The sequence below is a fragment of the Tamandua tetradactyla genome, chromosome 9 (assembly GCF_023851605.1).
Source record: "Tamandua tetradactyla isolate mTamTet1 chromosome 9, mTamTet1.pri, whole genome shotgun sequence".
NCBI classification, from domain to species: Eukaryota; Metazoa; Chordata; class Mammalia; order Pilosa; family Myrmecophagidae; genus Tamandua; species Tamandua tetradactyla.
Window position 1 is genome coordinate 64,105,354 of NC_135335.1, and position 144,179 is coordinate 64,249,532.

Genomic DNA, 144,179 nt, shown 5'->3' on the forward strand with positions numbered 1-144,179 from the left:
CTACTGGTATTTCCACTATGTGAACCATTAAAACTTATCATTTACATTCTCTTCTTCAAGTCTCATAACAGCTTTGCCTTGAAGTTGGCAAGTCCAATGATTTTTGTGATGTTTTAGAGATGAAAATCTGAACTTTTCATGGATCTGTACAGTGCAGTAATAACAAGTAGAGCAGGACCTCAAGTTCTGAACATGGGTCCTCTGCCCTTTTCTCTCTTCTGATGCTTCTTTGTCTCTTCTGATGCTTCTTTTATTTGGTTTTGACTATATAAACATCATGAATGATATTTCTGTGTTGGAATTGAGTTTATACTGAATGTTTGCTGAAGGTCATAGTTGGCAAATTTTTCTTCTCCTTTCTTTTACCCACCAATACTGAGGGTATGGAGTTGGCATTCCATCCCTAATAAATTTTACACTTTATTAGCAGAAGCCATTTTATTTTCTGATTAAATAAATAATAAGCTTATTAAATGGGCCTGCAGTAAGCATATTATAAAAATCAATTGTAAAATGAAGATGTATGGAGTAGAAAAATTGATCTGACTGTATTTTATGAATTGTGTTAAGATTTTCAGCATGGATAATAGGAATGATTTACAATTTCATATGCATTGGTATAAAATAAGTCTTTGAAGCATTTTACTTTGATTTTCAAAAGAGTAATATTTTACCCCCTGAGATCATAGAAACTAGAATTTTATTATTGAATTTTCCATTGGTTAAGAGTATGGACTTTGAAGTAAGACCAAACTGAGCTTGAAGCTCTGCTATACTATGAACAAAGTAAAACTCTTAAATACCTTACCTGATCCTCAGGTTCTTTATGAATTATGGGTATAATATCATTTCTTACCTCATAGGATTGTTAGTATTCAAGGGGAGGGTTTTGGTGCAATTGAATGGTATCATAGCCATGGATCTAGGATGCTGAATTCTGTTCTGCTTGAGATCTTCTCTTACCCACAAAATTCCCAAGGGGTTTGCAGTTGCCTGGAACAAGAATACACTGGGGTTCCAGTCACCAGCTAATTCATGTCAAGATTTCAAAGAATCATTTCAACAAAGAGCTCTGGTAAAAGGTTGAGTTGGTTTATGTAACTGCTTTATACTAAAGTATGACGTTTACATGCCCCTAAAATCTACATTTTTGGAATCTGCATTTATACATTTAGATGTATCTCTGTGAAAAGAGATCCCCAACTTTGACTTAGCCTATGGAGTAGAGGAAGAAAAAGAGAGAGGAACCACCATGGGGCTCCAAAGTGAAACATGTCCCCATGAATATTCTGGCTCTGAGCCATCACCTTGGAATGTCTCCCTTCTTTAGGATGGCAAAGAGGAAGGAAGAGGATGAGATAAGTGGGCATTGTATGAAAAGATGAGGAAGAGTTGCTGTGAAAACAAAGGAAAGGGTACTTTACAACATCTAGTTTAGTGCCTTGCATGCTGCATCCTCATAAAGCACTGACTATTGGCACCATTACCACCATTATGAATTTAACAATGTAGGGATGTGGTAGATTGAATCAGGTACCCCTCAAAAGACATGCTCTTTATCCTAATCTGCATCCTTGTGGGTGTGAACCTATTTATAGGTAGGACCTTTTGAAAATGTAGTTTTTTAGTTAAGGTGTGGCCCAATTGAATCTGTATCACTGGAGTCTTTTACAAGCAAAGAAATTCAGACACAGTAAGCTGGTCAAGGTCACACATGAAGAAGTCACACGTCAGCGGAAACCGGAAGAGGAGACACAGGTGGGAGAGTGATCACCATGTGATGGGAGGTGGTGACATAAGCCAAGGCATCCCAAGGATTGAGGCATACCAGCACTAGAAATCTGCAGTCTTTGGAGTAAAAGCATGACCATGCTGACACCTTGATTTTGGACTTCTAGTCTTTGAAACTATAAGCCAATAACTTTCTCTATTAAATGGTATTGCCATAGCAGTCTGGAAAACTACTGTACAAGTGATATCTTTGAAATTTCTCACAAAGGAAATTCTTTTTAACCAAATAATTGGCTTATATATATATACATTCCATTTTCAGCACTGTGTGTGTGCATCTCAGTGCTCTCCTTGGAATCTTTCTAAATGGAATTTGCTTTCCCACATTTGAGTATTGCTAAGTGAATTCACAGCTGTAAACCGAAGAAAAAGCTAACTTTTGAGCTTCTAGGCCTCCTTCACACAGTAAGAGTTTGGAACTCACTGAATATTTTCCTAAGAAGGATTTTATTTGGTTAACTTAATTATTTTTTGAGCAGGTGTTATTTTTGTAAACCAGTGTGTACTTAACTGTATATTTAAATGGCTGAAATCTGTAAGTCAGACTTCGTCAGCTCATAAAAAGGGCTGGGGCTAATGTAAAAATACTCTTATTGAGAACTACTCTCATAATTTTGATGGTTCTCTACCAGTTTTGAGGATATTGTTGGAAGTAGTGGAGTGGAGTTTGGACAATTCCCTGCCCTCCCCCCCCCCCCCCCATTGTCTAGCTATGAGCCATTTTAATGCCATTTCATGGGGTAGTTCTCTGGGGGAAATTTTTTTGGTAAATAATCAGGAAGAAATTAAATCCATTTTAAAGGGCAACTGTAAACTCTGACAATTTTTAACTGAATTTTTAAGATGGTGATGAAGTGAGAAAGCTATTTAACATTTTACCTTGTGTTTATTAGTGTGTAATATATGACATGGTGTTTCTGTTTACTAAAGCTGCTAGAATGCGAGATACCAGAAATGGAATGGCTTTCACAAAGGGGATTTATTAAATTCCAAGCTTACAGTTCTAAGGCCATAAAAATGGCCAATATTAGACATCCAGAGAAAGCTATCTTGACTCTGAAGAAAGGCTGATGGTATCTGGGGTTTCTGTGTCACCTGGGAAGGCACATTTCTGTTCCTTCTCTTCTGGTTTTTGGTTTCAAATGGCTCTTTTAGCTCCTGTGGGTCTTTCTGGCTTCCCCTGGGTGTTCTCTTTCTGTGTCTTCAAAAGGTCCCACCATAAAATTGGTCTGCCCTCACATGAGGATTCAACAAGCATGGAGCAAAAAAAGCATGGGTACATAACAGTTTAAAACTAGCACACATGGTGTAATGCAAAGACACATTTTTCATACCATTCAGGGTGTAATACCACAAAGAGTGAGAATATGTGAGTTTAATGTTTTACTTCCCTTCTTTCCTTTTTTACTTCTCTCCTTGCACTAGTCTGTGTCATGGGTAGCTGTTTCACCTTAAACCTAAATGGATTGCTTTTGTGTCACACACAATAGTCTAATCAGAGGCACTTCTGCATAAATAGCCTTGTGTAATTTCCCTGAATAGGGGATAATATGCGTGGTGACTTAAGGGGTTTGTTGAAAGTGCAGTAGCATAAGTCTAGCACATTCCATTCCTTGATGGTCATGCATAGGCCTTTTGTTCTTATTTATCTAATTATAAGGATGCTTGCCTTAGCTTATTCCAGCAGACATCTAACTGCAAACACTTACAGCCTCCCTCAAAATCCAATCTGCTACCAGACACAGAGATGATATGATGTAATATAGTCACATTGAAAGCTTTTTCTTTTACTTAAGGGTCCAGATCACCAAGTCATATCTATTTATAATTTAGTATAATCCCATTCCTATGCATATTAATTTTCTATTGTTGCCATAACAAATTACCACAAACATAGTGGCTTAAGGTGTAGGCTGAGTTCTATTCCTTCCAGAAGCTTTGGAGAGAATCCATTTCCTTGCCTTTCTCAGCTTCTAGAGTTGGCCTGCATTCCTTGGCTTGTGGCATTATCACTCTGACCTCTGTTTCTCTTGTCACACCTCCCTCTGACCTGCCTACCTCCCTCTTATAAGGATCTTATAATTACATTGGACCCATCAGACAATACAAGATAAACCGTTTGCCTCAGGATCCTTAACTTCATCACATCTGAAAAGTCTCTCTTATCATGTAAGCTGACGTTCTCATAGACTCTAAGGATTAGAATGTAGACATTTTTGTAGGACCATTATTTGGCAAACCACACTGTAATCTCCCATCATTTTCCAACTAATTGACTTTAAGACAAATATATCCTGGAAATCTTGTATTGATAGTGGGGGAAGGAATGGAATAATTCACTAAAAACAACTACCACATTCACAAAATACTGGTGGTTTCTGAAGCTGATTATGACCTGATATCTGGTATTGATAACTTACCTTCTCATTACCTCAGCTAGCCTAATGGAAGATCCTGATAATAATTCCTGAATGATTGAGTTCTAGGTGTATTTTCTGTGTCACGTTGTAGAGGCTTATTAACCTTGACCACCATATATGACAATACAAGGAAGCATCCTGGGGCTAGTGGTGAGGAGAAGAGAGCCAGGTCCCATTCTTACTGTTCCTGGTTCCCATACTCTTAGTAATTAGCATCAATTCTCCAAATGATCTGAAAGGCACCACATCCATTGGTAAACTAAGCTGAATGGAGAGGCAACACCACATATTGATCATTGATTCAGGGACTAAACCACAAATATACATCTTAAATGAATTTTCTCCATCACAATGAATTTAGTTTGATAAAAAAATGTATTTTGTCCTTTTGGGAATGCTTGTAAATTCTTTAGCAACATAGTTTCTCCCTGATCTTCAACAATCCTTTCTACACAATGCTTACAATTTCTTCTGAGTGTAGTTCTTCTCTATCTTATATATATATATTCCAAAGCCTTATTGTGTAATTCTGTCCTGTTGAGCAGGTATGAACCACAATAAGATAGACTGACCCACTTGCTGACTCATGGGAAATGTTTGGAGAGCCCACAGTTTTGATCTGCCATTCTGACTTCTCAGATTTGCCAGTTACTATATTTAAATTAACTAGAATCCTGGCTGTCTGTTATTTCAAGAATTTGGCAGTAAGCAGAAGCACTTGTCATTAGCCTTTGGTCCTTGTTTGGCTCCTGAGGCTATACACCTGAGTAGAAATTGTTTCCTGCAGTAGAGTTGTCAATGGATGACCCTGTATCATTATCTGCTTCCCTGTGGGCAATCTGAGACCAGACAGAGTACTTCTCTTTGCAGGATAGCCTGAAGCTGGGATGCAGTTATCCCTGCTGACCATGTGTTTCTTATTCCTCTTGAGTGGGCTTTTATGATAGCAACACCTATCATTTGCCTTGCCTGGTAAAGTATGAACTGCTTGCCTTCCATGTGGTGATGGGGAGGACCGTACCACTTTTATCCATCTCAGGTGATAATGCTCATTCTATATTCTCTTTGAGGAGTTGCTTCTTACAGTCTAACTCTTTGTCAATTTTTCTTAAGGAACTGAAAGGATACACTCAGGCTGCCTTAACAAAAGTTGATTTATTTTAAGGGATATGATCAGGCTCAAGTTGGAATGGAGAACTCATCAGGAACCAGGACCTTCCCAAGCCCCTGCTAGTATATTTATCTCTCTCATGTGCCACAAGCTCTGTCCTTCTTGTGGAGTCTTTGCTTCACTCAATGAATCAGCTTTGTTTTCCCCCTTCTACTAACTAGCTTATCCTCTCCTTAAGTTATGAAAAATACAGAGGACATAGTCAGTTGGTTGGTTAATTACCATTTTCCTGGTTCCCTTTACATGAAGCCACTGCTTTCATCTATAGCCTGTCTTGGGTCAAAGATTCATACCTGGTCTCCCAAGCAGGGCCCAGTTCAGCCTACAATAGGAAGAGATTGGTGCATGGTGGAAATTTCAAGGGATATGTTCAGTATTCTTATTTTCCAACTCTTATATTCCCAGCATCAATTATATTCTTCAGATAAAGAATCTGGTTGAAGAATATTTTCTACATTGGTGTATGGTGTTGTAGTTTTCTAGCTGCCAGAATGCAATATACCAGAAATGGAATGGCTTTTAAAAGGGGAATTTAATAAGTTGGTAGTTTACAGTTCTAAGACTGAGAAAATGTACCAATTCAATTAAATGTACCAATTATAGAAATGTCCAATCAAAGGCATCCAGGGAACGATACCTTGGTTCAAGAAGGCTGATGAAGTTCAAGGTTTCTCTCTCAAGTGTAAGGGCACATGGTGAACACAATCAGGGTTCCTCTCTCATCTGGAAGGGCACATGGCAAACATGGCATCATCTCCTAGCTTCTTTTCCTGGCTTCCTGTTTCATGAAGCTCCTTGGGAGACGTTTTCCTTCATCTCCAAAGCACTGGCTGATGGACTCTCTCCTTCATGGTGCTGCAGCATTCTCTGCTCTCTCTGAATCTCCCTCCAAAATCCTTCCTCTTTTATAGAACTCCAGAAACTTATCAAGACCCACCCAAATGGGTGGAGACAGGTTGTCACCTAATCCAGTTTAACAACCATTCATAGTTAAATCACATCTCCAGGGAGATGATCTGGTTACAGTTTCAAACATACGGTATTGAATAAGGATTATTCTGCCTTTATGAAATGGGATTTAGATTAAAATATGGCTTTTCTAGGGGACATGCATCCTTTTGAACCAGCACATATAGAATGGACAATTCTTTCTGAGCTCATTCACTGGTGCGATCTGCACACTTGAATGGACTGGCATTCAGAAGGGTCATAGGTCTCCAGACCTGTAGGGCATGATTATTGCTCTTCCAGGGTACAACAGGGTTACCTTTTGATCCAGCTCTGTTTTTTTCTGACTTGATCTGGCCATTGATTACAGCACTCTCAATCCTCATAGCTGGTAATCATGTTAATACTGACTTTTGCTTTCTTACTTTCATCACCTGAGGATTAGGGCCAAATCTGTCATCAGGATGGATCTTATGGGTAATCAAAGTAGACAGCTCATTCATTCATTTTTTTGGGGGGGGGGTGCATGGTCTGGGAATCAAACCCGGGTTTTCCACATGGAAGGCAGGCATTCTAACCACTGAACTACCTGTGCACCCCTCATTCATTTATTTTTTATTCGGCATATATTCAAAGAGTACTTTGAAATGCATTGGGGTTTAACGTGGTTAATGAAAGAGCCATAATCTAGCAGAGAATAAAACTGTCAATAATTAAAAGGGTTATGATGTTGTAAAGGAAGAGTACTGGATATTTTTATTAGAGAGAGAAGCATTGGGGGTAGTGCCCATTCATTCACACATTCATGCATTTATGAAAACATATGCATTGAACACCTACTATGTGCCAGACTGAGTACCAGAGCATAGCAGTGAATAAAACATCTCTACCCTATAGGATTTCTATTAAAACACGAAGAACAACAGCTTTTCAACGTGTTGTAAGGTGTGTAGGCCCATAAAAGAAAGTAGGGGAAGAGGCAGGAAAGTGATGGGAGAGAGGGGCTATTGTATAGTCAGGGAAGGCTTCTCTGAAGAGATGAGCCCTGTGAATATCTGAGTGGAAGTTTTCAAGGCAAAGGTGGGACCAGCAAATACAGCATCCTGTAGAAGGAGTGCTAGGCATGTTTGAGGAACAGCAAGGAGCCCAGCAAGGAGGCAGGTGCAGGGAGGAAGGGGGAAAATATGCAAGGAATATAACTGGAGTCATAGCTGGTATTTTAGTTTATAAAAACTGTCAGAATGCAATATACCAGAAATGGCATGGCTTTTAATAAGGGGAATTTATTAAGTTGCAAGTTTACAGTTCTAAGGCCATGAAAATGTCCAAATTAAGGCATCAAGAGAAAGGTCCTCTAAAGAAAGGGCCGATGAAGTTCAGGGTTTCTCTCTCAGCTGGGAAGGAACATGGCAGTGTCTGCTAGCTTTTTCTCCTCATTTCATAAGGTTTCCCAGGGGGCGTTTTCCTTCTGCATCTCCAAAGTTTTCTGGCTGTGTGGGCTCTGTTGTTTCTAAAGTTCTTTCAAAAATGGTTTTCTCTTAAAGGATTCCAGTAAGCAACCCCACCCTGAATGGGTAGAGATACATCTCCATGGAAATCCTCTAATCAGAAGTTACCACCCACAACTGGGTGGGTCACATCTCCATGGAAACAATAAAAAAGATCCTACCCAGTAGTATTGCATGAGGATTAAAGAACTTGGCTTTTCCAGGGTACATGACAGATTCAAACTGGCACAGCTGGGGACCAGACCATGCAGAATATCATAAGCTGTGGAAAGGATGTGGAAAAATTATTTTCAAGTGAGACAGCTTTGAGCAGGGGAGTGACAGAAAGTTTTAAAAGGAACGCCATGGTTACTTTGTGGAGACTAGATTATATTTTTGAACCAATTTTTGGCTTTTTGTTTGAAGAAACTATATGGATTTTATTGGTAGGCTTATAAATACTAATTATGATGTATGGACTGCAGAACAGGCTTGGTTCCACTTTTCACTTAACCAGAAATTTTCTAGATTGCTATGCTTAGGTGTACTCGGATTTATTGGCATGGAAAAATGAAACCATGACAATTCCATTAGGAAAACATGATAGCATCTTTATAATGGCCGGGATTATCTAAACATAAAAGGGCAAAATGACATTACTCTGTTTAATAATCTCTCAAACCTTGTTCAGCTCCCTTCTGTAGACTCTTTATTGGTTTTCTTGTTTATAAGGGAAAAGTAAAATTCGGTCCTCATTGTTCATCATAGCCATGTATCTTTCAGCAAGTCATGAAAAAAAACACGCGACAATGGAGCTGGAAGAAAAGAAGACTTATGCTGCATCTGTCCAAACAGTGTAAGCTCTATTTCGAAGTAAAAAGTGGCTGAAATTGGGGTAGGTGGGATCTTGACTGTGTGCCATGTGAACGGTTAGCAAAATGGTTATAGTATTTTGTTGAATAAGCAAGCACTCTGTCAAAACAAAAGTACTTTATGAAAAGCAAATTGTGTGGTGGTCTGGAGCTCTGTACCCCAGAAAAACATGTGTTTAAACTTAATTGTGTGGACCCATTCTAAGCAGGACCTCCGGTGTGGCTCAGCTTAATCAGGATGGAACTTAATCCTATTACTGAAGGCTTTGTTATAGGGAAGGTGTGTGAGAGAGAAAGAGAGAGAGAAAGCTATGGAGGAAGTAAGAAGTGGAATCTAGGAGAGGCCGCCATGTGCACTGCCATGTGACAGAGAAGCCAAGGACCAAAGATCTCCAGCATCCTGCCCAGGAATGCCATAGTCACCTGGGAGAAAGCATTGCGTTAATGACACCTTCATCTGGACTTCTCTTAGCCTCAAAACCATCAGCCAACAAATTCCCAGTGTTTAAGCAAATTCCATTTCATAGAATTTGCTTTAGCAACAAGGAAACTAAAATGTGCTTTTTAAAAAGGCTGTCAAAGGATAGAGCTAACAATCGTTTATATAAATCAGACTCCTACTTCCCTAGACAGGGTGGCAGTTTAACAAAATCAAAAGCAAACCCTAGGAAGAAGTAGCGTCTGTGATTCAATGATTAGTTGTTGATTTAATAACCCTTGAGGTTGGGCATTTTCTTTGGGTATGAGTTTATCATGCAGGCGTGGCTAAATTTTATTAAAGGTTTTCAAGCATGTGCTAGTTTGCATTTGGTAAAGTTCTTGATGGGTGATGGCAAACATGGAAAGGATGATTGGATCAGATGGACTTCTCAGGTCGATTTAAACCGTGAGATTCAATGGTTAGATGATAAAATCTTGAATTTGATACCCAGAGGCCTTGAACTCTGCTTTCTATAATCTAATCTCCTGTTGCTTCAAAATTGATCTGTAAAACATCTCTAGAGTTTCTGTGTGAGTTTGAAAATAGTTTTTCTTTTGAAAAATAAAAATGGTTCAGCCCTTGAATGTGCAATTAAAATTTCTTTTTATGATATTGATGTGTGTTTGGGTTGCAAAAAAATTCTGAGACCGTGGCTGTCCAAAATAACTGTGGTGATAAAGATATTGTATATCTTCACAGTCCTATTTGGTAGCCATTAGACACATAGGGATATTGAACATTTGAAATGTGGTTGTGTGACAGGAATGGAATTTTTTATATAATTTTAATTAACTTAAATTTAAATAGCCGCATGTAGCTGTTGACTAATATATTGGGCAAATATTTCCAAGAGAACCTAAAGAATTGTATAACATTAAATTTTGAAAATGCAAACAACTTTATTCTACCTTCAAGTATACATGCTATTTATTCACATTTTTATCTCCAATCCTGGTTATTATATATATAAAATATATGTATATATATATATATTTTTTTAAAGGGCATTTTGCAGTGTATGTGGGGGAAAGGGGAGGGTACGATACCCTGTGTATTTGTTTGCAAGCTGCCAGAATGTGATACACCAGAACTGGAGTGGCTTTTGAAAAGAGGAGTTTAAGAAATTACAAGTTTACAGTTCTAGGCCTATAAAATTGTCCAAACTAAGGTATCTGTGGAAAGATACCTTAATTCAATGAAGGCCAATGCATCAGGAATATCTCCGTCTGCTGGGAGGTCACGTGGCTGGCATCTGCTGGTCCCTTGCTCCTGGGCTCCGTTGCTTTCAGCCTCTGTTGCTGTAGCGGTTCCTTACTTGGCTTCTCTAGGGCTGGCTTTCACTTCTTGGCTTCCCTTGGCTCTCTCCAGGCTCTGGATTGCTTAACATCTCATGATGATGTCTGCTGGGCTCCAAGCATCTCTAAGTGTTGTTATCTGTGTCAGTTCTGCTCTGAAGTTTCTCTTGGCTCTCTCTCTGTCAGCTCTGAGGTTTCTGTTGTTTCTCCAAAATATTTCCTCTTTTAAAGGATTTCAGTAAACTAATCAAGACCCACCCAGAATGGGTGGAGCCACGTCTCCATTTAAACCAAAGATCATTCCCACAATTAGGTGTGTCACATCTCCATGGAGATTAATGTAATCAAAAGTTTCCAACCTACAGTATTAAATCAGGATTAAAAGTAATAGCTGCTCCCACAAGATTGGATCGGGATTCAAGCATGGGTTTTCTGGGGTACATAATACTTTCATAGCAGAACACCCTGGAGAACAGAAAGAACATAATGAAAATTCTTCCTTTGAATTCCAGAGATAAGGCTACCATACTTTTTTCCAAGGAGAAAAGTGAGGTAAAAAAAGTGGATGTAGAGAAATATAAACAACTACTTGGTTTTGTTGTTGTTGAAAACTCATAAAGACAAATCAGTGCTAATGGGGCCTGGAAATTCATTCCAAAGATTGAAATCATGCTCTCTAGAAGCCATCGTGCTTCTCCGGACTCAAGATTTCAAAGCAATACGTTCTAGGTCCTTCTATCTTTGCTAATACTTGATACTCTGCAGTAAAACAACATAAAAAGGAAAAAAAAAATGTTTGTAACCGTTGAGTCCTGGGTTCCCTTTTCATAATCTGATGCTCTTTTTGTAATGACTTTTGAAGAATGAAAGTGTTACGTTTAAAGAAAAGGTAGTAAAAAAGGACTGATGATGGAGTTGGATAAGATCTTTTAAGAGATAATGGCATTAGTTTAGTGGACATAAGGTAGAAAGAAGATACTGGGAAATTTTAATAAAGGATTAATTTCTTCCTTTATCTTCATTTAACATGCCCTCATGTAAGAAATCTTACCTTAAACCAAATCATTGCATTAAGTTCCTTACTTGACTTTCCTGTTGCAATATTTCTCTCCCCCAGTTTGTTCTCCTCACAGACTGACATAATTCTTCTATTTTGAACTTTAAGTGGATCTTCACTGATTATAAAATCAAGAGCAAATGTCATAAATATTTGCTTCTCGCAATTGTCTGCTAAAGCATACCTAATGGTGGAGATGTGAACCTGAACCCTGGGAAGCTATTGATTTTAGAATTTATGCATTTCAGAAAATTAGGCTGAAGAGTGATGAAATGGATTTGCATTACAGTTGGCACTTACCCTATTTCTCTGCTGCTTTTTGGTGTCACTAGTATTTCAACAATCCAGACTGAAGCAAATATGTAATTCTAAATGGCCTTTTTCCTTCACTGCTGCAGGAGTTTCCTTAGGGTAATTACTGGATAGAGAGGCCCGGCCTGTTGCCACGTGGGTGGTAAACTGTGCTAATTTCAGATGCTCTTGGACATTTTGATAAAAACACCTCGCCTGGAAGCCGAGGGCTGAATAATGTGCAGACAGGAAGCATCTCTGACTCGTGAGTCAAATCTCTTCTATTGCCTCGAGAAAGTGCTCCGCAGAGGAGCACTTTTTTTTTTTTTTCTGCGTGGGCAGGCACCGGGAAACGAACAGCGCTTTTGTTTTTACCACTGATATTTTTAATCATACTAAAATGAACCAAGAGTCTTAACTATGAATTAAGTCCCCATAAACTCTCAGATTTAATTTTTCTGTTTACATGTTTAAGTCTTTACAGGAAATCTTGTAATTCTGATCAGAACAACGCCTGCACGTGGGTGAAACACCCGTGCGGTGCTCAGCCAGTGGCTGGGAGCAGCCGGTGTGCAGTGCGGCCTCGGTGAACTTCGGAGTGCAGCAGGTGGCGCTCTCAGTCAAACGGCTCTGCCCTCAATGGCAGAAAACCTCTGACCTGCGCTCTGGAGGTGTGGTCCCATCTCACAGGCTGGGCTGGGCTGGCTGAAGGAGCAGGATGACTAAGGCTGCAGAGCAATTCATCTGGTGAATGATGGTGGGTCTCTTGGCGGCGAGGTATGGGGAGAATGCTGTAACAGCCTTCCTGGAAGCTTTCTCACACCCTTTCGTAGAAGGGGCTCCCAGCTGGCAAAATGCCTCACATCTGGAAAAAATGGATAATGACAATGGCTGCGTACAGTATAAAATGTTTCTGAAACTCTCCATTCTTTTGCTCCTCTTTAGTTGGGGAGTCTGATGGGAGGAGAGGGAATGAGTATTTCTTATAAATATTTTCAATGAACCTGCTGTGTTCAGGCCCTCTTTTCACTCATCATTCTTACTCCTCCAAGACAGGCATTTTAGATCACCCCCTTTCTCCTTTTCACAGCCTTATTTATATGCATTCTTGCTGCAACTTCACAGCTCATCCTAATTGGTTTGCATTTCTCAATCCATTTTCCCTCTTCCAGAGTAAGTTTCCAAAGGTACCTTCCCATTTCATTAAAGATGCGTCGAAGCACTCATTTTTTTTTTTGTCATCTTGTTTGTTCTACCAAGTTGCCTTTTTTGCCACCCTGTCGAGCACAAGGAAAAAATCCAGAGGCAAGCTCTTTAATCTTAGTGAATGATGAGATGATTACTGATGTATTCCTTGTTTCTGCTGGCTTGGAGTCTGACAGCTACCACTCCAGCAGTTTTGCCTTCATTGATTTGGCTCCACACTTGCTTTTCTGTTCAATTTTTCCAGATGGTCTTATAGCTACTAAAACCCTTGCTGAAATATTTTAAAAAAAATTTCCTCACCAGCTAATTTGACATGTTTTCACAGAAGACCACCATGGAAATGAGTCAATATTAAACATTTGTTCTTTTAGCCAACTGTAAAATAGAGAATTGTAGTTCTCAATCAATTTTCAATATATTTTTGGAGCATATTAAATCAGACCACTTGAAGGTTTAGTTTGTTAAGGGGACCTGTGCCATTTGAAAGTATTATGTATCCCAGAAAAGCCATGTCTTAATCCGGATCCAATCTAGTGGGAGCAACTGTTTCTTTTAATCCTGAATCAAGATGGTAGGCTGTAATCTTTTTATTAGATTATCTCCATGGAGATGTGACACACTCAATTGTGGGTGGGATATTTTGATGAAATGAAATGTGACTCCACCCGTTCCAGGTGGATCTTGATCAGTTTAATGCAATCCTTTAAAAAAGGAAACATTTTGGAGAAATTACTGAAATGACAGAAACCTCAGAGCCGGTAGAACCCGGAGCTGACACAGATGCCTGGATGTCTGGAGATGCTTGGAGCCCAGCAGATGTCTCCATGAGATGTGAAGCAAGCCAGAACCTGGCAGGAGGCCTAGTAGGTTTGTTGAACCAATGAATATAATGAGTGAAATTAGCATTAGTGCTCAAGTTCATCCTTTTGGGTTATGAATCATTATTATTTGTGGAGAGAGCCAAGGGAAGCCAAGAGATGAAAGCCAGTCCCAGAGAAACAAAGTGAGGAAGCTCCGCAGGAATAGCAGCTGAAGACATTGAAGCCCAGGAGCAAGGGACCAGCAGATGCCAGCGACGTGGCTACCCAGCTGACGGAGGTGTTCTAGACCAATAGGCCTTTCTTGAGTGAAAGCAACCTCTTGTTGATGCCTTAATTTGGACATTTTTACTTCCTTAGAGCTGTAAACTTGTAATTTATTAAATTCCCCTTTTTAAAAGCTATGCCAGTTCTGGTATATTGCATTCTAGCAGCTTGCAAATTAGAACAGGACCTTTTACATTTCTTATCCTTTTGGATCTCAAACAGATCTGAAAATATCTTTATCAAAGGGCTTCATCAAATCTTTTTATTTCCTCAGTTTCACCTTTTAATGTGTTGCTATCACTGGACTAAGGTAGTGTCATGCAGTATTTTTTTTTTTATTGTGCTTTATATTGTATACATGGTAATAAAGATTGCTTCCTTTTTAGGTGTGTACAATTGTGGTTATACTCTAATAACTTTTTGATGATCAATTCAAATTTTGCTGCAAAAGTAATCTTTCATGTATTTATTGCTCACAGGGTTTCTTATATGATGTTTAAATTAATATTATTTGCATACACTACAATAATAAAGCTCCTATATTAAATGTAGATGCTCTTGATTCATCAGTTGTGATCAGAACACTGTCTTTGCTGCCACATTCTTCACTGTGGAACTTAAGATCATGACCTTTTCTGCTGCCTTGAAGATTTTAGATTTTTCTGAGGCTGCTTCATCATTTCTGAAGTTGCTTCATCATCTTACATATTTTTCAATGATTTCAAGTTTAGGTATTGAACTTACTGTTATTCACGGTTGAAATATTTAATTTTTTTTTCAAAGTAAAAAAAGGCAGATGGAGAGCAACCCTAAAATCACATAACAAGAATTTGTAGTAATTTTATGTTATCACGTAAATTGTGGTGAGAAGTAGTCCTGTGCATACTTGAAATGTTGAGTGAAATTCAGAATGAAGAGGAACTGATTTATGCAGCCAATTTTCCTGCTTTATTAAACCAAAAGTAAAACAAAATATGAACATACACTAATGTAAAGGAGACACACACTCTTTCTCTACACACATACACACACATTTTTAAACAGCTCTATGATCTTCCCTATTTTGGTAAAAAAATTATAAGCACCCACACTTAATCATAAATATAAAGCACAGTGAATCATCACAAAAGTAACACAACCATGTAACCACTACTTAGGCCCCTTCCCATATCACTGCCCCCTTGGTCCCAATGGTAACTGCACCTGACTTCTAACACCATATGTGTTTTCTGCTTTTGAATTTTACTTAAATGGAATCAAACACTATCTTCTTTTGTGTCTTGCTTCACTTACTATAATGTTTCCAAGATTCATCCTCAATCTCCTGTATAATAGCACTTTGTTTATTTTCATTGCTGTATATTTCATTGTTTTTAGACTCATTCATATTGCATATATTGCAATTTATTTATCCACTCTTCTGTTAATGGATATTTTGTTGTTTACAATTTTTTACTCTATTGAATAGTATTGTTATAAACATTCTTGCCCTTTTCTTTTTGGGCATATATGCACATATTTCTGTTGGGTATATACCTAAGAGTTGAATTACTAGATCATGGGATAGAATTAATATTAGAAGATACTGTCAAAAGAGTTTTACAAAATAGTTACACATCAATAGTTACAAATCTAACTTTTGGGAAGTTAGATTCCCAAAAGCAGTGATTGATGAAAATCCTTTCCTATTTCTATGTTAATTGGTCATTTTGATAGAAACTGTTCCTCAAATGTTTGTAATAACTTATCCATATCTAGAATTTTATTTGTGGAATTCAATTTCTTTAGTAGATTTAGGATTATTCTTATTTTCTATTTCTTTGTAGGTCAGTTGTGTTTGTGCTTACCAAGGAATTTATCCATTCTATATAAATTTTCAAATTACTGACACAAAGTTGTAAGTGATAGTTTCTTGTCCTTTTAAAATTTTTATAGACTCTGCAATGATATTTCCTTTTAATTTTCTGATATTGGTATTTTGCCCTTTCTATTTTCTTCCTTGATCAATCTTGCCCAGGATTTTTCTTTTTTTTTTTTTTTCCACATGGGCAGGCACTGGTAATCAAACCCAGGTCCTCTGGCATGGTAGGCAAGCATTCTTGCCTGCTGAGCCACCATGGCCCGCCCGGATCTTTAAATTTTACTTGTCTTTTTGAAGAACTATTTTGAGTATTGTTGATTTTCTCTACTCTATCTTTGTTTTTGGTTTCATTAATTCTCATCTTAAAAATTTATTGCTTTCTTCCTTATACAGGTTTGAGGCTATTGTGTACCCCAGAGAAGCCATGTTCTTTTTCCCAGTCCAATCTTGTGGGGCAGACGTATTGTTTGGGTGGGATCTTTTTGATTAAGTTGTTTCCATGGAGATGCGCCCCACCCAGTTGTGGGCTGGATATTTTGATTAGGTTGTTTCCATGAAGATGTGTCTCCGCCCATAAAAGATGGGTCTTAATCAGCTTACTTGAGTCCTTTAAGAGGGAACCATTTTGGAAAAAGCTCAAAGCTGACACAGACAGAGACATTTGAAGATGCAGAAAGAAAATACCCATGGGGAAGCTGTTTGAAACCTGAAGCCAAAGAATCAGTGACACCAGTTACTGTGTTCCCAGTTGACAAAGTTGTTTGGGATGTCATTGGCCTTTCTTAAGTCAAGGTAACTTTCCCTGGATGCCTTTCTTTGGATGCTATTATGGCCTGTGTTAGAATAGTAAACTTGTAACTTGATAAATCCTCAATCCCCTTTAGAAAAGCCAACCCATTTCTTATATATGGCATTACAGCAGCATTAGCAAACTAAAACATTCCTTCTACTTTCTTATGGTTTACTTTATTATTTTATTTATGTAGCTTGTTGAAATCAATGCTTAGATCATTTTTTTGGTACTTTTTTCTTTCCTTTTCTAATAAGTCTGTAAAATTTCTGTAAGTATAGCTTTAGCTTTATTTCATAAGTTTTGATATGTGGCATTTTCATCACTATAATAAAATGCAAAATTTTTCTAGGTAACTAGTTTGCTGCATATAATCTGAAAAGCTGGTTAAATCCAGTTTGTCTAGAGCAATGAGCAAACACATCCTCCTTAACAATACATTTTTATTTCTCTTTGTAGTATTGAGTTAGAAATATTGAGGTAAGATACCATAGATATAGAACTAGAATTACTAGATAAAGGCAAGAATCTGAAAATCCACATTCTTTTTGACACTAAATCTTTATTGTTTAAAATTGACTTGGTACTATTAATAAATAGTGTTACTTATATTTACCAAACAGTGTTTCAAACATTTGGGGATTTTTCAGTTATCTTTTTTATTATTAATTTCTAGATTAATTACACTTTGAACAAAAAGTATATTGTGGATGACTTCAGTTTTTTGAAATTTATTGAGACAATTATGGACAATTTTTGTACGTTTGGAAAAATATGTTTAGCAGTTGTTAGTTTCCTATTTATGCGAATATTATTAATCAAAATAGTCAAATTTGTTAATCAATTAGTTATATTTTCCTTATATTTATTGATCTTGTATGTCTGATTTTTCTATTATACCACTAATAGAAGAGATGTGTTAAAGTCTCTCAATATGATTGTAGAACCTCTATTTCTCTCTTTAATGCCATCAATTTTTGCTTTATGTAATTTTGAGTCTGCATTATAAGGTGGCTTTGAAGTTTGAATTATTATGTCTTCCTGATGGTTTGATCCTGTTATCATTATGAAATGTCTCCCTTTTTGCTGAGCAATGTTTCTTGCCTGAAGCCTATATTGTAGTATAGCTATACTATACTAAATATTTGGTAGTGTAGCTATAACAGCTTTATTTTGAATAGTGTTTGCATGGTATAAAATTTTCCATCCTTTTAATTTTGCCCTGTTTGAATTCATATCCTATGTAGTAGCATATACTTGGATTTTGTTTTCCTTTTCAACCAAATCTTTTAATCATTGTCTTTTATTTGTATTAGTCCTTTTTATGGTTAATGTAATAATTTATATATTGGTAAATTATAATGGATGTAGTTTATATATATCACCTTATCATTTGTTGTCTATTTGACACATATGATTTAAGTTCCTTTTCTTCCTTCTTGTTTCTTTCATTTAATAAAGTTTAATTATCCTATTTCTTTCTTGTATGAGCATGCTATTTTAACATTCTTTTATTATTCCTATAGTGGTTACCCTATAGATTGCAATGTAGATACCTGACTTATTAAATTCTTATATAAATTAGTACTTTTATGGCAGCTCAAGGACCCTAAAACACTCCAACTCTTTTGCCTTCTGTGAAATTGTTGCTATATATTTTTTTTTTTTTTTTTTTTTTTTTTTTTTTTTAAGGAAAGACAGAGAGAAGGAAGGAAGGATAGAAGGAAGAAAGGGAAACATTTTTAAACATTTTCTTGTTTTATTGTATTCTGTTTCTCCGTTTTTGTTACATGGGCTGGGGCCGGGAATCGAACCAAGGTCCTCCGGCATAGCAGGCAAGCACTTTGCCCGCTGAGCCACCGCGGCCCGCCCTGTTGCTATATATTTTAATTAGATATATATTTTAAACCTCAGAAGACAATTTTTATAGAGACTTATTTCAACTTACTAAGATATTTAATCTTTCATTGTTCTTCATTCCTTCTAGCAATTTTATGCTCCCATTTGGTGTCCTTTTATTTTTATCTAAAAAATTCCTTTTAATGTGTAATGGCTGATCTGAATTTTTTCAATTTTTCTTTTCTCAAATATAATAGAATGTTGCCTTCATTTTCGAAGGGCTACTATTTTGAGACTAGATTTGGAAGTTATTTTATGCTGCAGTTATTTTCTTTCAGCATTGGTTTTTTTATCATTATGGTTGAAAACCTTTGTTTCTGTTCCTTTGATGATACTGTATTTTGAAACTAACTACTTAAAAGATTTTGTCTTGTCTTTATTTTCAGTAGTTGTACTATGTGTGACTAAGCATTTTTTTTAAACCAAATCTGAGGGATCAAACATAAGCCTCAACATAATTTTTGGGCATTTCTCATGGTGCATGTTATTCTCTCTGGTATATAATTTGTACTCTTGTTTTATGCTGCCACATGAGATCTTGAGCCTTTCATCAAAGCAACAACTCTCCTTTCATCATATCTAGAGTTTGGAAGTGTATCTTTCTTATTGTAGAAGCTCTAGATTAGTTATTGGGTAAATTGAATGCAAACTAAATTATTAAGTCTATTTGCATAACAGATAAACACTGCCATTTATTAAAGTCAAATTAACAAAAAGAGAACACATAACTGAGTTTATGTAAAAATTTTTATTGTTGTAACATCCATACAAATCAAAATTTCCCATTTTAACTTCTGCCAAAGGTACAATTCAGTGATATTATTTCGTTCCCAATATTGTACTACCACCACTAACATCTATTACCCCAACTTTTTTATCACCTCAAACAGAAATTCTGCACCCATTAAGCAATAACTCCCTCTTCTCATCCCTTCCCAACTATGCCAGTTTGAATCTATGGTGGACCCCAGAAAACCCACGTCCTTTAATTCAGTATTGCTGGCTAGGAGCTTTTTTATTATTCGTGGAGATGTGACCCATCCAATTATGGGTGGTAACTTTTGATTAGATGATTTCCATTCAAGGTAGGGTTGCTTTTGGAGCCTTTTAAGATTTTGAAAGAGCTACAGAGCCTGTGTAACAAGAGACCTTTGGAAATGAAGAAGGAAAACGCCCCTGGGGGAGCTTCATGAAACTGGAAGCCTGGAGAGAAAGCTAGCAGACATTGCCATGTTCACCATGTGCCTTTCCAGTTGAGAGAGAAAGCCAGAATGTCATCGGCCTTCTTAAACTAAGGTATCTTTCCCTGGATGCCTTGATTGGACATTTTTATAGCCTTGCTTTAGTTGGGACATTTTCATGGCCTTAGAACTGTGGACTTGCAACTTAATATCCCCCTTTAAAAGCCATTTCATTTCTGATATATAGCGTTGTGGCAGCTAGCAAAGTAGAACACCAGCTATTTTAGTTACCTTGGCTGCTCAAGTAAATACCATGCAATTGATCAGCTTAAACAATGAGAATTTATTTGCTCACAGTTTTGAGGCTAGGAGAAAGTTCAAATCAAGGTATCATGAAGACTGTGCTTTCTCCCCAAAGAAAGCAGTGTTCTGAGCTGGCTGCCGGTGGTTTTGGTCCTTGACTCCTCTGTCACATAGTAATGTAGATGGAGACCCCTCCTGGTTATGTTGATTCTGTTTCTGGCTACTCCCTCTGTGACTCTGTCTTAGTGAATTTCATTCCATTTAAAAAGGACTCTAGTAATTAGATTAAGACTCATCCTGGACCACACCTTAACTGAAGAAATCTCATCAAAAAGGTCCTACTTACAATAAGTTCACACCCATAGGAATGGATTACATTTAAGAATATGTTTTTTTTGGGGGTACATCACACCAAATCACCACACCAGCCCTTGATAGCCTGTAAACTCGTATTTGTCTCTGTGAGATTTGCTTCTTCTAGGTATTTCTTATGTGAGCTCATACAATAATTGTCTGTGTCTCTGTCTATTTCATTCAAGATGATGCATTCAGGGTCCATCCATGTTAGAGTATGTTTTAGAACTCCATTCCTTTTTATGGCTGAATAATATTCTATGTGTGTTGTGCCAGTTTGAAAGGATTATATACCATAGAAAAGTGGTGTTTTAATACTGATCCATCTTGTGGAGGCAGCCATTTCTTTTAATCCCTATTCAGCACTGTAGGTTGGAAACTTGATTAAATTATCCCCATGGAATGTGACATGCCCAATTGTGGGTATTAATATTTGATTAGAGGGAGATGTGACTCCACCCATTCCCAGTAGGTCTTGATTATATTGGAATTCTTTAAAAGAGGAAACATTTTGGAGAGAGGCAGGAGATCCATTAGAACCACAAGAACCATGAAAGCCCACACAGCCAGAGACCTTTGGAGATGAAGAAGGAAAGTGCCCCTGGGGTAGCTTCATGAAACAAGCAGCCTGGAGAGAAAGCCAGCAGACATCACCATGTTTGCCACATGCCTTTCCAGTTGAGAAAGAAATCCTGAACTTCATTTCACAGCCTTAGAACTGCAAACTTACACCTTAATAAATTCCCCCTTTTGAGAGTTGTTCTGTTTCTGGTATATTGCATTCTGGCAGCTAGCATAGAACATATGTATAGACCACATTTTGTTTATCCACACATCTGCTGAGGGATTCTTGGGTTGACTCCACCTTTTGGATATTCTGAACAATGTTGCTATAAACATTAGTGTACAAATATCTATTTGAGTCCCTGCTTTCAATTCTTTTGAGTATATACCTAGAAGAGAGATTTCTAGGTTTTATGGTAATCTCTATATTCCACTCCCTGAGGAATGGCCAAACTAATTTTCACAGTGGCTGAACCATTTTATGTTCCTATGTATAAGTTTTCTAATTTCTCTGCACCTTGTCAACACTTATTATTTTCTTTGTTAAAAAATAATAATAGCCATGCTTATAGGTGTGATGTAATTAGTTGTTTTTTTTTTTTCTTTCACATGGGCAGGTACCGGGAATCAAACCTGGGTCTCTGGTATGGTAGGTGAGAACTTTGCCTGCTGAGCCACCATGGCCACCTGATATGATTAGGTTTTTAACATTAATATTATCTTGCAAATTATAATAGAACATGCACATAAATGGCTTATTAAAGAAAAAAATTCATGATTAGTCCAAGAATTTGACTTGTTTTATAATTGAAGTTCCACTATTAACACTAAATAAGAAATATAGTATAATTAGTATAATCTAGATAAATATAACTTTCTAAGAGATGCATTAGAGAATTTGAGTCAGTTATAGGTTATGTTAGAACACACCACATTTGCTCCATCTCTGGACTGTGTCATAATGCACAATGAAAATAGCTAACATCATAGAGCAATGTTGTGTGCCAGGCACTACCCTAAGTACTGGACCAGTATTACTCCTGTTAAAGCCCACAGCAGCCCTGTGGTCAGCACTGTGAGCACCACCATTTTGTAGATGGGAGACCTGAGCCACAGAGAGGTTGATGATTTGAAAGAGGTCATGTAGCTGGTAAGTGTAAGCCAGGATTTGAACCCAGACATCAGAATCTAAGTTCCTAATTGCTGTCCACCCATAATGCATAAGAAAGGATAGAAACAGCCATGTGGATTGGTTTATTTATGCTGGTCAAAAGCTCATCAGCCAGAGAAAGGACGGCAAGCACACACTCAGGAGATCTGTAAATGGCAGCCTCAACAGAGTCTTCTAAATCCACTACTCAAGTCCTTGCCCATGTGATCTCGAGCTCTGTCTTCTGCACAGGCTCTTCCCAAATTTCACACTGTTCTTCCACTCTCTTGCAGTACCATAAGTGTCAAATTGTCAAGTCTTCCTCTTCATCACTCTGCCCCATTCCCGTGGATCCAAGTATCTTGCTGACCTTGATGATCAAACCATGTTTAGCTAATTCTTCTATTTTCCTTAGCAAACATAGCATACACTGTATTCCTATACATGTCTTACCATGTAGAGAACCTTTTACGAGGTATACTCTCCATTTCCATTCCATTATTTAGACTAATAACTGATGCTTAGATATCCCAAATTCTCTTCTTGAGCAGTACTAGTCATTAAAATTCTGACGAATATGATTTGGAAAAAATATTTTCTTTGGCTTTATTGAAACTTAAAAGCAAAAATTTTGCTCCACTTAGGAAAGACAAAGAACCATTTTATATGAAATTAATATCATTGGAAGTATTTTGTGTCTGGAATTTCTATCTCTTAAGCCAAAAACCCTTAGCATGTTTTCAAGTTAAATGATTAGTTGTAGAGCGTAAATACATTTCTAGTTCATATTTTAAAAGCATATTATTTTCTTACAAGGTGGCTATTTTTTTCAAACATAGATAGATAGATAGATGGATAGATAAATAGATAGATAGATAGATAGATAGATAGATAGATAGATAGATAGATAGTCAGAGATGCTCAGAGCAATATCTTCAAAGAAAATCTCACAAAGTAAGTGACCGGGCCAGAACTCCAATCTAGGTGGGTCCTAACCCATAATATTTACACTTCAGCAATAATCTTCAGTTCAGTACATATCTGTCCAGGATGTTGAAGTTACAAACAGATTAAAGATACATATAAACTTTCCCCCTAAGATCAGGAAACTTTCCCCCTAAGATCAGGAACAAGACAAGGATGTCCATTATCACCACTATTATTCAACATCGTGTTGGAGGTTCTAGCCAGAGACAATTAGACAAGAAAAAGAAATACAAGGCATCAAAATTGTAAAGGAAGAAGTAAAACTATCACTGTTTGCAGACGATATGATACCATACATCAAAAACCTGGAAAAATCCACAACAAAACTACTAGAGCTAATAAACGAGTACAGCAAAGTAGCAGGTTACAAGATCAACATTCAAAAATCTGTAGTGTTTCTATACACTAGCAAAGAACAAGCTGAGGGGGAAATCAAGAAACGAATTCCATTTACAATTACAACTAAAAGAATAAAATACTTAAGAATAAATTTAACAAAAGAGACAAAAGACCTATACAAAGAAAACTACAAAAAACTATTAAAAGAAATCACAGAAGACCTAAATAGATGGAAGGGCATACCGTGTTCATGGATTGGAAGACTAAATATAGTTAAGATGTCAATTCTACCGAAATTGATTTACAGATTCAATGCAATACCAATCAAAACCCCAACAACTTATTTTTCAGAAATCGAAAAACCAATAAGCAAATTTATCTGGAAGGGCAGGGTGCCCCGAATTGCTAAAAGTATCTTGAGGGAAAAAAACGAAGCTGGAGGTCTCACGCTGCCGGACTTTAAGGCATATTATGAAGCCATAGTGGTCAAAACAGCATGGTATTGGCATAAAGATAGATATATTGACCAATGGAATAGAATAGAGTGCTCAGATATAGACCCTCTCATCTATGGACATTTGATCTTTGATAAGGCCGTCAAGTCAACTCACCTGGGACAGAACAGTCTCTTCAATAAATGGTGCCTAGAGAACTGGATATCCATATGGAAAAGAATGAAAGAGGACCCGTATCTCACACCCTATACAAAAGTTAACTCAAAATGGATCAAAGATCTAAACATTAGGTCTAAGACCATAAAACAGAGGAAAATGTAGGGAGATATCTTATGAAACTTACAATTGGAGGCGGTTTTATGGACCTTAAACCTAAAGCAAGAGCACTGAAGAAAGAAAGAAATAAATGGGAGCTCCTCAATTAAACACTTTTGTGCATCAAAGAACTTCATCAAGAAAGTAGAAAGACAGCCTACACAATGGGAGACAATATTTGGAAACGACATATCAGATAAAGGTCTAGTATCCAGAATTTATAAAGAGATTGTTCAACTCAACAACAAAAAGACAGCCGATCCAATTACAAAATAGGAAAAAGACTTGAACAGACACCTCTCAGAAGAGGAAATACAAATGGCCAAAAGGCACATGAAGAGATGCTCAATATTCCTGGCCATTAGAGAAATGCAAATCAAAACCACAATGAGATATCATCTCACACCCACCAGAATGGCCATTATCAACAAAACAAAAAATGACAAGTGCTGGAGAGGATGCAGAGAAAGAGGCACACTTATCCACTGTTGGTGGGAATGTCAAATGGTGCAACCACTGTGGAAGGCAGTTTGGCGGTTCCTCAAAAAGCTGAATATAGAATTGCCATACGACCCAGCAATACCATTGTTAGGTATCTACTCAGAGGACTTAAGGGCAAAGACACAAATGGACATTTGCACACCAATGTTTATAGCAGCATTATTTACAATTGCAAAGAGATGGAAACAGCCAAAATGTCCATCAACAGACGAGTGGCTAAACAAACTGTGGTATATACATACTGTATGGTCCCACTGATGTGAACCGACATTAGAGAATAAACTTGGAATATGTCATTGGTAACAGAGACCATCAGGAGTTAGAAATAGGGTAAGATAATGGGTAATTGGAGCTGAAGGGATACAGACTGTGCATCTGGACTGGATACAAAAACTCAAAAATGGACAGCACAATACTACCTAATTGTAATGTAATTATGTTAAAACACTGAATGAAGCTGCATCTGAGCTATAGTTTTTATTTATTTATTTATTTATTTATTTTTTATTTTTGTTTTTTTCTCTATATTATCATTTTATTTCTTTTTCTGTTGTCTTGCTATTTCTTTTTCTAAATTGATGCAAATGTACTAAGAAATGATGATCGTACATCTATGTGATGATATTAAGAATTACCAATTGCATATGTAGAATGGAATGATTTCTAAATGTTGTGTTAGTTAATTTTTTTTAATTAATAAAAATAAATAAATAAAGTTCCTTGAATATTTAAAAAGAATCCTAATCCTAGGTTTGAAAATTTTCAATAAAAAACCAACATGAAAAAAAAAGATGCATATATTTTTAATGCGAAATATAAATGCAACAATGTATAACAGTGTACAACACATAATAAATGACAAATAGTGGGAAAGGAGTTCAGAGGAAGTTAGGGATATTGTGACTCAGACCGTCTTAATGACCATATTTAAAGTGTGGAAACCTGGGGCCAGAAAGGGAGGGTTTGTATAACTGATGCTTACAGTATTTGCCATTGCTAGGTTAGGAATTCCACAAGTGGAGAAGATGAAACCAGTAAAGAGCTCTGCAGGTGGACAGTGAGACAAAATCATGTGGCTGAGGCACTGAGAAGGTGATGAGGGAAAAGAGAGAGGAGGGAAGGTGAGGTGTTTCCTTGTGGACATTGGCTTGGATAACAGTGAAGAAAGCAGGAGATTGAAAATCAGGATGAAGAATATGAAATGGTGAATTAGACCAAAGGAATAGGAAGACGTTGGAAAACTGATCACAACCCAATTCCTGTTGGATATTGATGTATGCCTTGAGTTTTGTCAAATGACATTCCCTCTGATAAATTCATGGTGAAAGATGGTTAAATCAAAGAAGATGCACACATACAAAGGTATTTCTTTTAACTTCGTAAGGACAGGAGATTTCTTTATACTGACTTGTGGAAGAAACTGTATCTGACTATTATGTACTTATTTTATTACTCAATACAAAAAGTATTATGTATGAAACATGTCACTATTGCTTTCATGAAAAACTCAGCATTGATTTTCCATTAGTAATTGATCTCAGGGTGAAAAAAATCTTAAAACCCACAGACAGCAAACGGCAAAGGAAAAAGTTTGGATTTTAACAGGTATTCAACATTATACAGCTTGAAAAGGAGAATTTTGGAGAATCTACCCTTTTTATTTGACAACATAGCACTTGGCATTGAACTCATTAGAAAGAGACCTTTAAAAAAAGAACCCTGCTGTAAATGAATGCTTGGCTTTCAGTGACAGTTCATAGTCACCTCTATTTGTCAAAGCTATACCTGCTGAAATTTATAGATGGAGATTTACTAAAAGAAAAAATAACATCTACTGATCTAATAAATTCTTTCATTGGATGCCTGGAGAAAGTTCAGCATTCTAGAAAAATTATAGTAATAAATTATTGTTCATATTTTGTATTGTAGTTACTATTTTTTAATGTGGACATGTACTAAAGAGAATTTGGTTGCCTGTACAGAAAGCATAAATATAATATAATAATTTTTATTTAATAATTATTTTTATATTATTTTATATTATAAAGGTAAGGAGCATGCTATTGTCTGTAGTATAGGGAAATTTCATAATCATTTTGGGAGGATATACTTTTTACTTCCTAAAATCCATGTGAACTTCATCCTGAGATTTTGGGGGAGAAGATATCTGAACTGATTATATTCACTCAGTCAGTATAAATAACTTGATAAGCATCTATTGAATGTCAGGCACTATTCTAGGTTTGGGGACAAAGAGATGAATGAGACAGAGAAGCTCTCTGTTCCCGTTGACCTTATGCCTAGTGGTGTACACATTCAATAAGCAAAAAAGAAAATAAGTTAATTTCAGATAGTGATAAATACTTTGATGAAAATATAATTTAATTGGATAATGCTGGGTAGAAAGGAACTTCTTTACAGTGTTCACGGAAGAATTTTTTGATGTTTGAGCTGATACCTGAATGATGAGAAAGAGGCAGGCATGCAGGGATCTCGGGGGAAAGCACCAACAAACAGAAAGACCTTAGGGCAGGGATGTGCTTGGCCTGTTGAAGGAATAACAAGAAACCCAGCATGGCTAGAATAGGGAGAATGAAAGGAGCAGTTGTAGGGGATTAGATTAGAGAGGTAAGCAGAGCCTAATTTATGAATAGTCTTGAGTACATGGCAAAGATGTTGGAGTTCTTTCTGGGCGAGATAGAAACATTGAAAGGGTTTGAGCAGAGAATCCTACACATTCTAAAACAACACTGTCCAATAGAACTTTCTGCACTGATAGAAACATTCTACCCATGCTATCCAGTATGGTAGCCCTACTTAGATGTGGCTAGCCCTAGGTAAATAGGGCTAGTGTGACTGAGGAACTACTTTTAAATTTTTTTAAAATTTTATTTAACTTAGATTTAAATGAGAACTGCCATATGTGGTTAGTGGCACCTGTATTGGACAGCACAGTTCTAAAAGTTCAACCTGACTGCAATGGGGAGGTTAGATGGTGTCAGGGAGAGTAGGAAGATTCTTTGCAGGAATTTGCACAAGAGATGGCCTGACTTGGACAAGAGCATCTGCAGTAGAGGGGCTGAGAAATGGTTGGAAGCACGAAATATCTTGGAGGTGGAGTTAACATCTTAATGATTAATTCAAGGAGGTTGAGGAGAAGAGGAGTGAAGAGTTGCCGGGTGAAGGAAACATGGATGGGTAGGCATTTCTGGCAAAGGGGTCAGCATAATAAGCATTGACACATGGGTAGATCAGATATCATTTCAGGGAACCCCTCCAGTTTCTCACTGCTCATCTGTAAAATGTCAGGTAGGGAATTTCAGGAAAGGAGGCAGAAAAACTAGATTGGGTTTAGGATTTGAGGCCATGGTAGGTACTATGCTGAAAAATTTGAGATTTTGTTCTTGTTGAAACACATAGGGAGATCCATAAGGGATTTAATAAGAAAATAATGGGTTATGCTTGTGTTTTAAATCAATGCCCATGGCTCCAATGTGCAGAAGGAAGAAAAGAGGGAAGTGAGTTGGAGAGCTACTGCTACTGCTTCTGCTATCACCAGCCCTGTGCTGAACATCCTTCGTGTTAATGGCTCCTTGTGGATTTCGGTGGGATCTATATTAAGGAAGGGTCATAGGCTGATATTTACTTCTTTTGGCTTAGAATTGCCATACTGCTTTCCAGGATGGTTATGCCATTCCATGTTTCATCAGCAATCCTAGAGTCCTGACATCTCTACATCCTCATCCACACTGGACATTGTTCAGCTTTCCAATCATTAACAGACTAATAGGTATTAGGAATAGCACATTCTTGATGGAATTTTCACTTTGATAACTAATATGATTAAAAACCTCTTCTTATATTTGGTAGTCTTTTGCATTTCCTCTCATATAAATGATCTGTTTCAAAGCTTTTGCCCATTTGTTCTCCCATTAGAGCTCCTGCAATTTGATGTTGGAAAAAGCTCCTTTTTCGTTCATCCTTTGTTGGTGTTGTAGTTTGCTAGCTGCCAGAATGCAATATACCAGAAAATGAATGGTTTTTTAAAAAGGGGGAATTTAATAAGTTACAAGTTTATAGTTCTAAGGCCATGAAAATGTCCTAGTTAAAGCAAGTTTATAGAAATGTCCAATCCAAGACATCCGGGGAAAGATACCTCGAATCAAGAAGGCCAATGAAGTTCAGAGTTTCTCTCTCAAATGGAAAGGCACGTGGCGAACACAGCGTCATCTGCTAGCTTCCTCTCCAGGCCTCTTGTTTCACAAAGATCCTCCAGGGGCATTCTCCTTCCTCTCCAAAGGTTGCTGGCTGGTGGAATCTGCTTCATGACTCTTGTCATTCTGTCATCCTTCTCTGCTCTCTCTGAATTTCCAGCTTTCTCCAAAATGTTTCCTCTTTTGTAGGATTCCGGTAAACTAATCAAAACTCAAGTGGAATGGGTAGAGACATATCACCATCTAATTAAGTTTAATACCCACAACTGATTGAGTCATATCTCCTTGGAGATAATCTAATGGAGTTTCCAACCTATAGTACTGAATAGGGATTAGAAGAAATTGTTGCTCTCACAAGATTGGTTAGGATTAAAACATGGCTTTTCTAGGGCACATAAATCCTTTCAAATTGGCACAGATGGTTTTAGGTATTGTTTAAGCATATTCTTCCAAGCTGTCCTTTCTCCTGCTCTCTTTGTCTAGAGTAATCTTCACTGAATAGCATTTTTTAATGTTGGTGTAATAAATGAATGGAATTTTTGGCCAACGAGTTGTGATTTTGTGCACAGGTCACAAAATAAAAAATTTACTTTAACTTTTAGGTGTATAATTAATCTGGAGACCATATTTGGATGTTTTAGGTAGGGATTCAAGTTTTGCTCTTTTCCAAATGGTGAACCATTTTCTCCTACAATATCGACTATCAATCAATTTTCCCCCCATTGATTGATGGCATCATCTTCATCTCAATTATATCTTTGAGCATTCTACTCTATTCTGTTGTACATTTTCCTGTTCTTATGTCGATATCCCAGTTTTAAAAATCACTATGGTTAGGTAGTTTCTCTTCATATATTATATTTATATATAAAATATTTTATCAGAGCACTTGTGGGTTTACAGAAAAATTATGCAAAAAGTGTAAAATTACCTTTTACCATCCCCTCACAGTTTTCCTATTGTTAGCATTTTTCAATTAGTGTGGTATCTTTATTATAACTGATGGAGCTGTATAATTATAATTATATTATTAACCATAGTCCAGTTTATACTAAGGTTCACTCTTTGTATTGTACAGTTCTTTTTTTTCTAAATTTTTATTGCAACAGCATATATAAAATATAAAAATTCCCATTTTAGCCACTTTAAAGTTGTGGTGGTTTGGAGCTATGTCCAGAAAAACATGTTCTTAAACTTAATCCATTCCAGTGCATATGAACCCATTATGAGTAGGCCCTTAACTCAGTTAAAATGTGGCTCAACTCAGTCAGGGTGCATCTAATCCTATTACTGGAGTTCTTTATAAGCTGAATGAAATTCATACAGAGAGAGCGAAAGCTGAAGGAAGTGAGAAGTTGAGGGTCACTGGAACCCAGAAGAGAAGGGAGAGGCCGGATGGGACTGACACATTCATTGCTGTGACAGAGGAGTCAAGGACCAAGGACCAAGGATCACTGGCAGCCAGCCCCAGAATGCCAGTCTTCAGGAAGAAAGTTCACCTTGATGATGACTTGATTTGGTCTTCTCCTAGACTCAAAACCATGAGATAATGCATTCCCAATATTTAAACCAAGCTATTGTGTGGTATTTTCTTGAGCAGCCAAGAAAACTTAAAGAAAGTATACAATTTAGTGGTTTTAATTATGTTCACAGTGTTGTGCTACCATCAATGCCATACAGTGCCAACAATTTTTTATCAACTCAAACAGAAAACTCTTTACCAATTAGGCACCTACTCCTCATTTCCCACCCCTAGTGCTGCCCTTGATCACTTGTCTTTTAATTTCTGACTTTATGAATTTGTTTGTTCTAAGTATTTCATATAAGTGAGATTGTATGATAATTGTCCTTTTGTGCCTGGCTTATTTCACTCGACATGATGTCTTCAAGGTCCATTCATATTGTTGCATATATAAGAACTTCATTCCTTCTTAGGGCTGAATTATATTCCCTCTGCCTGTATATAAACATTTTGCTTATCCATTCATCTGTTGATGGACACTGGACCATATAGACTGAAGACTGGGGATCTTTCCTATCTCTCCTGCACACTGTTAGATTCTCATACAACTGCAAAATATGAATGAGATTGAATTTCTAGTTACTCTAGTAAATCTTAGGAAAGTGATGTGATATGTCTTGCACTTGAATGAGATGAGGTAGAATGCATTCCTGCTAACTTGTTTAGAATGGGCATCTCTAACTTTTCCTTCAACTTGTCATGTTTTGGGTGTGATGGGGTAGATGGTACAAATGGAACACACTTAATTAACATCTTCAGTTTTAAATGAGGCATCCATACGTGGGGTTTTTTGCAACTAGATGGTATTTCTTTTGCTTTCCCCATAACCTTATTCATTATACTCTCCAAATCAATGTTTGCTTTTTGTGAACTTCCTTTCATCTCCTCCTTGATGAACCTACCTAGTGCATACTTCCTATTTATCACTAAGTGACATTTTAAAATAGGTTCTGATCAATTTAAAAAGCTGCAGGGCAGAGACAGCCTAGTATTTGCATAACTCCCATTGGACAATGTTTTTGTGGAAATGCAATATTCTTTAATTATAAGAATTATCTCCAAAGTATATAAATGAGTCTCTGCTCTAGAAAGTTTAAGTCACACAAATATATGAAAAATTATACTTGATGTTGATGTTGTGACTAACAGAGAAAAGCAAATCAACTAACTTGAAATATTTGGGCAACATTTTCTGGAGAGAAACTTAATAAGCTGATGTAAAACAAGAAAATTGCCTTTATTTGTAAGAGAAGCCCCTCCCCCTTTTTATGATGGTGTGCGAAATGCAGAGAAGCATGTACAGATGTGAAAGCTGATTTTCCCTGAAGCGCGCATTACAAATTCAAAGCCAAAATTCTTTCAGCAAGATTAATAAGTGCTGTTCATGCATCTCCTGGGCAGATCAACAGTGAGAAGAGCGCAGAAAAAGTCCACAAAATCCCCTGTTTTCTTCAAATGTGTTTGAGTTGCAGCCAAACAAAGGAGAAACTGACCATCTTTTGATGGGTAAGAAACAAATTGAGGAGGGCCAAGTAATAAAACACAGATCACTTTGGGCAAACCTGATGGTTAATTAAATAGTTGACTTGCAAGCTAAAGACCTTTTCTAACTTTTAACTTGCAACCTCTAAGAAGATAAAAAGTGAAGAATCCTTCCTAAGGAAGAAAACCTCAGTTTAAAGAAAAACTCAAGATGAACATAGGTCAAATGGAGATGCCAAATGTTAGAAACACAAAGACAGAACATTGCTTCTTTTATGTTCTGATTAATGATTAATAATTAAAATTTAATTAATAGTTAAATTTATTTAAAATAAGAATTTGAAGTAATTTTCAGTTCCAGCAATGATGCAGTTGAAAAATAAGGGCCCTGGGTTTCAGACCTAACTGTTTTCAACTCCTGTGACTGAAGACAATTCCTTTCCCCTTTCCTGTATTCAGTTTCCTTACCCACCTAAGGACAGGGCTTAAAGATCCTCAAATCCCTTCAACTTCATGATTCTATGATTTATGTGTCTTGTGTTTCAGAGCTGGCTGACTCGCTGATGATTTATCTGAGAAAAATAATATTATTGACTCTCAAATGAGAGACTAATATTTCCTGTGGGGAAAAATTAATTTTTGGCTATCACTAATGTCAAACCAAAGAAAATATCTTGACTCCAATAAAAAATTTAAAGAGTCTGGCTAAAGACAAATGACTAGGAGTTAGCAGTGTGTGAGTTCCCATAATTAACTAAAACTCCACATAGGAATCCTTCTTAATTTATTAAAAAATTCTGTGGTTCCTTTTCTTTTCCAAACTAAATATCCTTAAAGGAATGAAAATATGTTTAAGGAGCATACTCAGCTAGGAGCTACTATATTGCATTTTCTGACTGATATTGTCTAACTCTTCAATGATGAAACTAATTTTGTACAGTGAAAACAGTATACTGCCACATGATAATACTTATTTACACTTATATCGATTCTCCAAGAAGACAATGAACCATCAGGGCCTTGGAATATATACTTTATTTTTTTCTTTTCTTTTTTTTCTTTTTTTTTTATTAATTAAAAAAAGAATTAACAAAACAATTAGAAATCATTCCAATCTACATGTACAATCAGTAATTCTTAATAACATCACATAGTTGCATATTCATCATTTCTTAGTACATTTGCATCGATTTAGAAAAAGAAATAAAAAGACAACAGAATAAGAATTAAAACAATAATAGAAAGAAAAAAAACAAAACAAAAACAAAAAACCTATACCTCACATGCAGCTTCATTCAGTGTTTTAACATAATTGCATTACAATTGGGTAGTATTGTGCTGTCCATTTCTGAGTTTTTATATCCAGTCCCGTTGTACACTCTGTATCCCTTCAGCTCCAATTATCCCTTCTCTCTCTTTTTTTTTTTTAATTAACGGAAAAAAAGAAATTAACCCAACATTTAGAGATCATACCATTCTACATATGCAATCATTAATTCTTAACATCATCACATAGATGCATGATCATCATTTCTTAGTACATATGCATTGGTTTAGAAGAACTAGCAACATAACCGAAAAAGATATAGAATGTTAATACAGAGAAAAAAATAAAAGTAATAATAGTAAAATCAAAACAAAACAAAACAAAACAAAACAAAAACCTATAGCTCAGATGCAGCTTCATTCAGTGTTTTAACATGATTACTTTACAATTAGGTATTATTGTGCTGTCCATTTTTGAGTTTTTGTATCTAGTCCTGTTACACCGTCTGTATCCCTTCAACTCCAATTGGCCATTATCTTACCCTGTTTCTACCTCCTGCTGGACTCTGTTATCAAGGACATATCCAAATTTATTCTCGAATGTCTGTTCACATCAGTGGGACCATACAGTATTTGTCCTTTAGTTTTTGACTAGACTCACTCAGCATAATGTTCTCTAGGTCCATCCATGTTATTACATGCTTCATAAGTTTATCATGTCTTAAAGCTGCATAGTATTCCATCGTATGTATATACCACAGTTTGTTTAGCCACTCTTCTGTTGATGGAGATTTCGGCTGTTTCCATCTCTTTGCAATTGTAAATAACGCTGCTATAAACATTGGTGTGCAAATGTCCGTTTGTGTCTTTGCCCTTAAGTCCTTTGAGTAGATTCCCAGCAATGGTATTGCTGGGTCGTATGGCAATTCTATATTCAGCTTTTTGAGGAACCGCCAAACTGCCTTCCACAGTGGTTGCACTATTTGACATTCCCACCAACAGTGGATAAGTGTGCCTCTTTCTCCGCATCCTCTCCAGCACTTGTCATTTTCTGTTTTGTTGATAATGGCCATTCTGGTGGGTGTGAGATGATATCTCATTGTGGTTTTGATTTGCATTTCTTTAATGGCCAGGGACATTGAGCATCTCTTCATGTGCCTTTTGGCCATTTGTATTTCCTCTTCTGAAAGGTGTCTGTTCAAGTCTTTTTCCCATTTTGTAATTGGGTTGGCTGTCTTTTTGTTGTTGAGATGAACAATCTCTTTATAGATTCTGGATACTAGACCTTTATCTGATATATCATTTCCAAATATTGTCTCCCATTGTGAAGGCTGTCTTTCTACTTTCTTGATGAAGTTCTTTGATGCACAAAAGTGTTTAATTTTGAGGAGTTCCCATTTATTTATTTCCTTCTTCAGTGCTCTTGCTTTAGGTTTAAGGTCCATAAAACCGCCTCCAGTTGTAAGATCCATAAGATATCTCCCAACATTTTCCTCTAACTGTTTTATGGTCTTAGACCTAATGTTTAGATCTTTGATCCATTTTGAGTTAACTTTTGTATAGGGTGTGAGAGATGGGTCTTCTTTCATTCTTTTGCATATGGATATCCAGTTCTCTAGGCACCATTTATTGAAGAGACTGCTCTGTCCCAGGTGAGTTGGCTTGACTGCCTTATCAAAGATCAAATGTCCATAGATGAGAGGGTCTATATCTGAGCACTCTATTCAATTCCATTGGTCGATATATCTATCTTTATGCCAATACCATGCTGTTTTGACCACTGTGGCTTCATAATATGCCTTAAAGTCCGGCAGCGCGAGACCTCCAGCTTCGTTTTTTTCCCTCAAGATGCTTTTAGCAATTCGGGGCACCCTGCCCTTCCAGATAAATTTGCTTATTGGTTTTTCTATTTCTAAAAAATAAGTTGTTGGGATTTTGATTGGTATTGCATTGAATCTGTAAATCAATTTAGGTAGGATTGACATCTTAACTATATTTAGTCTTCCAATCCATGAACACGGTATGCCCTTCCATCTATTTAGGTCTTCTGTGATTTCTTTTAGCAGTTTTTTTGTAGTTTTCTTTATATAGGCTTTTTGTCTCTTTAGTTAAATTTATTCCTAAGTATTTTATTCTTTTAGTTGCAATTGTAAATGGGATTCGTTTCTTGATTTCCCCCTCAGCTTGTTCATTACTAGTGTATAGAAATGCTACAGATTTTTGAATGTTGATCTTGTAACCTGCTACTTTGCTGTACTCATTTATTAGCTCTAGTAGTTTTGTTGTGGATTTTTCCGGGTTTTCGACGTATAGTATCATATCGTCTGCAAACAGTGATAGTTTTACTTCTTCCTTTCCAATTTTGATGCCTTGTATTTCTTTTTCTTGTCTAATTGCTCTGGCTAGAACCTCCAACACAATGTTGAATAATAGTGGTGATAGTGGACATCCTTGTCTTGTTCCTGATCTTAGGGGGAAAGTTTTCAATTTTTCCCCATTGAGGATGATATTAGCTGTGGGTTTTTCATATATTCCCTCTATCATTTTAAGGAAGTTCCCTTGTATTCCTATCTTTTGAAGTGTTTTCAACAGGAAAGGATGTTGAATCTTGTCGAATGCCTTCTCTGCATCAATTGAGATGATCATGTGATTTTTCTGCTTTGATTTGTTAATATGGTGTATTACATTAATTGATTTTCTTATGTTGAACCATCCTTGCATACCTGGGATGAATCCTACTTGGTCATGATCTATAATTCTTTTAATGTGTTGTTGGATACGATTTGCTAGAATTTTATTGAGGATTTTTGCATCTGTATTCATTAGAGAGATTGGTCTGTAGTTTTCTTTTTTTGTAATATCTTTGCCTGGTTTTGGTATGAGGGTGATGTTGGCTTCATAGAATGAATTAGGCAGTTTTCCCTCCACTTTGATTTTTTGAAGAGTTTGAGGAGAATTGGTACTAATTCTTTCTGGAACGTTTGGTAGAATTCACATGTGAAGCCATCTGGTCCTGGACTTTTCTTTTTAGGAAGCTTTTGAATGACTAATTCAATTTCTTTACTTGTGATTGGTTTGTTGAGGTCATCTATGTCTTCTTGAGTCAAAGTTGGTTGTTCATGTCTTTCCAGGAACCCGTCCATTTCCCTAAATTGTTGTATTTATTAGTGTAAAGTTGTTCATAGTATCCTGTTATTACCTCCTTTATTTCTGTGAGGTCAGTAGTTATGTCTCCTCTTCCATTTCTGATCTTATTTATTTGCATCCTCTCTCTTCTTCTTTTTGTCAATCTTGATAGGGGCCCATCAATCTTATTGATTTTCTCATAGAACCAACTTCTGGTCTTATTGATTTTCTCTACTGTTTTCATATTTTCAATTTCATTTATTTCTGCTCTGATCTTTGTTATTTCTTTCCTTTTGCTTGCTTTGGGATTAGTTTGCTGTTCTTTCTCCAGTTCTTCCAATTGAACAGTTAATTCCTGCATTTTTGCCTTTTCTTCTTTTTTGATATAGGCATTTAGGGCAATAAATTTCCCTCTTAGCACTGCCTTTGCTGCATCCCATAAGTTTTGATATGTTGTATTTTCATTTTCATTTGCCTCGAGGTATTTACTAATTTCTCTTGCAATTTCTTCTTTGACCCACTCGTTGTTTAAGAGTGTGTTGTTGAGCCTCCACGTATTTGTGAATTTTCTGGCATTCCGCCTATTATTGATTTCCAACTTCATTCCTTTATGATCTGAGAAAGTGTTGTGTATGATTTCAATCTTTTTAAATTTGTTAAGACTTGCTTTGTGACCCAGCATATGGTCTATCTTTGAGAATGATCCATGAGCACTTGAGAAAAAGGTGTATCCTGCTGTTGTGGGATGTAATGTCTTATAAATGTCTGTTAAGTCTAGCTCCTTTATAGTAATATTCAGATTCTCTATTTCTTTATTGATCCTCTGTCTAGATGTTCTGTCCATTGATGAGAGTGGGGAATTGAAGTCTCCAACTATTATGGTATTTGTGTCTATTTCCCTTTTCAGTGTTTGCAGTGTATTCCTCACGTATTTTGGGGCATTCTGGTTCGGTGCATAAATATTTATGATTGTTATGTCTTCTTGTTTAATTGTTCCTTTTATTAGTATATAGTGTCCTTCTTTGTCTCTTTTAACTGTTTTACATTTGAAGTCTAACTTGTTGGATATTAGTGTAGCCACTCCTGCTATTTTCTGGTTGTTATTTGCATGAAATATCTTTTCCCAACCTTTCACTTTCAACCTATGTTTATCTTTGGGTCTAAGATGTGTTTCCTGTAGACAGCATATAGAAGGATCCTGTTTTTTAATCCATTCTGCCAATCTATGTCTTTTGATTGGGGAATTCAGTCCATTAACATTTAGTGTTTTTACTGTTTGGATAATATTTTCCTCTGCCATTTTGCCTTTTGTATTATATATAGCATATCTGACTTTCCTTCTTTCTACACTCTTCTCCATACCTCTCTCTTCTGTCTTTTCGGTTCTGACTCTAGTGCTCCCTTTAGTATTTCTTGCAGAGCTGGTCTCTTGGTCACAAATTCTCTCAGTGACTTTTTGTCTGAGAATGTTTTAATTTCTCCCTCATTTTTGAAGGACAATTTTGCTGGATATAGGAGTCTTGGTTGGCAGTTTTTCTCTTTTAGTAATTTAAATATATCATCCCACTGTCTTCTAGCCTCCATGGTTTCTGCTGAGAAATCTACACATAGTCTTATTGGGTTTCCCTTGTATGTGATGGATTGTTTTTCTCTTGCTGCTTTCAAGATCCTCTCTTTCTGTTTGACCTCTGACATTCTAACTAGTAAGTGTCTTGGAGAACGCCTATTTGGGTCTAATCTCTTTGGGGTGCACTGCACTTCTTGGATCTGTAATTTTAGGTCTTTCATAAGAGCTGGGAAATTTTCAGTGAAAATTTCTTCCATTAGTTTTTCTCCTCCTTTTCCCTTCTCTTCTCCTTCTGGGACACCCACAACACGTATATTTGTGCGGTTCATATTGTCCTTGAGTTCCCTGATACCCTGTTCAAATTTTTCCATTCTTTTCCCGATAGTTTCTGTTTGTTTTTGGAATTCAGATGTTCCATCCTCCAAATCACTAATTCTATCTTCTGTCTCTTTGAATCTATCATTGTAGGTATCCATTGTTTTTTCTATCTTTTCTACTTTGTCCTTCACTTCCATAAGTTCTGTGATTTGTTTTTTCAGTTTTTCTATTTCTTCTTTATGTTCAGCCCATGTCTTCTTCATGTCCTGCCTCAATTTATCGATTTCGTTTTTGAAGAGGTTTTCCATTTCTGTTCGTATATTTAGCATTAGTTGTCTCAGCTCCTGTATCTCATTTGAACTATTGGTTTGTTCCTTTGACTGGGCCATATTTTTGATTATTTGAGCGTGATCCGTTATCTTCTGTTGGCGTCTGCGCATTTAGACAGATTTCCCTGGGTATTGGATCCAAAAGTTTGGAAGATTTTCCTGTGAAATCTCTGGGTTCTGTTTTTCTTATCCTGCCCAGTAGGTGGCGCTCGTGGCACACGTTTGTCTGTGGGTCCCACCAGTAAAAGGTGCTGTGGGACCTTAAACTTTGGAAAACTCTCGCCGTCCGGGGGTTTCGCTAGCCGAAGCGGCTTGAGCCGGCCCGGGGTCCGAACGCAGGGAGGGTTGCTGGTCGCCGCAGCCCGGGAAAGAGCCCGTCCGAATTTCCTAGTCTGCCCTGGGCGACAAGCGTGGCGGGAGGGCGCCAGCGGCAGCAGCCCGCCCGAGAGAGTGCACGTTCCCCGGGAGTCACGGGTTTGGAAGGGGCCTCCCCCACCCGTCACCGTTCTCCGCGGCCTGGGGATTTCCGATCCAATTCTCTCAGTTGGTCCGGGGGGCTGCGCGTGGTGTGGGCGCCAGCTGCCTTGGTTTCAGGGGACCGCCTCTCCAATTCTCCCAGCTGGCCCGGGAAGGGGGAAGGGAGTAACTCCGGCCGCTTGCCACCCTGCCCAGCCTCGGCGATCTCACCCGAGCTGCTTCTCTCAGCCAGCCAGCCGTTCCAGGATGGGGTACGCTGTCTTTTTTATCTCTGTTGTGGCTTTGGGCGCTTTCTGTATCGTTTCTACTCCCCTAGTAGCTGTCCTGGAGAAGAAACTAAGATCTGCGCGTCTTACTAAGCTGCCATCTTTCAGGAAGTCCTCTGGAATATATACTTTAAATGCCAGTATCGTGAAGTGTGATAATTGAATAAATTTTATGGAGACCTTCACTTAACCAAAGATGATCACCAGTCATGGTTATTTAGATCACTGCTTAAACAAACAAACGTAAAATATGACCATGACCATGAATGCTTAAGGATTTATCAGTGAGCATACTTACCTTTGGATGCAAACAATGGCAGCAGCAAACTCAAGCTGTCTTAAACAATGAGGCAAGGCCAGAAGGATGGTAGGATTCAGTTAATTAAACCAGACCTTTCTCTGGTTTTGCTGCCATTCTTTCTTCTCATCCATGTCACTCTCTCTACATTCTGGTGGACAGATAGTGGCAGGGGCCCTGGGACCCCCTTTTCTGCCTGACAAAGCCAGAAAAAGAGATGAGGTCCCTTTCATGGTTCTCTCTGAAGAACAGGGGAAATTTTTATCAGACCCCCAGCAAACTCTACCTCTTGACTGAGTGGCCGGAATTGAGTGATATGTCCAGTTCTCGGCTAGTTACTGCCCAGGGAAGTGAGATTACCATGACTGGTTTAGACCAATCAGGGACCATCCCTGGGGCTGTGGCCACACCCCAATAATGTGGCTGTTGCACAGGGGAAGGGGTAAAATTGATGATGAGCAGACAATCATAGTGATACCTTATAGTATATAATGTCAGGTTCTTGCTATATTTGACAACTTGATATAATTGGGGACTCTTCACTAATTACTATGCCTAAAGCACTCATTGGTCAGGTGGTAATTTGTGGGTAGAAGTGGAGGAGAAGAGAAGTTCAGGGTGCTGGCTCCAGAGTCAGAATGCTATACTGTTACCAGATCTCTGCTGACACTGGAGCTTGCTCCAGGCTCGATTTTCTCATTGCAAGAAGGAATTCAGGGAATGTGTAATAGCAAGCAATGAAATTTATTGAAGGGAAAGTACATGCGAGAGGAAAATAGCAAAGGTTTTCAAGGAGTACACACTTAAGGAGATAGCACGGGCATGTCCAAGAGAGTGTATGCTTTTGGCAAACTACACTTAGGTTTTATGTACTGGCTCATCTTCATGCTCTAGGCTCAGTCCAGAGGTGGAAATTTTCACTTTCCCCTCCTGCCTTCCCCTCCTTTCTCTCTATACCAGGCTATCAAACTGTTTCTGAGAAGTAGGGTTTCGTTCCCAGTCTTGTTCAGCCCTTCCTTTCTCACTCTCCATTTGGTTATCTCGACTGTAGCTTGATGCTGACCCATCCCTTCATTTGGACTGACCGATGCCCCTGGCCAGGTCAGAGTGTCCTACTCCAGCCTGCCTCAATACATTCATTCTGGCTCTGCTCTCCCCAACTGATCCCAGTGTCTGGCACATGGTAAACACACAAGAAATAAGAGAAATAGAAATAGGTGCTAGTATTTATCAAGCTCTCATTACATGTTTGGTTTTGTTCTAAGTGTTTTATATGTATTGATTCATTTACCCTTGAACATAATCCTGTTAGACAGTGTGGTGCTTTTAAAAATACATCCAAAAATTGTTTGAGATACTTCCCTTCAAGAGGTGGAGTCTAATTCCCCTCCCCCCTTTTTTTGTATGCTCTAAGCTGGGTCACATTTCATTATTTTTTCATGTGAGTATCCCGTTATAGCAGCATCATTTGTGTGTTTGTTTTGCTTGTTTGTTTGCTTTTGGGAAGTGCATGGACCAGGAATTGAACCTGGGTCTCCCACATGGCAGTTGAGAATTCTACCACTGAACTACCCTTGCACTCCCGTAATTCCTCTTCTCTTGATGTGTCTTGGACTTAGTGCCTTGTTTCTAATGAATAGGATAAAATAACAGTGACAGTTGCAACTTTGGAGACCAGGTCATAAAAAATCCACTGTGGCTTCCATCTTGTTTTCCCTCTCACCTTCCCTCCCTACCCCTTTCTAGGAGAAGCCAGCTGCCATATCTTGAGTGTACTCAGACAGTCCTGTGGAGAGGCTCACATGGTGAGGGCCTGAAGTTTCTGGCTTACAGTCATGAACCTGCCGATAACTACACGAGTGACCTTGGAAGCAGATTCCCCAGCACCCATCAAGCCTCAAGATGATGGCAGCCTTGGCAGCTTGATGGCAATATTATGAGAAATGCTGAGCCAGAAACATCCAGCTAAGCCACTCCTAGAATCCTGATTCTTAGAAAGTGTGTGAAGTAATACATATTTGTTGTTTTAAGCTGCCAAGTTTTTGGTTATTTTTATACAGTAGCTGATAGCTAATTCTGGCAGGTGCTATTACCCCACTTTATAGATGAGTAAATTAAAGGAGGGGACAGTAAAGTAAGTTGTCCCAGCTCATGTAACAGGGAATTTGTGGAACCAGGAATAAGCCCCATGCAACCTGACATCAGAGCTCACATGCTCACTCCCTTGAACATGGTAGCAAGGCCATGGGTATCTGGGTGCTGCCCAGTTTATTAGAAATCCTTGGTCTTTCTTTTTCAGTTGCCCCAAATTTTAGGATTGATGAATTCTGTCAGAGAGATTAAGATGAGCCATCAGCAGAGAATTTTAAAGGCTCTTTAACAGTTATTTTATTTGTATTTAAACGTAAAAAAGCCATCTAACATTTTTGTGTCTTAGCAGCTTGAATCATAGACTATAGGTGTGGGAGGCAACTCATAGCCTTAGGAAATGGATAAGAAACTCCTCGACCTTGAATTCATAGTCTGTGTAGGCACAATTTCTCCTCATTGAAGGCAAGGGAGAATTACCCAAAGTAAGAGGTAGAGTAACACGTCAGAAGCATACAGGCAGATACATTATGGTAAGCATAGTTCTAGCTAGGTAGGGTGCTGGGTGATTTATTTGGAAGTCAAGATATGACTCAGATTACTTTTGCCCTGAATTCATGTGACTGTAGATCTGAAAGCCAAGAAAGTCTAAGTTTTCATTCTTGCATTGGTGCTGAGGACCCTGAAGTCACTGCATTATAGTTTTTCTTTCTCATTTGCAAGCCTCTCAATTTCCTACAGCTCAGTTGGATATGAAGAGTCCTGAAACCTGGATCCTCCTGAGTTTCTCAGTTCTTCTCTCTTGCTTCTGACCCTTCAGTGGACAGGCTGTGAGGTGTCTTGGAGCAAGATATAACTACTCTTGCTTTACCTAGAGAGTTCTTGTTTTCTAAAGAATGAGAGCCCTATGAGGGAAAGTAACCTGTCTGGAGTCACTCAAGGGATGAATGATGGAGACTCACAGTCTGGAACTCATTCCACCTGCGCTGTTGTATTTAAGAGTTTTCCTCCAGCTCTTATTTGAGTGTGGAGTGATCCATCACTCAGCCCTGGGAGGTGACCTATGCAACATTTATCTTATATTTATTGTACTATGGTTATTTGAGTCTCTCTTATCATCCTAATGGATTGGAAGCTCTTGGAGGCAGAAAAATGAGGAGTGCCTTGTCTAGAGCACAGCTCAGTATGAACTTGTGCAATGGAATGTGTTAAAAGTGAAAGGATGGATGGATGGATGGATTGATGGAAAGGTGGAAGAAACCATAAAATACTTAAAATTTTCCTGCTACAGTTATCTTGCTAAATGTGCACTGGAATAAGAAAGAAAATCATTCATATATTTTGAACTTCCAAAAAGGTTAAATTTAAGACATGTATTTTACTTTAAATAAAAATTACTTGAACAATAAAATTCGGTTCAACAATTTAGTTTGGGGCCAGCCAACTTTTCAGTAGTTGATTTATGTGATGAAGTTTTACAGGAAACATACTAACATATTGGTTTAGTCACAATAACACCTACTTAAAGCACAGGCTGTTTTCTAGCTTGGTAGCTGTCCTGTTTTAATAGATCTATTGGAATTTAAAATTTCCATTTCTACTCGCACAAATAAATTTTTTGGTGGAAAATGGAAAGTTAATTGATGATTGATTTATATTCTGCCTCTGCCCAAAAAGATTAGAAGTGATTTACTGCTAGATCATAAACACAGTGTAACTATACACGGCTGGTGCTGAAAATATTGCACTCGAACATTACAGATCAGTTTATAACACATCATTTCAGAGATATGCAAAAAAAGTCTTCAGAGTGAGAACTAGCCATAATGAAACTTTTATGTAACTGAAGAAATAAGCTGTTGATCACAAAGGCTTTTGGGTGGAATGATGGACTTTATGGCTGGATCCATCTAGGCATTGGTTAACGATCGTAAAAACATGCCTATGAGACTTAAATCTTTATAGCGTTATTTGAAAGTATTGTTACATTATAAAAGTGTCTTTCCCATCAAGATTTGATTGAAAATCCCATATCTATTGAATTCCCAGAGCACTAGGTGACATATGTAAGGCCCTCAAATTTGTAGAATGAACGAATGTCAACCATATGCCATCCCCACAATAAACATTTTATTTGTTTAATTCTTTCTAATTTCAAAACAAGTCTATGAGATAGGTATTTACAGGAAGATAGGTATTATAGGGTTCATTTTATAGATGAGGAATTGGAAGCTCAGAGATTAAAATAATTAAAGTCACCATATTAGTTTTCTATGGCTACACACCAAATCACCACAAGTTTAGTTGTTTAAAACAACCTGTATTGATTATTGTTATCATTATTTTTTTCAGGTGAGGATACTTCATAGGGTCTACATATCGTCTCTTCATGTTCAGGTTCAGGAACCATCACATCATGTTCTCTCCCACCACCACCCTTTTGTTTTATATCAGAGAAATGTAGGTTTACAGAAAAATCATGCAGAAAATACAGAGTTCTCTTATCCCCGCCCCTATACACTGTTTCTCCTCTTATTGACATTTGCATTAGTGTGGTACCTTTGTTATAATTGATAAAACTATACTATCATAATTGTACTATTAAATATAGTCTATAGTTTACATTAGTGTTCATTGTTTTTTGTGTGTAGTCTTATGATTTCTTAAAATATTTTATTCTAATAACATGCATTCAACCTAAAATTTTTCCTTTTTAACCACATTCAAATATAATTCAGTGGTATTAATCACATTCACAATGTTGTGCTACTATCACCAACATCCATTACCAAGACCTTTCCATTGCTTCAAACAGATTTACCAATTAAACAGTAATTCCCCATTCCCAACCCTGGCCCAGTATAACCCATATTCTAGTTTCCGATGCTATGAATTTGCTAATTCTAATGATTTCATATTAGTGCCTCATACAATGTCTGTCTCTTTGTGCTGCCTTATTTCACTCAACACGATGTCTTCAAGGTTCATCAGTATTGTTGCATATATGTAACAGGGCTTCATTCCTTTTTACTGAGAATAATATTCCATTGTATGCATATACCACATTTTGTTCACTCATTCATATGTTGATGGACACTTGGGTTGCTTTCATCTTTTGACAGTTATGAATTATGTCACATCAGTGTACAAATATCTGTTTAAGTCCTTGCTTTTAATTCTCTTTTGTATGTACCTAGAAGTGAGATAACTGGGTCATATAGTAATTCTATACGTACATTTTTGAGGAACCACCAACTCTTTTCCACAGTGATTGCAACATTTTATATTCTCACCAGCAATGACTGCGTGTTCATATTTCTCCACATCATCTCCAGTATATGCTATATTCTGACTTTTTTTTTAAATAGTAGCCATTTTACAGGGTGAGGAATGGTATCTCATTGTAGTTTTGATTTGCATTTTCCTAATGGCTAATGATGTTGAGCATCTTTTCATGTGCTTTTAGGCCATTTGTATATATTTCTTGAAAAATTGTCTACTCAAGTATTTTGCCCATTATTAAATTGAGTTGTTTGCTTTTTTGTTATTGAGCAGAGGGTTTCTTTATATATTCTGGATGTTACACATCTATTGAGTATGTGGTTTCCAAATGTTTTCCCCCATTCTGTAGGTTGATTTTTAATTTTCATGGTGAAGTCCTTTGATGCTCAAGAGTTTTAAAATTTGATGAAGTCCCATTTATCTAATTTTTCTTTTGTTGCATGTGCTTTTAATGTAAAATCTAAGAAACCATTGCCTAACACAAGGTCTTGAAAATACTTCCCTATGTGTTCTTCTAGGAGTTTTATAGTTTGGGTTCTTACATTTAGGTCTTTGATGCATTTTGAATTGATTTTTGTATATGGTATGAGGGGTCGTCCTTCATTCATTTGCATATGTATTACCCACTTTTCCCAGAACCATTTGTTGATGAGACTATTCTTTCTTTATTGTATGAACTTGACACTTGTCAAAAATCAATTGGCAGGGCCACGGTGGCTCAGCAGGCAGGAATGCTTGCCTGCGATGCCAGAGGACCCGGGTTCAATTCTTGGTGCCTGTCCATGTCAAAAAAAAAAAATCAATTGGCCATAGATGTGAAGGTTAATTTTTAAATTCTAGATTAGATTCCATTGGCCTATATGTTTATCCTTATGCAGTACCATGAAGTTTTTTTTTTATCAGCAACTCTCAGTACTTTTTTAAAATTTATTTATTAATTTAAAAAATTAAGAACAAACAAAAACATTAAACATTAACATATAATTCTGTTCTACATATATATTCAGTAATTCTCAATATCATCACATAGTTGCATATTCATCATTTCTTAGAACATTTGCATCAATTCAGAAAAAGAAATAAAAAGACAACAGAAAAAGAAATAAAACAATAACAGAAAAAAAAGATTAGACATACCATATCCCTTCCCCCTCACTTTCATTTATCACTAGTATTTCAAACTAAATTTATTTTAACATTTGTTCCCCCTATTATTTCTTTTTATTCCATATGTTCTACTTGTTTCTTGACAAGCTAGATAAAAGGAGCATCAGAGACAACGTTTTCACAATCACACAGTCACATCGTGACAGCTGTATCATTATTCAATCATCCTCGAGAAACATGGCTACTGGAACACAGCTCTATATTTTCAGGCAGTTCCCTCCAGCCTCTCCATTTCCTCTTAGATAACAAGGTGATATCTACTTAATGCACAAGAATAACCTCCAGGACAACCTCTTGACTCTGTTTGGAATCTCTCAGCCATTGACACTTTGTCTCATTTCACTCTTCCCCCTTTTGGTCGAGAAGGTTTTCTCAATCCCTTGATGCTAAGTCTCAGCTCATTCTAGGTTTTTTCTCAATCCCTTGATGCTGAGTCTCAGCTCATTCTAGGATTTCTGTCCCATGTTGCCAGGAAGGTCCACACCCCTGGGAGTCATGTCCCAGGTAGACAGGGGGAGGTTGGTGAGATTGCTTGTTGTGTTGGCTGGAGAGAGAGGCCACATATGAGCAACAAAAGAGGCTCTCTTGGAGGTGACTCTTAGGCCTTATTTTAGGTAGGCTTGACCTATCCTTTATGGGGTTAAGTTTCATATGAACAACCCCCAAGACTGGGGGCTCAGCCTATAGCTTTGGGTGTCCACACTGCTTGTGAGAATATCAAGAATTCAACTTGGGGAAGTTGCATTTCTCCCCGTTCTCACCATTCCCCGAAGGGGGCTTTGCAAATACTTTTCCACTCACTGATCGAATCACTCTGGGATTCATTGGGGCATCACTTTGGACAAACCAACAAAATCTCATGTCCTACCTGAGATTCCAAGTACTTATGGTGTTCAATCAAACTATCTACATAAGTTATATTAGGAAATGCACTAGTCAAAATCTAAATTTTGTAACAAACATTTTTTGCTTTAGTCTCACACATAAGGTGACATTTAAAAATATTAATTACCATCTATTTTCAGCACCCTGCAATAATGACATTCTTTTGTTCTTCCATGCAAAACCATTTTTAAAATTTGTGCATTTAGTCATTATTATTATACACTCTAGGCATTCCTAGATTATACCATCTCAATCTTTGACACCTATCTTTCTGATTTCATTTATGTCCTCAGCCCTCCTCCATCTGTCATTCTCACATGCACCTTCATTCAGTGTTTTAACATAATTGTATTACAGTAAGGTAGTATTGTGCTGTCCATTTCTGAGTTTTTGTATTCAGTTCTGTTGCACAGTCTGTATCCCTTCAGCTCCAATTACCCACTATCTTACCCTATTTCTATCTCCTGACAGTCTCTGTTACCAACAAAATATTCCAAGTTTATTCACTAATGTCAGTTCATATCAGTGAGACCATACAGTATTTGTCCTTTTGTTTTTGGCTAGTCTCACTCAGCATAGTGTTCTCAAGGTCCATCCATATTGTTACATACTTCATAACTTTATTCTGTCTTAAAGCTGCATAATATTCCATCGTATGTATATACCACAGTTTGTTTAGCCACTCATTTGGTGATGGACATTTTGGCGGTTTCCATCTCTTTACAGATGTAAATAATGCTGCTATAAACATTGGTGTGCAAATGTCCATTTGTGTCTTTGCTCTCACGTCCTCTGAGTAGAATCCTAGCAATGGTATTGCTGGGCCATATGGCAATTCTATATTCAGCTTTTTGAGGAACCGCCAAACTGCCTTTCACAGCAGTTGCACCATTTGACATTCCCACCAACAGTGAATAAGTGTGCCTCTTTCTCCACATCCTCTCCAGCACTTGTCATTTTCTGTTTTGTTGATAATGGCCATTCTGGTGGGTGTGAGATGATACCTCATTGTGGTTTTGATTTGCATTTCTCTAATGGCCAGGGATGTTGAGAATCTCTTCATGTGCCTTTTGGCCATTTGTATTTCCTCTTCTGAGAAGTGTCTGTTCAAGTCTTTTTCCCATTTTGTAATTGGATTGGCTGTCTTTTTGTTGTTGAGTTGAACAATCTCTTTATAAATTTTGGATACTAGACCTTTATCTGATATGTCATTTCTAAATATTATCTCCCATTGTGTAGGCTGTCTTTTTGCTTTCTTGATGAAGTTCTTTGATGCACAAAAGTGTTTAATTTTGAGGAGCTCCCCTTTCTTTCTTTCTTCAGTGCTCTTGCTTTGGGTTAAAGTCTATAAAACTGCCTCCAATTATAAGATTCATAAGATATCTCCCTACATTTTCCTCTAACTTTTTTATGGTCTTAGACCCAATGTTTAGATCTTTGATCCATTTTGAGTTAACTTTTGTATAGGGTGTGAGATACGGGTCCTCTTTCATTCTTTTGCATATGGATATCCAGTTCTCTAGGCACCATTTATTGAAGAGACTGTTCTGTCCCAGGTGAGTTGGCTTGACTGCCTTATCAAAGATCAAATGTCCATAGATGAGAGGGTCTATATCTGAGCACTCTATTCAATTCCATTGGTCAACATATCTATCTTTATGCCAGTACCATGTTGTTTTGACCACTGTGGCTTCATAATATGCCTTAAAGTCAGGCAATGTGAGATCTCCAGCTTCGTTTTTTTTCCCTCAAGATACTTTTAGCAATTTGGGGCACCTTGCCTTTCCAGATAAATTTGCTTATTGGTTTTTCTATTTCTGAAAAGTAAGTTGTTGGGATTTTGATTGGTATTGTGCTGAATCTGTAAATCAATTTAGATAGAATTGACATCTTAACTGTATTTAGTCTTCCAATCCATGAACACGGTATGCCCTTCCATCTATTTAGGTCCTCTGTGATTTCTTTTCACAGTTTCTTGTAGTTTCTTTGTATAGGTCTTTTGTCTCTTTAGTTAAATTTATTCCTAAGTATTTTATTCTTTTAGTTGTAATTGTAAATGAAATTCATTTCTTGATTTCCCTCTCAGATTGTTCATTACTAGTGTATAAAAACACTACAGATTTTTGAATGTTGATCTTGTAACCTGCCACTTTGCTGTACTCCTTTAATAGCTCTAGTAGTTTTACTTGGATTTTTCAGGGTTTTCGACATATAGTATCATATCATCTGTAAACACTGACAGTTTTACTTCTTCCTTTCCAATTTTGATGCCTTGTATTTCTTTTTCTTGCATAATTGCTCTGGCTAGAACTTCCAACATGATGTTGAATAACAGTGGTGATAGTGGACATCCTTGTCTTGTTCCTGATCTTAGGGGGAAAGTTTTCAATTTTTCCCCATTGAGGATGATATTAGCTGTGGGTTTTTCATATATTCCCTTTATCATTTTAAGGAAGTTCCCTTGTATTTGTATACTTTGAAGTGTTTTCAACAGGAAAGGATGTTGAATCTTGTCAAATGCCTTCTCTGCATCAATTGAGATGATCATGTGATTTTTCTGCTTTGATTTGTTGATATGGTGTATTACATTAATTGATTTTCTTATGTTGAACCATCCTTGCATACCTGGGATGAATCCTACTTGGTCATGATGTATAATTCTTTTAAAGTGTTGCTGGATTCGATTTGCTAGAATTTTGTTGAGGATTTTTGCATCCATATTCATTGGAGAGATTGGTCTGTAGTTTTCTCTTTGTAATATCTTTGTCTGGTTTTGGTATGAGGGTGATGTTGGCTTCATAGAATGAATTAGGTAGCTTTCCCTCCTGTTCAATTTTTTTGCAGAGTTTGAGCAGGATTGGTACTAATTCTTTCTGGAATGTTTGGTAGAATTCACAAGTGAAGCCGTCTGGTCCTGGACTTTACTTTTTGGGAAGCTTTTTAATGACTGATTCAATTTCTTTACTTGTGATTGGTTTGTTGAGGTCATCTATTTCTTCTTGAGTCAAAGTTGGTTGTTCATGCCTTTCTAGGAACTTGTCCATTTCATCTACATTGTTGTATTTATTAGCATAAAGTTGTTCATAGTATCCTGTTATTACCTCCTTTATTTCTGTGGGGTCAGTGGTTGTGTCTCCTCTTCCATTTCTGATTTTATTTATTTCTATTCTCTTTCTTCTTCTTTTTGTCAACCTCACTAAGGGTCCATCAATCTTATTTATTTTCTCATAGAACCAACTTCTGGTTTTGTTGATTTTCTTGATTGTTTCCATGTTCTCAATTTCATTTATTTCTGCTGTCATCTTCATTATTTATTTCTTTTTGCTTGCTTTTGGGTTTGCTGATCTTTCTCTAGTTCTTCCAAGTGGATAGTTAATTCCCAAATTTTTGCCCTTTCTTCTTTTTTGATATAGGCATTTAGGGCAATAAATTTCCCTCTTAGCACTGCCTTTACTGCGTCCCATAAGTTTTGATAAGCTGTGTTTTCATTTTCATTTGCCTCGAGATATTTACAGATTTCTCTTGTAATTTCTTCCTTGACCCACTGGTTGTTTAAGAGTGTGTTGTTGAGCCTCCACATATGTGTGAATTTTCTGGTGCTCTGCCTATTATTGATTTCCAACTTCATTCTTTTATGATCTGAGAAAGTATTTTGTATGGTTTCAATCTTTTTAAACTTGTTGGGACTTGCTTTGTGATGCAGCAATGGTCTATCTTTGAGAATGATCCATGAGCACTTGAGAAAAAGGTGTATCCTGCTGTTGTGGGGTGTAATGTCCTACAAATGTCTGTTAAGTCTAGCTCATTTATTGTAATTCTCTGTTTCTTTATTGATCCTCTGTCTAGATATTCTGTCCATTGATGAGAGTGGGGAACTGAAGTCTCCAACTATTGTGGTAGATGTGTCTATTTCCCTTTTCAGTATTTGCATTGTTTGCCTCAAGTATTTTGGAGCATTCTGGTTTGGTGCATAAATATTTATGATTGTTATGTCTTCATGCTGAATTGTTCCTTTTATTAGTACATAGTATCCTTCTTTGTCTCTTTTAACTGTTTTACATTTGAAGTTTAATTTGTTGGATATTAGTATAGCTACTCCTGCTCTTTTCTGGTTGTTATTTGCATGAAATATCTTTTCCCAACCTTTCACTTTCAACCTATGTTTATCTTGGGTCTAAGATGTGTTTCCTGTAGACAGCATATTGAAGGATCCTGTTTTTTAATCCATTCTACCAGTCTATGTCTTTTGATTGGGGAGTTCAATCCATTAACATTTAATGTTATTACTGTTTGGGTAGTACTTTCTTCTACCATTTTGCCTTTTGGATTTTATATGTCATATATAATTTTCCTTCTTTCTACACTCTTCTCCACACCTCTTTCTTTTGTGCTTTTGTATCTGTCTCTAGTGCTCCCTTTAGTATTTCTTGCAGAGCTGGTCTCTTTGTCACAAATTCTCTCAGTGATTTTTTTGTCTGAAAATGTTTTAATTTATCCCTCATTTTTGAAGGACAATTTTGCTGGATATAGAATTCTTGGTTGGCAGTTTTTCTCTTTTAGTAATTTAAATATATCATCCCACTGTCTTCTCGCTTCCATGGTTTCTGCTGAGAAATCTACACAGAGTCTTATTGGGTTTCCCTTGTATGTGATGGATTGCTTTTCTCTTGCTGCTTTCAAGATCCTCTCTTTCTCTTTGACCTCTGATATTCTGACTAGTAAGTGTCTTGGAGAACATCTATTTGGATCTATTCTCTTTGGGGTATGCTGCACTTCTTGGATCTGTAATTTTAGGTCTTTCATAAGAGTTGGGAAATTTTCAGTGATAATTTCTTCCATTAGTTTTTCTCCTCCTTTTCCCTTCTCTTCACTTTCTGGGACACCCACAACACGTATGTTCATGTGCTTCATATTATCATTCAATTCCCTGAGTACCTGCTCATATTTTTCCATTTTTTGCCCCTATAGTTTCTGTTTCTTGTCGGATTTCAGATGTTCCATCCTCCAGTTCACTAATCCTTTCCTCTGTCTCTCGAAATCTACCATTGTAGGTTTCCATTGTTTTTTTTTCATCTCTTCTACTGTGGCTTTCATTCCCATAAGTTCTGTGATTTGTTTATTCAGACTTTCCATTTCTTCTTTTTGTTCATTCTTTGCCTTTTTCATATCCTCCCTCAATTCATTGATTTGGTTTTTGATGAGGTTTTCCATGTCTGTCCGTATATTCTGAATTAATTGTTTCAGCTCCTGTATCTCATTTGAATTGTTGGTTTTTTCCGTTGACTGGGCCATATCTTCAATTTTCCTGGTGTGATTAGTTATTTTTTACTGGTGTCTAGACATCAAATTACCTCAATTAGTAGTATTCTGGAGATTGCTTTCACTTCTCTTACCTAGGGTTTTCTTGCTGGATGAATTTGTTGTCTATCTGTTCTTTGACATTCAGTTCCACTTTTTCTGGACCTCTAGCTTCAGTTTTATTTAACAGAGGATAATTTTTCAGTTCTTGTTTTCTTGTTTCTTGCCTGCTTGTATGGTGCCTTTCCCCCCCACCCTTAGGAGTGTCTACGTAGGTATTATAGACTCCAGCCGGGTTTTCCTGGACTAAACTGACCTCCTATCAGGGGGAAGGAGTCACCTCATCAGTTTTCCCTGAGGGTGAGACCCAGCAGGTTGACAGACTTTCCTGTGAAGTCTCTGGGCTCTGTTTTTCTTATCCTGCCCAGTATGTGGCGCTTGTCTGCCTGCAGGTCCCACCAGCATAAGATGATGCAGCACCTTTAGCTTTGGCAGACTCTCCCTGCTGGGTGCATGGTGGAGACAGAGGAGAGTTTGTATGCTGGTTTTAATGGCTTCAAATTGCCAGGCCCTGGTGTCTCAATTCCTTGAGAGAGGGATTCCACCTGAGTTGGGCTTCACCCCTCCCCTGGGGAAGGCACAGATGGGAACAAGCCCTGAATGCAGCTCTTTTCTGCCTATGCCTGGGGCAGCTGCAGCCCGAGAAGTCCCGCTGCTGAATCCAGAGGCAACCAAGCCTCCATAGAAACACAGCCACAAAACCCTCCATTTCCTCCCCTTTCCTCTTTTTCCATTAGCCCAGTGAGTGACCTCCACTTTGACCAGGTTCACCTGAGCTGGAGGTCTATTTTTAGTAGTCATAATTTCTTAATTAATTCCACAATTGGCGTTTGGTCAGTCTCAGCCCCTGTTGCTGATAAAGTCTGTTTCATTTCCCCTCTGGGAAGCAGCCTGTGGGGAAGGGGTGCCAGCCACCGTGGCTTGGGGAACTCATGGTTCTGGGGAGGCTCACAGCCAGTCCAGCTGGTCCAGACTGGGGTACGCTGTGTGTTTGGTCACTGACATGGCTCCAGGAGCTGTTCTGTACTGTTTCTGGTTATTTAGTAGTTGTTCTGGAGGACGAACTAAAACGTGCGCATTACTAAGCTGCCATCTTGGCCACACCCCCAGTTCCATGAAGTTTTGATTACTATAGGTTTGTAATGAGTTTTAAAATAAAATGTGTTAATCCTCCAATTCATACTTTTTGTCAAGATGATATTGGCTATTTGGGACCATCTGACATACCATTTAAATTTAATGATTGACTTTTACATTTCTGTAAAGAAGAATATTAGACTTTTTATTGCATTAGATTTGTACATCACTTTCGGTAGAATTGACATCTTAACAATATTTAGTCTTCCAATCCATGAATAGAGAATGTCCCTTCATTTATTTAGGTTTTCTTTGTTTCCATATGCAATATTTTGAACTTTTCCATGTACAATTCCTTTATACCTTTGATTAAAATTATTCCTATTTGATTCTTTCAGTTGCTAATGTAAATGGAATTTTTTTCTTGATTTCCACTTCAGAGTGTTCATGACTTGTGTATAGAAATATAACTTATTTTTTGTATATTGGCCTTGTACCCTACCACTTTGCTGAATTGGTTTATGAAATTTCTTTGTGAAATTTTCAGGATTTTCTATACATAAGATGTCATTTGAAAATAGGAAAACTCTTATTCCTCCTTTCCAATTTGGATGCAGTTCATCTCTCTCTCTCTTTTTTTTTTCCCCCTAATTGCTCTTGCTGGAACTTCAGGTACAATGTTGAATAACAGTGGTGACAGTGGACATCCTTGCTTGTTCCTGATCTTAAAGGAAAGGTTTTAGTCTTTCACCATTGAGTTATGATATTACCAGTGTGTTTTTCATATATGCCCTTTTCATGTTGAGGAAGTTTCCTTCTATTTCTAGTTTTCTAAGGATTGTTACCAAGAAGAGGTGCTGGATTTTGTCAAATGCTTTTTTCTGTGTTAAATGACATGATCATATGATGTTCTTGTTTTGTTCTACTAATGTGGTGTGTTAATTTGATTGATTTTTTTTTTTAAGTTTGACCACTCTTGCATATCTGGAAAAATGCCTCTGGATCACAGTGTATAATTCTTTAAATGTGCTGTTGAATTTGGTTTGCTAATATCATGTTGAGGTTTTTGTATATATAGTCATAAGGGATATTGATCTGTAATTTTCTTTCCTTCTGGTATCTTTATCTAGTTTTGATATGAGGGTGATGTTGGCCTTACAGAATGAGATATGAAATGTTCCTTCCTCTTCAATTTTGGGGAAGAGTTTGAGCAGGATTGGTATTAGTTCTTGGAATATTTGGTAAGATTCACCAGTGAAGTCATCTGGTCCTGGGCATTTCTTTGTTGGGAGATTTTTGATTACCAATTCAATCACCTAACCTGCTATTGGTCTCTTGAGTTCTTCTATTTCTTCCTGAGTCAGTGTGGGTAATTTTTTGGTTTCCAGGAATTTCTTCATTTAGGTTTTCTAATTTGTTGGTGTACAGTTCTTATAATCCTTTTATTTCTGGAAGTCAGTATTAATGCTCCCCCTTTGTTTTCTGATTTTAGTTATGTGCATCTTTTATTTTCTTTGTCAGTCTAGCTAAAAACAAAAAATCAATCTTATTGATCTTTTCAATGAACCAACTTTTGTGTTTATTGATTCTCTGTATTGGTTTTTATTCTCTATTTCATTTATGTACACTCTAATATTTGTTATTTCCTTCTTTCACCCACTTTAGGTTAGTTTGCTCTTTTCTAGAAGAGTTATGAGGTTAGGTTTAAGGGTAGGTCTCTGATTTGAAATCTTTCTTTTTTTTTAACAAAATCATATTTTGGTTATAAATTTCCCTCTAAGCCTTGCTTTTGCTGTGTCCCTTAAGTTTTAGTATGTTGTGTTTTCATTTTCATTTACTTCAAAATGTTTTCTAATCTCCCTTGTGATTTCTTCTTTACCCATTGGTTTTTTAAGCAAATATTGTTCAATATCCACATTTTTGTACATTTTCAGCCTTTCTTTCTTTCTTTTTATTTTTTAATTTCTAGCTTCATTCCATTGGGGTTGGAGAAGATACATTGTATGATTTCAATATTTTAAAATTCATTGAGACTTCTTTTTCACATGATGTATGGTGGGGTCACTTTTCATTTTTTTTCTATGTGAGTATCCCATTATTGCAGCACCATTTGTTGAATTTTTGTTTGCTTGTTTGTATTTTGGGAAGTGCATGGACCAGGAATTGAACCTGGGTCTCCCACATGGCAGGCAAGAATTCTACCACTGAACTACCCTTGCACCCCAAATTCGGACTTCTTTTTTTTGTTTTGCATGGGCAGGCACTGGAAATCAAACCCAGGTCTCCAGCATGGCAGGCAAGAATTGTGCCACTCAGCACCATTGCACCCTCCAAGACTTCTTTTTTAACCTAACATTTGGTCTCTCTTGGAGAATGACCTGTGTGTCTTCTGTTCCTGTTGGTGGAAGTGTTCTATATATGTCAGTTGGGTTTGCTTATAGTGTCATTAAAGGCTTCTATTTCTTTATTTACCTCCTGTCTAGACGTTCTATCCATTATTGAAAATGTTGTATTGTTTTCTCCTATTATTAATGTAGAACTATCTATTTTTCCTTCAAATCTGTTAATATTTGCTCACTAAATATTGGCACTCCGCCTTTAGGTGCATATGTACTCATAATTGTTATGTCTACTTACTGATGTTTCATAATGTACCATTTTGAGTCCTTCTCATTCCATTCTGCATATATTTTTCAGATATTTTCGTTGTGTTTACCATGGGGTTTATATTTAACATCCTAAATCCATAACAATCATATATGATCTGATACAAGCTGTATTAGTTTGGAAGTTGCTGGAATGCAATTTACCAGAACTAGAAATGCTTTTAAAAAGGGGATTTAATAAGTTATAGGTTTACAGTTCTAAGGAAGTGAAAGTGTTCAAATTAAGGCACCAACAAAAGGTTACCTTCATTCAATAAAGGCCGACTGGTCTGTTACATCTTTGTCAATTAGGAAGTCACATGGCTGGCATCTGCTGGTTCCTTGTTCCTGGTTGCTTTCAGTCTCTGTACCTGTGGGGGGTTCCTCACTTTGCTTCTCTGGGGATGGTTCTCATCTCTTGGTTTCCCTTGGCTCTCTCCAGATACTAGTTTATTTAACATGTCATGAGAAGGCATACGACAACTTCTGTTGGGCTCTAAGCATCCCCAAACACCTCTCTCAGCTCTGAAGATTTTGATGGCTCTCTCTCTGTCATTTCTGACTCTCTCCAAAGTGTTTTTCTTTTACAGGATTCCAGTAAACTAATCAAGACCCACCTGGAATGAGTGGAGTCACATCTCCAGCTAATCAAAAGTTAATACCTACAATAGGGTGCGCCACATATCCACAGAGATAATCTAATCAAAATTAAAATCAGGATTAAAAGAAATAGCTGTTTCCACAAGATGGAATCAGATTAAAGCATGGCTTTTCTAGGTACATAATACCATCAAACCAGCACACCAATTTAACATCAATAGCTTTCACATACACTGTTGTTATACCCCTTTGAGTCTTTTTGATATACTTGTTACAAATTGTAGCTTTATACATTGAATATATGGTGTACAAAACCATAGATTTAAAATTACTTTTTATGCATTTGCATTTTAGAACCTATAGGAAGTAAAAGGTGGTATTTTAGTTTCCTACTGCTGGAATGTAATATACCAGAAATGGAATGGCTTTTTAAAAAGGGGAATTTAATAAGTTATAAGTTTACAGTTCTAAGGCCATGAAAATGTTCCAATTAAAGCAAGTTTATGGAAATGCCCAATCCAAGACATCCAGGTAAAGATACCTTGATTCAAGAAGGCTGATGAAAAGTGGAAAAGCACATGGTGAACACAGTCAGTGTTTCTCTCTCATCTGGAAAATCACATGGTGAACACAGTGTCATTTGCTAGCTTCCTCTCCAGGCCTCTAGCTTCATGAATCTCCCCCAGGGGTGTTATTGTTCACTTCCAAAGTTTGCTGGCTGGTGGACTCACTCTGCGGTACCCTCGGACTTGTGGCTCTGCTGTGGCTTTCTCGTTATTCTCAAAAGGCATTCTCTCCAAAAATGTCTCCTCTTTTATAGGATCCCAGTAAACTAAGCAAGACTCACGTAGAATGGGTGGAGATGCATCTCTATCTAATCAAGTTTAATACCCACAATTGATTCAGTCCTATCTCCATGGAGATAACCTAATCAAGTTTCCAACCTAAGTACTGTATAGGGATTAGAAGAAACCATTGCTCTCATAAGATTGATTAGGATTAAAACATGGCTTTTCTAATGGAACATAAATCCTTTCAAACTAGTGCAGGTGGAGTTACCTACTTTGCCATGTAAAGTAGCATAATCATGGGACTAACCCTGGAAGGTGAAGGTCAGGTAGACCAAATTTTTGCCCACCACAGTCACTAATCTAGAAAGTACCTGATTCAGGAGGTTAATTGAGGTCTAATTGGTTCAAAGTCTGTATTCACCATTATACCAAGACTATGTATTCATGGGTTAAAATAAGAAAAATATAGTACAAAATAGTTTAGCAGCCTCAATAAAATATTATTAATTAATGTCATGAAACTAGTCATGTATCCTTCTTGAAATAAATAATTTCAGAAGACATTTCATGATAAATAAAAAGATAAACTAAAACAATGAATGCAAAAGAGGATAATAAGAATAGTACTAACTTCATAGGGCTGTGACGACTGAATGGTGTGATGGTTAGGTTCTGGTGTCAACTTGGCCAAATGATTGTGCCCAGTTGTCTGGCCAGGCAAGCACTGTCCTGACTGTTGCTGCAAGGATATTTCGTGGCTGGTTGATAAACCTGAAGGCTGGTGTATTAAATCATCAGTCAGTTGATTGCATGTGTGGTCTATTACATCTGCAGTCAGCTAAGGCATGTCTCCCACCAGGGGATAATCCAATCAGTTGAAGGCTTTTAAGAAAGAAGGGACTCTTTCACTTCTTCTTCAGTGAACAAGCCTTTCCTGTGGAGTTTGTCCAGACCCTTCATCAGAGCTGCCATCTTCACAGCCTGTCTTATAGATTTTGGACTCTTCTATCCCCATGGTTGTGTGAGACACCTTTGTAAATCTCATACTTACAGATCTCTCCTGTTGGTTCTGTTTCTCTAGAGAACCCTGACTAACACAAATGGTAAAGCATTTGCGTAATACTTTGTGTGTAGTAAAAGTTCAATAAATACTAGCTATTTTATACACAAAGTAGTACTTTCTAGTTTATCATAATACTGTACTTTTCCTAACTGCTTATTTAATTACCCTTCTTCCTTTCTTAACTGTAAACTGAGTAAGGGTAGGGATCACATCTCCCTTTCATTGTAGTATTTATGTATTTATAGCATCTGGTATTGAACTTGACATATGATAGGAGTACTCACTAAATATTTGCTGAGTACATAAATACATAATTTTGGATGAAATATCTCAATTATATTTTAACATGCATGGGTCAAACAGAATTCAACTACAGGCTGGATTTGGCCATGGACATCCAATTTGTGATTTTTACCAAAGAATATGGCCATGAAAATGTAGCATACGAGTTTTCAAACATGTGTTATCAATCTTGTGCAGAACTCTAGAAGACTCTTAATAAACAATCATAGTTGTCACATTTCAAACAATATAGATGCTGGTGAACTTTGATATTTCAATAGTCCAGATGATTTCAAATACTTTCTTCTCCAAACTGAGAGAAGGTCAAGGTTGTTTTATCCCATTTGCTTTTAAATTAAAAAAATTTCTCCCTATTTAAAAAAAATGAGTGTCTTGATTGCTCTATAGTTATGTCTTGGAGCACTTTGCTCTTTCTCAGGGTTGTATTTCATCTGTTATCTATTAATAATATCAAGCTGCTGCACTAGTAGGAGGACCACAGAAGCTGTAAAAGAGGGAGTCACATCAAATTAGTCCTCTGTGCCTTTGCTCTGTACTTCCTACTGATCCCTGAAATGCAATCTCCCCACTCAATATTTAACTCATGGTATTTGGTACTTAGATACTATTTGAAAAGAAAAAAAAAAGAAAGCCTTAACTCAAGCCAATGTAGCATGAAATAAAAATAAAAATCAATATAGAAATCATGAGACACATTTCCCAAGGCATCATTAGGACCAGGGCCAGAAGTTCACTAGGAAAAAATGTTAATTACAAAAAAATTTTATGTAATTAAATACTGTAGTCCCAGTTTAACCCTAACATGTTCCTGATATAATTATGTGCACAACTATTTCAATCAAATTTTAGTGGCTGTCTAGACAGACTGGTAGGCTATCTTGATCTGGAATTTAATTAAATAGAGATTTTTTTAAAAAGCTCTAAAAGAAGAAAAATACTGTATAGCTTTAGTGTCTTGTCAAAGATGTGGTTTGGAGAAACACGAACATGTGAAAAGGGAAAAAGAGAACGCCCATTTTAGAAATGAGATACTGGGTAAAGGACAGGGATAAAGAATGTGGTTAGAAACTGTTATACTTGTGAAACCACTTTCAGGGATTGTGCTGTAACTCAAACTGGGAATTGGGTCCATATTAGAATTTTTGTGTTTTGCGATAAATAACACAGACATCTTGAAAAGTGACTTTTCCCTTTCCTATTTGTTATCTCATGTGACTGTATCCTTTCCAAAGCTTCATCTATTGTGACAACACCCAAATATATACATTTGGTTCATACCTCTCCTCTGAACCTCAGTGTCAGATACCCACATTAATTTAGTGTAGCCTTTTCTGCTTTTCTTCTAAGGTGATCTTGGCATTATGCACTTTCATTTAGTTTTTAGCTTATTAGCGAGTTTTCAAAAAAACTCTTCAAATTTTACAATGTGGCTTAACCATGGATTCAGTAAGAAAACAAACCCAACTTCAATCTGGACTAAGGAAGAATCAAACAGAGCTAGGTAGTCTGCAGAGTGAAAACTAGGTAAAAAGAAATCTGAAAGTGAAGCCATGTAGTGGGGATACTCAAGCTCACATGCCGAATGGAATGGAATAAAGCGGGACCCTATGAGGTGACTAGTCTCTAAGACGTCCACCATTAATTCCATCGCTCCCTGTATACGCAACCCATTCCCCTTCCAACAGGTGGCATCTATGGTCTGCTCCCTTGACTTTTGGTTCTCAGCAAATGTTTTGATCTATTGAATATGAAATCCAAGGGGTTTGTCATAAAAACTTGTTTGAAAAGTATTGAAAATTATTTTGGCCTAATCGGAAAAATTTTCACTGACTGATTCCATTCTATGCACCAGGATATGTAGATGCCTAAAGCTCTGGCCTGTAACAAGAGGTGTGCAGGATTCTTTCTGTTTTGTTATGTAGTTATTGTAGCCACACTTCCAAGTGCTTGCACCACATTGTCCAACCAGCTTCAAACATGAAAGTGAGTTTGCAGCACTTATACACAGGGTGGCACCTATACAGGATGGAGATTTAGGGAAACACAATGGAAGAAAAGGTTTGGGACTTCTGTGATTAGGTCTTAAGAAACCTTGCTGCTTCCACCTGAATCTTTTGGAAAGCCTTGCTCTGGGAGAAGCTAGCTGCTTTATACCTGGGGAGACAGTTCCCACAGCACCTCGTGCCATATCGCCGGGACTTGCGTCTACCTTTTATCATACTGGGTTCCCATTCTTCTTCTCATCTGGGAACTTCCACTCTTGATCAAGTCTGACTCCACCAGCCTTTGCCGTTCCTCACTGGCCTCCACCCTAAACACTATCTTTCAAATTTCCTAGGGCTGCCATAATAAATCATGCCAAATGAGGGGTCTTAAAACAACAGAAATTCATTCTCTCACAGTTCTGCTGGTGAGAAGTCTGAAATCAAGGTCTTGGCAGCGCCATGGCTCTAGGGGAAGAATCCTTTGACTCTTCCTGGCTTCTGCTGGTGAATGGCTGGTGCTTTATGGGTGGTAGATGCATCACTCCAGTCTCTGCTTCCATCTTTATGTGACTTCTCCTCCATGCATCTCTCTCTTCTTATAAGGACAACAGTCATATTGGATAAAGATCCACCCTAATTCAATATGGCCTCATATTAACTTGAATATATCTACAAAGATCCTATTTTCAAATAAGGTCATATTCATAGGTAACAGGGCTTAGAACTTCCAACATATCTTTTAAGGTGACACAGTTCAACCCATAACACCTCTCTACTATTGTTTCCTTCCCACGGCAAGGATGCCTGCGCCAGGAGCTTGATACTACAAGTTTCCACTCCCACTGCCCAGTAAAGTAAACTAGGGTAGGGACAGGGAAAGAGGAAATAGGAAAGGCAATCCTTAGTTCCTTGATACTACGTAGCAGTACTTCCAGCAACCAAACTGACCAAGACTGAAATGCCTGTAGGATTTTCAAGTACAGATGATGAACAGATTTGAGGATTCATGGCTCTGAGGCTCAGAGGAAAGTTATGGGCCAAATGTATATATTTGGAATTGTCATAATAGATGAAGCCATGAGAAAGGATGCAATAGCCTGGGGAAATGCACAGAAAGAGGAGGAAAGAGAGCTGATGGCAATAATAGGAAAATGGATAGCTTGGAGGCAAATATAATTTTCTTTCTTTCTTTCCCTCTTAGATTTAAACCAAATAGAAAGAGATTGCATCCAAAACACATTCGTTCTTGATGTAACCTCTCTATTTTCTAGACATCATCATGGGGAGACAAGGTTGAAAGATCTTAATGTGTTTTTTGACTCTCATTCTCAGTGCTATTACAATGTCTCTAGTTTCCCATGGTTTTGCCTATTTCTTCCATGAAATTCATGAAGGTTTTTAGAAGAACCTTGGAACGGTCCTTTTCCTTTCAAGGCAGAGTTCACCATTTCTTCTCTGTCCAAAATTGGCTGTCTAGACTCCTGCAGACTGAAAGTGCATTTGCACTGCGTCACAGTGTTATGTCCACAGGGTTATGTCACAACCACAGGCTAACTTTTTGCATGCTCCAGGAGGGAGCAATCCATGGGCTTTCCTTTGATGCATTGGAGCCCTAGTTACCAAAATGTTTGCAGGGTCCGGATATGCATAAGGGGAATCACGGTCTCTTCCTTTGTGTTAATTTTCATTCAGAGACAATCATAGAATTTACCCTTTGTTATCTATTAGCTAGAAAATTAGGTACATACCCACTACTGTTACCAGACTTGAATATTATGAGGTGATTCATGAGAACCCAAAAGACAAGCCCCTCACCAAAAGAAAACTGCTCTCCACATGTCCCAAGAGGAAAGAGGCATAAATGAAGACCCTGAAAGCTCAACATCTGCTGATCTTGCATAGGGTGACTCCCTGGGGTGGAGGTAGGGGGAGGCAAGTGTTCTCTAGGGTAAGGATTGAAGCTGTCTCTTTACCTCTATGTGGGAACCAGAGCATCTAAGCTATTCATGGATGGGGTGTCTAAGGTTGAAGAAGAAGGAAGAGAAATTTATGATTACTTTATAGCAGGTGTACTCAATCTGGGCTGCACATTGAACTTTAAAAACTACTGAAGTTTGGGTCTCGCCTCCTGAGAGCTGATGTGATTTAGGTGCAGTTGGAGCAATGGAACTTTTAAGAGCTGTTGTGCAGTCAAGATTGAGAGCCAAGGCTTTCAAGAGTCTCTGAGGCAGCTCTTTAAATGTTGTCCTCACAGGTACGAAGTCCCCTGATCTGAAATGTAACATTCAGTTAAACCAGTATCTTCAAAGCACAAACTTGAACAATATCATGAAAATATGGAATGGTTGGAAATCAGTACTTGATAGGTGCATTTTAGACCATGGGTGTAGAAAGAAGATAAGGTCACGAAAAGACAGATATCAAAAGTCTCTTGTGGGTATGGACTTTTCTCATGAGTTTGGGTTGCTATGGTCATGGGGAGGGGGATGAAGTTGCTGCAGAAAATATTGCAATATTGGATTGGGGTGAGCGATCTTTTCTATAGAATCTTGTGATGTATTTCTCCCTTAAGTCAGGTTTATATTGAGTCCTGGTACTCTCCCAAAGTGTCCCAGACATTGTAAAGCCAATAGAACCAAGCAGATCTCTGTCACCTCTCTGATACAGGGACACCACAGGGCCATGGTGACCACATGAAAGGAGGTACATGATATTATTGAGATAGTTTAACTTAAAGTTTGTGCTTTAGATACTCTTGAAAGATGTCTCAACTGTCATTACTGGTCCAGACATTTACCCCTGCCCCTTAAGTGATTTCCAGTTATTCTGAAGGTATTGGGGAAAGCGTGATATTGTTTGCTCCCTTTGGTGAGTTATAGCTTAGACATTGAGGAAGGGTGAGTTAGACTAATTTTCTCTCTCTCTCTCTCTCTCACTCATACACACACACACACACACACACACACACACTTACATATACACAATTACAGTATGAAGAAAAAAGAAAAAGAGGAAGAGACAAATAGTCTAAGTATGCCATGAAACTTTTTAGTAGAATGGTAAATCCAATTCATTTATCCATAAAGAAAAGAGAATAGCAGTCATGAACATGGTGGTAAATTAGCCTTGATGATGAAAAATTAGGCTAGGAAACAAAAGAGCTCAGGTCAATGAAAAATTTACATAGCAATTAGGAACCAAATAAACATCTCTAGGTAATATAATATCAGGTTATGTCGATTGCTAAAATTGATGCTATACTGCAGGGCATCATGAGTAGGAGTGGTATTTACTTGGTTTTCAACTCTTGAAAGAAACAATCTCAATCTGATTCTTAAGTAGGTAGCTTTGGGTACAACAGATGTAGCATTTTTATACTCTACGATGGACATAACGCAATTGCTATGTTGGCTATTTGGTATTCCAAAGGCATCCTCAGTCGTCATATTTCTATTTTGATTCTTTTGCTGACTTTACTTTAGAGTTATCCATGGAATAATTAAAAACCTTATATGCTAGATTTCACTAGAAGATGTGTAAATGTTTTGTCAAAGCAGGTCAGGATTTTATTAAGTTGCATTAAACATTGACAATTGTTGGCCTTGAGCATTTTCAACCATTCTGTCTCCTCGAAGTTGTGAATAAAGGAGGAATTTTAACATGACTCTCTATAGAGGCTGATTTGAATTTCTAGGATGGAAATTGGAGAAAACAATACATTCCTGGTGGAAGACTACTTCTTCCAGGCACTGTCTCAAACACAGAAGCTTAGTGGTATATCTAAAATGCAAATAATTGTAACTCTTGAGATTCAACAAACAGACCATTTTATTAGTCTTGGCACCCTTCTTTGCTAAGTCAAGAACTGTACAAAATGCTGGCATGCGTTCAGAATTTGAAGGAAATCTAGCAACTTGCCTACATCCTCATATAGCATATTCTTCTAAAGCCCTGTTGACAATCTTTGAAAAGAAACCTATCTGTTTAGCAGTCATGCAGCTCTACAATTTCTGGTTTGATCTAGACGATCAGAAATTCAAATAGAATGAGCTGAAATAGCCACCTTTTTTTTTTTTTGAGCATCAGAGAGTTGATGAATGCTTATTAATGCTTGTATAAATGATAATTTAACATGGCAAAGAGCTTTAAGACAGACATGAATGTGCTGGTGATGCTTAAAAGTCAAACTCCTAGACGAATTTGGGCCATAAATATGCTATTATCTTGATGTCTATTTCAAACATTTTATGTAATTCCCATTAAAAGTTAAGCCTAGTTTCCAATGATCTGGTATATAATAACTATATAAGTACACACACACATGTACATATACACCTATATATAGGGAAATATAGGAGATATATCTTTATATATCTGCTTCTTCTTTCTCTAGAGAGAGAGAAAAGCTTGAAATGGCTGAAAACAAGGAAAAACAAGCTTGACGTAAATGCCAAAACTTAAACGCTTTGGATGAACCAGGAAAGCCATGGGAAGAGAGATGAAAATCACCCCACAGCAGCCACACTGGAAAGTAACATATTTCATTGTAAAGGCAACTAAAAAAAAAGTTAGACTGTGGCAGTTGATTAATCAATTTGCTGGAATTTCATAGTTGATTCTGTAAATTGGACTCTTGTTGGCACTGAGGAATATGTGGGTGAACAGATGGCAGAAAAATGTCAGTTTGGCTTTTTCTACAAAGATAAAGGTTTGTAGCTGCTTTCAGTCCTGAGAAAATAGTCTAAAAGAATAACAATTGCACTCTGGCATTTCTTTTTCTGTCTTCTCTTTTTCCTTTATTTTTTTTAAATCCCTTCTTGTTAGATTCAGTTCAAGGTTCCTGAGACTTGTATTTACTGCTAACTTTGAATCATAACATTTGCCTTCACCCTTAGCATCTCTCACCTAGATCATCAAAACAGTCTCATGGGACCCAGCCTTACAAGGGTTCTCAGTCCTGCTTTGTGGCCATCCTCTGTTTCCTCTCCCAGGAAGTCACTGTAGGCTTGGGGTCTCATCCTTCCTACCTCTTGCCCCTGACTCCCTCTCTTAGCACTCTGAACCTTTCTTTCTCAAACGACTTTTTCCTTTGGCATTTAAACATGTACTTTCCAAACAAAGCTCTTTCAAACCCCACTTCCCTCTAGCTACTTTTCTTTCACCTCCTGTCCATAGGCAAGCTTCTTGAACCCCTTGTCTATGTTCTCCCTGTTGACTGCTCACCTCTCGTTTGCTCCTCATCCCATTGCCATTTGGCCTCTGACTTTCTGCTCCACGGAGACTCTTCTCCCCAAAGATTGATGTGCCTCCTGGGTGCCTCAGTGCAAGGCTCCTTTACCAGACCCCTGGGCAGATGGGAGCACTGCCCTCCGCTCCCTCTAGGAGCACCTGCTCCCTGGATTTGTATGAGGTTCTTCTCATTTGCATATCATTTCTTTGGTCACTCCTGCTTTGTTTTGCAGGCGCCTTTTTCTCCCCGTCTGCCTGCTAGGTGTCCTCTTCCTCAGAGCTGGAGACTAAGCCCTCCTCATTCTCCATGTAAAACACTGTGCTGGTAAGATGCCTGAAGGTACCAGCATACAGTCTCATTCCTGTTTGTTTTATAACTTTTCCTTTGCTTTGAAAATATTCACCTTGTTGTTAGGTATGATTACTTAGGACTGAGCCTGGAGATGACTACCTCCAAGGAGTTGGATCTTGTTCTTCAAGGCTCTGTGAAACCCTCTGCCTCTGCTTTGGTTGCTCAGTTGTGTCTCCCCTATCCTGGGTCTGGTCATTACATATCGCAATTGTTTATTGGCCTCTTTGTCTCTTCCGCTTTATTGTATCTTGAGGACAGGGCACATTATTGTATTCCCAGGACTCAGCACCAGCCTGAGTGGCATACAGTAGGTGGATAATCAGTCCTATTGACTGTGTGAACAAACCACCTCTTAACTAATATCAACATTCCAGTTACCATGATCTTCCCAGGCCCATGTTTCATATTGTCATGAGAATTATACTCCTGAAATTAAACGACACTCATTCTATGCATCTTCTTAAAAGACTTCTCTGTAGTAAGCTAAAACGCTCTAAGAATGTGGCCCCAGTCTACCAGACTCACATCATATCATCTCTCACCCTGACCTCAGTGATACCAAATGCTTGCTGGTCTCCAAACATGACCTATGTTATTATCTGCATGTGCTATAGAGAACATTTATGATTCCTTGGCCACATAACTTTCTTATGTTGAGGGAGCTGCCCACTTTATGGGTCCTGCTGGGAAGAAGAACATGCCAATCACCATAAACACTCACTTTCCCAGCTGCTTTTGACCTCAACTCCACCAGTCAGATGAACCCGCCCCAACCTTTGAATCAAGAATTACTGAGGTAAGAAAATAGGGACCACAAGGAACTCACTTTTGGTGACAGTGGCTGAGGCAGGACGAAGGAACTGGGGTGGCCAAAGCAGCGAAGCCTCCTGCCCCGAGTCCAGTGTCGGAGGTCACAGCTGAATGTGCCATGTATGACAGCAGCAACAGTGGACTCTGAAGTATCCTTTTGGGATTTATTCCCTAGTGGCAGAGCCTAAGGTGGCTCTTCAAGGTCCTCCTAAAATTCTATGAAATGAACATGTTCTGTTGCTTGCCACAAGTAATTCTGCTGACAAGATGCCCTTTTTGTTGCTTCCCCTGTCATTTCAGTTCTGAGCTTTTTCCTCATATTTCAATACCATTCCCTACTGCTCCTTCCTCTTAGAAGCCTCCCTCCAAGGTAGCACCACCAGTTTTTACCTTTTTATGGTACTCACAACATTTTTTCCTATCTAGATTTGAGTATTGGGTCTTCCAGTTGTTAATTAGCTATACAAGTTTGTGGGGTTTTTTTGGGGGGGGGGTACTAATTAAATAATTTATTTAGAAGAATTAACAGTTTAGATCTCAGAGACGTTTTAAAGAATTTCCATCCCAAACTCCTCATCCAAGGGCAAGAGAGGTGAAGGGTCTTTCTGTAAGCAGGCCCCCCCCTTTCCCAACTCTGGTAGTTAGCTATGTGACCTTGGCAAATCACTTAATCTTTCTGGGCCTCAGTTTCCTTATCTATAAAATGGAGGCAAACTGGTCAGGCTTTTGTACTTGCAGGAAACAGAGACACAGCACACTTGGGGTAAATTAAGTAGTGGATCATTATTGTAAAGCTACACATGGAACTAAAGAAGTTGGGATCTTGATGACTGGATGCCCATTGACAGAGGAACAGCAGCACAACCAGGCTTTGAGAACTGGTCCAAATTTGGGAACGAGAAAGATTTAGGAAAAGGCTATCTAGGAAATGGCAGATTATCTGTTCCCTCCTCAGTAGCAGAGACCTTTGATAATTTTTCATGTGCCCTGTCTTTTGGTGACTCAGCCATTGTCCCCTTGGTTTCTTCCACTCCTAATGCCACCTGTTGACCAACTCTTCATCTGAATGTCTTGAGTCTGAATTCCCTAGGGAAGATTTGATCCCATTAGCCAGTCTCCACCCAGCCTATGCTGGTGTCCCTGTTGGACAGATTTTTAAGAATAGTTGCTGTTGCAACTATTAATTGACTTTTCTGAGTCAAGAGTACCTATATCAGGGGTTGAAATTAGACTGTTTCATAATCTAACACAGCACAGTCACCAAAATAATTTTCCAGAGACCAAAAATTCAGCCAACTGGCTATTTAAGCAGGATGTTCAAAATCCAGATGCACAAGTTTGGTAACCTTTGGAAAGTTGCCTAATCTTCCTGAAAGCCTCAGTAGCCTCCTCTATATAGTAAGGGTACAGACCGAACCTGCTTCGTGGCACCAAGCTGAGGACAGAATATAATGATTCAAGCACTTTGCACATACTTGGCACGTGGACAACATTCAATATCGTGATCATCACCACCATCATCATCATCATCAATCATCATCATGATTAACTCAAAGATTAAAAGATGTTTTTTCTGTTGTTGTGTCCTGAATATGACTCATCTGCATCAACCTTGAGACACATAGGTTAAAAGGTAGGAAAAAAACTTGAGAAATTAAAAATTTTGGAAACAGTTGCTATTTGGTCAAAGACTGCCACCAAAAGAGGGTAGAGCCATGGAAGTGACTTTCCTAAGCCACCTCCATGCTGAGCACTTAGCATTCTCTTTCAACCCCTGCCACTAATTAGACTTAGTCTAATCTAAAGTCTAAAAGTCTTGAAAAGTTCAAAGACTGTGACATTTGACCATGCATGAGGATTTTTGTAATGGATATTTTTATATGTTAGATGGCAGTTTTCTCAGCTTTCATTGAAAGAAAACCATAAAACATTCCCTGCATTTAGTAATTTAGGTAAATTTATAGCAAAGAGGTAAAAAAGTCTTCAATTTATTACTCCTGGGACTAGATGAACAATTAAATTGTATATTACTGCTGAGCATAGTTAAAATGGAAAGGACAAGGGACAGTAGCGGAATTTTCATAATCTTAAAATATGAAAGGTGGGAAATATACTCATGTGCAATCTCATAATAAAGTGCTGTGGCAAGCATTATAAATCAGACCTATACAGTTGTAGAAGTGGAATTTATACAGCCTTATGTATACAGTCTTAATGATAGGTACGTATGGCGTGAGTGAATGCCTCTTAGAGACAGTAAATGGGAGTGTTTAGCTATACAGACTCCACTTTCTGATTCAAATCCTAGCTTTGCCACTTCCTAGCTGTGTAACCTTGAACAAATTAATTAATCTCTCCAGGCCTTTCCTTATATGCATATGGATAATCAGGGTACCTATCTCATAAAGTTGTTATGAGGATTAAATGATTTAATATGTCAAGCATTTAGACAATCTCCGGCACCTAGAAAGCTTATATGTGTTAGCTGTTGTTAAATAATTGTGTTCTCATTCTCATTCTTCTAGGAGGACTAAAGTAAAGGTGAGAAGAATGATAAAAGAATTAATTTACATTAATATGGTGGAAACCACATTAGCCTCACGGGGATTAACTTTGGAAAGGAATCCAATCCCAATGAATTAGTGGGAGTCTTCCACAGCCAGCAAAAGAGTGACCTGATAGCAGAATGTTGACTTGTACTTCCTCTCTGACCAGTTAGTAATTATTGCTTGAAAGGAAGAGTTGAGAAGTTGAGGCTTGAGGACTTAAGAGAGGAGAGGAACGGAGCTGGGAGATGCTTACCCTGGGCCTGGGAGCTGGGGTGCTGCACATGCACCCCACATTTGCTTCGTCTTGTTTCTTGTAAATTCATGTACACAGCCCTGATGTTCAAAGTCAAATTCACTACTTCTGGGGGTGTTCAGAGAGGAATAATTCATTTGTCTTATTTTGGCCAGGACATAGGCATACCCGCTTCCATCAGCTGAGACCAAATGTTTAGCAAAGCAGTTAGGAAATCCTGCAGATGCTGGGCAAAGAGTCCTTCATCGTGTACAGTGGAGCCTGTTGCCTAAAATTTCCCTTTCTTTGGTGAAAACCTCTGTTGAATGATCCTGAAAAGGTATCTGCAAAGCCCTTTACTGATGCCTTTTATTTTAATCAGGAAGTAACAGTTTGATTACCCATGAAGAATTTTTTCACCGCTTCCTTCAATATTCCAAAGGGTCTTGTCTAATCTGACTTGTTCTCCCCAATAGCAATTTGTTAACAAGTGAACCCCAGGAAGTCTTGTGAATCGTCTTAGCAATGACTGATGTACATTGAAATCAATATACCAGGCATGTTGGGATACTAGTAAGACTGAAAAAGAAAGCACGTTACATGTATTATTTCACTAAGTTTTATAAGCATCCTGCAAGGTACACATTATTGTTATTCTCATTTGATGGATAAGAAAACTGTAATTTAGAAAGATGAGTAGCATTCTCAAGATTACTACTTAGAAACTGGGAAAGCTGGAATTACAGGTCTATTTGTCTCCAGAATCAGAGGTCACCAAATTTTCTTTTGCTTCCCGGAGAAAATCCCAGGACCACTGGGTTTCTTCCTTGAGATTTTATATAGACGGGAAAGTTGTTTAAAGAGCTATCACTGGCTCCTCCTCCTAGAAACCTGCAGAAAAACAGTTTCATATTTAATGAAAATGAAAGGGAATATGGAAGAGGCTGGCATCAGCTAACATTATCCTCTGAAGTCACAGTGCCCAAACAAATCCAGGATGTGGGGAATGACATAGGCAACTGTCTGCATTCCCAGAAATATCAATGTCATGAAAAATGAAAATGTGCCCATGGACAATTTTAGCTTTAAAGCGACCCAAAAGACATAACAATCCAGATAATAACAAGTGTGGGTGAGGATGTGGAGACATTAAAACCTTACTACCAGTGGGAATGTAGGATAGTGCAGCTGTTTGGAAAACAAGCTGGCAGTTCTTCAAAAAGTTAAACACAGTGTTACAGATAACCCAGCACTTCCACTTCTGGGTATCTGCTCAAGAGAAATGAAATTATATGCTCACGCAAAAACTTGTACATAAATGTTCGTAGCAGCACCATTCTCAAGAGCCGAAAGGGGGAAAAACCCCAAATGCCCAGCAGTGTGAAATAAACAGAATGTGGCATATCTATGTTTTGGAGTATTATTCAGACTTAACAAAGAAATGAAATAGTAATACATGCTAAAACTTGGATGAACCTTGAAAACAGCACGCTAACTGAAAGGAAGTCAAGTCCATATACTGTATGAAAGTTGCAGAATAGGTAAATCTACGGAGATGCAAAACAGGCTTGTGATTGGTTAAAGCTGGGGGGATGGTGGTGGAAAGAATGTGAGCTAATGGGTACAGGATTTCTCTTTGAGTCTGAACCTGAGTGTAGTGATGGTTGCACATCTCTAAGAATATACTAAAAACCATTGAATGAGATATACACTTTAAAAGTGTAAATTATGTGGGTGGATTATATTGCGATAAAGTTGTTTTAAAGATACTGTGACATATGAAACAGTTTAAAATATCCAGACACTAAGAAATAAATTAAAAAATAAATCATCCTCCCAAAAGACACAACCCAAAGCCACGTGTGAACATTGAGTGGACCCTGGGTCAAGGAAAAAAGAGTTGTAAAAAATATTTTTTGGTGGGGGCCGGCAATGGTGGCGTGCTGGCAGAGTTCTTGCCTGCCATGCTGGAGACCCAGGTTACATTCCCAGTGCCTGCCCATGTCAAAAAAAAAAAAAAAGAAAGAAAAAAAATTGGGAGAGACAATTGAAAGTAATTTAAATCTGGACTCTATATTCATAATGTTTTTTTATTTGTTTTTCTTAAGTGTGATGCTGATATTGCAGTTGTTGAGAAGAATGACTTTATTCTTGAGAAATGAATGCTAAAGTATTTCAGGGTGAGATCTCATGCTGTCTGCAACTTGCTGTCAAATTGTTCAGCCGAAAGGAAAAAACAAATGTGGATAGAAATAAAAGAAAACAATGTAATTGGAGAATCTAAGGGAAGGGCCGGTAGATATTTCATGGTACTCTTTATTTAACTTTTTCAAAGGTTTGAATATTTGCCAAATAAAATATTATGGGAAAATAATACCTAAGCCAACACCTCTTTTCTGGAATGTCAAGTGTAGAACTCATCTCATAGATCAGCAGTGGCTTTCTGAGTGTCCATCATATGCAAATGGTTTTGGGGTCTTTTTGAGACACAGCCTACTTTTTCCTTATTTCTGCTTTGTTTTTTACAGAATGCTGTCTTGGCTTAGTATACACAGACCCCTCAAGAAATATTGTTATAATTTTTTAAAGTGCAATTATATTTTAATAAGTGGCACATGTTAGATGAATGACCTTGAGCAAGTTACTTCATATTTTGTGGGTTATTAATGTCTCCATCCATGAAATACCCACTTGTGATAATAATCTCCAAGTTTTTTTCTCTTGGATGATGGTGTTTGTTTGAAGGTGCAGAAAGTTCATGCACTCTCTGGGGACGACCACGAGATGGCAGTGTTTCGGAATATGGTCTCCTTGGAAGGAAGACGTGAGATAGTATAGCTAAAGAGCTGACCAAGGTATCCATGGCTGAAGGTTAGCACATTTTGACGCCCTGTTCATTTGCCTAAAGGTTTGAAATAAAGACTTGGGAGATAGATTTTGAAAAAGACGATATGATTTGTCCATGCTATACTCCTTCCCTAAGGCTCCACTGGTTACATGGCAATAGCCCATCGGTAGTATGTTGGGGGAAAATGTAAGAAGTTGTAACTCTTGGTTTTATGCAAGTTCTTCACCTAGCACTTCTTGCTAGCCAATGACCTGCTGAATTGACTGAATTGTTTAAGAGATGCAGTCTACTTTCAACTCTCTATCTGTGCTGTGAATTCTAAAGATGCTACTAATGAAGATTCTTCCTGTCTTAGCCCAGCCATAGAATTATGCATTTGTGGGCGTTTCCATGACCCTTGAGATTATTTTAAAAATTGGCCATACATAGCCTGTAAGTACCTAATAACTGAAATGCATGATTCTAATGCTCCTGTTGCAAAAGAGACCAAGGTCATTTTCCTCCATAGTCCAGTGCAGACTCAGTAAATTCCAGAGCTGTCTAATAGAAATAAAACTTGTTGGCCCTGTAGTTATCTTTGGATCAGCTTCAAACTGAGGCAATAGATCACTGCAAATGTTTAGGAGAGTTCAGTGTTGGTGAAGCCAGACCCAAAGTTGTGAAGAGGCAAGGAGGCTGCTGTGGGATCTTCTCAGCTAGTGTGGTCTCCTGGCCTCATAAATCTGCTGTAGTCTTGTCTCCAGTGTGGGGTCTTTGGCAGGGACCCTTCTCAAAGCTGCAGGGTGAACTTGGTGTCTGGAAAAGTATCACTTAGGTGCTTTTCCTCTGACAGTGTCCTGATAAATTCTTCCCCAATAGACAGAAACTTGAGTAACTATGCTTAATGGATTATCTTTTGAGAACAGCATAACCTTTGGATTATCCAAAGCTGAATGTAGTGCAAATGTTTGTCTTTCACTTGGTGAACCCACAAACTGTATTAATCCCCAGTCCATTTATCAGATTAACTGACAAAATGGCTTCCCACCCTATAAGCATGCAGTGGAGTACCTGGAAAAACTCATGCCTGGGCTAACATCTATGAATCCAAACAATCCATAGTCTGCTTTAGAGGTTAGTTTGCTTTGTTACTTTGAAATCTTGTATTATTTTATGTTTCATATTTTCTAAAAACCCCAGGGATTAACTGTGATCTGTAGCTGAATTATTATGGGGCCTGTACTTTGCCTATAAACAACCAGAGTCAATAATTTGCTTCCCATATCACCACTGATGTGTTATCAAGACTTGATTCCTAAGATTTGCATTAATTGAAGATAATTTTTAAAAACTTTTAATTTTGAAATAATTTCAAACTTGCAGGACCATTGTAAGATGAATTCACAGCAATACAGAGAATTCCAGCACATCCCCACCCAGATACCCAGATCCACCAACTTTTTACCTTTTGCCACATAATCTTTTCCCTTAAATTGCAATATGTTATCACCCTGTAAAATAATGACTTGAAATAAAGTTTTTATAACAGATCCTATCTTTTCCAACTGTTTGTAAAACTTGCAAGTCAAGAAAGGAACAGTATAATTTAGAAATGCATTAAGCCAGTTATTTCCTGACTGGTTCCATAAATTTATCCTAGCCTTCAACACCTCTTTTGTTCAATATGCTAGAAAATTGTACCATTGTAGAACCTTAGGAGAGAAACTGGCTGGGGCATCTCATTTTGCTTTTAGAGTGATTCCAGTGTCCGGCAAGATTTAAGGATATCAGCATTAAAAAATAGCTTGTGGTAACTATGCTATCAGAAAGAAAGACGAAAAGACCACAGATTAAGTGAGAAGATGTGGTGTAAATCTTGAATGAAATGGAGTTGTTTTCATTTGAGTAGAAACTCCAAACTAAATCTTCCAACTGAGATTAGTTTGGAAACTTGCACCTGGTGCAACCTGGTACATCTTCCTCCCAGCATCCGAGCCGTGGGTCCCGCTGCTATATGACATGTTACCATCTGTTAATCTTCCTAGGATGTTAGCCACTTTAGGTTTTAGCATGCAGGGTAACTTCATGGGTCATCTTCTTTTTCTTTCTTTCACACTCGATATTTAAAGAGGTAAACCTTGGCATCTTTCCCCATAAGCAGAAGCATCACAGAGTGTGAATGGAGTCACTTTTTGAGGACTCATCCCTGTATCCCCCTCCCAAGAAAAAAACCCTCTGCTAATACAAATGTGTAACAGAGACATAAAGTGCCAGAAAACACAATGGGTGAGAGAATTTTTCCAAATGGGGTTTCCAAGAGTATGTGTTTGGATGGCATATCATTTGATCCAGCCTTGAAGGATAAGCAAGATATTACAAGGCACTTTGGGGAAGGCTGATTTTCCATCCGGAGTGGTAGTAAGAGCCTAAACGAGGAGATGGAAAACTGTATGGCAGGTTTTGATTTATTCCAGGTAGCCTGACAGTGCATGTGTGTTTGAAGGAAAACCTAGAAAGTTAGATTGGGGTTGGAGCAAGGATGGCCCAGAGTATCAGGGTGAGGCGTTTGAACTCCAGTCTTTAAGCAATAGGAGCCTACTACTGAACTCCCATAAACAGGCAAGTTGAAGTCCTAACCACTGGCCCTATGAATGTGAACATATTTGGAGATAGGATCTTTGAACATGTTATTAGTTAAGATGAGGCCAAACTGAATTAGTCTGGACCCTATAATCCAGTATGATCAGTGTCCTTTAAAGCAAAGGAAATTTGGACATAGTCAGTGAGAGAGAGAGAGAAATAGAGAGATGGTCAGGTGATGAAGGAGAGGTTGTGGTATGCCATCACACACTAAGGAATGCCATGGATTGTTGGCCACCTGCCAGACACCAGGGGAGAGGTATGGAAGGGTTTTTCACCTTTTGGAGGAAGCATGACCTTGCCATCACCTTGATTTTGAACTGCTAGCCTCCAGAAGTGTAAGACAATACATTTCCATTGTTTAAGCCAAGTAGTCCATGGTACTTGGTTACAGCAGCCCTAGAAAAACTAAGACAGAAGCACTGACAGTATTTGAAAAAGGGAGTGACATGAAACCTACTTTAATAGTCATTAATGATAAGGCATTTATTGTGTGTCAGGCAGAGGCAAGAAGGAGTCAAACAGGTGGGGATGATAATAGGGGAAGATGCAAAAAATCCTGCCAAATAAATGATAATTGTCCTTAGTAAACAAGTGAAGTCAATTATTTTACTTTCCTCCAAGCTTCTGGTAATGTCTCACCTGGGCAGAGTAAGGAAGGGTGCCACAACCCTCATTCTAAGCACAAGGCACTTCTGCCCATATATAAGTTTTCTGGAAGTGACATCACCCTGTTTGGAACATCTCCAAAGTCTGTTCTCCGTGATAACTATGACATGTCTTTCTACCCCTGCACTTTTTATTAAATACAAGGGTAAACCTACTATTTAGCCCAAAGTTTTAATGTTTCTTTAAAAAAAACCTGAAGACCAGAATAGAATGAAAATGCCGTCTCATTCAGTTTGGGAAATCTGTAGTCTCAACTCTGGGGTATCAGTTTGAATATGTGGTTTATTAAGTACATATAACAACCCAGCTTATTCTCTTGCCAAGTTTTGCATTCATGAGATACTCTGGCTAGAAGAAGGCTCTCTCAAGCTAGAAATTTTTATAACATGGGTTCTAGCTTATAATTGAATTATGATGTTATTGTGGTGCTTCAATTTATCAAATTTACATTTTTAAAGGAATCTATATCATTATAACAATACTGATGATGACATAGCCTGGATATATACAGGTCCTTTCTACCTACTAACTCATTGGGAAACATTAGGGGTAGACAAGGAGCCTAATGAATAAAATAAATTTGACACTGATAATTTCTATACCTTTCTTGAGTCACTCATGGAAAAAATAGAGAGTGCCATAACATTAATTCAGTCACTGCACAATGAACTGAAAAAGGGCTGCTGTTCATCAAGCTTGAAGTAGCAACAGCAGTTTAAGAGGAGCAACTTTAAGAATTTCTAGGTGGGCCTTATGTCATGGAGAGATAAGAAACCATATAATTGGGGTTTAGTTGGCAGGTGGCTTTAGTGGGGTCTCTGTAGAATGATTCTAGCAAGAAGAAAAGTTACATTTGTTGAGTGTCTGTTGATAGCTGTGCTTATTTCAAGAGGTGTTAAGCCTTATTATAGACCTACCTGCTAGTTATTTCTCTGCCCAGAGAGGCAGGACTGCTTACATCTTGTCCCAGGACCACTGAGTCAAGCTTATGATCCAGGTCTGCCTGATCAGGCCCCAAGGTCAGTGCCTCAAGTGACTGCTGATGGCAGTCCCCTTCAGTAACACAACTGGGTCTTTAGCTGTGGAAGAGACTGTGTCAGTCATTTCAACATTGCTTATCAGTGATGCAGAAACAACAAGGCCGTCACTCAGAAGGCATGGACACATTAAAGGCAGCCATGTTTGATCCGATTTCTCCCTGAATCCTGCTAAGATGCAGGTGGAACTTAGAGATCCGTGATAATCATAATGACAATACGTGATACCCACCAGAGTTATCATGCTACCTTTCTACAGTCAAAGAAAAAATTGCACCAGACAATGTGAAACAGGTGAGGGTGACTTTATTCAAAGTTATGTGCAACAGAGAAGAGACCATAGCCTACTATGATAGAAAGACCAGAAGGCTATCACAGTGAGGGAGAGAGTGAGCTCAACTCTGCTGAAGCCTAGGGCAGGAAAGTTTTGAAGGGCAAAGATGAGCTAATGGAAGAGGACTGAGGGTGGGGAGGTTAAACAATAGGAAGTGTACATCACATGATGTTCTTCCCTGAGTTTACTCTTTTTTTTTCAAACTTTTTTTATTTTTATGTATAACATAAATACAAAGCAAAGAAATAAAAAAGCAATAGTTTTCAAAGCACTCTTAAACAAGTGGTTACAGGACAGATCCCAGAGTTTGTAGGGGTTGTTTGAACTATGGCAATTTAAAATTTTTGATATTGGAAGGGTCTTTCACTAATATGGGGTAGGGAGATGGAACATCTGATGTTCTGGAGAGGCTGGGCTAGGTTTCAGGACTTATGTGGACCAGTGACCCATCTGGAGGTTGTAGGTTTCTGGAAAGTTACTCTAGTGCCTGGAACCCTTGTGGAATCTTATTTATTGCCCTAGGTGTTCTTTAGGATTGGCTGGAATGGTCCTGATTGGGGGTTGGCAGGATATGATAAGTAGCAAGGTCTACCTGAAGCTTGCATAAGAGCAACCTCCAGATTAGCCTCTTGACTCTACTTGAACTCTCTCTGCCACTGAAATTACACTTCTTTTCCCCTTTTTGGTCAGGATGGAATTGTTGATTCCATGGTGCCAGGGCCAGATTCTTCCCTGGGAGTCATCTCCAACGTTGCCAGGGAGACTTTCACCCCTGAATGTCATGTCCCATGTAAGGGGTAGGGCAATGATTTCACTTGCAGAATTGAGCTTAGAGAGACTGAGGCCACATCTGAGCAACAACAGAGGTCCTCCAGAAGTAACTCTTAGGCATGCCTATAGGTAGTCTAAGCTTCTCTGCTGTCTACATAAGCATCACAAGAGTAAGCCTCATGATTGAGGGCATGCTTTGGGTATCCCTAAAGTTTGACAGAATATCACGGGACTCCCTGATGGTAAGGTTTAATAGCTCCATGTTGTTTCTCCCTTTTGCCAATACTTTTTGATTATATGCTTAAAATACTCTAGGATGTTTCCAGGCATTACAATAATCTATACAGGATTAAAGGACCTCTTCCTTATTCTGTGCTCCCTGTGTTTCAATTGTTCAAATGAGCTATACAGATAGGTTGAATTAGATTATGTACTACAGAAAATTTCAGTTCCAGATCAAAAAACCTTACTGCCATTGGTCTCAAAGAGTATGTGTGGTTCTAAAATATAGACACTGTCTTCCTTACCCCGATGTTCTGAATAACTTTAACCCCAACCTGTTCAGCTTCATTCTTATCTAGTATTGGTTATACATATATAAAAAAGCCTCTCAAAATCCAGAAATAATAATCACCACTCCAGACTTAATGTGTCGGCTCTAAAAGCTTACAATCTAGGCCCCTGTTTTCTTATAAGCATTTTCTAAAGGTGAACATACCATTGTTGTTTTTTTGTTTCTGGTTTATTTTGTCTCACCAAATGTCCCACATGTTCATTACACATTACATCATTGCATGCCTCCCAGCATTTTCTTTTTGTAGCAGCACAACCTTCATTCATAAGTATACACCACTGTTCACCAATCTACTTCCCCATCACTGTATCCTTCGGCCACCTGCATTCATCGGGCATCATGTAGAAGGCCCAAAGCCTTCTATGTCCATCAACATTCTCAATTTTAGATAATTTCATTGTTCCCAAGAGCCAGAAAACCAATAAATGCACCCTAGTCAGATAGGAAATCTAAACCTTCTCTTAATTCTTGTCACCCACCCCATTATTTACCTTTGCTATTGCTGTGGTAGTGCTGATGATTTCCTTTGAACATAGCTTATACTATGCAATAGCTTTTTCCCCTTGTACCTTAGACTTAAACACTCTTCATAGAAGAATCATATTTTGAAGTAATTCTTACAAGAGCTCATTCATATTTCTAGTGTGAGTCAGTGGGACACGTAGGTCTATACAAACCCTTTCAATCTTGTTCATTTTCAATATGGTAATACTACTTCTAAACCCACTAGAGAATCACCTTCGCTCCTATTTATTCCCTTACATTGGAGTTCAACCTCATTAACTAAAGGTTCACCCATCTCTAGCTTCTATGTATCTCTACGTCCCCTATCTTCTGTATTATAAGCCTCTGATTATACCTTTATGCTGGTCATAAAAGTGGAATCATACAGTATCTAGCACTTTGTGTCTGGGTAATTTCACTCAGCATTATGTCCTCAAGTCTCATCCATCTTGTCAAAGCCAAGAGTGATGCTTTGGAAGAGTTCACATAATACATCAAAATAAAACCAAACATTCAAGGACTGTGATGTGCCATATGACATGTCCTGCTCATAGATAGGAAGGCTATCCCAAGTTGATCTACAGAGTCAAATAAAATTTACCAATCAAAATTACAATGTACTTTGGAAGATTTGGAAAAGCTAATTACCAAATTCATCTGGAAAGGAAAGAGACCCCGAATAGCTAAATGTCCTAAAAAAAGAAGAACAAAGTGGAGGATTAACACTCCATGACTTTAAAACCTATTATAAAGCCACAGTGGTCGAAACAGCATGGTACTGGCACAAAGACAGACCAATGGAATCGAATCAAGAGTGCAGAAATAGACCACCAAATCTATCGTCAACTGTTTTTTGACAAGGGCCCCAAATCCTCTGAGACTGGTACAAAATAGTCTTTTCAATAATTGGGCATGGAAGAACTAGATATCAGTAGCCAAGGGAACAAAAGAGGACCCCTGTCTTACACCCTACACAAAAATTAACTCAAAATGGATCAAACATCTAGATATAAGAACTAACACCATAAAGCTTCTAGAAGAAAATATAGGGAAACATCTTCAAGACCTAGTCATAGGAGGTAGCTTCCTAAACTTTACACCCAAAGCACAAGCAACAAAAGAAAAGACAGATAATTGGGAACTCTTCAAAATCAAATACTTCTGCACCTCAAAACATTTTGTCAAAAAGGTAAAGAGGCAGCCAATTCAATGGAGAAAATATTTGGAAAGCACATATTGGACAAAGGTTTAATTTCCTGTATATACAAAGGAATCATACAACTCAACAACAAAAGAACAAACAACCCAATTATAAAATGGGGTAAAGATATGAATAGGTATTTTCTTCTGTCTGGTTGTTCTATTTTTAGAGGAGAATGGTGCATTGAAATCTCCAACTATTATCGTTGAAACATCTGTTGTTCCCTTCAGTTTTGCCAATGTCTGTCTCATGTACTTTGGAGCTCCTTGATTGGGTGTATAGACATTTATGATTGCTCTATCTTCTTGGTGAATTGATCCTTTAATTAGTAATAGTGTCTTTCTTTGCCACTTATGATGTCTTTATATTTAAAGTCTACTTTGTCTGATATTAGTATAGCTACTCCTGCTTTCTTTTGGTTACAACTTGCATGGAAAATCTTTTTCCATCCTTTCACTTTCAATCTATTTGTATCCTTGTGTCTAAGATGAGTCTCTTGTAAGCAGCATATAGCTGCATTATGTTCCTTAATCCATTCTTCCAATTTGTATCTTTTAATTGGTAAATTTAGTCCATTAACATTCAACGTTATTACTGAAAAAGCGTTTCTTGATTCCACTGTCTTAACTTTTTAAATTTTATTTGTCAAATCTGTATATTATCTTCCCTCTTTCTTTTTGTATTCTTTAAATTACCCTTAGTGGTACTCTTCAATTCTGTGCCCTCCTCTAGACTTCCCTCTCCTGTCTTTTTTTTTTTTTTTTTCAGCCAGCAGAACTCCTTTTAGTATTTCTTGTAGGGTTGGTCTCTTGTTGACAAATTCTTTCAAGACATCTTTGTCTGTGAAATCTTTAATCTCTCCCTCAATTTTGAAGGACAATTTGGCTGGGTACAGAATTCTTGGCTGGAAGTCTTTCTCTTTCAGGATCTTGAATATATCATACCACTGCCTTCTTGCCTCTAGGGTGCTAGTTGAGTAGTCTGAACTCAGTCTCATCTGATTTCCCTTGTATGTAGTAGATTGTTTTTCTCTTGCCATTTTCAGGATTTTCTGCTTCTCTTCAACATTTGACAGACTGATTAGTATGTGCCTATTTGGCACATACTAATTAATTATTAAATAGGGAAGGCCTATTTGGATTTATTCTGTTTGGAGTTCTTTGGGCTTCTTTGACTTATATATTTATGTCCTGTATAAGGGTTGGGAAGTTTTCCCCCATTATATCCTCAACTACTCTTCCTAGCCCTTTACTCCTCTCTTCTCCTTCTGGGACACCAACGATTCTTATATTTGTGTGCTTTGTTTTGTCTATAATTTCCCTGAGTTCCCATTCAGTTTTTTCCATCTTTTTTGCCACTTAGCCACTTTTTTTTCACTTGCCACTTTGAAGTCAGTTATTCTGTCCTCTATATCACTTATTCTTTCTTCTCTCTCTTCAAATCTGGTGTGGCATGCCTCTACTATGTTTTTTATTTGGTCAACAGAGTCTTTAATCTCTGTGATTTCCACTATTTTTCCATTTATTCTTTCAAATTCCTCTTTATGCTCTTCTATTGTCTTCTTGATTTCCTTTATGTCATTTATTATCCCACTTATTTTATTAAGTATAGTTGTATGAACATCTTTGATTTGGTGTTCCAACAGCTGTGTCTCCTCTTTGTTTTAATTTGGTCATTAGGTGGGACTATATCTGCCTGCATTGTGATATGCTTAGTGATCTTCTGCTGTCTTTATTGCATGTAAATATCTTGATTGATTTACTTTGAGAGTTGATTTCTTTCAGCAGTCTAAGGCCTTGTGTTTGCGAAATGGTTATATAGCAGGGAGAAGGGCATGGAGCGGAGCACGCAGTATGGTGATTTGTTTCAGGGCAGGTATGGGCAGAGGTTGAGAATTAGAAGCTGATGCTTATGAATGTGGGTGCCCAGCAGCCAGGGAAGATGTAGCTGTGCAGGTGCACGGGCCTGGGGCATAACTGTGGGGTGCACTGGTCTAAGGCATGGGGCCCTTCGTGCGCACGCATAGAGCTGTGGCAGCAGGTCAGCATTAAGCCTTCATGTATTGGGGGCAGATGTGACCCGGCTGTGCAGGTTGCACTTTCCCAGAGCTGGGAAGTGAGGCTGAAGGCCGTGTGCATGTGCGGTTCTAGGACTGCTGTAAAGTGCAGTTCCCAGAGCTGAATGACGTGATTGGGGACCTGTGTGCATGTGTGGGCCTGGGAGTGCTGTAAACGGATGTGCTGAGCTCAGGGAGGGCGGGATGAAGCTGTGCGACATGATGGGCTGGAGGTGGGGGTAGCCTAGGTATGGAGGTTAGTGGCTGCAACTTTTATGTGCTGGCAACAGCCTGCAGGGAACAGTGAGGGGGAGGTAGTGCTTGGGAGGTGTGCAGGAGAGGTGGGTTGGGCTGTACTTGGGGTGGGCATATGGGACTGTATGTGCACTGGAGGCTGATGGGGTGGGGGTGCTTGGAGCGTGGGAAATGGGAGAGAGTGTTGGAGTTCAGGTGCGTGGGGCTGAGTTTACTCTTGAAGCAAGTGGAACACTTTCTATCTTGATTCTTGGATATGACTGTTTAGGAGAATGTCTACAGTTTAGTCAAGCTAAGAAGATGTTAAGGCCATCTTGGTCAGTAGCAAAAGGATGGGGGATTTCTTGACCTACAGTTTCCCAGGGTCACAGGGTTCATGTAAAATTCAACATTGTCACTACCCGGTAACTCAAAGGGAGAGTCACATAGTCATGATCTACAAAAATGCAACATCAGCATATTTAAAACTTTTCTTGCCTTGGTAATGTAAAAATATCTACACATGGGACAGGAAAAATTCAGAAATGTAGAAACAGGGCCAAGATTTCAGATATTTGCTCCAACAGCCAATGATCTGAAATGGCTAATGTAATAGCTTATGAGCATTTCATATGTATTCCCATAGGAGACTTCTAGGAGTCACAGACCCATTCCATTGCAGTGCTCTCTCATCTGGTCAGTTCAAAAAGTTCCTTTTGGTCTTCCCCACAGATGGAGAGGTTGGCCAGAGAGAAGTTTTAATGCTCATGAGCAAAGACAAATAGTTTCCAATATTTCTCAGCTCATAGCACCCTCTCATCTCCTTGCCCAAGGTTTCCTTTTACTTCAAGGATAAGATGATGCATAAGTTAATTTTGGTAATGTCTGTGGTTTTATCGAAGAAGAAGGAGAAGCAGAAGTTGCTCATCCAAGAGCACCACAGAAAACAAATGTCTAGCCAAGAGTGGAATGGTTATATCCAGAGACTCCACCTTCCTTGTTCTGCTTACCTTATGCACTAATTTTGCAGAACAGATTCTCTCCGTTCCATCTCCCTTTTGGCTTTAATGCTTATTTTTCTTTTTCTCCTTAGGAATATTTCCATGAAAACTGCATCTTTGTTTCTTGAAAGTTTATTTTCCTCTTTTGTTCTGAGGAATATATTCCCTTTGAGAAGAGTGACTTTTGTCTCTAAGTCCTGCAGGATGGGTCCATGCCGTGACAACCCAGGTCATTTTCCAGGAAAATATTTCAAAACTAACATCAACAGAAGGCTCTGAGTTATGTAAGAAAAAAAAGATAAGCTTTCAGTTTAATTGGAATCTAGGCTATGCATGAATAATAACTTTTGCTGTAAATTCTTTGTTAATAAATTGGACTTTCTCTAGTATTAAAGAACTGGCAAGTCATGTAAGCAAATATTTCCCACAATGGAACTTTTTTCACTGTTAGTTCTAAGCTTGCTAAGAGTACTGATTTTTTTTTGGGGGGGGGCGGGTGGAGTGGGTGGTGCTTTTTTTCATTCAAAGGCAGTAGAGTGAGCATTAGAATTCCATTTAGTTTTGCAATAACTTTGATCATTCAGCAAAATGGTAGTAGTCTTAGACCTGGAGGTGACATTTGCCAATTCACAGGAAACATCTGCTCTTACTTCCTCTCCTCCCCTTTCCTGTGCACTGATTTACCCTTTAATCTCTTTATTGGAAAAGGGTCATTTGATAATGAGATAGAATCAAGAACTGGTGGGTGAGAAACAGCACTTCTAGAAGAGACTTGTGTGTGGGATTCAATAGAGAGATAAGGGATTCTCCTTTGACACGGGCTTAAGGAACAGCTCTTTCTCTGAGAAAAAAATAGTTCTGTCTTCAGAGCACTGCTAGAATGAGTAACTGTCCTTGAGCTCAAGTGAACTGCCTCCCTAGTGGTGTGTATCTGTATGTGATAGAGAGTGACGGCAAGTGATGTTTCGAAATGGAAAACTAACTTGAACTTGCAATGAAGTGAAATAATAAAGGAAAACCAATGTAAACAAATGAACCTTTTCTGCTTTGTTTTTCAGAAAGTCCAGAATGATGCTTCCTTGTGGTTTTAACTTTTCTCTAAAAAATGCTTAAAAATGAACTATCGGCATATCACCCAGGTCCTTACAAACATAGATTTGAACTTGGCTAGATTGGACTTGGCCCTTGTCCTAATTGTCTCAACCATTTTGAAGAACACCATATATTTCAACTTGTGGGAAAACTCCCATTAATGAAAACAAAAGTGGTAATTGAACAGTCTCAGCAGCTTTGCTGCCATCAGACCCCTGGACTCGTCCTTGTTTATGAACCACAATAGCCATTGCTTATAACTGAGCCTTTTCGACCTATTTTTCCACTTCCTCTTGTTCTCCATGTACCTTATAATTAGTGTACTGGTTTGAAATGATGTGTGTGACCTAGAAAAGCCATGTTTTAATCCTAATCCCATTTTGTAAAGGCAGCTGTTTTTTCTAATCCCTATTCAGTATTGTATGTTTGAAAATGTAATTAGATCATCTCCTTGGAGATGTGATATAATCAAGAGTTAATTAAACTCTTGGATTAAACAAGTTTAATCCAGTTAAACTGGATTAGGTAGAGGTGTGTCTCCACCCATTTGGGTGGGTCTTGATTAGTTTCTGAAGTTCTATAAAAGAGGAAACATTTTGGAGAATGAGAGAGATTCAGAGAGAGCAGAGCAGAATAACATAGCCACAAGAAGCAGAGTCCATCAGCAAGCAACCTTTGGAGTTGAGGAAGGAAAATGCCTCCTGGGGAGCTTCATGAAACAGGAAGCCAGGAAAAGAAGCTAGCAGATGACACCATACTTGTCATGTGTCCTTCCAGATGAGGGAGGAACCCTGACCGTGTTTACCATGTGCCTTTGTAGATGAGAGAGAAACTCTGACTGTATTTGCCTGTGCCCTTCCACTTGAGAAAGAAACCCTGAACTTCATCGGTCTTCTTGACCCAAGGTATCTTTCCCTGGATGCCTTAGATTGGACATTTCTATAGACTTGCTTTAATTGGGACATTTTCTTGGCCTTAGAATGCTAAACTATCAACTTACTAAATTCCCCTTTTTAAAAGACATATCGTTTCCAATATATTGCATTCTGGCAGCTAGCAATCTAGAACAATTACTTTAGGGTTACTAATATTTGACATAAAGTCTTTCTTAAGTTTCATTATTACACCAGATAATTGAAGGGTCAAATACATTGCTTAGATGCAAAACATACACTGAAGGGCAGGCATTTCAGTGGCTACTTTCCATCAGGACCTTCACTATCACACTGGTCTCAGAGCAGGATGCCCTCCACCTTGAGGTGATTGGATTGGCGTGTGCATATGTATCTTGGTTTGCCAGTGCTGCTATAACAAGTACCAGAGAGAAGTTCGCTTAGACAACAGGAATTTATTGTCTCAAGATTCTGAGGGCCAGAATTCTGAAATCCAAGTACTGGCTGGGCCGTGCTTCTTCTGAAGCTGTAGGGTTCTGGGGGTGGCTTGCCGGCGATCTGTAACTCAATCTCTGCCTCCATCACATGGCCATCTGTCTCCTCCTGTAATCTCCTCTCCCCTGTATCCAATTTTCCTCTGCTTATGAGGACTCCAATTATCTTGGATCAGTGCACACCCTGATTCAGTCTGGCCTCATTTTGACTAATCACATCTTCAAAGATCCTATTTCCAAATAAGATCACATTTACTTGGCCTTTGGATAAGACCTGAACATGGCTTTTGGGAGAACATGATTTAATCCATGAGTGTGTGTGTGTGTGCGTGTGTGTGTGTGTGCACATGCACGTGTATGAATACCTGCACAAATTGTGCTGGCAGCAAAGTGTCCAAGTAGCTCAGCAGGGACAGGAGGGCTGATCATGGCCCAGGACTGGGAAGAGTGTGAAGTGTGAAAACAAAAGGGTGCAAAACTTAGAGGCACTACTTTCTATGGTCATGCAAACATGGGGTTGGCCCCTGAAGATGAGTGGCTCCTTAAATGCTGTCTCCCAGGTGCCTGTCTCCTTCACTCTAGCCCCAGACAGCTGTGGATTCTCCAGTGGGTAGGGATGGGGGATGGAGAAATTACTGCTTGCAATTTTAGCGCTCCCAACATAATCCTAAATACAATTAATTATAATTGCATTATTCAGAAATGAGTTTTTAAGATTTATAAGACATGGATTCATTGAAAGTGACATGGTTTATTAATGAGACTTGTGTTTAATGTTTTCTGATGAAAATATTCCTTCAAACTTGCCAACATATCTTTTTGTCTGTATGCATACACTTGTGTATTGATAGGTTTACATTTGAGACCCTCCATTACTGTGAAGCTTGAGAGAGAAGCCCTTTCACCCCTCACTACTCTGCAAAGGTTCAGGATAGAAAGGATATAGCTGGCAACAGTTATGGGCTAAGCCAGTGCTGAAAAATAAACACACAATCTCAACAAATTCTTGCTGAAGAGGTGCTGCAGAGAAACTGAAACCATGGGTGCTTTAGTTTCCTAGGCTGCTTAAAGCAGATACTATGAAATGGCCTGCCTTAAACAATGGGAATTTGTTGGTTTACAACCTTACAGGTTTGAGGCTGAGAAAAATGTCCAAGAAACCAAGGCAATGCTTTCTTCCCTACGACCAGCTGCCGGCGATTCTTGACATCTGTCACATAGCAAGACACATGGTGACATCTGCTAGCCTCTCCCTTTTCTTCTGGGTTGTGCTTGCTGCTTTCAGCTTATTGCTCTAAAGCTTTCTCTCTCTGCATTCATTCCATTTATAAAGGACTCCAGTAAAAGGATTAAGACTCATCCTGTATGAGGTGTGTTGCATCTTAACTGAAGCAGGTTCATCAAAAGATCTTCTTTACGATGGGTTTATGTCTACATAAATGGATTAATTTTAAGAACATGTTTTTTCTGGGGTACATACAAATTCAATCCACCACAGTGGGTGAAAACTAAGAACAAGAAGCAAAAGGAGCCCCCAGACTGAGCTTAGCCTCAAGGTGAAAATTGACCAAGGCACTCACCCTGAGAAACAGGGACCTTCAAATCAGCTGGTGCGTCTCCACTGGCCACATATTAGAGCCTCCTGAGAAGCTTTAAAAAACAGTAAGGCGGGCAGTGACAGTGGCTCAGTGGCAGAATTCTCACCTGCCATGCTGGAGACGTGGGTTCGATTCCCGGTGCCTGCCCATGCAAAACAAACAAACAAAAAGTACTAATGCCTGCCTGGGAGGCTGCCAGATCAATGAAACCAGAGTCTCTTGAGGTGGGGTTGGGCATTTCTCTTTTTCAAAATCTCCAGGTGATTCTAATGTACGGTTGGAGTTCTAAGGCTGTTAGGCTGTGAAGGCTATCAGAATGGTCTGGGTACCTTTAATCCATTCCTCTTTTTGTTTGGGAGCAAACGGGAAACCCATCAATCTTATCAATGAGAAGTGGATAGAGAAATGAAACCATATTACTTAATTTCACTTCAAGCTCCCTAATTTCTTTCCTACAGCTGCAATCACTTCTGAACCTTGTGTCCAAAAGCTGTGTGGGGACAGAGGGCAGCTAACGAAATTCTTCTTCCTAACAATCAAAGGCTGCTGCAATGATGTCATTTCCAAGACCTGGTGGCCAAAAGTGTGCTGGTCCCCGAATGAGAAAGACAAAGTTGACTGTGAGGTGAGGTTGCTTGTTTCCATTGCTTAAACTTTCAAACTATCTCTTTGGCTCAGGGTACGGCAAAAACAAAAATAAGAAAACAAACCGAAGAGTTATATAAGTTATTCTGGAAGCCTATGGAACATTTAGCTTGTGTCTGAAAAGGACTGAAAAGAGTTCCAGAAATAATTGGAAACTTTCCCTGTTAGTTTTCTCAGAATCTTAGGGGACCAAATTCAAATGTCTGTGTAGGATGGCAGTTACTATAAGTATTGTAAGGTGCTAAGCTTCTGGAACACTGACCAAACAATAGCACCCTGGGTTCTTTGCATTTTAAAAGACTGTACAGGGATATTTAAAAATAGCTGAAGAAAGCCCCTCAGCAGGAATAACTGCCAGCAGGTGGTAAGTTGCAGCCCTCTGCCTTAGAGGCATGGACATGTTTTCTATTTCCAACAAAATCCTATTCTATATTAGGCACTTTTTTTGAAGAAAGCCTTCTGCTTAGGTTTCCATGCTGTAGAGGGGCAATTCTCCTTGTATATCTATGATGAGTCTATGAAGGAACTTACTGGCGAGAATCTGAACTTGATGTCTGCATAAACCTGCTTTCTTCTCTGAGGGTGGGTGGTGGGGGCACATTTTCTAGCTGCAAGGCTGTGAGCAATGCCTTTATATTCTCCCTTCTAAGAGACAGCTAAGTAGATCTGCCTGGCAAATGGGGTCAATCAGTACAAGCTACTTCTTTTCATCCCTCATGTGAGTTTGATTTCTTGCTCTCTTTTTCATTTTTGCCTTCCTCACACAAACATTGAAGGCTTTTCACAAAGCAAAGTCACCTCAACAAATAACAGACCAGCTGCAGTGTTTGACATGCCCCGACACCCGGGGATTGCAGTCTCCCCTGGGACAAGACCCTGCTATTGGAGAACTGTCTCCATCCTGGCAGCTCCTTCAGGACGCCTCAGGGCAGGACATTTGCTGACCACGCAGCCCCTCCAGGTAGAGCTGGCCTTCAGCTAATCTCTCTGAGGTCAGAATCCTTGGTATGTAAAGCACAAAAGACTAACACCTTGTTCTTTATGAAGACAGTCACAGAAGGGATGGACACCCATGCCATTTACTGACAGTGTGAAGTGCCATGACGCTAGAGAAGTTGGTGTCAGCTGGTAAGTTTTCGATAAAGCTCCATCCTTACTGCTTTTACCACCGATCTGTTTTCACTCTGTGCCTCCCCTTATCAGTGAAAGGAAACACTGTGGGTAGATTTGGGTCACTGTGGGAAAACCTAAGATTCACTGTTTACTGATATCTAGTCTTTCATTAGGCAAAATCTAAACCCTTATCTTTTCCCTCCTAAGTAAAATGCCTTTAGTGTTGTGTGTGTATTAATTCTCAGCCAATATAGACAAAGTTTAAGGAGGAAAACGCTATCATTTTAAAGTTCGAAGTGAAAAAAGGAAAAGGGTCACTTTGATTATGGCACCATGTACAGAAAATGGAAAGTTCCAAAGTTTTCATAAATCATCATTCATTATAACAAACATATCACTGTTCTTTTGTGCCTTTCTGCCATAATCCAGCCACTTAAATTTTCTCAGTTTGTTCTTTGCTTTATCAATGACAGATGCCTCCCCGCTCCTTTGGAAATAGCATTTTAACTCAAAAGTTGGTTGTCTAAATTGCATTTGCCTAATGAAATGAGTCATGGAATGAAGGAGAACTGATGCGTTTTTAATTTTTTTCAAAAGCAGACACGTTGAGGCAGCTTGTGGGACCTTTGCAATCCACGTGTAACTCATTAAAGGTTCATTAGAAGACTCAAATTGAATTTGTTTGTGTAACCAGTGTTTATAGTTGTCTAGTTGATGATTTATTACTTAAGCTACAGTAGCACTTCCAGTAAGGAGGCAGCATGCAGCTGTGGGCTGTGACTCATATGTGCCCATGTGGCTTTGTCTTGCTTTCAGGTCACCTGAATGAGGACCATCTGATTTGCTTGGAAATTTCCTGGCTGGCATTCCAGAAAGAAATGTCCTGGTAAAGGCAGATGTCTGCTAAGACAGGCAGTTTTCAAACACAGTGATGTAAGAACAAATTAGCTGCTTACTCACTGCCTGAATAAGGAAGTTAAAAATGTAAGATGCTCTTTCTTATGATGCACTTAGCAGACTTGGGAAGCTGCAGCAGTTTATATGTTTTGAAACTGGCAAAACGCAATTTGCATAGCCTTATTATAGTTTATAAAGCACTTTTGTGCACATAATTTTTGCATCCTCATAACAGCCCTTTGAAATGTGTAGAGGGAAGACTACTATTTATGCACATAAATTACTTCCCAAAGATTAAAAGGTTGGACTTTCATTCACTTAGCAGTTGCAGAGCTTGTAAATGGCAGAGTTTGAGAAGGTGACTTCTGCCATTCCTTTCCCTTACTTAGTTTCCATATGAACAGACTTCCATTAGAGTAACACTGGCTTCTTTCTTCTGCCCTTACTAAGGGCATCTAAAGAACGTGGGAGAAGTTGCTGGACATGCCCATGCCATTTCTAATTGGTATTATAACTGAAATTTTGATATTTATCTCTTGGACCCAGTGTTTCTGCTTCATAATTCATACTCATCCTGGATTCTGAGTAGAACTCCTATCTCTTCCTGCTCACCCTGGTTCACAAAGGGAAAAATATACAATTGTTGCCTTATCATCTGCTTTCCTTTTCAAATTTTTATGATGGTAAAATTTTAAGATACCTTTAAAATTTGTTATTGATCCAGGATATAATTAACCTAGGGAGTTTTTGACAGGGGCAGGTCAATTGCCTTATTCTTTGTAGCTTCCTGGACATAGCTCAGTCCCCATTGTTTAGTAGTTTGAATTGAACCTAAGAGGGGTAACAGCTATTGCCATGGCCTCCTCTCTTTGAACTGTAACTATTCTAACTTCAAATTACACTATCCTTTGATGTTACTTATGTATATATATATAATATATACATATATTCTGATGATATAAGTTAGATCTGCTTGTTACAATGTGGAAAACATTGAAAAGTATGACAAAAGAAAACTACCAACAATCTCAACAGAGATAACGATTATTTGTGATTTTTTGCATTTCCTTTCAGGCTTTTTCCAGTGTCTCTACTTCTCTTGGACTCCGTGTTGCTCTCTGTTTCCTTCTGTCTGTGGCTCTCCTCTGCTTTCTCTGTCTACATATTAATATCATCTCTCTACAGATTCTGTTTTTCTCACACTTCAATATCATATGAACACTTTCCTTGGTCCTTAAATATGTTCATGAAAAAATAAATTTTAAGGAAGTGACTTATTCCCATAGACTTTAATTTGAGTCCCATTTTGGTTGATGTTCAAGTTGTTTCCAATTTGTAAATAACACTACTGTTCTGGTTTGCTAGCTGCCGGAATGCAACACACCAGAGACGGATTGGCTTTTAATAAAAGGGGATTTATTTTGTTGGTTCTTCAGAGGAAAGGCAGCTAACTTTCCACTGAGGTTCTTTCTTATGTGGAAGGCACAAGATGGTCTCTGCTGGTCTTCTCTCCAGGCCCCTGGGTTCCAACAACTTTCCCCGGGGTGACTTCTTTCTGCATCTCCAAAGGCCTGGGCTGAGCTGCTAGTGCTGAGATGAGGAATGCCGAGCTGCTTAGCTGTGCTACCTTGCGTTATCTCATTTAAGCACCAGCCAATTAAGTCAAACATCACTCATTGCAGCAGACACGTCTCCTAGCTGACTGCAGATGTAATTGGGAACAGATGAGGTTCACATACCGTTGGCTTATGTCCGCAGCAACAAGACTAGGTATGCTCACCTGGCCAAGTTGGCAACTGAATCTAACTAACACAACTACCATGAACATCTTCAAATGTAAATCTCTGATCAAAGCTTGTATTATCCCTTAGCTGTGGTGATACAGGCCCAAAAGTCATGCCTAATTTTTTTATGCAACTTTACTGAGATATATTCCCACACCATATAATCCATCCAAAGCATTGCCGGATTTTGGTTTCCAGGTCCTTGACCATGCCATGAGAAAAAATTCAAGGGCATTGCACAGCATAGAATAAGCAGGCAGAAATTTATTAGGTATAACATGTGAGAGGACATGTGAGCACTCTCAGAAAGAAAGAGGTAAGAAAGGTAAGAGGCGAGAGGCATTGTGGGGCCATTTGTTTTTTTTTGTTTTTGTTTTTTTTGCATGGGCAGGCACCCTGAATTGAACCTAAGTCCCTGGCATGGCAGGCGAGAACTCTGCCTGCTGAGCCATCATGGCCCATCCCCATTTGTTTTTATAGATTAGCTTTAATTACTACCCCTCCCCCTTCCTTGTTTGGGGCTTTGTGTTCCCCTCCCAGATTTCCAGGACAGTGTCTGGTGCTAGAGAATGCATTTGGGTGGGTCAGTTAGCTCCACCCTTCTCTGTTGATGACTCCCTCTGGTGGGGGTCATCTGGCTCCACCCTTCTCCATAGATGACACACTTCCATGGGGGGTCATTTGGCTCCAGATGGGTCAGCTGCTGCTGGATGTTTTCCTTAAGGGAGTAGCCCCTGGGTAGGGTTTCTGTGTGAACATAGGCCTTCTTGACCTTGATTAACCATCCCTGCTCAAGAGCTTCTCTCCCCTCTCAGGCCCCTATTCTAACCTGCCTCAAAAATATACAATCAGTGGCTCACAGGATCATCATTGTGCACTCATCACCACAATTAGTATTAGAACATTTTTGTTACTCTAAAAAACAAAAATTAAAAAAGAGCACCCAAAACATCCCGTATCCCTTATCCCCCTTATTATTTATTTATTTCTTATTTGTTTATTTACTCTTTATTTTATTACTCATCTGCCCATACAGTAGATAAAGGGAGTGTCAGTCACTAGCTTTTTATAATCACATGGTCACACCGTAAAAGCTATATAGTTATATAATCATCATCAACAATCAAGGCTATTGGGTTACAGTTCAGCTGTTTCAGGCATTTTCTTCTTACTGTTCTAATACACTAGAGACTAAAAAGGAATTTCTATATAATGGATAAGAATAACCTCCAGAATGACCTCTCAAATCCATTCGAAATCTCTTTGCCACTGAAACTTTATTTTGTTTTATTTCATTTCCCACTTTTGGTTAAGAAGTCTTTCTCAGTCTCACCATGCCAGGGCCAGGCTCATCCCTGGAAGCGATGTCCCACATTGTCAGGGAGACTTATACCCCTGGGAGTCATGTGCTATGGAGGGGGAAAGGTAATGCATTTATTTGTAGAGTTGACTTTGAGAGAAAGGCCACATCTGAGCAACAGAAGAGGGTCTCAGGGGTATATTAGGTTCTAAAGCTGCCAGAATGCAATACACAAGAAATGGAATGGTTTTTATGAAGGAAATTTATTACATTACAAGTTTACAGTTTTAAGGCCATAGAAATGTCCAAATTAAGGCACCAACAAGTAGTTGCCTTCATTCAAGATAGGCTGATGTTTATCACATAGGAAGGCATGTGAGTGCCATTTGCTGGTCTCCAGCTCCAGGGCTCCATTGCTTTCAGCCTTTATTTTCTATGGCGGTTCCTTATTTGGCTTCTCCATGACTGGGTTTCATCTCTTGGCTTCCCTTGGCTCTCTCCAGGTTCTGGCTTGCTTAACATCTCATGGGAAGGCACATGGTGACATGTGCTGGGCTCTGCCTCTGTCTAGGCATCTGCTCTCTTTCTGTAGGCACTCCAGGCATCTCCAAACACCTGTGTCTCTGTCAGCTCTGTCAGCTCTGAAGCAACTGTTCTCCAAGCATCTGCATCTGACGTTTCTCCAAAAAGGACTTTAATAAACCAATCAGGACCCACCTTGAATGGGTGGAGTCACATCTCCATCTAATCAAAAGTTCATACCCATAACTGGGTGTGTCACAAATCAAAGTTTCCCATCCTAAACAATAGGTCTAGCCTCATGAGATTGGATCAGGATTAAAATATGGCTTTTCTGGGGTGTATGATAGTTTCAAACTGACACAGGGGGTGACTCTTAGTATGCCCAGCTTTTGATTCCTTGATAATTATTGCCAATTCATTTTCCTGAACTTTTGGATTCTGAGGTGAATAATCCACAAGTCTTTTTTTTTTTATTTTTATTTTTTAGCTCAGATGCAGCTTCATTCAGTGTTTTTTTTTTTTTTTTTTTTTTGAAAGACAGAGAGAAGGAAGGAAGGATAGAAGGAAGGAAGGGAGGAAGAAAGGGAAACATCTTTTTTAAACATTTTCTTGTTTTATTGTATTTTGTTTCTCCGTTTTTGTTACATGGGCTGGGGCCGGGAATCGAACCGAGGTCCTCCGGCATAGCAGGCAAGCACTTTGCCCGCTGAGCCACCGCGGCCCGCCCTCATTCAGTGTTTTAACATGATTACTTTACAATTAGGTATTATTGTGCTGTCCATTTTTGAGTTTTTGTATCTGGATGCATTCTGAAAGCTCGCCATGACAGCCTCTCATTTCTATTGCTCATGTGATGCTTTGTGATTCAGAATTCTCTCCACCCAAGGGACATACATACAAGCACATAAACAAATGCATACATGCTTATTATTTATACTAATCATAAATGCTTATAGAAAACCAATTCACAAAATTATAGCTTGCAAAAAATTTAATGATGACCACAGTAATTTAATCTTTACACAAAGCTTTTCCCAGAAGTTCACTATTCGTCTTTTGGTCTCTACTGTTTCAGCAGTTGAAGGCTATAGTCAGTCAGAGTTCAGAGAGTCTGCTTCCTTAGGGTTTAGGGTCATTCCATTTCTAATCTATTCCAGGTGGCCTCTGAGACTTACACAAGGATCAGCAAGTCTCTTTACTTGTACTCATCCAAAATATTGACCAAACTAAGTACCATGGTGGACAAATGGGATGAATATGTCACACATTATTTTCTTGGCAGTGTTTTATCAGAAGGAACCAAAATTGTGGGTCTGCTATTCCATTGCCCAACCAGCAGGGACCTCTCTTTAACCAGAGAAGAGAGATATTTGTGGTGGTGATGGTTTGATTGCTATTCCTATAATGGGAAATTTTCAGCAAATCTATCCCAAGTATTTCCTTTGATTAGAAGATTAACACTGTGGTTAACAGTTGTTACCGCAAAGCAGGGGTGGCAAGTAATTGGCATGCAAGCCCTGTCTCCACCCTCCCAATGCCACACAGACATCCAGAGATTCACCCCCTTCTGTTCCCCAAGTCCAGAGGGGTCTTAAAATTCTCCATGGGGGCTGCTGAAGCAAGTCCATCACAGCTGGCAAATGAAAAGGAACCTGATTGTCACTCCTGCCTTAAACCACAGATGCACTGGCTTTGGAAAGGAAACATGGCCAAAGAAGTCACTGAAGTTTTGTCAAATCACTGTGAAGTATGTTCATATTAAATTTATAGTATTCCTGCATGGTGTTTTTCTGCCCTAACCAGCAAACATAATTTCCCACTGAAATGGATGTTTTAGCCAAAACAAATCTATCGGCTATTTCAGGTATACTGCCTATTTGAAATTATTTGCCTACCATCCTGGCTTATCAGAGAGCGCACCATATTAGGAGTCAGAGGACTTGGTCATCAGGCCTGGCTCTGCCACCAACAAGCAGACATGTCCTCGGGTAAGCTACTTGATTGTAAGAGAGTTTAATTTTCTCCTCCATAAAACATGGGGGTTTGACTAACTGAGCTGTAGGGTCTCTTTCAGCTCACAAAGTCTAAATCTCTATAAAGTCAATCAGCATTTATGCATTTGCTAAAGGACTATTCCTTTTGATTTAATATAAGTGCTCTTATTCTTGTTAAAACTTTCCACTTATCATAGTCCAGGTGAAGTGATCTACCTTATACATATCTACATGATCTGTGACATTTTTTCTAGCCAGGAGCATAACTGAGAAGCTCAAATATGGAACCAATTGGGCTCCTGAGCTGTAAAGAGAAAGAACTTTTATTCTTTTTCACCACTCCCCATTAAACTGAACCTATGGAAAAACTCTTTCTCCACTTCGAATCACTTCTTGGACATCTCGGCATTTCTGGTCTTTCTTAGCTAATAAAAGTCCACTCTAGTTGAAAAATCAAGGCACCATGTTCTCAATTCTACTTTAATCTTATCCTGTCCCCTGGCTCAGGCTCAGCTATCTGTACTGTCTGTAATCAGGGGGAAGTGCCATTATTGGCGCCAGCTGTTTCTCTCTTTCCTCTCTCCATTCCCCTCCCTGCTCACTGGCTGCTGTTTTGAGCCATTCCTGGTATTGGGCTCCTGGGGGAGGAGAGGTGAGAAGGAAAGGTGTGAAGGTTTTACTTCTCTGGTAGAGTTGTAATCTGGTATTGATTCCATCTGGTATGGTAGTTTCTAAATGCTGCTTCTTTCTCTTGAAACATGCATGCTTCTGTTCCCCTTCAAACTCTGAAAGTTCAAGCCATTCCCTGCATAGCCCCACCTTCTCACCTCTAGACAGGTAGGAGTCACCATCTCCCAATTCTAGGAGATATGGTCAGGCTATCCAAAGAGTTCTCCAAAATGCCCATCACTTGACTTACAGGTAAAGGAAAACAGCTGGAGCAAATCAGAGCACTGTCTGCAAAGAAGGTCCCATGACCAGACTCTTCAAAACCTAGGGAATATGCTGCCTTCTGCTCTGTAGCTTTGAGGGAAACAAAGGGCCCACACCTGCAAAGGTTTCTCATCATCTCTTGGTGTGTCCCCCACGGATGCTCTAAATTCTTGAGATTCAAACTATAGTCCAGAGGCTTTGGCTTCACCTAGGAGCTTGTTAGATATGCACAACACTGAACCCCATCCCACATCTACTGAAGCGGAACCTGTGTTGTAAAAAGAACTCCAGGTGATTTGCTTGCACATTCAAATTAGAGAGGCCTCTTAGAATGGGCAACACCTACAAAATACACTTGGAATCCTCTAGTGCACTGTTACGTAAACATCTACCATAAGGTTATAAATAATAAAATAGTGAGACAGAAAATGGATGAAAAATGAATGAAAGGAAAAGATGAGGTGGCAAACGTTTTACACTAATTAGATCAGATGGAATGAGTTTCAGGGTGAGCAGAAGTTGCATCTGACTCCATCACATTAACATTTGTGTAAGTCTTATTTTGTTTATTTTTCCCATTGTGTTTCGGTTACATGTTGTTTTTCCATTTTTTCTTAATTGCTTTCCCTATCATGTCTTAACCTCCACCCTCCTAAAACTCAATGCTAAGTCAGCAGTTTGGGTTCTTTATTTGTTTAGTTCATGTGATTCAGGGATTTCTTTTGTAAACTTGGTAAACTTTTCCATATTTCCAGTTATACTGTTAGTGGCTTTGGAACACTTTTTTTTCCATTTATAGAACCTTGTTGAAGTTGTTGAGTCTTGCAACTGTTAACGATTCAGTTATTTGTCATAAAAATGTGGTTGGGAAGGGGGAAGAGTGGGGGATGGTATTGTGTGTGTGTATCTGTTTAATGAGAGTAAGTTAAAATACTTACAAAAAAATTCCCTAACTTAGAATTTTTGTTGGTAGGGGCTAAATAAAACTGCAATTTGTCGTTCTGTCAGTGGGCCAGCATGCACTCTTTACATGTTAAAAACATACACATTTCAACGTTTTTGTTTCTTTTAATTTTAACTGACTTATCTGAACAGCTTTGGGGTAGACTTAATTTCTGCATGCCATCTGTTTCCACTGGATATGAGACCATTGTGTTTGGCTCGGACACATACAGCATGGTTAATTTCCCCATCACTTGTCTGGATGCAGATATTTATATTGCATTTTGCTCATGTAACCTTATTTCAATATTTTAACTTATTCTGCATCTTCTGACAAATGACACCCTTAACTTTTTGGGATTTTTAAATAGTTAAGAAAGTTTGATGTAAGCTAATACCCAGTAGTTTTTCTTCCATCCTTCACATTTCACTATTATGCACTTACTCATTACCCCCAATATCTCTAACATGTGAGTACCATAATTTTCACTTTGATCTCCCAACTCTTCCTTCTTCCATCACAGGGCTGACCTGAGGCAGAATTATGCAATTGGTCTTTGGTTATGAGGCCTTTGCTTGTTTGTTTTAAATATGCTTTTTACTTTGGAATGATTTTAGATTGCAAAGAGTTCCTATATACCCTTCTCCCAGTTTCTCCTATTGTTAACATCTGAGAAAACTAAGAAATTGACATTGGTACATTGATCACTATTAACCGGACTCCAGAGACCCTTCAGGTTTCACTAGTTTTTCCACTAATATCCATTTTCTCTCCTAGGATACCATGTTGTATAGTTGGATAGATAGGTTGGCAAGCATTTAATCTTTTCCAGGGCTAAGAGGTGGACAGGAAGAGGCAGGGGAGGAATTGGAAAGACTGTGTTTTCTTTCTAGAGCCTTCAAAACCATTCAAATTAAGCAGCTGCCTTCTCTTCCAAGAAGTAAGTCCTGCCCTGGCCCCTAATCCATTTGTAATGCTCTTTAAAAGAGAGAGAGCTAGTGGGGGGTGGGGGTGGGGAGTAAACCATGGTCTGGAGCTAGGTCTAAGTGAGGCCAAATTTCCATTTAAGGGATGAAAAGCCTGGGAGTCTGTGAGTACATGGTGGAATTTTCCAGCAGAAAACTGTGGTGTAGATGTTCTCCCATCAACTATCTTTGGGGATCGGACAGTTCCTAATTGTTTTGCCCAGGCAGTGGGTTGTACTTTATTTTGTATGTGGTAATCTCTCTCTCTCTCTCTCTCTCTCTCTCTCTCTCTCTCTCTCTCGATGGCTTGCTTGCTGGCTTCTTTTTTTCAATAGACTTTTGTTTTTCAACTTCTTCTTGTGTCTCTCATGATTTCTACTGCCCATCTGTTTATCATGCAACTGGGGGAAGTTACCTGATACCCAATCCATATTCTGAACCATTCCAGAAGTCACCTGTAGACACTGATGCTCAGGTTGATGGTCTGGGCACTCTGTTGAGGGTGGCCTCTGGGTGAGGGAGCAGACCAGGAGAGGAGGCGTTAATGTATCCATAAGGCCTGGGAGTTGGTGGCTAATTAGTCTAGCTTCCTTGCCCCTGGGATGGGACCATTCTGTGCCAGGACCTACATCATCATGACCCAAAAGAACTTTTTGTAATGGTGGAAATGTTCCTTATTCTGCCTTATATAATATGGTAGCCACTAGCCACGTGTCCCATTGAGCATCTGAAATGTGGCTAGTACAAATGAGGAACTGAATAATTAATTTTAACTCATTTAAGTAGCATTGTGTTGGGCATACAAGAGGGTCCCCAGTGGGCTTCAGCACCAGTTGCCCATTTTGTTAACCCACTTGCTAATAGACCCTTCATAGACTTTCCTCCCTTCCCTACTTCATTTTCCCACACCACTGAGTTCCCTGGATTTCCTCCTAGATTAATGACTTGCTTCAAAATCCTTTGCCCAGGGACTACTTTGAGGGGAGGCCCACCTAAGAAGTGTTTGTGCTTGGTCCTCCTATACACCTCCGTCCCTGTGTCCCTGTAACTCAGTGGGTCTAACTATGTCAGGGCGTTGATGGGGGATTTTTCCCGTGCACAGCCAAGGCATAAATGCACTACTGTGATGGGTAGAAACCAGCCGCAAATGTTTTCTTCCATTCTCAAAGACTACCTTCTAAGACTCTGGTGTGTACTACACAGAAAGTACAAAGGAAATTGTTCTGTTCATTCTTTCTGGCTCTTATTTTATTGCCACATAGAAATCAAATCATCTATGTCTTTGGGCTTTTGCTATAGGTCAGATTTATCTCTTATAGGGAAATAGAAATACGAAATGAGATAGAAATGACTATTGCATATTCAAAGGAAGATATTGTTCAAAAGAATAAAATAGTTTGCTTGTTAAGAAAGAATATATTGCTTTATCCAAATTCTACTTGCTTCAGTTCCCTACTTGCTTAGGAGTGATGTTTGCTGTCAGGAAGAATATCCTTTTCAGGGAATAGGGACACAAGCAAAGGAACAGATGCTGGAAAACATGGGGTTCAAACACATCTGATGTTCTCCCACCATATCCCATGTATCCCTCTTGGTGCTTCTCAGATACCACTGTGTAGGTGTCCTTCTTTGCCTTTCCTCACTTTTAGATCTGTAGAATTATTTGTATTAATTTACAGAAGATTTGCAAAGAGCAAGAGTTTCTAAGCGAAAGGGTGATGTGGCATTCCTGTGACATGCAAGAAACTTCAATGCTGCTAGAGGGAATGCCTTCATTACAACACAAGTGAAGGCTGACTTGCCAAGAAACATCCTTTGCTTTCAGGAAGCAATATCACGCTGTCACTTTAGGATGTTCATTTTATAATGAATACAAAGCATGTTACTTTTGAATACATTTGAGTTTTTCCTGTTATCTTTTATGATTTTTTCCCTGTATCTTTATGTCTTCTTATGCTGGTCCTAGAATTTGAGAGGAGGAAGCAAAGCTGCCATTTTCCCCAGATGACATGATGATATATGTAGAAAATCCTAAAGAATGTACAGAGAAAATATTAGAATTAATAAGTGGGTTTAGCAAGATCACAGAATACAGGGTTTGTATATAACATCAGTTATATTTGATACATCAGCAATAAAGAAAAATTCATTTAAAAAAACTGATGTCAAATAAAACAGCATCAAAAACAATAAATCACTGGGCATATGGCTACTTTTGGTGGGATGTTGAACATTTACAGAATATTTTATTTATGAATGTGGCCTCCTCTTTTTTTTGGGGTCAGGGATAACAAAGGAGATAATTCTCCAAGTTTTGTTAATTTGTTAGATAAAAATGGGGCAGCATTTGCTGCTGGAGTCTACACCCTGTGAGATTATTTCAATTAGATCTTCCCTGAGATGTCAAAGGGAGGGAAGTGTTTTCATTAATTTAATGGAAGCACTGAACCCTGACATTAGTCAAAAGTTTGTTTCTGCCAGAGATTTAATGTTGGCAAAAGAATTTATTTCATCCTCTTTGTTGATAATGACACATTTATTTGATATTTTATTCTCTCAATATCCACATCAAAGATATTTCCACAAAATAAAATAATATTTTATATTCATGGCTTAGACTTTTTCATAAGAAAATTATTTTTCTTCTTTCTTCCCTTCTTTTTCTTCCCCTCAGTCTTCATCTTTCTGTTTCTGTTTCTCTCTCCCTCTCTTTTTTCCTTTCTTAAACTGTCTTGACCGGAGAGACAAAAATAATTCCCTATTGTTCCCTAGCTGGTGGATTTTCTCACTCATCAGAACACTTATTTTTTCCATTGCTCTTATCCTTTCACAATAGAATATTCAGTAAATCTTGTAGTTATCCCCTGCCCCACCAGTTTTCATCATACAATTTTCCTATAATGTCCCATTCTCAGTTTAATCCAATCCCTGCTTAGTTTTTAGGCTAATCTTTTCTTACTACTAGAGCTTTAGCCATGTCATGTTACTTGGTCTGCCCAACACATGCTCAGCTTTCCCACCTCCCTTTTCCTTTGTTTATGATGCTTCCTTCCTCTGTCTGTAATGGGCCCAACATCTGCCCCCCTTTCACTTGCTTCAGGCTGATTCTTTCTTTAGAGCCCAATTCATATTCTTAGATGTTTTTCCCAATCCTGGTCCCTTGAGTCATTGTCTCATCCCACTTCTACCCTAGCACACTTTCTTGCATTTCTTAAAGGGCTTACCATACTCAGTCTGGGCTTAGACTTATGTATCTCTGAGTTTCTCCTGCAATATAATTGCAGTCTCTGATTGATGTTGATAATTCCCTAGAATCTAGCATAATACCTTGTACATAATAGGTGCCTAATACACATTATCATCTTCATTTATTGATTCATTTCAAGATGTTAAATTAATAGAGTTTCTATGCTATTAATAATCTCAAAACTCCAGGCATTTGAGAAAATATAGTTGGGTTGGCTTCTAGGGTATTTAAGGTATTCTGAACCAGAATATACTGGAATTAATGTGACTGAATCCTAAAGTGGTGCAGTTTTGAATCTCAGAATATGTTTCGATTAAGAAATTTCTTACACCAGAGCTATTCAAATCTCTAGTTCAGGCAATAAAGAGGACTGGCCAACCAAAAAGATAGATTAATTAAATAAATTACATTTTATCACTATCATGTACATACAACTAGATACATTAAACTATATATATAAACTAGATATAGTAAATTCTAACTAAAATATTGTAACATTCTTCAATAAAGATGGCTATTTATATGGGTATATGTTTGTGTGAAAAGAGATGCTTACTAAATACTTTAAAACAGTTTGTTATCATAAATAGATGAAATAATCCTCCACCCTACTCTTGCTAATTATGTCAATTTGTTTCCAAACTCTTTTTTTTTTTTCTTTTTTTTTTTTTTTAAAGTATTTTGTTTATTTTATTATTTTTTGTTTGTTTGTTTGTTTTTTACATGGGCTGGGGCCGGGAATCGAACCGGGGTCCTCCGGCATGGCAGGCAAGCGCTCTTGCCCGCTGAGCCACCACGGCCCCCAAACTCTTTTTGATAGTTGAATTATGAGTAAACTTTAACCCAAATCATAATTTCCAAATTAACAGCCTGTGAATTAATGAGGTTTCTGCCAAGAGCCATTCAGTTTACACACATAATAATTGAAGTCAAGTCACACATTATAACTTAAAATCAGCCACATTCACTTTGAAAATGCACTAAAAAAAGAATATATACACAATTCCATTGAATGACTAACTACTGTCTCAAGCAAAAAAGCTATGTTGTTGTAAAATACTATAGACTATGCTTATAAAAATAACTGTTTATTGGTCCTACGTGCCATTGTTTCTCCTTTGGATAGAATAAATCGGAGGAACTAACTAATGAGTTTTGTACAGGCTGAATGTGCATAAACTTTCTTGAACTCTAGTTTTACCTATGCCTCACAGCTTCTTATAATTCTTGTTTACTTTCAGCAAAATGTGCTTCTTTGCTTCAAAATAAACAGGCTATAAAAAAATCTCATAAGTCATCTTGGGATTTAGAAAGCTCTTACCAAACAAAAATCTTAATGTGTTCGGTGTCCACCTTTAAATGTAAGGGTAAAAGTGGTTGGCCAGTTGCACTTGAGGTTTTGTGGGAGCCAAGACCTTCGGAAAGGCACTTGAGATGCTTTTCAATATCCTCAGATTCAACCAGGTTTTCTAGTTCTGAGTGAGCTCTTTGAAATTATAAATGATGTGTGCATGTAGCTTGAAATGTTCCTGTGTAGATTGTACAAGCCTAAGTAAAGACTAAGGCCATGCAGCATGTTAGGTAATCAAGATATTTTTTTTCCTTTTTATAAAGACATCAACATATCTCCAAGATGAAAGAGCTTAGTCTTGAATGTTAGAAGCATAACAAAATTATAACCCCTAGCATATGTGTGGAGAACAGTATAAATTTCATGTAGGTGAGACAGATCACTGGTTTGGACAATTTTTGTGAGGCTCCACATCATCTACATTTTTCTCATTTGAAGAAGGAACATGGAGAAAGTTTTCTGTTTGCCCAGAGTCCAGTCACCCCCTAAGTCTTTGATTATGAATAGATATGACAGATTTTTCCCTCAATTTTGTCAGAGTTCATACTAGCCAAGATTTCAAAGCCCCTATTGCTTCAAGGATTTTACTCTTTGTGTAGACATAGCTACTTCAGAAAATAAATAGGCAACAGATAGTATACTTATAAGGTATTGAGACAAATTTTGGTAAATGACTTGTGAAATTGATCATATTTTTATGGCTACTCTTAGTATGTCCTTGAATTGGAGGACAGAGATGTCCAGTATAGACAGTCAGTAATTTTTTTAAATGGTCATTGGAACTTTTATATTGTTCACAATCAAGAGGGTGGTTTCTTCACTGCTAGGAAAGGGAAAATGTTAATTACATTTCCTAGCTTTAAGATGAGACCATTTATTTAAATGAAATGTTTAATATGTTGGTACTTTGCAATTGTTTTGGCTCTGTAAACTTTGCTTGCAAGATAATATTTGGTTTGGAGTGGAATCATTTAAAGAACACACTTTAAAAAACCTCTTTAAATGTGATATGGCATGGTACATATTTAATCTGGTAAGCCCCACGTAAACCAAGGAATCCCAGCTTTCCAGGCAGGAGAGCAATGTGTGAACTCTGCCTCGTAATCATAGGCAAGTTAAGGGGTGAGACCTAGAAACATTTACTCAGTCCGTGTGATCCAAGATGGTCCAGCCTTTTTTTTCTCTTGCTAAAAGTTGGTCTGCTTGATAGCTTTCAGGCTAGAAAATCTTACCTAAGTAGAGAATTGTGATATGCATTTTCTTCCATAATGGGAATTAAACTGTAAGATTAGATATTCTCCTCTTCAAGAGAATCTGTTTTTTTTTTTTTTTGGATGGGCTAAGTGGAAATATCTCTTTTTAAAGCTCCTTTATTAAATTCTTTGAGCTTCAAACACTTCAGAAAAGAGAAAATATATTTTGAGTTGCTAGAGAGATGAGATGTTTTCATATTAAATGTTTCTAGGTAACTTCTTTAGATAACTATGTGAATCTGGTTATGCCGAGATAAAAAGGCTACCTCAAATCTCAATGGCTTAAAACAAAAAAAGGTTTATTCCCTGCCCCATTGAGGGTTGACTGGCCACTATTGCCATCAACTTCACTCTTGAGCCCAGATTGGACTTGGAGGTCATCAAGGCACAGGGAAGGAAGAAAGTGGTGATGGAAGCTCTGGTTCATCCACTCAGATTCCAAGTCCCAAATTCACACATTAAGTAGAGTTGGTGCCCAGAAAGGGAAAGCCAGACTATTTCTGAAAAGACTTCATGTACATCACACTCTTTTCTATGGTTACAATTTGTACAAGTCAATTTAATTTTCACTAAAGTCTTCATTCATTTGTCTATCTCTGTAGAATGTGTTTCTATTAGAGGTGACCGATTTGGGACCCTTAGAAGACATGCATTATTCCCTCCTTATCACAAGTGAGGTTCAATTTTAAAGAATAATGACAGTAAATGTTAGCTGGGAGTAGGGATTTGACAATGTTTATGTGACACTATTTCTCAGAGTTACAAACCAGAATGTTCAAATCGTTAGCATCAAAGAGCTTTAAAATTGGCATGACTTTCTTATACATGAATCTTCTGGCTAGTTTTCTTTGCCCTGTGTGGTAGTTAGGTTCAGGTGTCAACTTGGCCAGATGATGGTGCCTAGTTCTGTTGCTGTGTACGTGAATCATCAGCATATGAAATTCATCTATGGCTGATGACATCTGCAGTCCACTAAGGGGAGTGACCTCCACAATGAGAGTGATATTCAGTTTAATTAGCTGGAGGCTTAAAAGAGAGAGCTCAACACAGCACAGCCCAAGAGCTCAGCATACCTCATCTCAGCACTTCCACTCAGTTCAGACATTTGGAGATGCAGAAAGGAATCACCCTGGGAAAATCTTTTGGAATCCAGAAGCTGGGAGAGAAGACCAGCAGACATCACCCTGTACCTTCCTGTGGAAGAGACAACCTCAGGTGAAAGTTAGCTGCCTTTCCTCTGAAGAACTATAAATTTTTAACAAAATAAATCTCCTTTTATTAAAAGCAAATTCATCTCTGGTATGTTACATTCTGGCAGCTTTGACAGACTAAAACACCCTGTAAAAGGTAAGCAAATATGAGACCCTAGATTGAGTGAGGAAGCTTAGATATTGATTCTAAGGAAAAGCATTTGCAGTGACTCTGTCCTCCAAGGGCTAGTGAGTCTTGGTTTTGCTTATTTTTAATCTCATAGTTTGCATTTTTTTGAAATGTGAATTATCAATAAATGCCTTACAGTTTTAAACTAAAAATGTAATTATGGCTTATTCACAGATAATAAAGTAACTGATAAGAGAAAGCCATTTTAATAATGGGAGAAGTTTCCACTTCATTTAGGTCCTTAACAGTTTGGTAGAGCACACTTGTCTACAGGCAATTTTAGTGTTTCTGTGATGAAATGTGCTTTGTCATGTAGGTTAAAATGAAAGTAATAATAATGACAATTATTTTAATGTAAGGAAGTATTACTCTAGTGTTCATGAATTTTTTTATGATTAAACATTACTATAGAGAATATTTATATTTAATTTCCTTTAAATAATTTTTTGAAAGTTTAATTAAATCTTTATGTTAGCTCCTGAGTTTTATCTCTTTGTTTGCCTTCACTTGATGGTTTTCTTTTTGCTTACCTGTCAATTAAATTAAATCTAGATTTTTCAAATAAAATGTCATATTCATTAGTGGGTTAAATGCTTATTTTAATGGGTAGTTGCAAGTATATTTTTCTAAACAATAGGATATATAATATGAGGGTGTATTGCATGCAATAAAGTGTATTGTTTAATAAAACTTTTATTATAGTTACTCATATATAGGTCTGTGTGTGTATATAATTGTGTGTCTAGGTTGTGATATGAGACACTGTTGAGAAGTTTGAACAAATGGACTTAAAGCTTATCTTGTGCACAAGGAGATTCAAATTCTAATCAGAATGTTCAATTCAAACTTGGGTCAGAAAATAGGTTGGTAAAAGAAAACACCTTTTTTTCATGATGTATTAAAATATCTGATTATAAATTAGAAGGAAAGTATAAAAGAAAAATCACAGTGTGATTATATATATAATTCTAGCAAATTTCTGTAGCAGAGAACAGTTAACATATCCTTCAAACAAGTTTCTGCTTGCATATGTATTCTGAAATCCAATTAAAATTGTTTACCTTGATCGGAAGCAGACAGATTATAGTGTAACTTAGGTTGGCTTCAGATTCAAACACTGAAACAAAGTATGCCATCATTTAATATAATTAAGATAAGTTATTTCTGAGATTATATAACTATTAAAGTCCAAGTCAGGAGGGAGTAAACCATGCAGTGTACTCCAGGTTCAACTTCAGTTCAGAGGTGGCTGTGTGTTTCTCTGTTTAATGGAGCTTCTGTTCAAAGAAAATCTGCAGTTGTGCTTGAGTTCGGAAGAATTTTTCTCAAATGCAAATTATTCTTTTACACTTCTGGCAGAAAATAGATGGTACACTCAAAAGGGATGATTGAGGAGAGTTCAATGAAGGGGATATTTGTAGGATGTGGGAAGGGTACAGTCAACTGATAAGGATGAAGCACTCCAAGATTAGCAATGAGGAGCTTTACCTCTCCAGGCAGAAGAAGGGGCAGGGAGAAGAGCAGGTTATTAGACTGGAGAGAGTTTTAGCCATAGGAGAGTTCTTCCTGGCAGGAGCAGTGGTTCTAGGTAAAATATCACACCCTTTGCAAACCACCACCTAGGAGGGAGGGAGCCAGAGAATAAATTCCCCAATATTGCTTGTCTCCTGTTTATTTGCCTCCCACTAATGCTTTGCACAGGTCAAACCATTCAGACACCAGAGGGCAAAGAAGCCCAAATGTCGCACTCCACAGAGGGCCATGTAGACCAGTACAGAGAGGCTCAGAGCAGGATGGAGAAGGGCAGGGTGGACATGAAGGGCCAAAAGGGGACTATCCAACAGAGCTCTCTGTATGTGAAATTTTGGCATGGGCAGATTTATGACCTTAAAACTCTTCATTATCTTCAACTGTGGGGATATCTGTTCTGTTTGATGGAAATTACTGTTAACTTCTATTGAGGATAACTAAATAAAAAAAGAAGGCAGGATTTCGATTAGGAAAGGGGGTTGTGAAGGTCATTTCATGTGTCAACTTTGTGAGATTATAATACCCAGTTATTTAATCAAACACTGATCAAAGTGAGTGTTTTGTAATGGGGTTAAAATCTATAATTAGTTGTCTTGGAGTAAAGGAAATTATTCTTCATAGTGCTGGTGGGTTTTATGCAATCAATTGATGACCTTAAGAGGAAAAATTCATGTTTCCTACAGAAGAAATTCTACTTCAAGGCTGCAACATCAGATTCTGAGTTTCCAGCCTGCTGGTCTACCCTATTGATTCACTCTTGCTGACCCCCACAACTATGGGAGTCGATTCCTTAAAATAAATCTTTTATAAATATAAATATAGGTACAGATATAGTGATATAAAGATATGCATATAAATATGCAAAAATAATTATAAATACTAAGGGAGCTGAAGAAAGGTGAGCGATGGCCTTTGTACTGTGACCGGAAGACTTTGCTGGAGAAAGCCCAAGGGGCTTGTGTTTTCCAGTGAAGCCATCCTAGGAGGCAGGCTGAGAGCTGTAGCCCAGGAGAGGGAGCTGAAGCTAGAATAAGAGGACCTATGTCAGATGCTCTGAGTTCTGGTAGTCATCCTAATGATATGGGCACTGCGGAGAGAGGTTAAGAAAAATCTACTCAACAATACTTTGTGGGCTAACTGACATCATTCAATTGTTTCTCCATCTCTAGTATGTAAGTTCCCTCTTAGAAATGAAAATGGGACACACAAAGCTCCCTTGACAGTTCAGAGTCATGGAATTAGAAAGTCTTCATCATTGTGCGGACAAAGCAAAGAAAAATGATGCTTTGGCAGTCATGTTACTACAATAAAGTCAGGCAAATTTGCTATCAGTATTTGAAAGTATAGCAGAGGGTATGTCCTCTAATTTTTAAAAAGCAGAAACCAGTTATTATTATTTATTAATAAGTTATTCATTATATGGTATTATATTAAAATGTATTAAACTGTATCAACTATTAGTAGGTTATGTGGACAGAACACTGAATAATTTCTTATTGTTTAATTTTAGTGATTACAAAGTAATTTAATAAATGATTTGAAGGAATTTGTTCATTCCTTCATTCCTCTAACTGTAATCCTACATAAGCTGTTCTATTTCTCAAACCTGAATAATTCAACATGGGAGTTTCAAATGTTTTATGATGTAAGGGTGTCTACTTTGAGACTTTAAATGAATATTTATCCCAAATAGTGGACACAAAAGCAGATGCATTTTAAAAAATTTTATTAATTTTAAAATTTTCTTTAAAAATATGACAAGAAAGAAACACATTCTTAACATATGGTCATTCCGTTCTACATATATAATCAGTCACAATATCATCACATAGTTGCATAATCATCATCATGATCATTTCTTAGAACATTTGCATCAATTCAGAAAAAGAAATAAAAAGACAACGGAAAAAAATTCATACATACCGTACTCCTTACCCCTCCCTTTCATTGATCACTAGCATTTCAATCTAAGTTTATTTTAACATTTGTTCCCCTATTATTTATTTTTATTCCATATGTTTTACTCGTCTGTTGATAGGTAGATAAAAGCATCAGACATAAGGTTTTCACAATCACACAGTCACATTGTGAAAGCTATATCATTATACAATCATCTTCAGTGAACATGGCTACTGGAACACAGCTCTACATTTTCAGGCAGTTCCCTCCAGCCTCTCCATTACATTTTTTTCCCCCGATGCATATGGCTTTATTGTTTTACCTCTCCATTACATTTTGACTAACAAGGTGATAGCTATTTAATGCGTAAGAATAACCTCCAGGATAAACCTCTTGACTCTGTTTGGGATCTCTCAGCCATTGACACTTTATTTTGTCTCATTTCGCTCTCCCCCCTTTTGGTCGAGAAGGAGCAGATGCATTTTAATTAATTTTACTAATTGCATTCCTCTTTATGTGAAATGTTATACTGGCATATTTATGTTATGACATCTGAGAAGTGATGCACTTTGCTTTTCCTGATGGTTTGATACAATTCATTCTTTTTTTTTTTTTAAAGGAGAACTTTTATTTTTATGTACAGAAGGTCAACATTTAACCCAGTTTAGTGGCAAGTTCTTTAGCTTTTCCCTTCTCCATCTTGGCAATGTGAGCCACAGATTTTGGACCCAAGACATTGCCTCTCCAGTAACAGTGGATCTCATCATGTCTGTCATTGTAATTGGTTCTAATAGCTTCCACCAGCTTAGTTAGTGCTCCTTTGTCTTCTAAGTTGGCCTGTGTGAAGGCAACGGTGGTACAGGTCTTCCTGTGGATGAGGCGTCCCAGCCTGGCCTTCCCCTTGATGATGCAGTAGGGGACCCCCACTTTGTGACACAAGGCAGGCAGGAAGACAACCAGCTGGAAGACAGCATATACAATTCATTCTTAAGCAAAAACTAATTTGTATGAATGGGCTCTGGAAGACTTTCATCTTGACTCGAATATGTTATGCTATAACATGTAGAAGTTGCTATTCTTGTGGATGTGGATTCTGAAAAGACAAAATATAAGGTAGGTATCTAAGGACTTTCCAAATTTCACAGTTTGCACAGTTCTTAAAAATTAATCATGTGTCTCCCTCTTTGTCTCTTACATAGCATTCCCAAAAGAATGGATCGGAGGCAAAAGTACTGTTTCAGTTTGCTAAAGTTGCCTAAATGTGATATACCAGAAGTAGAGTGGCTTTCAAAATGGGGATTTATTACCTTACAAATATACAGTTCTAAGGCCATAAAAGTGTCCAATTTAAGGCATCAACAGGATAATACCTTCTCTGAAGAAAGACTGCCAGCATCTGGGACACCTCTGTCACATGGAAAAACACATGGCTGGTGTCTGCTGGTCCTTCACTCCCAGGTTTCATTGCTTTCAGCTTCTGGTTCCAGTAGTTTCCTGTTTGGGTCTTGTGGGTCCTCTCTTAGCTTCTCTGGGCTTTTCTCTCTGAGCTGTCTCTGCTTTTTATGTCCTTCATCTTTTCAAAAAGCACTCCAGTAAAAGGATTAAGACCCACCTTGAATGGATTGGTTCACATCTCAGTTGAAATAACCTAACCAAAAGGTCCCACCCAGTATAGGTCTTCACCCTTAGGAATGGATTAAAGGAATATGGCCTTGTCTGGGTTACATAGCTTCAAACCAGCACAAGTGGGTATTTTTGCTGTTGGAACTTACATTCTTATGTTTCATTCCCATTCATTCACCTTCAGATTCATTTAACTTACATAGGTGACTCCCTTGTATGTTTATTGAACACCTAGCAGGTGCAAATCTCTGTGGCAGGTAGATGGAAAATGAGTAAGTCACAGTTCCTGCCTACAGTCCTGCTACCAAAATTGTCTTTGAAATAAAAAGTGATGCATCTAGCTCCAAACTTGAAAAATTCTTTGTGGTGCCACATTACCCATGGTATAAAATCTTCACACATTTTCTTACTATTCGAGTTTCTTTTCATTCTGGCCCTAACTAGGTGCTTTGAATTATAAATATGTATTTTATGCCCCCTCCCACCACACTCACCATGTCTTGATCACCGTATTTTAATACATATTTTCTCTAGTTCTGATATAAAAATTTAATCACTCTATATTATTTCATTATACATAGTTATTGAAGTACAGAGATGGATTAATTAAGTGCCATGTTATTGCCCCTAAGTCATTTTATGGTAATAAGTTCCTGTGTATGAGCATTTGTGAGCAGGGATTTTTGTCTTATACCCTCAGATCCTGGTCCATAATAAATGCTTCCCCCAAAAAGTTCAGCTGTAAGAATAAAAACTTAGGAGAGATAAAGGGAATGCTCACATAATTATTCTACAAATCAACGTGTTATATATGTGCCACTAAATGGCATGAGTCAAACACAGCACAGCATCTCAGATTCGGGGACTGAGATTTTTTTTTTTTTTTTTAAAGGAAAGACAGAGAGAAGGAAGGAAGGATAGAAGGAAGGAAGAGAGGAAGAAAGGGAAACATCTTTTAAACATTTTCTTGTTTTATTGTATTTTGTTTCTCCGTTTTCGTTACATGGGCTGGGGCCGGGAATCGAACCGAGGTCCTCCGTCATAGCAGGCAAGCACTTTGCCCGCTGAGCCACCGCGGCCCGCCCCAAGGGACTGAGATTTTTAGAATGGAGGACTGAAGAAAAACTTAAATGAACAGAGATGAGATGTTTTTTTTTAACCATCCAGACTTTGTTAGATGACGGCGGGCAAAAGGTGCTTTCTTGGACCTCCACTTTCAGTTTCTTCTCACCTGCAAAATCCTAATGCAGAGAAGGGAAGGTATGTTTACTGTCTCATGCCAGCTCTGAAGCAAGGTAGTGGCTGCTGGAAGCTTGGTGTTGAGCTGTATGCTAAGGCCCAGTTTGGGCCAATCAGAAGTGCCTTCTTGAAAAAGTTCTGAGTAATTGCCACAAACTGGGTCACAGTTATGACACAGGATGGAGAAGCTCTTACAAGCAGTAGAAGTAGCCTTTGGATTCCATTTCATCATATAAGCAGTAGTAGAGAAGTTCTGAAGGGAAATGGCTCCCCTTGTGATCCTTCGATTATATTCTCAACAATTTATTTCTTCATGTTAAGGTTTTCCTACCTTTAAGATGAACTCTGAAGGCCAAGCTACCCCACCTGTGAGTTCCAGGGACCAAGGTACCTGTGACGGTTAGGTTCTGGTGTCAACTTGGCCAAATGATTATGCCCAGTTGTCTGGGCCAGTACTTGCCTGACCATTGCTACAAGGATACTTCATGGCTGGTTGGTAAACCAGAAAGCTGGTGTATTAAGTCATCAGTCAGTTGATTGCTTCTGTGGCTGATTACATCTGTGATCAACTAAGGTGTGTCTCCTATAAGGAGATATTACAATCAGTTGAAGGCTTTTAAGGAAGAGGAGAGACTCTTTCACTGCTTCTTCAGCCAGCGAGCCTCTCCTGTGGAGTTCATCCAGACCTTCATCAGAGCTGCCAGCTTCACAACCTGCCTTACAGATTTCGGATTCTTCCATTCCCAGGGTTGTGTGAAACACCTTTATAAATCTCATATTTACGGATCTCTCCTGTTGGTTCTGTTTCTCTAGAGAACCCTGACTAACACAGCTTGGTATCAGGAGTGGTTCTTGAGAAATAGAATCTTACAAGTGGGTTTTTACAATTGGTTTTCTACTCTGAGGCACTTAATGGCTCTGTTTCTAGTAATCAAGATCATACAGACAGTCCATGGTTTGAACTGGCAAAAGAGATACTCAAAATATCACCATGAAAAATCTGCTCATTGTGTGCTTATACGAGGCAAGGCTCTGAATGATAATGTTTTTGACACTTTTATGTAGTTTTGTGGAATTAAGAGGCATAATCATGTTGGCTGGCCATTGTTAGAGACGCTGGATACAGTGATGAGGGAAAGGGATGAGCTGAAGGCTTCAAATTCTAAACTTCACCACATGAATGATGTAAAAGTTTCCATTTTTGCCCTGAAAAAAAAATCTTATTTCCTGTGGTCACAGACTTGAGATCTCTGAAATCCAGACACAAAGCCTCATTGTGCATGTAGCAGATTTACAAAATAAACTAAAATCTCAAACTGTCAGTGTGTCTGCTCTTAAAGTAAGGGCTTTGATCAGAAAAGAATAGGATCCTGAAATGTGGGGTGGTGATATATGGCTTGATAATGATGGCAATGGGGAGACAGGATCTCTGGAATCTGCTGAGCCTTTGATAGATAGATCTGTAATGGACTGCCTCAAGGAAAGAACTTCAGACCTCCAGTCTCCTTAGAGGAGTCTGCCATCCAAACCTCCACCTAACGAGATTAACCCTGCTAACCCTGTATAGACCTCCCCTGGGGAAAAAGCCCTCACTCCTCTGTCTGGAAACACTAATCCTATTTCACCAGGTGAAACTGCAGTGGAATGCCCTGAGGTAAATGGCTTGAAGGACACCTCTTTTTCTTTTCATGACCCACCCCCACCACACCTCTTTTCTTCAAGATGTATAACCAGACTGAAATCCCAACAGGCCCAAAAGGTGAGATACAAAGTATGACCCATGAGGAGGTACACTATACTCCAAAAGAATTGCATGAGTTTTCTAAACTATATAGACAAAAATCAAAGGAATGTGTGTGGGAATGGATTTTAAGAGTTAGGGATAATGGTGAAAGGAATATAAAGTTGGATCAAGCTGAATTTATTGATATGGGCCTACTAAGCAGAGATTCTGCATTCAGTGCTGTAGATTGAGGGGTTAGAAAGAGCATTAGCAGTTTGTTTGGATGATTGACTGAAACATGGATCCAAAGGTAGCTGACATTACCTGAGGTTGAAATGCTAGAATTGCCCTGGTACAATGTAGATGAGGGGATCCAGAGGTTTAGAGAGATGGGAATGCTAGAGTGGATTTATCATGGAAGATCTGCTCACACACTCCAGGAATGTCCAGAAGACATAGCTTTCAACAGAACCTTGAGAAAGAAATTCATAAGACTAGCTTCATCATCCCTAAAGAGTTCTGTAGTCTCCCTTCTCTGAAGTTCAGGTATTACTGTGGGAATTATTGTCATTGAGCTGGAATCCTTAAACACAATGGGGATTATTGGATCCTGAGTTAGCAGAAGTCAAATGGTGACAATTACCATAGACAAGGAGGGTGTGGCCACCTAATGGACAGCAGACTCAAAGCAGTAGCCAAAATAATCTGACTCACAGAGACTTGTGGCACTGGGTAGTAGATCATGGGGTACCTAGAAGTAACATAGATGGGCAGTCTAGTAAATTCTTGTTTGAATTGTATAAGCAGAAAAATTCTAGGTCAAGTGTACAGAAGTCTAACTTGAATTACAAAAACAGAGAACCACAGCCCCTTAATCAATTCCCAGACTTGAGATAGTTTACAGACTAAGATTCCCTTGAATGAGGGGAGGGTTGGGTATCTTTGGGGAAGGACTCTTTTACATTGCCCAAAATTTGCACTGTTAACCTTCCTTCCAGCCTTCCCCAAGAAGACCTATGGCCTTTTACCAGGGTGGCTGTGCACTGGGGAAAGGAAATGATCAGATATTTCTGGGATTATTAGACACTGGCTCAGAAGTGACACTAATTCCAGGAAACCCAATAAATCACTCTGGTTTACCAGTCAGAGTAGGGGCTTATGGAGGTCGGGGTAATGGATGTTGTTTTAACTCAGGTCTGTCTCATAGTGAGTCCAGTGGGTCCAGGTCATTTACCCATTTGACTATCAAATAGAAATAGGATGCAACTACACAATGGAGATAAAGAAGAGTTTTCCTGGATACAGGAGATCCCCTAGGGCATCTCTTAGTACTACTATGCCCTGTGATTAAAATCAATGGAAAACTGCAACAACCCAATCCAGGCAGGACTTCCAATGGCCCAGAAACTTCAGGAATGAAGGTCTGGGTCACCCCACCTGGCAAAGTATTATGGCCATGTGAATTGCTTGCTGAGGGTAAAGGGGAGAAGGAATGGGTAGTAGAAGAAGGTAGTGATAAATATGAACAATGACTATGTGACTGGTTACAGAAATGAGGACTGTGATTGTATGAATATTTCCTCCCTGTTTTGTTATGAGTATGTTTGCATTTGTACATAAGTAAATATCTTCTCTTCCTCTTATCATATGACATAATTTGTATTGTTCATGTTACAGTATTTAAGTGGGGGATATGAAGTTAAAGAATGAATGTTACCTAAGGCCTTGCACCCTATTCTGGAGAGATGTAGTGTGTTTCTGGTTGTAAGCAGGACAGTTGAGTATTGTTCTAGTATTGTCTAGTATTGTGCTCTATTATTAAGCACGGCTCAAGGTTGTGAGTATAGTTGCCAGTTTGACAAGGGGTGGACTGTGATGGTTAGGTTCTGGTGTCAACTTGGCCAAATGATTATGCCCAGTTGGCTGGGTGAGGCTAACACTGGCTTGACCATTGCTGAAAGGATATTTCCTCATGGGTTGATAAACTGGAAGGCTGGTGTATTAAGTCATCAATCAGTTGATTGCATCTGTGACTGATTATATTTTGATCAACTAAGGCAAGTGTCCCACAAGGAGATATTCAAATCAGTTGAAGGCTTTTAAGTAAGAAGAGAGAAGAGAGACTCTTTCACTGCTTCTTCAGCCAGCAAGCCTCTCCTGTGGAGTTCATCCAGACACTTCATTGGAGTCATCAGCTTCACAGCCTGTCCTATGAATTTTGGATTTTACCAGAGTTGTGTGAGGCACCTTTATAAATCTCATATTTACAGACCTTTCCTTTTGGTTCTGTTTCTCTAGAGAACCCTTACTAACACAGTACCCTACTAGGGTTTCCTAGGTCAGATGATAATTCCTAGGGTGTGCTGTGTATACTTTGGTATATCTCATAGTTTTGAATTAAGCTATAATGTATAATAATAGGTATTTACAGCAATGCTTCGATTCTGAACTCCAGTGATGGATTGGAGATAAAACAGTGGTGTTTCATCAAAATGGCTTGACAGAGGTCTGGGGAGAAGAGCAAGGCAGTCTGCCATCACCATGGTCTGTGCTGCCTGCTTGGCTGGAAGCCTGCCATGTCCCTACCAACGTCAAGACACATTGTGAGTCCAGACTGTCATAATATTTATTCACAACAGCTGGCATGTGACAGAGCAGGGTCTGTGCCTTCATTCAAATTAGATCCATGACTTGGCTTATTTGAACTGGTTCAGATGGAGAAAAAGCTTTCCACAAAATGACATCTGGGAAGAGATGTACTTGTTTTTCAAAAATTAATGGCATCATAAATTCATGAGTTTCTAGGATGACTGCAAATGTCTGAATGGGAAATAATACAAAGAGAGAAAATGGAAAAGTGTAATGGGTTGGAAGAACATAGAACTCTGGTGGCTCAGGTGTTTTCTACTGAAACCTGAATTAACTAAAGATTTTCCTGGTGTAGCTGGGGAGAGGAAGGTGTGGTATAATGAATTGAATGCCAGACTGTCATTTTTAACTCCTCTGAATCTTTCCTCTGACCACGGCTATCAGTGAGATGGTTGAGCTTTGAAAAGTAGCTGGATGGATAGTGAAGGCAGGAAGGTAAAAGTGGCTTACAGCACAGTGCTGACTGCAGAAGCAGTATCATTGGTCAATGTGCTCCACTGAGAAAATGCTTGAGGATGTACCTGTGAGTGTCGATGCAAGGCTGCAGATCCCTGCCATGTCCTAAAGCCAAAGTTGTCTTCTCTGTCCCTGCTTAGCCTTATTGTGTCACACAGTTGCTTTGTATACCAGATTGGGAGGGAGAGCAGGTTATGGGAAGAGCCAGAGTCTTTTGGGATATATCCCATGCTCCAAGGCTCCTTTTAATTCTTCTTCAATGAGTACTTTTAGGAGAATAGTTTTGTGATGCTAATTGACGCACTTTTCTTTAACATTTTGTTTTATACCTGACTCTCCCCTAATACATTCATAGACCTCCATTCCATAGGAGACAGACTCATTAAAACATAAAGGCAAGGGGGAAAACATTAATAGTTGCAAAAATAGGCCATTTCAGAGGCAATTATTGTAAATGGTAAAGGTAAAACTTGCCCTTTTAAAGGGGATAGTAACTGTTTTGTTTGTTTTTGTTTTGTTTATAGAAAATAAAGCAGGATTTTAGCCTTTTTTGTGCCTTGGACCCCTTTAGCAATCTGGGGAAGCCCCTGGACTACCTCTCAGAATAATGCTTTTAAAAGCATAAATACAATTCATCCATATGAGGAAAACTACTTTGCTTGACATACAGTGTTTTGGTTTGTTAATGCTGCCAGAATGCAATATGCCAGAGATGGGTTGGATTTACAAAGGGAATTTATTAAGTTGCAAATTTAAAGCTCTAAGGCTGTAAAAATATCCAAACTAAGGCATCCAGAGAAAGATACCTTGACTCAAAAAAGGCTGATGGGTCCAGAACACCTCTGTCAGTTGGTGTTCTAGTTTGCTAGCTGTTGGAATGCAATATACCAGAAATGGAATGGCTTTTAATAAAGGGAAATTTAATGAGTTGCTAGTTTACAGTTCTAAGGCCGAGAAAATGTCCCAATTAAAACAAGTCTAAAGAAATGTCCAATCAAAGGCATCCAGGGAAAGATACCTTGGTTCAAGAAGGCCGATGAAGTTCAGGGTTTCTCTCTCAAGTGAGAAGGCACATGGTGAACACAGTCAGGGCTTCTCTCTCAGCTGGAAGGGCACATGGCGAACACTGCGTCATCTGCTAGCTTTCTCTCCTGGCTTCTGGTTTCATGAAGCTCCCCGGGGGGCATTTTCCTTTTTCATCTCCAAAGGTCGCTGGCTGGTGGACTCTCTGTGCTTCGTGGTGCTGCAGCATTCTCTGCTCTCTCTGAATCTCTCTGAATCTCCAAAATATTTCCTCTTTTATAGGACTCCAGTAAACCAATCAAGACCCACTCAAATGGGTGGAGACATGTCATCCCCTAATCCAGTTTAACAACCATTCTTGACTAAATTACATCAACCAGGGAGATGATCTCATTACAGTTTCAAACATACAGTATTGAATAGAGACTATTCTACCTTTAAGAAATGGGATTTATATTAAAACACGGCTTTTCTTAGGGGGCATACTTCCTTTCAAACCAGCACAGTTGGGAAGGCATGTGGCTGGCATCTGTTGGAGTCTTTGGCTTCTAGTTTCAAACAATTTCACTGGGGCATTTATTTTCTGCATCTCCAGTGTCTGGGTCTCATGTTGGCTCTCAGCTTTCTCCAAAAAGTTTCTCCTTTTAAAGGACTCCAGTAAACTAATCAAGGCCCACTTTGAGTGGGCAGAGTCACTTCTCCATTTAATCAAAAGACCACACTCATTACTGGGTGTGTCACATCTACACAGAAACAATCAATCAAAGTTTCCCGTACTAAATAGACCTGGACCTACAAGATTGGATCAGGATTAAAACATGGCTTTTCTGGGGAATATAATAGCTTCAGATTGGTATTTCAATTATCAAAATAGTAAGGAATGCCAAAAACGTATCATAATGCTTCTTTATCAATTAATTAAATAACAAGATCTAGGGATGTGTCTACTGATACAATTATTTCCAAGCCCTTATGAGCATTAATGTTATTTTGAGATATCTGCCATATCTGTAATGTGATATGACAATATATGTGATTTGTTTTGGTAACAATGTCACAATTCTGCTAATATTACTATGTTTTGTTGTCTGTCTTCATATTACAGGAAATGTTAAATTCAAGTAAGAGATTAGTGATGATAAAATTATATCCTTTTTCCCATTCAAATTCATAAAGTCCCTGAATTCCATGGGTCTGAAGACCCTGGGTTAATACCCTTGATCAAGGAGCAGGATGCAAAGCTAATTTATAGATAATACAAACTGGCTGAAGAGTTCAACCCCTGTGTCCTGAGGGAGGAGCACTGGGCTGGAAGAGGTGGATGACAGTGGTTAGTATTACCATCAGGAGCTTGCGCTGTCTTTGCTGAGTGAGTCCATCCTCAGGAGCTGTGTGGTAGGTACCCATCAGTATCTACAGATGATCCCTCAGTACATATAGTGGGTAGAATTGTGTCCCTTCCCACAAAATTCATGCTCACCTGGAACCTCTGAATGTGACCATATTTGGACATAGGGTCTTTGTAGATGCAATTATTTGTGGATCTCAAGATAAAATCATTCTTAATTTTGGGTGGACCCTAAATCCAATGGTTGGTGTCTGATAAGAAGATTAGAGGACACACAGAAGCATATAGGGGAGAAGCCCATGTGAAGATGAAAGTAGAAATTGGAGTGCTACATCTTCAAACCAAGGAGCGCCAAGAGTCGCAGGGAACCATGAGAAGCTAGAAAAGGCAAGGAAAGATTCTTCCCTAGGGCCTTCAGAGGAAGCATGGCCTTACCAACACCTTGAATTTGGATTCCCAACCTCCAGAACTGTGAGACAACACATTTCTTTTATTTTAATTACCCAGTTTGTGGTAATTCATTATGGCAGTCCTAGAAAAATAATATACCATATGACATGCAGAGCCTGTTTTGTGAGTTAAAGATCCAGGAACTCAGAAGCAAAACATGCCCAACATAAATACTATGCTATTCAGTGTTTACTGAACAATGAATTCTTGAGCATATATTAACTGCCACGTTTTGTGATGGATGATGGGGTTAAAATAGTGGGTGAGATACTCATGGTGCCTGCACTCATGGGGGTCACCTCCTCAATTTAAGAAGTGTGAGAAATGATAGGAATATCTATCTAGTTGTACACATAAGCTGGGTATACCCAAAGTGTAGGGATCAGGAAGAAATTCCTGGAAGAAGGAAGTGGTGGGTAGCAAAGGTGAAACAGTTCCTCCCAGAGGAAACAAGAATAGGAGAGAGAATGGCATCTTCTGGAAACCTGAGAATGGCTGGTGTTTAGAATGGCTGAGATAACATGGAGGAAGGATGGAAGGGTAAGGGATGAGGATCACTGGGGACCTTGACAGCTTGCACTGTTTCTTTTGAGAATAGTGGGAGCCACTGAAGTTTTTAAGGCCAGATTTGCATTTTAAGGAGATAGTTCTATCTGAGCTAAGGAAAATGGATTTGTGTGAGGTGAGGACAAAGGTAGTTGTGTGGATATATGCTAGAGATGGTGGTGGCATGGATGATAGTGGGGCATGGAGGGTGGTGGTTGTGTGATGGTGGTAATGGTGTGGATGATGGTGGTGATGTGAATGGTGGTGGCAGCATGGATAATGGTAGTGTGGATGGTGGTAGTGGTGTGGATGATGGCAGTGTGGATGATGGTGGTGTTGATGTGGATGATGGTGATGGACTGGATGATGGTGGTGGTGTGAATGATGGTGGTGGTGTGAATGATGGTAGTGTGAATGACGGTGGTGGTGTGGATGACCGTAATGGTGTGGATGATGGTGATGGTGTGAATGATGGTGGTGGTGTGAATGGCAGTGATGGTGTAGATGGCAGTGATGGTGAGGATGATGGTGGTGGTGTGAATGATGGTGGTGGTGTGAATGACGGTGGTGGTGTGGATGACGGTGGTGGTGTGGATGACCGTGATGGTGTGGATGATGGTGGTGGTGTGAATGGCAGTGATGGTGTAGATGGCAGTGATAGTGAGGATGATGGTGGTGGTGTGGATGATGGTGGTGGTGTGGATGGCGGTGATAGTGTGGATGATGGTGGTGGTGTGAATGATGGTGGTGGTATGAATGATGGTGGTGGTGTGGATAATGGTGATGGTGTGGATGGCGGTGATGGTGTGGATGATGATGGTGGTGTAGATGATGGCAGTGGTGGTGTGGATTGTGGTGATGGTGTGGATGGCAGTGATGGTGTGGATGATGGTGGTGGTGGTGTGGATGGCGGTGGTGGTGTGGATGACTGTGATGGTGTGAATGATGGTGATGTTGTGAATGATGGTGGTGGTGTGAATGGCAGTGATGGTGTAGATGGCAGTGATGGTGAGGATGATGGTGGTGGTATGGATGATGGTAGTGGTGTGGATGGTGGTGATAGTGTGGATGATGGTGGTGGTGTGAATGATAGTGGTGGTGTGAATGATGGTGGTGGTGTGGATGATGGTGGTGGTGTGAATGATGGTGGTGGTGTGAATGATGGTGGTGGTGTGGATGGCGGTGATGGTGTGGATGGCGGTGATGGTGTGGATGATGGTGGTGGTGGTGTGGATGGCGGTGGTGGTGTTGATGGCAATGGTGGTGTGGATGGTGGTGGTGGCATTTGAGATGAAGAACAGCAGACAGATTCAGAAAATATTTTGGAAGTAGAGTTTGTAGGGCTTGAGAGATGACTAGTTTTAAGGAATAAAAATGATGATAGAGTGAAAGCAAGCTTAGAGTTTTCTGGCCCAAGCCATTTACTGACAACACCTCAAAATATCCCCATTTTGGGAAAGAGTGGCAAGTGACAAGTCTAAAACTTTACTAAGAGGACTTGTCAAAGAAGTAGGAGAAAAATAAAGAAAAATAGAAGCCAAGGAACATTTACTGTAGAGAAAGAAGTGGTCAACATTGCTAAGGGTTGCTTAAACATCAAGTAAAGGAAAGTAAGTAAAGTAAACTTTAGCAGCAAAGGTCATCAGGGAAGTTGTCAATGATGGTTCTTTTAGAATGCTGGGAATGGTGCAAGACTCCAACAAATTAAGAAAATATGATGGGTCAGAAAATGGAGCAAAGTTTTGAAGACATTTGGCTGTGAAGGCAAAAGTATGATAATTGGAGAAGGATCTGTTCATTATGAATCTTTTATTCTAAGAAACAGAAAGCCTAAATCAAAGTGGCATAAATACAAATGAAATTTATGGTTCCAGGTGACTGAAATTAAGTGGTGACACCTTCTGAGACTGAAGAGGATGTGGTGACACCATGTTGGAGAAGAGGAGCTGCTAAAGTTGACAGGGAGGTGGGGGCACCAACCAAGGAAAAAGACAATGAGGCAGAGAGTGGAGGCAGGAGATCAGAGGTACAATTTATCAAGAAATGTACTCCTTTTGTTTCAAGGTACTTTTTGATAGTAAATTTTGACTGTTTTTTTGAAGAAATTCTTTAATTGTGGTAAATTTAAAGTATTACCATGCATCCTCATTGAGTTTACCACAGTATTTCACTTTCTTTTTGTATTCATTTTCTATTGCTTCATAACAAATTACCACATGCTTAGCAGCTTAAAGCAACATTTATCATCTCACAGTTTCTGAGGGTCAGGAATCTAGATGCAGGTTAGCTGGATCCTTTGCTCATGATCCTACCCAACTGGAATTTGAGTGTTGGCTGGGACTGTGGTTCTCACCTGGGACTCACAATTCCCTTTCAAGCTCACTTGTTATTGGCAGAATTCGGTTCTCTTTGGTTGTGGGACTGATGTCCCTGTTTGCTAGGTCTCAGCTGGTAACTGTGCTCAGCTCTAGAAGTCATCCTCAAGTTGTTGCCATGTGGCCCTTTTCCAACATCATGCTTAGATCTTCAAAGCCAACTGTAGACTTCCTCTTTTAAAGGATTTCCTGATTAGGTCAGACCCACCCAGTATAATTGCTCTTTTGAGGAACTCAAAGTCAGTGGACCAATGGACTTAAGCCTGGGAGTGAAATCCCATCATATACAAAAGTTCTGACAAAACTTAATAAGGAGTGATTATATAGGGGGTGGACATCAGGAGGCAGAAATCTTGGGTGTAACTTAGTATTTTAATTACCACACTCCTTTATAGTTTGGCTTTTACTTTTTTACTTTTATTTTTTCAAATAGCACATCTTCATAAATTACTTTATACTTTAAAGTGTTAAATTGAAATTTGGGTCCAATTTGTCACTCCCAAGTGGAAGTATCACACATTTTCATGCCATGGCCTCATGGCGGATGTTCAGTAATTCTCCACCCCTTGGTTTGGGGATTGGACATGTGTCTTGATTCGGCCAGTCCATTAGGTCAGGTCCTTTGGGAAGCAGATGGTAGGATGCAATTAGGATGCACATAAGATTTCTTTATCCTTCATGCCTGTGAAGGATAAAGCAATGGAGCCAGAGAAAGCAGGATGAGTTTTCAGACCTTGAGGCAGGTCTGACACATGTGCAGGAGAGAAGGAAGGAAGAAAATTGGTGTGGAGATGCAGACATCAGTGCAGCTCCAGAAAAGGTTAGGGCAGACCTATGGGGAGTCCTCAGGCCAAAGACACCCAATTAAAGAGACCTGGGTTTTGCAGAAATGGATCTTCTTTAGTACCCACCATAGGCAGTCAGTAGCTGGTAGCAGCTACAGGAAGTATGGCTTCAGCATGAATACGGGGCTGGATGCAGAGTAGCAGCAATTGGCACACTTAGTCAAGTAAGTTCCTGCAGCAGAATAACTGAAAGGTGCTTTCACATGCCCTCCTGGGCAGTGATATGTTACAAGAGGTGGTGTAGGCAGAGAAAATGTGCCTGCATAGCAGGCTTGCCACCTGATGCTGCCACCATTGCCATCCTTAGGTGGCCACTGTCCCTCCAGCTGGAGCTCCAGCTCATGACATGTGGAGCAGAGCCATCCTGCCAACCAGCTGAGTCCTGAGTGTATACCTCTGAGGTTTTGAGGACTTTTCTTACACAACAATAGCTGACTGATACAATGGCCTAATGCAAAATGCTACATATAGCCTTCTTTGACATCATAAACTAACCAATATCAGGTTTTAGGTTTTGAGGGTGAGAAGTAGAAATGAAATCCAGATTGAATCATAAAATCAGAAAGACACAGTATTTCTTATACAGATAAGTAAACTGGTGTTTAAAAAGGTTAGAGGAAAGGTTCCAGGTCACAGAGCAAATTAGAAACAAATGGAAAAATAAATCAGACTATTTCAGGTCTCCATATATATATATACCTCTGTTGTCAATAATGCAGATGGATACTGAGAGGTGACTTGTTTGTTATACGTAAAGTACATTTCAAATCTTTTGAATAATATTGGATCATAACTCTTCTTAATTAGAACCAGAAATAGGATAACTTTAAAATGGCACATCAGTGTTATTATACAGTCAAGTCTGATTTTAGAGTATTTTGACTTTTCCAGATAAGAAGTTTAGAAAGAATTAAAAGCAGAAAAGAGAAAATATGAATACATTGAAAAATATTTAGAATTATGAATATCCGATGTGGTAGTCCATGTGCTCTGCAGATGTGTTTTGTTTGGCAGAGAATTTTTTCAATTGAATTTGCATGCCTTTAGTAAGAGTGAGTATTCTCCAGTTCCCCCAAATCTAACCATGTTCTGTTGCTTTATACCTGGCTCACTTTACTCATATATTTTATTTCCCTGGCCCTTGAAGTCATTTGAGTTTGCAGTTCCTGATCCAGAATTATATGATGTGATGTTATTGTGTTTCCAGGACCTTGATCAGTGGGTGCTATGTTATAAGCCCTTGATTCATTAATTCAATTATATGATTATGCAAAAATATGTAGTGAGTGCCAACTTTGGCCAGGCACTGTTCTAGGCACTTGAACAAAACTAACAGATTCCTGCCCTCGTGGAGCATGCTTTAAGTTTAATAAGCGATGATGAATATGGATACATATAATACATTATGCAAAACATAAGTTGCATTTAACATAAATAAATGACAAAATAATTAATAAACATTTTATATGAGTAAATATATAAGTAAATTATATAGAATATTAGACAGTAATAAATAGTACAACAAAAGAGCACATCATGAGAAGTAAGGAATCGGTTTTGCAATTTTAAATTGAATGCTCATTTTTGTGGATCTCTTTGAGAGGATAACACTTGAGAAAAGACTTGAAATGAGGAAGAGATGTCTTTAAGTGATAAAATGAGTACAGGAATCATCCTTTAGAATTGAGACATGTTTTTATCTCAAATATCTCCCAAACAGAGTGACTTTCCTGTTCCTGGAAGAACAGAAGGGAAGTGATACCCACTGCTTACATTTTAAAGTTCAGTGTCCAATCTGGTTCTGAGTTTTTCTAATTATTTCAGGCACCATCATGGAAGCAGGGCTGCATCTGCCTTTTCTTGCACCTGGCTTGTCTTGGCATTCAGCAATTACACAGGCATTTACTTTTGTAGGGAGAAAGTGAGATGAAGGGCTTTCCTTCCAGAGGGGAGATTCTGCAGGTAGAAAGTGAGATGTGGGTATGAGAAAGGATCAATGAAACTATTGTATGAAGGGCACATTTTACCCTCATAGATGGCATCCCATGCAGTAGAGCTGGAACTGGGCCACAGGCAGAAAACAATTTATGTCAAAGGTGGCGGAGTAAAACATCGACAGTCCATTGACTTACAATCCCGGTCTTTGACGGGTGCAGCCAAGTCTAATTGAAGCCATCATTTCACAGCTGAGTTGGAACTTTCTCTGGAGCAGTGGAGGTATGCATTTTCAAAACAAACCCAATCCAGAATGTAGAATTTCAGGGCTTCAGAATTTGCTATATTTGGGGATAAAAAAAGTTTTCCCTTCAGACAGCTTTACTGTACTAAATGACTCCACGGATTTCAGTCAATAGCTGATCTAGCCTTCAATGCTGGATCCCAGTATTTGTACCCAGATCCTCTTAAGATTCAAAGGGGTGATTAAAATGTTTATGCTTCAGTGAAGGAGGCTATGAGAATGAGCGCCCTTTCAAAAATGTTGATTTTGGAGAAGCAATCCTAAGTAAAAGGCTTTTTTGTTTCTGTCACTTAGGATGAAATAGCACTGTCCAGCCCTCCCTAGCCTTAGGCTGAATTATTGCAAGGACTGTTTTGTGTGCATTTTCTCTACATTGTCAACACTCCAGCAAAGAATAAAGAAACCCTTGTCACGCCTCAGGAATTTCTGGGATGCAGCTCACATTTAACTTTTCCAGGCATGTTAATGGGCCTTGGGTAATATTTTGGTGATAGTTCTATCTAACAAATTGCTTTCTTTGAATCCAGCAGTGGGTGGAAAAGGAGAATGTGGAAATGCCAACTGGCGATGAGGAGCTATGCTGAACACTAAACTTGTTCTTAGGTCTCTTTTACAAATGACTTATGGCCCTCGTCCAGCCCTGCAAGGGAAGCTGAGAAAGAGTGACCCCATCCGGCTAAGCTCAGGAGCAATGAATGGAGAGGTTGAGGCTAATGTTTTAGTTTGGGTTTTCCCCAAAACAGACACTGAGGGAAGGATTCTAGTGCAAGTAGTTTATTGCGGAAGGAAGTAGAACCATGGATCATGGAAGGGGACCATTAAATACAGCCTGCCAGCATGGGTGACTGCAGCCTAACTTTCTGGAAAGTGGCATAAAACAGAGCTAATCTAGGGTTTTATCTTAGCACACTACAGGATTTTTGGAAATAGTCGATGATTAACTCAAGATTTCTTGGTCCGAAAAAATGGAACAATGAAATTGTCATTTACTGACATTGTAGAGAGCAGGAGGAAAGCAACTTTAGGAGAAACATTAGGAGCTTGGTTTTTAACAGGTAAAGACAGAGATGCTTATTGATGTGCAAATGGAGTTTAGGTAAGCAGGTAGAGATATTAATCAAGAGATCAACAGAGAGTTCTGGGCAAAAGAGATAGAAATTTGAAAGTTTTTGCATATAGGTGATATTTACTGGAAGAGAAGTCGAGGTACTCTAAGTAGATGGAAATGAGAAAAGAACGTTCTCAACTCTTTGAGGAGGACCCAGGGAGTGGCCTGAGAGCAGTGACATCAAATGAGTTTAGAGATCTGGAAGTCAAGTGCAGATGGTATTTTTGCAGGGAAAGGACTTAATGGCTAGATCAAAGAATGCAGATGGCAAAGGAAGAAAAAGACTGAGAACTGACTGTAGAATTTAACAGCATAGGATTCCTCAGTGATCCTGAGCAGAGCCCATTTTATGTGTATGGATAAGAAAGGCAGATATGATTTGATTCAAATGAGAACAGTAAGAGAGAGAAATTGATCATATTAAATACCAATAACTTTCTTGCTATAAAAGGAAAGGCAGAAATGGGGTGGAAGTTAGAAGAGGAAGGTGGGGTCAAGAGAGGATTGATATGGTGTAGGAAATAACAGTGTATTTGGTACTGATCTAGTAAAAGGGGACATGGATGATATGAAGGAGAGAGATGGCAGCTTAGATGGACTAATGTCCTTGAATACATGACAGAGTCTGGGATCTGGGGACAAGTGGAGCAGTTTGCATTATTTAGGAATATAGATGGTTCAGGCAGGAGAGAATTTAGTGATTGAAGGTAGAAATGAGGACAAGTGAGCAAAGGCAGTTGGCAGAAGCCTCAGGAAGTTCCCTTCTGATTCTTTCAAATTTCTCAGTAAAACAGGAAGCAAACTTTTGAGTTAAGAGTGAGCTGTACATTTGTGGTGAAAGAAAGAAGGTTTGACTTAATGGTCAAAAAAAGTGGGAGAGGGGGTGGACTAAGGATGAATTGCAGTATTCCTAGGAGCATTAAGGGCCCACTTGAGATTAATGATTATTACCATGACTGTTAGTTATCAGTAAAAATCCATTTTCCCTGTGGTGGTTTAAAATTGTGTATACCCCCAGAAAGGCATGTTCTTAAAATGAATCCATTCCTGTGGATGTGGACCCAGTGTAAATAGGATCTTTTGATGAGTCTACTCCAATTAAGGTGTGACCCACCTCATTCAGGGTGGGTCTTAATCCTCTTAGTGGAGTCCTTTATAAATGGCATGATAATGAATATATATATATATATATATATATATATATATATATATATATAGAGAGAGAGAGAGAGAGAGAGAGAGAGAGAGAGAGAGAGACGAAAACCACAGAAGAAAGAAGCTGAAAGCAATAAAATCTAGAAGAGAAGGGAGAGACAAGCAGACACTTCCATGTGCCTTGCCACATGGCAGAGGAGACCAGGATCCCTGGCAGCTGGTCTTCAGGAAGAAAACATCATCTTGAGCCCATCTTTTCATGGGCTCAAAACTGTAAGCTTGCAAGGTAATAAATTTCCATTGTTAAAAGCCGACCCATTTCATGGATTAAGCAACCTAGGAACCTGAAACACTTCCTTTCCTTCATAGTAACAGCATTTTAACAGAATACTTGGCTACCCAGACAATTTTCTTTTCACAGAATTCTTGGAGGTTTTATATGGTTAATTTACTAGGTTTTAATAAATAAACTATGAGAAGAAATGAGTGTCACAAACAGATCTACGCCTGAAAACATTGGTCATGGGCTCATCCACGTCCTTTTTTTCCTATCTTCTGAGTGGACTGTGGACCTAGAAGTTTCTCAGATTTTTTCCCCACAAGCAAGAATACCCTAGGGGGTGTCAGAAAAAGAAAAAAAGTAGTTGAATACTTGCATGACCAAGAGAGGCAGTGGTGAACTGGACTGTTATTTATGAAATAAGCCATTTTTATGATCTTTAAACAAATGACTATTGTTTTTCTTTGTGACAGAAGCTTGATTTGTAACATGATACAGTGACTATGAGTTGAAAGTGAGGCCAGTGAGCACAATTATATGTTTTTCTTCATTTGTGTGGATGCAGGTGTGGTTGCAGCCTGGAACAGATAGAAATTTGATTTAATGAGTGTTCTAGTTTGCTAGCTGCCAGAATGCGATAAACCAGAAATGGAATGGCTTTTAACAAGGGGAATTTAGTAAGTTGCTAGTTTACAGTTCAAAGGCCGAGAAAATGTCCCAATCAAAACAAGTCTATAGATATGTCCAATTTAAGGCATCTGGGGAAATATACCTTGGTTCAAGAAGGCCAAAGATGTTCAATGTTCCTCTCTCAGCTGGAAGGGCACATGGCAAACATGGCAGCATCTGCTGGCTTTCACGTGGCTCTACCAAAAGGGACTCTCTCCAAAATGTTTCCTCTTTTAAAGGACTCCAGTAAGCAACTCCACTTTCAGTGGGTGGAGACACACCTCCATGGAAATCATCTAATCAAAAGTTGCCACCCACAATTGGGTGGGTCACATCTTCATGGAAACAATCAAAACGCTCCCACCCAGCAATATTGAATGAGGATCAAAGGGCATGGCTTTTCTGGGGTCCACCACAAGTTCAGACTGGCACAATGAGGTTTGGGGTTATTACAAGTGAAGGGTGATAAAGAAATTGAGAGTTGAGAAAAAGGGGACACTGTAATAATTGACCATTATGGTAAGATGGCATTCTATTGTACTCTAGCTTCCATTGTTTCTCTTCAGAATTCATTTGTAAGTCTAACTTACAGTTTGCTCCTTTTAAAATAATATATATTTTACTTTGGGCTGCTTTTAAGGTATATATTTTTACTTTGAGGGCTATGGCAGTTATACTTCAAAGATGGGCTACTTTTAATGGAAAGAGAAATGTGATTCAGATAGGAGGATCTGAGAGCTTCAGAGGATAATCCCAAGGAATAGAATTTAGCATAAATCAAGCAGCTGGCAATATGTGCTCAGGTGGAATTCAGAATTGCTACTGATCAGTGACTGCTGTGGACCTCCTCCTTTAACATCTTTGAACAGGAATGTCTAAAGTGGTTAACCTCTGCCTGTCCCAGCATTGTTTCTTGGGTGTGTGTGAGAGAGAGAACTTGGGACTTTAGTTGTTATGTTTCTCAGAATAAGAGAAATGACACTTAAAGTGTTGTACCTGAGGATTTACACTTGAGGAAACTTATTTGCATATAGATCTGATTTAGGAGAAAATATTCTGAACTTAAAGTCTGAGTTTTTTACTATAGGATGAAATTTTGGATCTTGGAAGGAAAGTGAGTATATTTTGCATATGGGAAGGATGTGAATTGTTTTAAACAAATTGAGGGCTGTGGCAGATTGTATGTTCCAAATATGGCTGAAAAAATGTCTCTCATCCCACATGCTCTTACAGAGCCTTGCCACTCTTCCATTAAATGGTAAAGTCTGTCCCCTTACTTTGAATTTGAGCTGTGTTTGTGATTTGTGTGACCACTAGAGTATGGTGGAGTTGTTTCTATATGACTTCTGAGATTAGGTAAAAAAAAAAAAAAAAAAAATTCTGTACTCCTGCTTTATTCTTTTGGGAACTTATCTCTTGGAACCTGCTTTTATTTCCTGGCTGCTAAAACAAATACCAATAAAGTGAGTTAGCACACAATCTGGGGGCTAAGAGAAGTCCAAAACTGAGGTGTCAACAAGGCAATAAATTCTCCCTGAAGACTGTGGCATTCTGGGCTGGCTGCTGGCAATCCTTGGTTTTCAGCTCCTTTGTCACATGGCAATACACAAGGAGATGTCTTCTCTTTCTCTTCAGGTTTCTGTTGACTTGCAGTTTCTTCTCATGGCATTTTCTCTCTTTGTCTGAATTATATTCTGTTTTCAAGGATACCAGTAAACCAGATTAAAGCCCAATCTGATTCAGTTGGCCACATCTTAACTAAAAATACATCTTCAAAAGGTCCCATTTACAATGGACACACACTCAGAGGAATGGACTAAGGCTAAGGAAATATTTTTCTGGGGTAAATAATTTAATCCATCACAGAATCGAATCTCCATGTTTTAAGGAAGTCCAAGCATCCTTTGGAAAGGCTCATATTAGAAGAATTTACCTGCCATGTAAGTGAGCTACACTGAAAGTAGATCTTTCAGCCTCCCATCGAGACTCCCTGTCTCATGCTGAATGGGACAGAGATGAGTCATCCTAGCCATACCTTGATGAAATTACAGATTCTGGAGCAAATGAATGTTGTTGTTATAAGCCACTAAGTTTTGAGGTGGTTTGCTATCCAGCAATAAATTAGTGAAGTTCAATTACATCAAGATATCAAATCGCTCTATTCTTGCTTCCATTGTTCCTATTCAGAAGTCAGCAGTAGAATAACTTTTAAGATACTCTTACTTTGTCTTTGTGCTTTTATTAAGATGCATTCCTGATATTCTGTGAGTTCCGTTCTATTGTACGTATGTGTTAATTCCTTCTTATGTATCTTGCTTTGAATTCATTGGGATTCTTGAAACTCTGCTTTGGTCTTTCACCATTTCTGGAAAAACTCCAAATATTGCCTGTGTTCCATTGCCTCTCCTCTCCTTCTAGAACTCTGAACATTTTGTTGTTGGTGAATATTTATTGGTTATAACAATAAAATATTCAGAGTTCTATGAAAGGAGAGAGAATGGAGCACAGGCAATATTTGAAGTGATGATGGCTGGAGTTTTTCCAGATGTACTCACTCTAAACTCTGTGCCTCCTCAGACATGTCTAATATGCTATTAAACATGCCATTGAGTTTTCATTTTCAATTATATTTTTCATTTCTGGAAATTTTATTTGCTTCCTGTATGAATGCACATGGTCATTCTTTGTAGTTTCCTTTACTTTGCAGATACTTTCAAGTCGGGCTTTTAATTTTTGTTCTGAACTGTTAGGTATTGTTTATGATTCTCTATGTCTTCGAGAAGTGATTGGGGCAACCCTTTTTTTTTTTGGTCTAGAATGAAAGCAAGTTTCTCCAGGTAGGTTTAGGCTTTTCTTTTGCCAGGTGCCTGAGAGCCATCCAAGTATATGCACTGTTTAAGCTAAGCTCTCTGCTTAAATTTGTTCACATGAATTTGGGCTGAAACTCTGCACAAAGGTCAGCCTGTGGTTACTAATTCTCTCTCTCTCTCTCTCTCTCTCCCTCTTTCTTTTTTTTCCTTTACTTTTTTGCTTAGTTCCAAAGCAACTAAGCAACTTTACTTGCAGTCTTGGGTTAGAGGGGTAATAAATTTTCTTCCATTTAATACACAAACTGTAATTTGAGCCCTTTGGGGGTCCCAGCTTTATGGGGGAAAGGCCTGTTATTAGACCACCCATTTTGTCTTCTGTTCTATATGCCCTTATGAGAACTTGAAAATCATAGCTTAAGTTTCCACTTTGGCAAATGCCCCCAGGTTAGAGTGCTTGGCTCCCATTTTTAGCTTTCAGTTTTCACTTAGATTTTGACCTCAGGCTTCCTTACAGTCTTGCCGCTCATCAATGCTTTTAGGTAGATGCATGTGTTATTTTCACTAGTATTTTTATTTCTTTTTAAGTGAGAAAACCTAGTCTAATGCTAGTCTAATACTAGCAATGTCTCTTTCCCTTTGTGGCACAGTCAGACCCACTAAAGGTTTTCTTGTACTATTTAGGACCTTTGTGTCTTATTCCACATGGATTTTACAAACATGAAATTGAGCCAAAGGCCAGGCATGGAATATGGGCTAGAGGTTCCCTAGTCCCATTAGAGAGAACAGATGGGATCTGCTTCTATCACCACTGCACCATGAAGAGAATGGAATTAGCAAAACAATTTTGGAAATTAAAGGAGTTTTTAGCAGAGTAACCAACATTATGCTGCTTTCTTTTCTCACACATGGTACATTTAATCAGAATTCAGAATTTAAGTGCCATATGAATGGCCTGCAGTAGTATTTGGCTTTTGATTAGGGACTGAAAAAATTTTGCCCCAACTGTGGCCATTTGCTCATTTTCTGGAACAGAGTTTTCAAATGCTGTCTAGGGCATCTATTCACTTGTTATAGGATGATCAATTAAAAATACAGATGGCTTGTTAGGTGGACAAGCCATCCGTAATTTCCACTAACAAGAAAATTAGACAATTGTGTAAAGAAAAATGAGATTTGCTTTAGAATATACATGTTTAAAAAGTATCTGAAGAAATATCAAAACACACTTGATATTTGCTTCTACATTTTTCATCTTTTTCACAATTGTGCATCTCACTCTGGAGTCAATCTTCATGAGTTTGAGGAATGCTTGTGTGCATTTTGCTGTCTTAAGAATTATATGCTGTTTTCAACAGTATACTTTTGTAACAAGCAATCTACCCACAAAATTAGGATTACTAATAATTAAAAGCACTCCTGTAATGACATTTGAGAAGAAACCTCATTTACCATGAATATAATTGTAGATACTTTGGGCTAGGGACAGAAACAATCTAGACCAGCTGTGTATGGCACAGTTTATCCTTTTCCTGCCATATCCACTCTCCCCTTGTGAACAAAGAATCAATAGGCTGTTTTGTACCTACTTTTCCATGCTTTGTGTCACAAAACCCTGTAGACATGGCTTCTGACGGAATCGGGGTGATGTCTGCTCTAAAGTCTGGGCATGAGAAAGATGAGGCCCTTGAGCTATGGTCAATTACAATTGGGAGATGAATTCAAATAAAATAGCACAATGAAACACTCTAGCAAAATTTCATGTTTATGCTTCTAGTTCTCAAAGAGATAAAGGAAGGAGTCACATCAGAGAAGAGCAAGAAATTCTAAAAATGTTACAGATGAATATCAAAAAGAATTTCAAGAAATCCATAAATGAAAAATAGTTTTGAAATATAAAAACCAAAAACCAAAAAAAAAAAAAAAAAACAACCAAAAACAAAGGGTGGGGGGTAATTCTAGACTGGATACATGCAAAGAGAGAGTTGAAGGAAAATACATAGGAATTCTTTCATAATATAGCCTAGGGAGATTAAAGTAGTTAATAGGCTTGGATGATAGAAAGACCATTTCATTGGGTCACCTGGCATTCCAACAAGACAAAACAAAACAAAATCAGACAGAGATCGAGATAGAGACAGAAACCAGAGATAGAAAGAACATGAACAGGGGGCATAGTGTAGAATCACTGTTTGAAGATAAAATGTCAAAGAATCTTCCAGAAGAAAGGATATGGGCTCTTAAATTCAAAATGCAAAGTAAGCACCAAGTAGGATAATTAAAAAATAACCAACATCAGACACATCAAAATGATGCTCTAGACTTTAGGAAAAAATCTCAAAAAGTAAGCAAAGGAAAAGAAAAAACCTTAAATCTTAAAAATTACCAGACAGGAAATACAGAACACCTCCAAATGAACAACAGGCTGACAGCATTTTTTTTAACAATAAAAATATTCGATAAAAGATGGTGGAACGTCTTTAGAGTGTCAAGGGAAAATATGATTTGATCTAGAATTCCAGATTTGATTAAAATATGATTTTATAGCTGTGTAATTAAATGAATATGCTCCAAGGGATGTGGAGAGATGATTGTCACTGTTTCTCACCAAAAGAGGTAACTAAGGGTAGAAGGAAACTCAGAAAAGAAGCGGGATACAAAACAAAACGAGAATCTGTGATCGCAAGATTTTAGGTAAACTTAAGTAAGTTTTGACCATAGAAACAACTAATTTGTATGTTTATAAGGGGATTCAAAGCTTTTGTATCCAAAATAAAAATAAGAAGGCAGGTAGAGAGTAACTAAGCAAATCATGCTTTTTCTGTCTTGACTTGAGAAAGGTAGAAGAGAGAGATACTGATTAACTTGAAAGGACACTGATTTATAATTGAATTATATGTATTTCAAGATAAAAATGCCCATCTATAGTGACATCAGAAAGCATAGCTTGCATGTGTACAGAGAATTAATGAATAACATGGCTAGAAATGCAAAGTATTATTGGTGTGTTCCTCTAGTGATTCAAATATCACTGGCAGTGTTGCCTTCAGTGGCGTGATTTCCAAAATATTGATGAACTTTCTGGAAGTTCCAAGCCAAAGTACTTGCCCTTGGTTTTTGCAGTTTCTACATTTTTGAAAAATTCAGAGTAAAATAAGATTGTGCAGAAACACTTTTAATAAGGAAAGTGGAAATGTCTTTGAAATAAACAGTAATTTCACCGCATGAAGATCTGGTGGGACTTTAAAAAATCAGGTGGGGTTGAGGATAATTCTTAGTTGTGCAGGACTGTCCCATGAACTGTAAGGCATCTAGCATTCCAGCCCTGCCCACTGCTGGCACTCCCAACAAAGATTGCCATAACCAAATACTCTCTCCAACATTTCCAAAATGCTGCCTAATCAAGACCTACTTCTAGGGGGCATGGGGGCAAATGGGCTGTGGCATCAACAAGGCAAAAGAGATTATCTGTTTGGACCAGGATTACATAGACTTTGAGGAAATCTCAAAAGTTAGAGCTGGTTAGCACTGTGAAGTCTGTTTTCATTTTCCTTTCTCCCTGCCCACCTCCCCACCCCCGCCCTGACTTTCACTCCTTTTCTCCCCTCCAATTGGGGAAGGGAGATTGTGAAGGCGTAAGGTGAGCATCATTAGGCTTTTGTTTTTATTCCAAGGAGCTCTCTACTCTGCATGCATCTAAGATAGGTCCTGTCAATGGTGTACACAAAAAAGCTGCATTAAGAGTACCCCTTAATGATGTTCTCACAGTGATACAGGGTTAGGGATTTGGGGTGCAAAGATTTTCCTCCCTGGAAAAAGTTGAAGTCTTTAGGGAAGATAGGCCAAAGAATAGAGCATTTCATAACAATGCTATGAGTCTTGTAGGTAGCCCCAAGAAGGGATCTGTAACTGATCCTTGGGATGGGGTGAAGAAGGTCAGTTAAGCTCTTCTGGAAGTGTCATACTTCAGCTGATTCTGGAAGGCAGGGTAAGAGTTCCCAGGCTATGTTATGCCAACTCATTTAAGGTCAAGCATCATTTTAAGTCACTTGAAACTCTTTCCAATAGCTCTTTAGCTAGATTTATTCTACCCACAAATTCAAAAACTATATCATAGCAGAGAATTGTAGCAGTTGGAACAGTTGAAAACTTTGCTTCCAACCCATGAAGGTGGTCATGAAAACTCCCAAATAGCATATTAGCTAGATTTATTTAAAATCTTTATTTTAAGGAGGTCCAAGCTTTATAGACTGTTTCATTTATTCTCATATCAAATATCACTGAAATGTTAAATTTGGTGTTTGGTGACATTCTCCAGGCAACCTTTCCAAATGCTAAAACTGAAAATAATGGATGTGGCATTTCTTCCAGGAAATCTCCTCTACAACACCCAACCTGGAACCCTTCAGAGACCTAGCAGTTTTGGATTGTATCAAGCCTGCCAGTTTCTTGTGATTGGAGCTCTAAATATTTCAACTGAACAGAGTGTCAGGGAATACAGCTTCCTCCAACTGGCCAGAATCCAAAAGAGAGAGGAAAAATGAGAGGCGGAGAAAGAGAGAGGGTGGAAGGGACAAAAGAAGGGTAGGAAGGAAAAGGAAAGGGGGTGAAAAATGGAGAGAGAGAGAGAGAGAGAGAAGAGAGGGAGAGAGAGAGAGATTAAGTAGCTGAACCTCAAGAAAGGAACCATCATTATCACTGGAGAAACATAATGGAAGGAATTAAACTGTTGATCCCTTTCTGAAGAGGCACGGTGGTATAATAGAAAAATCTTGGATTAAAATATGGGTTCAATTGCAATTTTTAACACATGCCTAACTGTGCAACCTTGGGTAGTTAAACTGAGCTTCAGTCTAAGTTTCTAGATAAACTGTCTGGATAAAAGCACATAATCCATAGCATTGTTGTGAGGCTTAAATGATGTAAAATATATAATGTGCTTAGAAAACTTCCTGTAGGTAGTTGCTACCTAATAGATATGTTCTTTATATTCATTGTCATCGTCATAGTAGTGGTAGTGAATTTTTGGCTTTATGAAAAGAAACACAAAAGGAAAAATGAGTCCATGTACATCAATTTGAAACAGACGGTTACTGCCAATTTGAACTCTGTTGGGAATGCTTGAGAAAACAAGTGTAAGCCCCCCCAACAATTGTATAGATGTCTTTTATTCATATAATGCATGGACTATAAGCAACATTCTAATTTTGAGAGACTGCAAATGGGCAATCAAAACTTTGAGACTGTCCCCGGTTGTAGTATTGGAAAGAATAAATGCTTCTCAAATGTATGACTCTCAGGGATGCCCATTTTGTGGAAAATGAGGCAGACACCCATTACTACAGTGAGTTGCAATGGTATAGACTTGTAATGTTGAATAATAAAGAAATAAATGAATCAGCAGGAGCTTTGTTAAGTTGTAAATAATAAAGTATAAAATAAAATAAGGCTTAAAGAAAGTGTGGTTTTAGAATAATTTAATACACAGACAAGATGTCTACTTTTTTCTCACAATGATTCATTGGGCATAATATTAAGATAATGCAAAATATTAGTAAATGACATTTATAAAGCACTTTATAGTTTCCCAAAGATTTCTCCTATATTTTCTCATATATGCATTTATCAAAGGATGATGAGACTACCACTCAATATCTGAAATAAAAAGACATATTATTTAGGAAGAGAGAGCTTAGCTGGTCAGTGCACCATCTCTCAGCAGATCAATGATCTTATGTCTGGTTTTGGGATGTAACATTCAGATCAATGGACTTTCAGAGGCAGTAAGTGGGCTGATATCATCTGAAGAAGTGCCATTATTCAGGTGAGTGTGGTTGATTGGTCAACACATAGGGGAGTGGTTATTGGAATGAGTGCAGTCCCTGATTGGCTAATTTTCAGATGAGAGGAACCAACAGTGATTGGTTGATTTGAAAAAATGTACTTATGAAGGCAAGTTACCATTGATCAACTGAATAGGTGTAAAAATGATTCTGATGGCTACTGAATTATCATGGCTACAGAACAATCAGTGTTTCCTAAGTCAGGGAACTTTTTTCATTTTCACTTTATTTTTGTTCTTCATTCATCCATTTGTTTGGCAAATACTTATTGAAGGAAGGGAAAGCCAGCACCGTAGGTATAATACATCCTCTCTTCATTATCTATGATTTTGTATTTGGAAATTCCCTTGTTAAGTAAATGTATTTGTAACTCCCAAATCAATATTTGCCATGCTTTTGTGGTCTTGGAAGAGAGGTGCAGAGCTGGGAAAATTTTAAAATAGAAAAAAGTTTTACATTTAAAATCACCCACATTCCCAGCTGAGGTCAACAACTCCGCCTTCTTTTTCAGCTTTCATACTGTAAACAAGTGTCCATTTCATGGTATATTTAGTTTCACATTTTTAGCATTGTTGTGATTTTTCTTGGTGATTTTGCTGTTTAAAATAGTCCCCAAGTATAGTGCCAAAGTGATGTCTAGTGTTGCTAAGTACAAGAAGGTTATGATGTTTCTTTTGGAGAAAATACATGTGTTAGATAAGCTTTATATGAATAAGGTTTTTTATAAATAAAGTTTTTAAATAAATGAACTTTATTTGAATATAGTTATAGTGCTGTTGGCCACGAGTTCTATGTTAATGAATCAATAGTATATATTAAATAAAGTCTTTAAACAGAAACACACATAACATAAGGTTATGTATTGATTGGTTGATGAAGGCGTTGTGACCAGAGCCTGGTCAGAACCCAGCCCTGTATTTCCTCACAGTAGCAGATACTAAATACTAAAAAGTAGTATTTGCTAATTCAGTGACTCTATAAAGCATAACTATCATGAATAATGAGACTTGACTAAACCTGGGAGATAAAAGCGTCAGGCCAACATGCTGCAAGGGCAAAGGCTTCTACCTGGGGTTGGGTACAGCATTTCTGAGAAACAGCAAGGACCCGGTATGGCTGGGTAAAAATACAAGGTGGGGAGGAGTTGGGTCTGTGTATGAGAGGTGTGGGAGGGGCAGATCATGTACAGCCTTGGTGGTCTTTACAGGTCACTGTGACATTCAGTCGTTTGCTCTGAGCAAGGTGGTGACAACATGGGAAGATTCTGAGCAGAGGAATGAAATATCCGACTTAGGTTTTTCATGCTCACTCTAATCGCTGGATTGAGAATATTCTGAAGATTGGCAAAAATGAAAGCAGGGAGACTAACCAGGAGGCTCATGTTAGTGTTGGTGTTAGAAACAGAGTTGGTGAGGAGTGGTTGGGTTCTGTATGCACTTTGAAGGTAGAACCAACAGTATTTACTGATGAATGGTGTTTTGGTTTGCTTAAGCTGCTGAAATGCAATATATCAGAAATGGATTGCTGTTCTAAATGGAATTTATTAGGTTACAAATTTACAGTTCTAAGGCCATGAAAATGTCCTAATTTCAGGCATCAACAAGATGATACCTGGTCTCTGAAGAAAGGCCGGCTGGCATCTGGGGCACCTCTGTCATCTTGGAAGGCACATAGCTGGCATCTTCTGGTCTTTCACTCTTGAGTTGCATTGCTCTCAGTTTCTGATTCCAGTGGGTTTCTCTCTCTAAGCATCTGTGGGTCTTCTCTTCACTTCTTCAGAGCAAATTCTGGATTTTATCTTCGCTCCTCTCAGCTTTCTTCAGGCCCTGGGTCCTTCAGGTTCTGTGGGTCTTCGCTTAGCATCTCTCAGGGCATTCTCTCTTCAAGTATCTGTCACTTGATTTCATCTCTCTGCTCTCTGTGTCCTCTCTGAACTCCTCCTATGTTTTCTGTCTTTTATTCTCTTCTTAGAGGACTCCAGTAAAAGGATTAAGGCCCACCTTGAATGGGTGGCGTCAATATCCATGGAAACAACCTAATCAAGAGGTCCCCCCACAGTGGTTCTGCCCCACAAGATTTGATTAAAAGAACACGACTTTTCCGGGAATGTAACAGCTTCAGACTAGCACAGATGGGATGTGGGGTGAGGAGATAAGCATCAAGGTTTTATCTGAGCAACTGCAGTTGCTATTTATTAAAATAGGGAATATTATAAGAGAACAAGGAGGTGTGTGATTCCAGAATTTGATTTTTAAGTTTGAAATGGTGAATAGATATTAATATGGAGATGTCGCACATGGAATCAGGAATATGCATTCGGAGAATAAGGAGAAATCCAGCTGGGAGAATACATTTTTGAGTTGTTGGCATATAGATAGCATTTAAAAGCTTGGATCACAGTAAGATCTCTCAGGTACCAAATATATAAGAAAACAGAAAAGCAAGCCCAGGATTGAGCTCTATGAGGCAGCAAGGCAGGTTTGGCAGCAAGAAAACTGAGTTTCAGAAAATTTAAGGACCAGCCCAAAGACAAGTAAAATAGACACAGTGCCAGGATTTAAAATCAGTTCTTCTGCATCCGATTTCTTTCTTGTTTCTAATAAATGTTGATGTCCTCTACAAGCATTTCCATAATAAGGGTTTGAGCAATGCAAACTGGTTCTAATATGTTCCAATTTTTACTCTACTCATTTGGAAGGTAAAATAACTAAAAATAATTCAGTTTTCAGATAATTTATTGACATATGACTTTTCCCTCTGACCTTCCATAATAGCCTACAATGTCACCTCATCCATATATTTAACATCAGAAATGAGTTTGCACTTGAGACAATCCAAATAAACTTCATTTCTTACAGACCTAATTCTGGACTTAATTAAAATGAAATTATACTTTGGAAATCTTATCTGATAGCATCTTATTGATGTTCTTCTTATTTCCATTTTTGGAATGGATAACTTATGGTCGGTTAATTGTATATTATCTTATGTAATTGCTATTCTAAAATATTTTTGGTTAGGTGCTCAATGAAGTTTTCTTGAATCAAATACATTTCATATTTCTGCTTGGCACAGTAATTGTGTAGCCTTAGGAGATGCATACCACAATAAAAGAAAAGCACACCTTTCTTCCAAAAATGGAAAGGATAGATTCCAAAAGCATAGCTCCTAGAATTTTTTAAATGGAGAGACTTTATAAATTCACCAGTTTTAACCCCTTCACCTTGGAGGTGAGAAAATTAAGACCTAAAGGCATTTGAATGACCTACCCAAGGTAATACAGCCAGCCAAGGGCAAGCTGGAACTGTAAACCAGCTTCCTGATTCCCAGTGCTGGGCATCCATCCCCACATATGAGAACTGAGAAAAGAGAAGTGGAAGGTAAATGAATGTCCATGACTGGTAACCTTGAACATTTCATGGATAGTCCAAATTTGAAAACAGAAAGTTAGAAAAGTGTATCGAGGCGGCATAAGAAATAAACTCCTTCTTCATCACTTAACATGGTAAACTCCCCAATCCTCCATTTCTTCTTCTGAAAAGTGGGAATGAAATACAGTCTACCTCATGCGTAGGATTAAATAAAATAACACATGTAAAAGTATTTAGAATAGTGTTTGGCACAAAGCAAGAGCTTAATTAATGTTAGTTAGTAGTAGTATTTTTAAAAACAAAATCAGAAGACAGTGGCTGAAGCCTTAGCCCTCCCGCCGACCCTTTAATCTCACACAGGTCAAGGATCTTTGAACTTTAGTTTTTTCACTGTAAAATGAGATTGTAATGCTTTCCTGCTCACCTCATGGTGGAGACAAGTATGGGGATTAAATGAGAATTGGTACAAGGGCTCTGAAAGTGAGCAAAGAATTATTTTTTAATGAATTCCTATTTCCATGTCCTTTCTGTATCATTGTATCTTCAAGTGGTATGTGTATTTCTTTAATCTCTGTTAGTATAGTTGTTAGTTAAAATAATTAACATAGTAGCTTATTTTGATACATAAGAAAGGGGAAAAGATGCTACTAAATGCCAAGTCTTTAAAGTCTAAAGAATGTGACTTAATAAATTATTAAATATGAAATAAGACCTTCCTAAAATAATTAGCAAAAGCAACCATTAATGCAGTTTTCCTGGCACACTGACAAGTCTAATCGGCTTGCTTTTTTAAGCGGTTGGATGGATTTTAGAAAATGTTAAAATTAAGCCTTCTGAAAGAATATGGTAATTGTGAAACTTTTCCTTATGGTTGCGTTTTAGAATACAAAAATTGGACAGGAAATGGTCTTTGTTAAGTGGTGGATAATTAGGAGCCAGGACCATAACACTTGTTTTTTTAGCTCTGTTCTAATTTTCTCTAGGCACTTCCTTCATTTATGCCTCATTTATTCCATCTTTTAAAGCAACTGTCAATTTTTAGTTCTCCTACCCACATCACAGAATTAGAGGCTTGCCTTCTAATGGCTCCCCTGAGTTGGTAACAGAATATTAACTGTTTTGAGATTATTACCCTTGTGGAAATACTATTTTAATTGAACAAAGGAAATATGCTTAACATTTAAAAATATAGGATGTAGCATGGCATACTTGCGTATATTTATAGTCTTAGTTTTTAGTGATATCATTATATACTTTATGTACTACCTTCTTCATAGTTTTTAAAAAAATAATCACTTCATAAATCAAGTGATTGACGCCTAAGAAAAGTATCAGTATTTTTTTTATCATGTGAAACATCAGATATATCAGATTTCTGTATCAATTTTCAACAAAATATCTTTTAAAGGATGCCTGAAAAAAATGACAGATAATGCTGGCTATTTAATAGGTTGTTCCCAAGGTAAAATTATGATATAAGTAAAATGTGTCCTTGGCATCAGCCCCTCTCCTTTCTGGGCTTGTTTCCCATTTTGTTAGTTTCCCCGTAACTCCCCTTTTGGCAGGTGGAAACTTCAATCCTCTCAGCCTCTCCTTCCTTTATCCAGACTGGTCCTCGGGAAAGGATTCAATTTCAGTCGATTTCACTTTATGCAAATTGAAGCCAGTGAATTATTTTTCCCAGGGTTCTTTGCATTTTAAGTCTTAGTAAATATTGAAAAAAAATGCTTTCTGCCTGGTAAGATAGATTTGCATTTTTAACGGGTGAAGGAAGCATAGCTTTAAGCAGCGAATCAAGTTTTCTCTAGAACCTCTATAATCATACACAATGTTTCAGATGGGTCACGATGACAGGGACAGGAACAAACGCTCCCATAAAAAATGCCTATGGGATGAAGACAGGAGATGAGTGAAGAATTTTGCCTTTTGGAACTGAAAAAATGGGCATATTTGGTTCTTATTGCTGCTCTCAAGCTTCCTTTGAGGTCTTCTCTTCAGAATTTTATCCTTTTTTAGACAGAAAAGGACCCAGTTCAGTATCTTTAATTGCTTATTAAAAAAAAAACACCAAATTTTACCTTTCTGTCAATTCGTCTCAGAGACCAAGAATGGTGAATTAGATATACATAATACTTAAATGAGAGACATTAAAGAAAAAACATGACATCTCTTAGATACAGCCATCATTTCATTAACTAGACTATCTTTGATAGACAAATATGTTTCAGTGAAAAGGAAAAACACTCTACATGACAAATGATTATGGCTAAATCAAACATGGAATTTGAATTATTTGCAAACCAAAAAAGCTCACAAACTGTGTTGTCACCACTAGTTTAACTCTGCCCCCTTGTGTGTACAGGGTGCATTGAAATGGGGCCAAATAGCTCCATAGGAGATAAGGCAGGTCAGAGTCTCTCACTAAAGGATTTAATAAGGAGATCTTTAAAAAATTATTTATATTGTGATTTTCTGTATCTTACCAAATATTATAATAATATGAACTAATAATTAGAGAATTACTCCTCTAGGTAAATACTTAATTGCTAGGGACATTAAAATCGGATTTTAGAAATATAGAATATGTCTCCACAATCAGTATATATTTTAACTCTAAAATAAAAATAAGACCCTAAGGATTAACTTGTGCAACAGTTCAGATGTT

The 144,179-nt window shown here is 38.4% G+C and overlaps 1 long non-coding RNA gene across 7 annotated transcripts; it reads left to right on the forward strand.

The window, feature by feature from the left end:
- Positions 1-22,077: 22,077 nt before the first annotated feature.
- LOC143646136 (uncharacterized) lies at positions 22,078-99,067 on the forward strand. 7 transcript variants are annotated; one of them, XR_013157324.1, is made up of 6 exons: positions 22,078-22,206; positions 88,468-88,634; positions 89,431-89,615; positions 89,702-89,782; positions 90,584-90,751; positions 91,739-91,892. It is a non-coding gene; the product is annotated as an uncharacterized LOC143646136 (long non-coding RNA). The 7 variants fall into 7 exon arrangements; XR_013157326.1 differs by lacking the exons at positions 90,584-90,751; positions 91,739-91,892 and adding an exon at positions 98,973-99,067; XR_013157327.1 differs by lacking the exon at positions 91,739-91,892 and having other exon boundaries at positions 89,706-89,782; positions 90,584-91,131.
- Positions 99,068-144,179: the final 45,112 nt, after the last annotated feature.